Source organism: Nothobranchius furzeri, chromosome 12 (assembly GCF_043380555.1).
Source record: "Nothobranchius furzeri strain GRZ-AD chromosome 12, NfurGRZ-RIMD1, whole genome shotgun sequence".
Taxonomy (NCBI): Eukaryota; Metazoa; Chordata; class Actinopteri; order Cyprinodontiformes; family Nothobranchiidae; genus Nothobranchius; species Nothobranchius furzeri.
Genome location: NC_091752.1, coordinates 22036197 through 22163543, shown reverse-complemented (window position 1 = coordinate 22163543; position 127347 = coordinate 22036197). Strand labels below are relative to the sequence as shown.

General features: G+C 42.2%; 6 protein-coding genes, 1 non-coding gene and 1 pseudogene across 15 annotated transcripts; 2 read left to right on the top strand and 6 right to left on the bottom strand.

Annotated features, from left to right (window-relative positions):
- Positions 1–6736: 6736 nt before the first annotated feature.
- On the bottom strand, positions 6737–11035 carry npm3 (nucleophosmin/nucleoplasmin, 3). Its single transcript, XM_015944305.3, has 5 exons — positions 10789–11035; positions 10564–10649; positions 10268–10387; positions 10098–10191; positions 6737–7057 (listed from the first exon to the last, which is right to left on the bottom strand). The coding sequence occupies exons 1-5, from the start codon at positions 10859–10861 to the stop codon at positions 6945–6947; spliced, it is 486 nt and encodes a 161-aa protein (XP_015799791.1). The 5' UTR covers positions 10862–11035; the 3' UTR covers positions 6737–6944.
- Positions 11036–12245: 1210 nt separating this feature from the next.
- On the bottom strand, positions 12246–24225 carry oga (O-GlcNAcase). 4 transcript variants are annotated; one of them, XM_015944302.3, is made up of 19 exons: positions 23834–24225; positions 23456–23507; positions 23283–23380; positions 23031–23161; positions 22764–22935; positions 22579–22677; positions 22216–22500; positions 21975–22133; positions 21708–21898; positions 21351–21608; positions 21063–21266; positions 20586–20760; positions 17562–17615; positions 16208–16293; positions 15161–15265; positions 14996–15087; positions 14725–14917; positions 14489–14648; positions 12246–13152 (listed from the first exon to the last, which is right to left on the bottom strand). In XM_015944302.3, exons 1-19 carry the CDS (start codon positions 23994–23996, stop codon positions 13016–13018), a joined length of 2814 nt encoding a protein of 937 aa, XP_015799788.1. In that variant the 5' UTR covers positions 23997–24225; the 3' UTR covers positions 12246–13015. The 4 variants fall into 4 exon arrangements, with proteins under 4 accessions (XP_015799788.1, XP_015799789.1, XP_015799790.1 ...); XM_015944303.3 differs by having other exon boundaries at positions 21351–21605; XM_015944304.3 differs by lacking the exon at positions 17562–17615.
- A 2399-nt stretch (positions 24226–26624) lies between these two features.
- Positions 26625–38322, bottom strand: pprc1 (PPARG related coactivator 1). The gene is made up of 14 exons (XM_015944306.3): positions 38148–38322; positions 36036–36131; positions 35796–35945; positions 34407–34487; positions 32364–34323; positions 32167–32220; positions 31556–31613; positions 31259–31326; positions 30455–31157; positions 30176–30373; positions 29992–30070; positions 29782–29903; positions 29359–29510; positions 26625–27306 (listed from the first exon to the last, which is right to left on the bottom strand). Exons 1-14 carry the CDS (start codon positions 38211–38213, stop codon positions 27206–27208), a joined length of 3888 nt encoding a protein of 1295 aa, XP_015799792.3. The 5' UTR covers positions 38214–38322; the 3' UTR covers positions 26625–27205.
- On the bottom strand, positions 29602–29740 carry LOC129166998 (small nucleolar RNA SNORA50). Its single transcript, XR_008565871.1, has one exon. It is a non-coding gene; the product is annotated as a small nucleolar RNA SNORA50 (small nucleolar RNA).
- Positions 38323–41821: 3499 nt separating the features above from the next.
- ldb1a (LIM domain binding 1a) lies at positions 41822–70292 on the top strand. Of its 5 annotated transcripts, none has more exons than XM_015944312.3 (12): positions 41822–42021; positions 46369–46470; positions 56980–57082; positions 57534–57578; positions 58185–58260; positions 67129–67231; positions 67330–67502; positions 67583–67705; positions 67783–67860; positions 67960–68083; positions 68194–68336; positions 69899–70292. In XM_015944312.3, exons 2-12 carry the CDS (start codon positions 46443–46445, stop codon positions 69950–69952), a joined length of 1050 nt encoding a protein of 349 aa, XP_015799798.1. In that variant the 5' UTR covers positions 41822–42021; positions 46369–46442; the 3' UTR covers positions 69953–70292. The 5 variants fall into 5 exon arrangements, with proteins under 5 accessions (XP_015799798.1, XP_015799795.1, XP_070398519.1 ...); XM_015944309.3 differs by lacking the exon at positions 69899–70292 and adding an exon at positions 69138–69593; XM_070542418.1 differs by lacking the exons at positions 56980–57082; positions 69899–70292 and adding an exon at positions 69138–69593.
- An 11290-nt stretch (positions 70293–81582) lies between these two features.
- Positions 81583–103166, top strand: prom2 (prominin 2). 2 transcript variants are annotated; one of them, XM_015944313.3, is made up of 26 exons: positions 81583–81715; positions 81833–81865; positions 82165–82315; positions 82396–82731; positions 85429–85493; positions 85593–85798; positions 85950–86070; positions 93466–93529; positions 93626–93715; positions 94804–95000; positions 96536–96610; positions 96771–96834; positions 96928–97084; positions 97284–97436; positions 97518–97641; positions 99229–99317; positions 99440–99524; positions 99607–99750; positions 99829–99897; positions 99985–100077; positions 100170–100223; positions 100327–100407; positions 101827–101895; positions 101984–102073; positions 102169–102284; positions 102367–103166. In XM_015944313.3, the coding sequence occupies exons 4-26, from the start codon at positions 82485–82487 to the stop codon at positions 102416–102418; spliced, it is 2505 nt and encodes an 834-aa protein (XP_015799799.3). In that variant the 5' UTR covers positions 81583–81715; positions 81833–81865; positions 82165–82315; positions 82396–82484; the 3' UTR covers positions 102419–103166. The 2 variants fall into 2 exon arrangements, with proteins under 2 accessions (XP_015799799.3, XP_015799800.3); XM_015944314.3 differs by lacking the exon at positions 82165–82315.
- A 7819-nt stretch (positions 103167–110985) lies between these two features.
- Positions 110986–114708, bottom strand: LOC107375662 (HPS6 biogenesis of lysosomal organelles complex 2 subunit 3). Its single transcript, XM_015944315.3, has 2 exons — positions 114491–114708; positions 110986–114394 (listed from the first exon to the last, which is right to left on the bottom strand). Exon 2 carries the CDS (start codon positions 114383–114385, stop codon positions 111647–111649), a length of 2739 nt encoding a protein of 912 aa, XP_015799801.3. The 5' UTR covers positions 114386–114394; positions 114491–114708; the 3' UTR covers positions 110986–111646.
- Positions 114709–115726: 1018 nt separating this feature from the next.
- Positions 115727–123689, bottom strand: LOC107375579 (small ribosomal subunit protein uS11m pseudogene; annotated as a pseudogene).
- Positions 123690–127347: the final 3658 nt, after the last annotated feature.

Below are 127347 nucleotides of genomic sequence, written 5' to 3'. Positions count from 1 at the left end.
TTATGAAGGAGTTTGTTGGGGAGACCATAAAGAAGTGAATTACAATAGTCGATACGGGAGGTGACGAGGCTGTGGACGAGAATGGCGGCAGTGTGAGGGGTCAGTGAGGGACGAAGACGGTTTATGGAACGTAGATGGAAGTATGCTGACCGAATTAAGTTATTAATGTGAGCCTGAAAAGAAAGTGAGCTGTCGAGAATGACACCCAGACTCTTGACGTGAGGGGAGGGGGAGACTATGGCGCTGTCAATAGTTAAAGAAAAGCTGTCAGATGTTGAGAGGGTGGAGTTAGTGCCAACTAGAAGAAGTTCAGTTTTATTGCCGTTGAGTTTGAGGAAATTAGAGGTGAACCATGATTTGATTTCAGAGAGGCAGAGTGTAAGGGAGGATGGTGGGAGAGTTGAGTTGGGCTTACTGGAAATGTAGAGCTGGGTGTCATCTGCAAAGCAGTGAAACTGGATATTGAATTTGCGGAAGATTTTGCCAATAGGGAGGAGATATACTATGAAGAGGAGGGGCCCCAGGACAGAGCCCTGGGGCACACCTGACTTGACTGGGGAGGGTTCTGAGGTAAAGGATTTTAACTGGATGAACTGAGTGCGGCCAGTAAGGTAAGATTGAAACCAGCGGAGGGGGGTGTGAGTGATGCCTAAGGAAGAGAGTCTATTGAGGAGGATGGGATGAGAAATGGTGTCAAAGGCCGCACTCAGATCGAGGAGAATAAGAATAGAGATCAAACCAGAATCAGCAGCAATGAATAGGTCGTTAGTGATCTTGATGAGAGCTGTTTCTGTGCTGTGGTGGGGACGGAAGCCAGACTGAAACTGTTCATAAAGATTATTGCAGGTGAGATGTGAATGGAGCTGAGATGCAACAGTTTTCTCAAGGACTTTGGAAATGAAGGGAAGATGGGAAATGGGACGGAGGTTATTGAAATCATTGGGATCTAAACCAGGTTTTTTTAGAATAGGGCTGACTGAGGCGGATTTGAATAGGGATGGGACTGTACCAGAGGATAGTGAGGAATGAATAATGGCTGTTATAAAAGGGAGCAGAGAAGAAAGGCACGATTTAACTAAAACAGTTGGAATAGGGTCCAGTTGACAGGTGGAAGGTTTGGATTTGGTGATGTAATTTAGTGTCCGTCTCTGATTTAGAGGTCTGTCATACTAACTACAATACCGCTGCTGTCTTTTTTTGTGTCTGGATCTCAAAATGAGCCAGTTACGGATCTCTTCTATTGATGCCATGTTTGTTTTAGTTGTACCCCTACAAAACTAGCCTGAGTTCTCTACGGTGCCCCCTAGTGGAATATTCAAGTACTATGTGGAAATGATCTCAAAAAGCAGCACATCATGCCCTGTTCTAAAGAAATTCAAGAACAGAAGAGCCCATTTAAGGCACAGCACCCCTCACTTGGTTAAAGTTAGCCACAGTTCAACAATAAGAAAGAGGGAAGGACCAAATGGCATCACAGGAGTGTTGCAAGTTAAAGAGCAAGTCACCCCCAAATCACATTTTTTTTGCTGATAACCTATATAAAGGAGTGTCTAATCATGCTACAGACACGTGTAGTCAATAATTTGGCAGTTTAGTGCATCTTGGTTAAAATTCAAATATTCTGCCTAAAACTGTCAGTGTTGCGCCGTCGTCAGGGAAAAATTCTGCACTGTATTTGAATTTAAATCTGCCACCGCTATTGGCTAAGAGGTATGCTATGATGTCATCTGGTTCATTATGATGTCATAATGCCATTGTGAGCCTGTGTGTGTGTATTTGTTAGCGGCTCCGCCCTCTCGGTCTGCCAAGCAACAGCATTTGTTGCATTTTTCAAACATGAAGTGGGAGTGAAGTAATTTTCTTGTAGGGGGTGACTTGCTCTTTAAAAAGAACTGCTGACTCGACAGAACACCAAACTCCATCTGACATTATGCAAAAAACATCCTAAAGATCACGTAAAACCTGGTAGAAAAACAATCTGTGAGGCAAAAGTGGAGCCTTACGTTAAATCTGTGTTAAAACTAACAGTGCAGAACATCATAGCAACAATCAAGCATGGTAGTGGCAGAATGGTGATATGGGACAACATCTGTTTTGGAACAAAAACATTTTTTATAGCACGACAAACATCAAGATCTTTTTAATAGGATTCTCTGAGATCTCATGAAGGATAATGACTAAAAAAGAGGAATAGAGAGATGGATTAGGGGCGTAAATTAATGAATTACCAAAAAAAATCTGGTGAGTGGTGTTTAACTGAAAAAGACAAATAGATTTATAGTGGTCTTTCTGTTGAAGCTACTGGTTTTCCTGGAATGAATGAAAGCTTTCTTTTCTCAGACTGTTGACTCGACATATTTATTATCTGATTTTATTCATCTTTCAGTGTGAGCTGTGGAGTCGTGTATGTACACAGGTGTTTGCTCCTTCAGAGTTTTGTGTACTCACTTTGTCACAGGTAGAGTCTGACACAAACCAAGAACAATTAAAGCAAGCAGGATACACACAATGGGCTTTTATTTTGAAGAAATTTGCTAAAACGTAAAATCTTTCATTTTTTTGACCTGAAGAGAAGCCTGATTCGTTGTTGAGGTGTACAACACTGAAGTATTCAGAATCTGGTGATATCTGAATACCTGTGAATCACACCAGCTGAGGTGAACTGGAAGGTGAAGCTTCCAAGTCAAGTCTTTCATAAATATTATTGACATAGGTGCAGTCCGTTTGCACAGCTTTCAGGTTGTGCAGCTGTTTAATGTAGCAGGGTGAAGCTTTTGAGAGGGTTAATGTTCTCCGTCAGGACACGACACACACACACACACACACACACACACACACACACACACACACACACACACACACACACACACACACACACATACACACACACACACACACACACACACACATACACACACACACACACACACACACACACACACACACACACACACACACACACATACACACACACGCACACACACACACACACACACACACACATAGTGCACAAGCATCAAAGACAAAGATCCATGGCTAACATTTATTGAACTTTGGGTGTATCTTTGTTCATGGAAATCATTTGTAACACGAACTAGTCCTTCAGCCGAAGGGAAACCGGCAACGTTTAAATAATCTACATAAATGCAACAAGCGGGGTGGGGTGGGGGTGGGGGGGTGAGGCTAGTGGAAATATGCAGGCATTACATTTAATATAAAAGGTATTTTAGAGTCTTTTTGTGCAGCAGTGTTGAAACAATGTCTGTTGTTGCTATGGTAACTTTTGAAACTCTTGAGTGAAACAATGAGTGCATTTTGTAAAGGGAACATATTATGTAAAACTCACTTTTTGCATATTTTTTATTATAGTATGTGGGCCTCTACTGCCTCTATAAACACTCCAAATGTGAAAAAAATTATACATTTTCTGTTACTTTTTGGTTTTGGGAATTATTTACCTGAAACAAGCTGTTTCAGAAAGTTCCGGTTTGTGATGTCACAAATAAGGACCACCTCTAACTTGCGCGATAGAGCTGCTGTTGGAGGAGCACCGGCTCTACTCTAAGCCCCTCCTAGATTTTGGAGCTTCTCAGCCTATAGTAGCCTGTGTGGGGGATAGGTGGGTGTGGCCATCTCCATCTTGTTTTCTTAAGCCATATTTATCCTTCCCCGGCAGCAAGTTTGCACTCACACGCACTGACAGGGACGTTTTTCTTTTATACTTCTCTGTTGGTTTGTCAGCATTGTGAAGCATTTTTCCACCAGGACAGCAGGAGGCGTAGACCTTTTCTGGCAGGTCCGCCTACCCACTGCGACCACAGCGACATCTATGGTCAACAATTGTTTATTTACTTCAGGCAGTAAAGTGACAGAACCCTAAAGTGGCCCATTCTGGAAGGTACTGACAATGTCAAGAATAAAACTGTTGAAATACCTTTATGTGAGAGGGGTTTAGTGCAAAGAACTTCATGATTACATTTTGTATTGACCATAGAATATTATAATAAAATAATTAAGAAATAATTTATTTATTAAAAACTAAATTTCCTACTTTTGCTGAGTTTCTCTGAGTTTGTTTCGATAATTGCTGACAAAATGACCAAATCTAATAAGTATTGTAGGTGTGTATCATATTCTCCGGTCCTTGTGTCACCTCTATACAAAGATGATGACTGCACTATAAAATCCTAACACCTCATGAAGGCAGAGTAAACAGTCCCTAGATCTCCCTTCCAGCCCACTGCATACCAACTGGATGTGGTTTATGAGTCAGAAAATTGGAAACAGCAGCACCTGCTCTCAGTGAAGGTGACATTAACCAGTTGGAGGATTGTTGCACATTGATCTGCTACCAGTCATGTGACTCTGGCAGTGTGTGACACAAAACGGGTGAGAGAATCCAAAGGTTTTATAAATACTTTGTTTAAAACCCCAAAAAGAGGGGTCTGTTTCTGCACGGAACAATATTCCTGCATATTTGCTCACTATTTAGTTAATCTTGCCTCTCTGCAGCTGCACAACTTCTCACGAAACATGCAAAGTGCGTCTGTCCCTGGTTAAAATATGTAGTTTATACAATGTGCTGAAATCTGAGGAGAGGTGGCATCTCAGGGTCAGTAACTCAGGTCAGGATATAGATCTATGTTGTTTATTTTTGCTCCTCTGGACTATGACTGATTTTAAGACGTGATACTTTTTTCTCCAGTTTTTCTCATCTCAGTGTTTTCGGATTAGACACTTTTAGACAAAATACATCCTTCCAAATTGCAATAGTGTTGCAGACTTTCATATTTTCCATTTCAAAGCGAATCAGCTTCTGCTTTAATATTCCCAATTTGTAAAATAGGTTTCTTCTAAACTAAATATCTGCTGAAATAAGAATCTTGCTATTCACTTTGGCAGCAGTTTAACCATTTTGTTCATACGATTCATGCAGTTTGTTTTTTATTGAAATATTTAACTGTTTTTTCTTCATTTTCAATGCATCAAAACACTTGCAACTGCCTTGTGTACAAAATGTTTTATGGAAATCTACATAAATATGCAAAAAAGAAAAAACATTAAAGTTTCTACATCAAGTCAAATCCTGAATATCATCACAAAGTTTACAGATCAAGTTGAACCAAGGGAAAACCTGAGGATCCCAGACCTGAAGCCAAGCAGGAAGTGACACAAGTTGCAGTTCCCTCCTCATCCGCTAGGAGCTGGCACCAGAAGTGAGCAAATTCTCATTGACTCCCATGTTGAAAACATCAACTTCACAGCAGAAATAAACATGTTTACAGCCATTATGACAGGTTTAATAGATCTAGTTTAGTCATGACAACTCGAGGGGGGTGAATGGTTGTGCAACACTTCCATTTAGGTGCAATTAAATGCTTGAAATTGTGAATAATTATTACAGGTGGCAGGAGCATCAGAGCTAGCGTTAGGCGCTAGCTTCGGGGAAGGCCTCAGATTCACTTTAATAGATGTTCGGCCATTTCGACACTAAACTTCAGTTGGGTCCTCTGTGTGTTGTGTTTGGGTGTTAATCATGGAATTATTTAGACAAAGAGGCTAAGCTGTGGTATTGATTGCACTAAGACAGGGGTATTTGATTTTGGGCCTGGAGGGCCGGTATCTAGCACGTTTTAGTTTTAACTCTGTTTCAACACACCTGATTTCAATCAGCAGGTGATTAACAGGCTTCTGCAGGGAGCAAGGAAACCACTAAAACGTGCTGGATACCAGCCCTCCAGGACCGGAATTAAATACCCCTGCGCTAAAAGATCATCCAAGAAGTCTCTGCTTCATTTTTATCAGTGAGTAAAATTATATTTCTATATTTCAATTCGCTGGTTAAATAGGGGGAAAATGCTGTGCATTTAACATAACACTGCTTGGTCAAAGATGGATGGGTACCGAAACTTGAGCTAGGTAAACTGGCCGAGGCTAGCGAGGTTTCAGGGCTCCGCTGTCCACCGCAGTCAAAGATCTGCGAGGTCGCTAATGCAAAAGGGAGGATTACGGAAATTTGGTACCGTGTCTCTCCCTTCACCAGCGATGGCCCTACGATCAGAGAGCCTCGAATATGGTGCTGCAGCCTCTCGGAGGCCTCCTGGGGTAGCCAAGCCACGAGGCCACCTGGCTCCCATGCGTCATACTGGTTGCCTGTGGAACTCTCTGTGGGAGACCACAGAAACACCACAGCTCTTGACTTGATGCATGGTTCACTTCAGAGTCACTTAACCAAGCTTTTCTGGCTAAAAGCACCTGAAAACCTCCATTAGCTTCAGGTTAGCTCAGGCAGTATGTAGCTACCTCGTTAGCTACTAGCTCTATGTAGTTTTGTGTTAGCTCGTAGCTACAATGGTTCAGAGTTTATGGGTGTCAATCATTTGCTCCCACCCTCAGCTCCACTTCTTTTCCCATTTTTGGATTATCTGGGCGTGACAGGACATGTGACACAGCCAAAATGGCGGCAAACATTAGTGCCCATTTGGCTTCAAAACGTGCCAGAAACCTATCGGTGGTGTATGTCCAGTATTTCTAGTCACTGGGTTGAACATTTAGAATTATAAATGTGGAAGTAAATTGAAAAAAATGGATTCTCTCTATACACACACACACACACACACACACTTTCAACAAAAAGTTTAATGAATTTGCATAGAAAACCATCTCAATTTGAATTTTTTTTCTGACGATAAGTTAATGGTGAAAAAGCCCCCAGTAAAACTTGACAGAGACTGTATATTTTACAAAACAGTGGATAAGACCGTTTTTATTAAAGCAATTGAAATAGACATAGAGACCGTGTGATGAGCAAGTAATCCGAGCCTTACACTGAACGTTTACTGTGGAACGTGTGGAAAAATGCATCCATCTGGTACAAAAAAACATTTCTGGAACATCAACAAGTTAGTGAATCCAAAACCTTTCACCAGGAAGCTTTCTGCCTTTTAATGGCTCTGCTTCTTCTTTGCTGGTTTAATAGCAGGCAACTCTTCTTTGTCATCGTCGTCGTCCTCATCCTCGTCCTCTTCAGAATTATCGGAGTCTTCCACCTGAGAGGCTGGCAAGAATAAGAGACGATTTCAAAAACGGAATTTTTCAATATTATTTAAGAATAAAAGAAATTAATAATAACCCAGAGTTTGGATTACATATTTTGTCTTTCCTTATATTCTATTTAAAGAAGCCTATTTTATTTTATAGGATGGAAAATTGGAACAAAGATCCAAAAGGGACACTTAACTGGGGTACGTAGTTTAAAATGTTTTAAGCAATTAAAAAAAAACTGCATAAATGTGACCATCTGACCCTGGTAGCTCATAGTTTTTATTTCCCTTAAGTCCCTCCTCTGGCCTCCACTGCAAAACCAATCATTTACACAAGCCTAGAGCGTTGACCAGTGGATTTGTGTATCCACATGACTGTTGAGAAAAAGGATTTTTAGCAGCAGCACGAAGCTCCAGATTCTGAATATAAACATACATTTATGAATACTGAAGGTGCACAGCCACACAGTTTTGAGCCAGCAGCAAGAGTTGATGGGAACAGGAGGTTAAACGGGGATAATTATATTAAATGGTGAAAGAAGAGCTGCTGAAGCGTGGGAACGTCAAAAATCACACAGACTTGGAAACACTAACTGGTAAGAGCATTTTAATTTAAATAGACTTCTACAGAAACTTGTCCCCTGACGAATTACATCAAACACGTTTCCATCTAATTTATGAGTTTCTAAGGTAGTTGAATCATAATTGCTGCTATTTTGCAACTTTGAGTACACCTATGTTTCCTGTTTACTAAATGCGAGCACGGCATTGGTCTAAACAATCACACGAGCCGCTTTACTACTTTTTCATTACTCTCAAAAGCAAGTAGTCCCACATCCAGACAGCAATCAGAATAAAAAGTGGGTCTACGTTTACTTTTGAAATCAGTACAAATGTACTATTTTAGGAAAAAAACAGCTATTTGCTACATGAGGTGGGAACGAGATGGAACGAAAACGAAATACAAAGATGCAACATTGAGCACTGCAGTGTAACCCCTTCACCGCCATATTGGATGGGTCCCTCACTCTCCAAAACCTAATCGGAGTCAACGCCGAGTGAGCAACCATGTATAAAATGCTTTTAATGGTATCACAGCCAAACAAAGCACAGCACATAATAATAAAAAATTTAAAAAAAAAACACAAAGCATAAAAGTCACATCATAAAAACAATCTAAAAATAGTATAACAAAGTACTGTCAACCAAACAAGCTGCAACCATAAAAACAGACCACGGATTTAAAAGTAGCCAAACCACAGATTTTAAATCAAAGAACCACACTGAAAGGAGTAATGCTTTAAAAATCGAAGGCCAAGGGGAAAAAGTGTGTTGTCAGCCGAGACTTAAAGATGACAAGCGAGGGTGCTTGAGTTTCGGGGCACAGATAGAAAAAGCCCTTTCCCCGCGAGTCCTCAAACGTGCCTTAGGGACGGTGAGGAGGAGCTGATCTGCAGACCTAAGGTCTCAGCTGGTTAAACTGGAGGAGTTCGCTCAGATATGGTGAGGCCTGACTGTTCAAAGACTTGAACGTAAGGAGCAGAATTTTGAAATTGATTCAGAGTTGAATGGGCAACCAGTACAGTGATTTAAGAGTGGGTGTGATGTGCTGTCTATACCTGCTATAACTATGCCTGCTTTTGTGCGGTCTACGTTTCAACAGCCGGCGTACTGTAGAAAACAGATTATGTGGGATTACTATTGACTTTTCTAGTCCAATAAATGCACTGGGGGCGACTGGTGACCCATCCAACATGGCAACCTGCAGTTACACCAATGCCAATAGAAAGCCCCAGCCCATGTCGCTTCTACGTTTATCTGATCTGACCTCTGCTTCTCTATCTTCTGCTGTGGTGTTGTGTAGTTTGTACAACCCCAACATAAACAAACATTAACCATCATTAAACTAGTTGATTCTGTGTTACCTCAGCAACTAAAAATAACAGCAGTAAAGCACATCTACCTCAAGGTACGTAATGTGTCATGTGACTCCAAAACTGTGCGTTTTTAGAGAAGCCTGCCCACTTCTCTTGATTTTGTATTTTTAAACACCTGCTAGTTATCTGAAAACCTAAATGGACACCCAAAGTAACTTTTTGATCTTGGATGTTTTTCTACCATTTCAATGAACAGGGGACTGCGCACCATCAGAAAATGTAACTCCAACCCTAGTCAAGATTTGAAAAATGCTATGAAAGTGGGTGTTGCCAGGAAGCACAGAGTGGCATGGCCAAGTGTGGGGAATTTCCATCCTGGGTGGGAGGGGGAGGAGACTGTACCGATGACATGAAATAGTTCCAGCCCCAGTCAATCACAAGTTTAAAATGCAGTAGCTGCTGTTCTGCCACAGGGGGCAGCACTAAGACTTTTTTAGATCTAGATTCTAGATTTAATCACGTTTACACAAACATGTCAAAAAATGCACAGAAACAGAAAGATTGCATTTGTAAAGACCCAGTTATACAGAAAATTATACAGTTAATTAGCAAAAAAAAAAAGTTATTTGTGGTTTTAGTTACAAGATGCTCTTTAAGCTAAACCACACTATTGTTTTAGCTCCACTTTCCATTCGTGCAAGGTATGAGGCGTGGCTTTCAGCTCCTTTTAGAGGAGGAGCTGGAGCTTTAGTTCAAATTTCCTTATATGCCCCACCTCTGTGATGACGTCACTCGACAGGCCCCAGCTTTAAAGTAAATATCAAAGTATATAATCCAAATAAACCATCTCTGCCAACATGATCGTTGGTCAAAAAAATGAATGACTAACAAACAGTAATGAGGTTTGTTTACTCTTATGAGTAAATGAGAATAGAACTGAGAAATGGAAAAGGCTGTCTAAATAGTGTCCCTTAACAGTTTACATTTGTGTTTAAAAAAATAAAACTTAAATAAGGTTAAGTGGTGCTGGCGAATGCTCCCAGTCATCCAGGTCATGATCATTCAACAGGGTCAAATAAAGGCAACTGGAATAAGTCCAGTTAAGGTTAAGTGGTGATCACATGAATGCTCGGAGTGATTAAATACAAATTTAATTATAATATAAACCAAAAGTTACCAATGAGGTGTAGCCCACTGACAACAACGGGTCCTGTTCCAGCCTTGAGCCGGATGGTCACCGGGGCCCTCAGCTCAAACTCTCCCAGACTCACCTACAACCAAAACACACAACGTAAGAGATGTGCAGACTTCAGCTGCGTGGTTCACAAGCAACTACATCACACCTACCATAGGCAGACACTTAATGTGGAGGTTAGCAATGGGAACTGAGATGGTCTTTCCTTGATGGTTCATGGCTGTGACCTCCACCACATTGCTCTCCTCCTTAACACCTTCACCGAGACAGATCTGCGAGAAACACGATGATGAAACCCACACAACTGGAAGCCACATAGAGGACGATTCATGTGGTAATTTGCGACAATAATAAGAAACAAAACTAAGAATGACGTGGAATTCACATGCACGTTAACATCAGACAAGCAGAGGCTACTCTGCGAATGTGAGATTTATGAAGCACATACTGTTCTGAGTTCAAGCAAATGCTCTAGGTCTTCGTCTTCGTCCTCCTGGAACGTGTAGAAAGGCACTTTGGATGACAACTCGCAACCTAAAGATAAAATAATAGTAAAAACAAGAATCAAACTCGCAGCAGAGACACTGAGACATTTTCGTGTCGTTCGGAGCGTCCGTTAACCCACGTGTGCACCAACAGAGCGGCACGAAAAAAAAGTTTTAATGGTTCTTACTGAACAAGAAGCTCTCCAACTTTGATTGACCAGTAAAACCAACTTCCACGGATTCTTCTTCACTAAAAGACATTTTGTTAAAGCGTGTCGGCAGCTGAAATGGTCAGAGTTTGTGGCTAAAAGTGTTTCACGAAAAACAGGAGTCGCGGATAAATAGCATATCTCTACGTCATCAGTATGCGCCTGTAGGTTGGTGATTTGTTTTGGTTCGCCAGTTTCGCAATTGTCATACAATTTGTTTAAAACATATTACTTTACTAGTGAGAATTTATCAGTGTGTTTTAGACGCGTAGTGGGGTCTTATTTTTGATATAAAAAAGCCTGACTTTACACATCAAAGCAGTATAAACTAGAACGTTTTAGGATAAAATACCATACCATACAGAAATATCCCCCCAAACCATCAATACACTCGACACCTGTTGTAGCAACTCAATATGCTTTATTGATTTTATAACGTATTATACATAGAAATTTTACAAAGACAAACGGTTACTTTAATCACCCTATCTAAACTCAAAATGTACAAGAGGAGCCCTTTCTCCTAATTGTCAAATCAAGTTGGCATAAAAAAGCACAAATATCAGCATACTGCAAAAGGAACCATAAAAGAAATCAAACATCGATTTAATTTGTCAAAGGGAAAATTTGCAAGCAAATTTCACGCATCGCTGATGCAGGTGTACAAGAAAAGCAGCCCGTTGAAAGTTAGACTGCATGCCAGTTTGAAAGATTATTTACAAGTTCATCACCATACGACAGCTTATACAGACTAAGCACAACACCATTATACTTTTAGTTGTAGGTGGCATGCTTCTTTTATGCAGCACCAGATGAGATTTTTATTCATGTCCTCCACAGCAGATCAAATACACCTCATGCACATTATGAAATGTACAACTCTGAAACACCACATTGACAAGCAGCTATAGGGTAGTGTCTGATTATCTACTGTAATCAATAGAAAACTAATTTAGATTTAATGTACTGAATATTAAACCCAAACTAAATATTTGGATTAGAAAACATTCAATAACACAGGAAAAGCCTAAACATGAGGTTAAACCTATAAAGCTGCAGATGAACGGTATCTGCACTGATCTGTGTAAAACTAGTCTGAACTAATATTCATTTATCGTGAGGTTAATGATTACTAATGATTCTTTAACTAACCACATCAGGCTGAAGGTAAAGTTAGCTGTTTATTTGAACAACCAGGCCTTAAAGTCACAGCAAAGAACTGAACTTTGTATAACGGTTTAATATTGTAGCCCCTTCAAATTATTTTAATATAATCAGGAAACAAAAAGCAGAAATCATAAAATAACTGAATATGTTGGTCCCAGTAGGTAAACGTGTCTAGGGTTTGTTCTAAAAAAAAAAAAGAAAATTGAAATTTTAACCATTTGAAAGAAAACTAAGTAAAAAAAAGGTGATATTTAGTAAATGTGCAATCATACATAAGCTTTTGTACAAAAATCAGCTGTTCAGTCAGCTACTTCTCTGACGAGCACAATATACAAAACTCACTCCTCTTCAGTCATCACGGCCTGACCAAAAAAACTGCTCAGAGGAAATGGAAGCCTAAGAAATAAATGTAGAATCTTAAAGGAAAACCAAACAGCAACAGCTGAATGGAACCGTAACAAAACAAAACAAACTATTTGTGTAAAAGCTTTTCTGTACATCAACAGAAATTCAGAGGGACACCCTTTTCTTGGTGCTCCTCAGGGCCAGACCCAGAAATTCACATTAAACATTTTGAATAAGCCTCGTCACAAATCCTTCATCTCAAAGTGTAAAGCAAAAACAAAATGCTGCCACATGGCGCTGACGTGCAACTCAACCCTCATTTAAACCTGTCAGAGCAGCAGGATGTGAGGGTAAGACACCAGAGAAGCTGAAGACGTTGTGCCCGAGTGTGGGATCATATTCAGAGAAATGACCTCCCATGGCCTGGAGGTAAAATAGTAGTGGGAAAACAAGAAAGTCAATCCTTAAATTCCCAACTTTTACTTTTTAAAACTCCTTTGGATCCTTCAGCAGTGGACCTGCCAAACTCAAAACAGCTACAACATCTAAAGGCTGCTGGACAGATGTGCTTGTCAATGCTAATTGTAAAAAACAAGCCTAAATGGTAATGTGGTAGAAAATCCTCAAAGGTAGCAAACATGTGTAAGAGCTGTTGACATGAACTTTCTCTGCGGAGTCGGTGAACCTCGTCTTTTCAAAGGCTGCGTCCCATTATGATGACATCTTTGGGAAAGCCGTCCATTTTAGCCACTTCAAAGCATCCCAGCTTACTATAAAAGTCCAACATTCGCTTATCGGTCTGACGAACCTTACAGAACGCACCATGGGAGCCTGGAATACAAAAACAAAATTGTTAGAGCAAGAATCCAAAGTCTAAGAGACACCTCTGTCCAATATTAAGTTTGGAAGTTGAAAACAAAAAACTTTATACTGGAAAAAGGAGGGAAATAAGGAAATATATCCACTTGTTTCCCTTCAGTGTGTTTCAACTAGGGCTGGGGGTAAACGATTATTCTGACGTTTATTTTATCGAATAGTCGACTATTCTAATGACTATTTAGACAATTAATCTAATGATTATTTTTCTATTGCACAGTTAATAAAAACCTAAAAAATCTAATAAATTCCTCAAAAAAAATTGATAAATTGTTACTGTAAGAGAATAAACACACAGGCCTTCCATTTTGTATAACACTGCTTTTATTGTGTTGGTTGGTTATGTTCTGGTGACGTGTAGAACTTGGGAGTGCAGGCTGCTGCCTGAGAGGTGGTTGGAGACGGAGTGTCTCCATGCTGCTTTGTTTTGGTCACTTATGTGTGTGAGGCGAGTGGTGTTACGACTCTTCCTGGGGAGTTTGGCTCGTGTACAAAAAGGAAGGGACAATAACGGGATTTTAAAGTTAAAATGATGATCAGGTTTATTTACAACTACAAAAAAAAACATAAATCTTTCCATCCACAGGTTGGGAATAATAAAACTAATTCTGCCTGTGAGGAATTAAAACATTAGTACAAATAAGTAGGGATGTCCCACTGGGCAAAGATTACAGGGTTCTGGACCAAAATAAGGATGTCCAAAGGTCCAAACTCTAAACTGGGCGGTTAAACCAAACTCAATGTGATATTTTAAACTAAACTGAAAACCCACAACACTCTAAATGTAATAAAAAGGAGATCTGCGCCACAAAAAAGATGAACTCTAAACCAAAACCTAACAGCTTATCCAAACGCAAGAAGCTGTTAGCGAAAATGCTAACAGTTAGGGCTGGGCGATATAGCCTCAAATCTATATTGCGATATAACCTGAAGCATGTGCGGTAACGATATATATTGCGATATATTTTTTCCTCTGTTTATATGTCAAAATAACATGCTTTTAAATATCCTCAAGTGGCACATAGGCCTCCTCCTCCGCCCACTCCATGCTTGCAGTCACTGCCATTCTGTTGTCCCAATGTCAGCAGGGTGCACATCTTAAGCTGGTTTTATAGGACCATAGCGTTTTTGAAACGGGATTTGCCGCGGCATCCTGGGGAGGGTTTTGGCATTTATAGTAGCAAAGCTGAAGCTAGAATAAACTGCCATCAGACACCTCTCCAACCAAGACGGGATAAAGGGAGGTCACTACATAGTTCCTCCTGATAAATAAAAAATGGCTGGCACCTACCATTGGCCTTAATAGAAGATAAGAGACATCCCATCATGCTTTTGGCTACACTGGGATCAGTGACTTTGGCGTGAACGTCAACCTTGATGAGGGAAGGAAAGTTGGATAGAAAGGACTCTGGAAGACCCTCCTCTTCTTCATGAAAACTCAGTATCATCTTCTGCAGGAAGAAGAGCAGAGCATTAAGTTACCTCGACGACATCATCTGGACGATGTCACAAAGGGACAGATCATACTTCAGCCTCGGTCAGATCCTTCTCACAGTCAGGTTTGTGGTACTTCTCCTGCATGTGGGGGATCCAGCTCAACTTGCACTTCTTGACAAAGGGTTTTACATCAACCGTGCCGAGAGCATAACCACAAACCCCCTCGTCGTCCTCCAAGACAAACCCGTAGTCTGAGCTCAGAGTCAGGAATCCCCCGACTAACCTGTAAACAAAACAGGAAGGGTTGGGTCAGCCATGCCTCAATTTGGGTTTTAGCGCAACAGCTGCAAACATGTTTCACCTGTCTCCTATCAGGTCCGAATCGTCCTCAGACAAGGGCACGTCTTCCAGTCCTTCACAGTACATTTCTTTACAGATTTTATAAACAGCAGCCTGCAACAGCAGCAGATGCAGCCGTTACTGTAGTGAAGGGCTTCAAGAAACTAAATAGAAACAAGCATTTTACCTCATCTTTGGGTAAGTACGGCCGTATCGTATACATTTTGGAGGTAGGCAAAGAAGGTGGAGGTTGGTAGAAAAGATCGTTTGCCCCATCTATTGGCAACAACCTCTGTGGGTATCAAAACAAACAGGTTCAGTTTCACGACTACAAGGTGCGTTGTTTTGGCCCGAGTGTGTTTGCCTAGTTGAGCCACTATCAACCCAAAAGGAACTAAAAGTGTGCAAAGAGCTTTGAAATTTATAATCACTGCAAAGGAAACACTCCCAAGTGGAGTTCCTTGTTGGTCTGACAGTGGACAACCAGAGCAAACATCACGTCGTTCTCTGGCAAAGAATCCAGAACAAGTTCTCAAAGCTCTGAAAACACGACAGATTCCAGGGGTGTGCTTTGGTCTGCCTGAAGGCTTTACTGGCTGAAGGAGATGCTCCTTTCCCTTTTATTAGGCATCGCAATAATTCGCTGCGCGGGAGCCTCCTGTTGAGAAAAATAATGATGCTAGCGCAAAAATGCAGAGAACTCCAGGAAAAAACCAAAAGGGAAATCAACGTGAGCTTCCACTGAGTCTTCGTTTCAGACTGGACAGGAGTGTTTAGCCTTGGAGTTCTCTTTTAGTAGACATGCTTGCGCTCACGCTGGCGCTGCGATGCTCGCGCGTGCGCTCGCTTGGCATTTTGTGCGCTCCTGCAAAGAAATGAGATGTCATGAAGATAAAACCTAGCCATGCTCGCTTGCGCTGCGTGCGCCAGGGAAAAGCAGCATCTCCTTGGCCAGTCGCTGAAAGAAACTACAGATCAGTAAAAATCAAGCCAAACTCTGGCTGTTGAACTACACACCCCCTCATGCATCACGATTTTGCAGGTTAACACACAGAACTTGACTACAGAGTAGAATTGAGGGAATAAAATGTGGATTTTGATGGGTTAGCTCACTGATCAGCTCACCTTTGACAGACCAAACCCCTTCATACCTACACACATTTACCATCGTCTTTTTTTGCTCAAAGCACTCTTTTTTTCCATTTAGTTGCTATTGTTTCGGTGCATTAGATACCTGGAACTCTCCTGCTAGACCTCCCCTAAAGGCCCAGGGCTCTTGGTCTCCTCTAAGGAATTGTGCTGAGGACTGACTACGACACCCTGTTAGGAGCAGAGCCAAGCGGACATTGTTACCACAGGATGGGGCTCTGATACAGATGAAGGAAGTGGGGGGATGGGAATGAAGGGGTAATATATAACTGGTAGCAGTGTTGTTATAAAATTATATTTGTATCATTAAAATAGAAAAAAAGTACTGAGGAATAAACTAGACTCCATATAATGGGGCTCAGGCACCTAAACCTCGTGTTTGAGAAAATTTGGTCATAAACATTGATTCAATCAGCTCTGTGCTTTTAGAAAAATCGCAGTATCATCTTGAAGGTCACTATGAGCCTTTTGATCCCACCCTCAATATTTGAGTTAGTGTATTAAAAGCTGACAAACTTCATTAACACACCGACCGTCAGACCTAAACTATGAATGACAGCATAAAGCTTTAGCTGCCATCGCCCCACTGACCTAAGCACACTGTGTGAAGTCACATTCTCATTTATCTGCCTAGTCACATGACGGAGGACCAGGAGTCATTAAAACCAGGGAGACGGAAACACGTGCATAGTCCCGAGTTAAAGGGAGCTTATGCGTATTTTCAGCCACGGACGCATAAAAAGCAGCCGGTATCTGAACAGGTGTTTATTTACAACAGCGTCGCTGCTGACCAAGCCTACCCCGGTTGACAGGAAGTCCCGTCATGTGACCAGCCAAATGCTGCGCGCGTGCAGGCCCTTTACCCTGCTTTATATATGAGCCTCACAATATTAAAACAGTCCCTGTGAGGAGCTGGCGACAGCATACAGATGCACCCGCATGAAGGAACTCAGAACCTGGCAACCCACATTAAAAACCACAACAGCAAATCATCTCTAGACGATTCAAATAAATCCACCCCAGATCGTCCATTAATCCACACAAGCGCCTGTTCTTTCATTATCTGGCCACTGAACCATTTAACTTTCCCACTGCAGTCACAAATGCTCCTGAGACAAGCCCAATTTATGGGTTTTGATTCCATCTAAAAGCCAAGACCGAGTTCCTGTGAGCAGGTGCATCGGGCTGGTCTAAGCCGCCTCTATTAGCCTACTGACAGAAACAAAAAAACAAGTTAGAAGTTGCCGCTAAAGAGAGAAATTTGGGAGTTAACAATTAAAATACAAACTTCAAATCGCTGCGCAAAATGTGACTTCATCCAGAGGGCCATTTTCTTTCCTCTCTTCATTTTTACAGAAACAAAACTGACTCAAAAAAAATTACATGAATCGATTTAAGACATGGACAAAAGAAGGGGAGAACGCCTGCACTGTGCATACATCGGCCACTGTCGATCCAGTAGCAGTAGAAACTTGTACTGTGGATTCTTCCATCTGTACGTAGTAAGGGGAGAAAACAGTAGAACATGGTTATTAATAAATGTTCTCAGTACAACAACCAGGGAGGTTAGGACTAAGTGCTGACTGCAATGCTCCCTTTAAGGGGAAGTTATTTTTACCATCTGCAGACACCTGAACTGTTCTTTACCAGTATTACAACTAATTAGTAGTGCATTGGGGCACCACTACTACTTTGGAAGTGGATTTTCCAGTGTGGGTTTGCTGCCTGCTGCGTACACTCTGCCGCTGAACAGGACAGAAACCTGTGAATGAAACTGGTTACAAATGTAACCTTCAGGCCATGCTGGTACTTCAGTCATCATAACAACTCGCCAAAATGATGGAGATGTTCCATCAGAACATGGGTCACTCAAACTGCATCAAGTCATTGTTCGAGAATATTAGCAGGAGAGGAGCACAAATTACAGAGTCACCCCCAATCAACTTTTTTGCTGATAAACTAAAATGAGTGTCTAACCATGCTGCAGACATGTGTGGCCGATAATTTGGCACTTTAGTGCATCTTTGTTTAATTTAAAATACTGTGCTTAAAACTCTACATCTGAATTTAAATCTGTCCTCACTATTGGCTAAGAGGTACCCTATGACATCAGCTGGTACCATATAATGTCACAATGCTTCTGTGAGCCTGTGGGCTTGTTCGAGATGAGCCAGTTCTGCGCAGACTCGATCACCGGTGATCGACAAGCAGTGCATGCCGGTTAGATTTGTGTCCGACTTACTCTGACGTCATGCATACGTAGACAACGATAACCTCGTGAGATCAAGGCGGCCGCAGAGTTTGGAGCAAGCCGCTGCCGTTGCTCTCCACCGGCTGCAAAACTTAGGGGATGACGGGAAACGCCTGGCTCTCACCTGATCTAAGATCTGATTGGTTCACATTTTGATTCCAACATCTGGTGTTAGAATATGAAATGTTAATTGTTCACATGTATTCTGGAAATCATGTAACAATAATGACAACGAGAAATGTGATGTGTAATTTTCTCACGTTTCCTATAAGCACACTAAAACTACAGCTGATAACCTTCACTTATTATTACAGTTGTAACTCCATATGCATTATATCATACCCACAAGCACGTGAGGGTGTGTTTCGATTGCCAACAGGCACCAGAATTAAAATAATTAAACAAGTATGAACTCTAACGCGGTACCTTCCTCCGTCGTCACCCGCTAGCTACACGTGTAGGGACATCTGTTCGGCTTAAACGCCGGCTTTCAGCCACTCCCCCTGCTGCGTCTGTCTGCTCTCGTCTGGTTTCCAGGCGAGGCGCTGCTCAACTCGAACAAGCCCTGTGTGTGTGTGGTGTGTGTGTGTGTTAGTTAGCGGCTCCGCCCTCTCAAGTCTGCCAGGCAACGCCTCCTTGTGGCACATTATTCAAACAGGAAATGGGAGTGCAGTGATGGGGGTGACTCGTCCTTTAAAGCTGGAGAAGGTAGTTTAAAATTCTAAAGCAACTTAAAAAAATAAGACCATCTGACCCTCTTCTACAAAATAAAAGTGGGTAATCTTTCAAATGTATAATTATATTTCCTCCTAGTCCGTCCCCTGGCCTAGAGCGTTGACCATTAGAATTGTGCATCTACAACAAAGAGCGGTCGACAAATGTGAACGTGCCCCAGTTCCCAGCATGCACTGGGGGTGACGTACTGACGCCACAGTCAGCTTAGCAGACAAACCTAGCTATAATGCTAATCACACTTGCATGGAATTAATGTCAGTGTGTAAACTCTGAGCTACCCGTGGAAGCAGAGGGAGAAAAAGATTCATCTTTTGTGTATTGGAGCTAAGTGATTAGTGTTTTAGCCTGTTGTAGCGTTAGCAACGATAACGGTTTCCTGTCTGAGATGTTTCTCTGCTTGAACACTGCAAATTTTACAAAATCAAGTGATCAGCAGCTCCTGCAGAACCCGATGTATCAAACACTACTTATCCGTCAGCACTACAAAGCCACTTGTGTGTGCTGTACGAGATGTGGCTTCCTGCTCCTTCCTAAAGGGGACAGAAAGCAGCAGCGGAGCTATTGCTGTTCAAATGTCAGTCTCCTCTTGATGTCACATTACAAACCCCAGTTTTAGGAGTGAAACTCTCCTATAAGGCGACAAACATGATACAGATTGAGCTGACGATTTGGAGGAGCCTCATCTTAGAAATACTCAAGAGGTAAATTAACAAAAACATCAAGTAACTTCTCAATCTGCTCCTTAAAGTGACAAATTAGCTGTATTTGACCGTTTTTGCACCAGAATGGCCTTCCAACATGAAATCTGTTAACTTGCTCTCCAAGCTGGCGTGCGCGCTAGGGCATGGAGGATAGGGGATGGGTTTTTTGTTTTCCATGGCTCCCATCCTCACAGAGAGAGAAAGGGAAGCAAGTGCCTGAGTGGGAACACAGCAGTGATGTTACTGGAAACACAGCAAGCAGCAGTAAACCCTACTGGGGCAGTTTCCACAGAGACCCAGTCTGGACATGAGCTATTCTTTACTGGGATGAACAGGGTGGATGTTAGCAGTGCAAGCAGCATTCAGTCAGATGAAAAAGGAGAACTATAAACGTGTGAAACAAGAGCCATTCGTTGAATCAGAACTACTGCCAGTGATGAACGCGGCTCGAGTCTTACGTAACTGATCTATAATTACTGCCACCGTCCACTAATGGATGTATTACTCTCAGATTGTCATCATGCACATAGGGGATGCTCAGTCTCTGAGGTTTATCATTACTGATCAGAAATCGCATCCATCTGTTAAGCAGATGTGTGAAAATTATAATTTTGCCTGACATCACTACATCGCTCTGAACTACAGTAAAGCTCATGCAGCTAAATAGCTATTCTGTTTTCCATAATTTGTTTTTATTCATCAAATCAATTTCTAAAGACTTGAAGCTAAGATCCAACTTTCCAAGTAAAAGGGCCACGATTTCCCTTCATACGTACCGAGCCACTGGACAAAAGACTTGACCATAGAAAGGATGCTCTTGATGTCCCAAATGTAAGGATAGAGGTCGTACAGGATGGTGCGGTTGTCTATATTAGACAGCCGTGTGAACATGTGGATAACAGAGCAGCACATCTCCTCAAACTTGTGGGCGCGTGTCTGCCACTCTTCAACCTGGAGCATCACAGATCAGAAACAGGAAGTGGAAGAAGGTATGACATCACTACTTGTTTATTTTCAACCACCCAGAAGTAATTTGAGTTAAAATCAAGGAAACTTGTTTCTACAAATAGACACACACTTTGCAGCGCATGTGCACCCCATTTACAATCATAACTACACCACCCAGTGGGGAGTAGGGGAAGTGCACATCCACCATTTTGTTTTCAGCTCCATTACCAGCAGGTTTAGCTGTGATACTCATTCTCTCTCACAAATGCTGCAGTCAGTGCCTTTGCTTCAGAAACCTAACCCACCTTCTCGTTGTCTTTTCTTTTGCAGTTGACGCTAACGACGCTGCTGTTGGCTCTGAGCCAGTTGAACTCCTTCAACATCTGCATGGCCTTGGGTCCGTGTTCATAGGGCAAATAAAAGAGCTCCGCGAGCAAGCACAGGTCCTCGAGTGTCAGCGGCTCCGGGATGAACAGCTGCTTCTCGTTAGGCCCCGGCACAAACACATCCTAAGGACGGGAAACACAAACGATATTTAAAAAAAGTTTGAATCTTACAGTTTAACTCCGGGACTAAAGAAATGTTTCTAGCACCTGTTTGAGCTGATCGTCCGTCTGCATAGGAGCGATGTCACTCCCAGAATCTTCCTGGATTGATTCTTCTGTGGATTTGGACTCCACCCCACTCTCCTTGTCTGTATCCATAGGCTTAAGGTCTTCGGTTATCTTGTCAGCCAAGATAGGAGCAACATTTTTCTCCTCTGGATCGGTCTCTGCTTCTGGCTCGTCTTGCTTTTCAACCACCGTTTCCATCGGTTCCTCGTCTGAATCTTTCTTTTCCACATCTACCTGCTCGAGTAGCATTAAAACCAAAGTGGAACAAGATATAGCACTAAAATAGTAATAAAAAGGGGAATATATCACTTCTCTATCTAAAACAGCAAAACTCACCTCCTCTGCCTCCTGGGGGGTTTTTGTCAATGGGTGTGGCAGCGGATCCAGACAGACGGGAGGCATTGATGAAGACATGATGGGCTGCTGGAAAACAGTTGTGAGAGACGTGGACGAGCAGAGAATTGGAGCAGACATGGACGTTACATCGATGGCTGTACTTTTGGAGCCACTCTGAGGCACCTGTCGGCCTAAAAGAGTAAAGCGTTACGACACAGAGCTCTCCGCCTTTTAAGTGACTTTTCCCAACGCTGCAACTGCTCTTACTGTTGTACTGATGAGGCACACCAAACTCTCCAAGCCACTCTGTCAGAGCCAGTTTGAGAGCAAGCTGCGGGCTGTAGAGCATGTCCGTCTCCAGCTCCTCATCACTACCTTCGTTCTCCAGCTTGATCTGGATGGAGACGGTGCTGTCCTCACCGTCAGCTGGTGAACAAACGCACATATAGAGAAAAGTCCATTCACTCCACAACAGCACAAGAACATGACTGATTATGATCGTACTTACTCATGACGACGTCTTTGCGAACCCCGTTCATGTTGGACTTGTACCAAGTGGCTAACGTGTGGATCGCTACAAAATTTGATTCAAACTCGCAGTTGGGATTGGTGAGGACTCCCTTCAGCCGCGGAATAAGCTCCGTGGAGCGGCCTTTGTATGGACCCAGGAAAAGCCTCTTTTGGTCATAATCATTGGCATGAAAATTGTCCCAGATTACCGGCGATCTCCGGAGGATTTTAGACACCTCCTCGATCGACTCCACTGTGATGTCTTTGGACACAACCTTGGGGCCTGCGTACACACACAAATGAGTACAAATCACATTTATATAAGTTAAAGTAATAAACTCTGTAGCGTTTTAAAACATGCCTGTCCACAGAACATCGATATCAGGCAGCAGTTTTTCTCCAACTGTTCGGAGGTAGGGGGACTGTGAGACACTTGGGTAGCAGAAGGTGCCACAGTACTCTGCAATCAAGAAAAGACAAATCAGAAAATAACCTAAGAAAAATGTAAATGTATATATGAACGGAATTCAAACGTAAAAAGAGTACCTGTGGGGCAAAAGAGGAAGGTTTCAGGCTCTCCCAGGTACTGGTAGATTTCATTGGTAATGGAAACCTGAGCATGTGCAAAAGAGCTGAATACCTCTTTGTCTGCAGGGCACATGTTGTGGTCAATATCATCAAACAGTAAGGCAAACGACTTGCAGCCAAAATGAGTAACCTGAAAAAGAAAAATGAATTATATATTTAATAAGTGACTAAAAAGATACACACTTAAGGTTTTGCCGCGCTACTAATGACGCAAAAACCAAATACCTGATCAAGTTTCTTTTTGAGAGCAGAAACCTCCTTCTGGTTAGAGAAGGTTATGTCTAATCCAGGAGAAATGGCATAAATGAACTCTATTCCATGCTCCTGAGCAGCAGCAATCAACGTCATGAGTTGCTCTGCAAAATAAATATGAGAACAAATATATTTTAGAAAAGGTGCATCCCAGTGTTTTTGCTTAAATTTAGCTGAAACATGCACATTACTATATATAAATTTAATTAATCCAAAATCAGTTACCTGCTTCTTCCACCGAGTACAGTTCTCTCCAGAACATTCTGTGTTTGTAGTCATCTTTGGGCGCATAGAGATACGCGTTCAAACCCCACTTTTGTTGCCTATAAATAAAGGGTCCATTCGTTTGTCTCAACATTACCTTTCCCATAATAATCACATAAAATAATACACATTACCTTCTGAATAGCTCTTTTCTCTGTTCCATTGTCCATGGTCGCCCATAAAAGCCTGAAGGAAAAAAATATCCAGGCTTCACCACGAGCTACAAAGCAATTACATCTACATATTCTGTTCATCCTGGTAAGCATAAAAAATATTGCTTTAAATCAACATTTCTTTCCTTGATTCTATTAGACTAATTAGATTAGACATGTAGAGAAATGTAAACACCGAACGAGAAGAGATTTTAAACCGTGTTAATTATGGAAAATCTAAAACACCTGCAAGCAAGTCGGATATCCTTGTAACCTTCCGGTAGACTGATGCGGCGTTTTCACGCATTTTTAGCTGTAAATAAACAAAACATGCATTGAACGCTAATATTTGGACCTTACCTTCCACAACCCCACTGATGAATTTTCTATGGCCGGTCGACTCGACTCCTACCGAGTCCACCACCGGGCCCGGGGCCTCCACACAAGCCTCTCCAGAGACTGGGCTGGGGCTTGGCTCAACGTCTAATGAAGGAGTCTCCAACGCCTTGTCTTTCTGAACCATTGTTCGCCAAATGTCACAGAGCACGAACAAAATCCAGACAAATACAGAGCGCTTGCTAAATAAAACGTAGGTTAAGCAGAAAAACCCACCGGAGGAAATAAATCGCGTCACCAGCGTCGAGCCAGCTGTGGTACTGGCGAATTAGTTTTTTCTTCTAAATCCTCCCACTGCTTTTAAAACGCATAAACAGATACGACCAGATGCATAAAGATAAACAACTCTTTCGCCTTTTTTCATCCGACAATTCTCCTCTCCTTTATGGTAAAAATGACCTACTTTTCGCTGGTCCTTCCTGTTTACACCGAGTGCGCATGCTCACGAGACTGGTTCAAACCAGTTAAAACTGGGTCTGAGTTACAAAAACGGCCAAAGATTATACGCACGGCAAGATAGTTAACCTGCCCACCAAAATAATTAACTTATTTCTATAAAGCTTTTTAAATAAGTAGAAGCCCGGGCTTTACACGAAGCAATGTTTCTCTTTGCGTTATAAACAATAATGAAATATTATTTACGAATTTAAAGGCAGTTAGGAGTATAAAATTACTCTGAAACTAAATGGCAAACAAAGATCCAATGTTTGTAGATAGGAAGATGAATTTCTAACAAAAATTCAGCTTCCTATTCAGCTTCTGGGGCGCACCCAGAAATGTTGATGAAGGTGGCGAAAGAGGGCCACAGGAAATTTAGGGGTGGCCCCATCAACATGTAAAAATACAAAATTGGTCCTTGTGGTAACTCTGGGAGAGTTTAACCTGTGGCAATGCACTTTATTCAGGCCATCAGACTGCTGAACACTTCGCAGACACCTCACCCTCACTACTGAAACTCCAACATTACACACTCCTTACTGTACATTAATGCCACTGTTTTTATCACTTACCAACCACTGTACATTTTATATCTCTTATTTTATTGTTTACTTTATTCATTGGTTAAATATGTATATACGCATTATACACACACGCACACATGTAGAAAAATAAAAAACTTAGCACACACATTTAGGAATGTATATACCTTGCATTCTATAAATATTATTACTTAGATTACCCATTTTTATATTTTGCTTGTTTTGACGTTGTTGTATTTTGCACAACTGTTGCTGTGAAACTCGCACACAAGAATTTCACTCGCATGTACTGTACCAGTGTACCTGCACATGTGACGTGACAATAAAAGTGATTTGATTCTTTAAAAAAATGCATCTAATACTTTATACCAATTTGAGAATCACTAACATGTCAGAAAAATACATTTCAGATGTTTAAAATGTTATTTCAAAAATTTTTGAATTTTATTTTTTAGTTTAATTTACCAGTTGTCTTCACACACAAAAAAAACTATGGAGATTTTTTAAAATTCTGATTTACTCATTAATTGTATATTTCTTTATTAGGGTTCACATTTGTCTTGAATAAATAAGAATTTATGGCTTGAATGAACATTAATATGATTCATTAACACTGAGCACCCCTTGGGGGCACCACTGCAGAAATTAGGGTTCTGTTCTTGTTTTTGGTCACAACTACAACAGCTACAATATCGGAGTTTCCAATCCTTATTAAGAATACAGCTATTGTTTTACATCACTTCCAAACACATAGGAGGTGCTGTTTATATTTTGCAACTAACACGATTGTCCACAATATACTTAGGCTTTGTATAATGCACTTTTTGCACCTTTTGATTCAGAAAAGGGTAGAATGCCTTCTCCGGGTCAGGGATGAGATCCTGCCCCAAGTGAAGGAGTTAAGAGTATCACGGGGTCTTGTTTACGAGTGAGGGAAAGATAGAGCGCAAGATTGATAGGCGGATTGGTGCTGCGTCTGCAGTGGTGCGGGCGTTGTACAGGTCAATCATGGCTAAGAGAGAGCTGAGCCAGGAGGTGGAGCTCTTGATTTACCGGTCGATCTACGATCCTATCCTACGAGATTGCGGTTACAAGCGGCCAAATTAGTTTTCTCCTAAGGGTGGCTGGGCCCTCCCTTAGAGATAAGGTGAGAAGCTCATTCATCCGGGAGGGGCTCGGAGTAGATCCGCTGCTCCTCCACATCGAGAGGAACCAGTTGATGTGGCTCGGGCATCGGATTAGGATGCCTCCTGGATGTCACCGGGTGAAGTTTTCCGGGCACGTCCAACCGGGAGGAGGCCTAAAGGGAGACCCAGGACAAGGATGGACCCCATCTCTCACCTGGCCAGAGAACGCCTAGGGATTCCTCCAAGAGCTGGCCCAAGTGGCTGGGGATAGGGAAGTCTAGGCCTTTTGACTTCAGCTGCCCCCACAACAAACTCTGAATAAGCGGAAGAAAATGAATGGATGGATGGATAATGCACTTTGATAACCAATTTCAGGTACACACAATTACAGCAATATTGCTCAAACTCTGGCTGGAGCATGATGCTGATTGAGAGGCATTACAAACCTATGTGTGGGTAATTTACAATTTAATGATGAAATTATTCATTCATTTCACGAATCTCGTTACAGATAAAATTAAGTTCTTCTGCATGTTTGTCATTAAATGATCTAACGCAGCAACACACAACCAAGGCTGAAAATAATTTGACAATTGACTAAATCAGACTAAATAGTTAATGATGAAAACTAAACAAAAAACACCAAGATGGAAAACATTTGTTTTTATTTATGTTTGTCTACATTTCATTGTATACCATACTCTCCCTATTTAGGGAATTTCATTTTATATTGTTACCAATTTAAAATAAATTTCTCCATACAGTTTTAGCCTCCTGAGACCCAAACTTTTCTTTATTTTTATTCAGGTTTCCAGGACCTCCAAAAAAACAAAAGATCATTTTCTACTTCAAAATAAAAAAATTATTTATTTTTTCCCCCCCTTGAAATAATAGAAAATTTCCAAACATTTCCCATAATATTTAAAACGGGTCTAAATGAACGCAATAAATAATATATTACAAGAAGCAGATGTCTTCTTCAGGGATGCAGGGTCCCAGGAGGATAAATTGAATTGTACATTTAAATAAACCCGTTTAAAAAAATATTTCTTTTTTTCCCCTATTTTACCAGTTTCTTTAGAAATGTTCACTTCAATAGAAGGTGGTAACTTACAGAAAGAAAAAACAAAACAAAATAATGCAACAACCAATACACAGATAGCGCTGCAAGTGCTGAACCACCTGCTGACTATGGTAAACATCATCTGCTTCCTGCTGCAGGCCTCCTGTTACCTCTTCAGATTCTGCTGAGCCTGCTTCAGTAAAGTGTCGAAGTCTAGTGCTTGAAACTTGCCTTTGCCTTTCAACGAATCGTACTCTCTACTTGAATCTGAAATGAAGATAAAGGGGAAATGCATAAATAAATGCATAGTAGGGATGTGAATTGGTGAAATTTTATGCATCACGATACAGGGGAGACGAGATCACGATATGCTGCAATACATTCAGCCAGTCAATGTTAGCAATTTTTTTAGACTGAAATTATTGTATGAAAATTCAATTAACAGTCCAAACTGATAACATGTTTAACATGAGGTATATGAACCATAATAGAGGGATTTAGATTTCAGTGGTGGAAACAAAACCCATTGCACACTGCTGCCAACTAGCGGTCGGTGATTGAATTGCTCCACCCAAATAAGAAAATGCACAAATGTTTGCGTGTACATTTTCCCAAAAATACGATAAACAGCTTTTGAATATCGATATATCGCAGGAAAAAATATTACGATATTTTGCCATACCGATATTTTCTTACATCATAATCTACAGTGAATGAACATCACTGACAGCACTTCCAGGCTTATTTAATTAAATTGAAATGCTTAAAACTTAAGTTTTCATTCAACAGTATTTAAAGTTGAGTGTTTTCCTTTAAGAGAATGGGCATTTAGGTGGACATGAACCAAAGGACCATTTCCACTGTTGGGGCTTCTGTTTATTTTACTGGAGCGTCATGGCTTTCCACCTGGCCACCCTGACAGGACCACTTTACAGGCCATTTCAGGAACCGGGTGAGTACCTGCATTGGGGCGTGTACTCTTAAAAGTCCAGTAGAATCACGTGTGGTTAAAGCCTGATTTATGCTTCTCCGTCTGCGTCAGTGCGGAGACACGCAACGCCATTATCTGTCCTTGCGTAGGGCTCCGGCAGGCACGCAAGTACGTACGGAGTCGAGCCCACTTTTTTAAACATCCGTCGAACGAGACGGATTACGCAAGCTTGTGATTGGTCAGGACGCCGCTGTTGTTTACAGCGCCGCCATTGCAAAGAGAGCAGAGTTTAACTAGCAGCAGACACGGAGAAGCTTGAAGAATACCTCGCGAAAAAACTCTAAAAATATGAACGTTTAATTCTCCCGTGACTGGAGGAGTGAAAAGATGGGCAGCAAGCGTTTTATTTGTGGACGGAAATGACAGGAAACGTGGGTTTGGAGGTGGGGAGCGCATGAAGAGGTGGGAGAATGAGAGACAAATATGTCCGTGTTAAAAGTCTCTTATGTACACAAAAAACACAATATAAACACACTATCTTGGACCGATACATGACAGGATACCACAGAACAGCGCTACGCCCTCTGTGGTCCTGCCGGGTAATTGTTTTGCAACACTCTCCAGGAGACGGAGAAGTAAAAGAGCAAAACGCTTCCGTCAGTCCATGCGTGTCTGTCCCTTGCGGAGCTGACGGAGAAGCATGAACCAGGCTTTACTCATGCTGATTGGTTGTTATTCACAGAAAAACAACATTGGTAGACGTCGCCAAATAACCATTTGTAAAAGCACAAGGAGTGTTGGTGAAGCAGAATAGAAAGAAAAGAAAATGAGCAGCGTTAAGGCTGCTTTAAAATCGCCATTTCTACACTGGAAAAAAAAAGCTGTGAAAACCTCCCCACAACACCACTATATGGTGTCCCACAGAACGCCATAAAAAACACCTTCTGGTCACTGAAAATCGCTTTTTACGTCACACAGCCATCGCCTTAACACATCCTTTGAACGGTGTAAAATATGGCGTACTTTGGCAGAATAAAATGCTTTATTATCGATGTCTTTAATAATGTGTATGCTTTTGGCACCAGCAGATCTAGACTGGGTGGGAAATGAGAAGCAGGAGCACAACCCAGTTCAGTCAAAGAAATTCAAGATGACCAATGTGAGTACATTTCTCGACAAGTCACCAAGTTACCAGATGGGGTTTGATTTTAATAATTAATAAATTGTCAAAAGCTGAAAAAAAAAAAAAAAAAACTGACTGTGACGTAGACCAAAAGATCAATGATTGACCAAGCTACGTTTCCCCAAAGAAAACGCAATATGTATAATTTTGTACTCTTGCATGAAAGAGACAGAAATGTTGGTTTTATTTAGAATTTAACGCCTACCCAAGTCAGAATAGGTGGATTGACAGAACTGCCTTCTTCCTCCAAAGCAGAGGTCAAACGGCAGCTCGTCGGGTTTGCGCAGCTTGCTCCCATTCTCGATTGCTGTAAAAGCATTCTTGGTGTCGTAATACGTCACAAACCCATAGTTATCCCTGGGGGAAAGAAAGCCAAAATAATAAGCAAACAGTTTTACAATTAAACCAATTCCCAGAGAAGGTACGAACTATCTCGTACGTAGTCCAGTGATGTCGCTTGCTTTTAAAAGAGAGACCTGGGAGTGTTGCCAGGAAGCCCCAGTTATGAACAAGCACACATTTCTCTAGCACTGTAGCTTGGCCTCGGAGGTCACCAGCGAGACCAACCAGGTTCAAAGACAGTGCAGTCCTCATATTAAAGCAAACAACACAAAATGAGGGGTTTTACCCGTGGTCTCTGAAGTGCAGCGTACATTCTTCAACTTCACCAAATAAAGAGAAACGCTCTTTGAGTTCTTTTTGGGTCATTGATCCTCGAATTCGGCCAACATACACAACCCGACGTTCTTCCTGTGAATAAAAACAGAAAATCGCCAAATTAGCAAAGTTAAATTTTAATTTTTGGTTTAGGGAGCACAAACGCAGCATCTGAACTCACAATGGCTTTCTCCTTCCGTCTCTTGGAGTCTTCCGTGCTTCGCTTTGTGTCGTAATGATCTTTGGGCCTGTGTGTGGGGCTAGAAGAGCGGACAAACTTTGGTCATTTTTAGAAAGTGTCAGCTGTTGTGGAGCACGGGTCAGAGCAATGACTCATGCTGATGGGCAGCACAAATGTCCAGTACCTGTACAATCTTCTGCTCCTACTCCACTGTCTTTCGGGGGACCGAGACCGCGACCTGGAACAACTCCATGAGCCAGAGCAAGAGGAGGAATAGGAGTACCTCCTCCTCCTGGGAGGGGAGCGAGACAAAGATGGAGACGAGCGAGAGGACGAGCGGGACGAGGAGTTGGAACTGCTACCCGAGTTGTGAGATCGATACCTATAAATAAAACAGGAAGATGAGGAATAAAGATCAGCGACTTTTGTGTGCCACTGAATTGGTAGGAACTGACAGACGAACCTTTTCTTTGGCGGAGAGAACGATCTGGATCGAGATCTAGAAGAGTCCAAGCAGCTGGATGAAGGACTTGGAGAACGATGGGATCTTCTTTTTCGGGCTGGTCGACCTCTTCTCTCTCTGGGACTACACGAAGGACTGGGCGTACGGGAGGCAGCGTATCGTCGGTAGGACCTCTCTAACGGTCTTCTTCTGGGGCTCCTAACTTTGAAAGAAGATTCAGATTCTTGCCGAGTTGGAGAAGCATCAGGAGTCTCCAGAACGGAGCATTCCTTTGGCTCATCGTACTTCTCCTCCGAGCGGTCCGTCTGTGGAAAATCTTGCGTTTTAGGATTTGTAGCCAGCTGGAGCGATGGTACCACAGCAGCTGGAGGTGTCTGTCTGCTGGCTGGAGCATGTTGCTTGATGGGCTTAATGGTGATCAAAGGTTGTTGCTTAACATTCCAGCGCTTGCCTGGTTCTCCAGAGGCGTCTCTGTTGGGTAAGCAGTAGTCGTGATCCAAGCAGGCTAGCTCAGGTGCAACGGTGGCAGCAGCGGGAGTAGGTTTACTACGGGACCGAACCGAGGGCAGAGGCTGTGCTTCTATCTGAATAACCTTCGACAGGTTTAGTTTGGACGTCTCAACAACTTTGCTTTTTCCCAGCAGAGCCACAGTGGACAGAGGTTTCCACATCTGGTGGGGTGGTGTGGCCGGAGGAGTCAGAGCTGAAACAAAGAAATGTAACTCTAGATGCAACAGGGCAGAGAATAAAAGTAACCAAACGGTTTACAACTTTTATTTAACAAATAAACTAAAACTAAGTTACCTGCAGAGGTTGAGAGGTCACTGGCTTTTAAACGCTCCACGAGAGTCTTCTCTGGAACCAGTTCGGCTCTGCAAAGTGAAGAGACGTTTATCCTTTGGCTAAGTTTGTGTTCAGATTGAGTTGATGTGAAACGGTTGTTATGGAGAACAGACAGTGGCAGAGTTTTCGGTAGGTCTTGGCATAAGGTGTACTCTACACACACACACACACACACACACACACACACACACACACACACACACACACACACACCGCATCACTCATACAGAGCAGCTTGAGGGCTGTAGGGTAACTCACCTCGAGTTTCCTACAGCTGCTGCTCTACCACAGACCTCCGGGACACATTCCTCTTTCACTGAAGGAGGGAACGGGGACGACAGTGCACCAGCACAAAAACCAACAGGGAAGACAGGAAACCAACTGGTCAGTACAATGAATCACTGAGAGAACGTTTCTATGATGAATTTTCCCACAGTGTATTAAGAAAAACATTAAAGATGGACGACTCAATAATCCCAAGTACTGACAGGAGTGACTTTGCACACACCGTACAGACCAACCACTTGTTCTATTGTGCGAGGCCTTGTACATCCGCCCCAACAAAGACTGCAGGGGCAGAGTTAAAAGGATTCGCAGACGAGGCAAAATTCCAGCAGCTGAGCAGGGAAAAGCACAAAGAGGCTTCTCTGCCCCCTGCAGCATCCATCTCTCTTAAAGGGGAACGTTCCAGCCGAGCTAAATCCTGCCGTTATGGTAACAAGTGTGCAAGAGCGTCTAAACGGTGCAGGCAGTTCTGAGGGACAATCTGGTAATTTAAACCTTCACCTAATAAATACTGGTCATACATGCTGTTCCAATCATCCATTATTATGTGTGCTCATCATTAAGAACCGGATCGTTATAATTACCTTGGGTCTCTTCAAATTGCTCGAGCAAGCTAGTCAGATCAGCAGCCTCGATGCCTTCAGGGGCAGAAAACATTGGTTTTTACTTCATGAACCATTACATCTTCAGCAATGGTGCTCATGTGACTTTAAAATATAGATGTTTAGACCTTAACCAACAAATAAATGCAAAATGTGAACAGATCAACTCTTTAGCTCACCTATTTCACTGGTGAACGCTTTGATCAGCTCCTGGGTGGCATGCTTTGCTCTTTGTGCGGTCGTTAGCACTTTAGTTTCGAGCACAGCTGGTTTCGTTTTCGGACTGCAGGAGGCCAAAAGAGAAGCAGCAGCAGGAGAAGGTTTGACAATACTGGCTGTGGGCTTAGATGGGATGGGACTACTGAATGAGGTAGAAGGTGTGACCTCAGGCAGCTTCTGGGAAACACCAACACTCTTCTGAGGGACAGATCCAGAGGCATCAGTGGGTTTAGTCACGTCTGTAGTGGGTACTTTAGTGGGCACAACAGAATTGGAGGAGTTAGGCTGTGATTGCTGGATGTAAACAACACCTTTCCCACCAGAAGCAGCAGAGCAGCTGTGACCATCAGAAGATGTGCGCTGGTCAGCTGGACTTAAAGGAACTGAGCTCTGAGGAACATTAAGAACTTTGGGCTTTGCAGCAGTGGGAGGATGCACGGGTGAAGTGTTGTCTGAATCAGGAGGAGAGGGTGAGGGCTTTAAGGCTGGTTTGGAAGGCTCTGGGGTCTGCTGGGGTTTAGGAACTGGAGCAGCTGATGAAACCTTACTGGAAGAAGAAATCATGTAAGCTGGTGGCACCAACAGTGCCTCGGGGGTGGGGGGTGCTCCTGGTCCCCTTGGCTGCCACGCAGGTTTGATCTCCTCCACTTCCTTACTTGCAGCTTTGGCGCAGGGATGTCTGGGGTCCTTGGGGTTGGGGTAAGGCAGGCAGGGTATCGGGGGAAGCTCTTTGGGGGGCTCCGGAAGGGTGGGCCACTTGGTGCTGTTGTGGTCCCGCTTCTCCATCGGAGCGGGCTTCTTCAGCTGTCGAAGCCGCCGGTACTCCTGGAGACTCAGTGATTTGGGTTTGGGCTCTGGGGCAGCACTAACAGGTGATGTGATCTCTGGAGCCACAGCGGCTATGGGGCGGTCTGAGGAAACCAGCGATGGTGGACCAGAGGGAGGTGCTGAAGAGCTTCCTGGGACGGGCTGTTCAGTAGTTCCACTGGGCTGCTGGGAGCTCGCCCCGCTGTCTGAATCTGTAGATGGACTCTTCTCAGGAGGACTTGGCTGGGTGGTCTTCTGTCTGGTACAAGGTGATGCAGCAACTCTCTCTTTAAGTTCAGGTGTTGTGGTGTTTTCAGTTTTAGATTTGCACCATTTTATTGCCTCTTCTTTAGGAATCGATGGGTTAGTTGAAGTACGAGGAACCTGTGAGACTTTTTGCTTCTGTTCTTTGGCGGACTTCTCCACCTTCTTCCGAGATTCCTGTGCCAGTTTTCCTACAGTCCTACTCCTAAGGACCCTTCCCTCCACCAGTGCAGGCTGCTCATCACCTTTACATTTCTTTTTCCTTTTTCTTCCCGAGACTTTTTTTTTGTTATCCTCCTTTTGTCTTTTAGCAGCAACTTCGTCTTTCACATCAGAACACGGCACCGGTGCGGCTCTAGCAGCGACGTTACATTTCTTCACGACAGGTATATCGTCTTCGTCGTCAACTACTATATGCTCTGAGCTGTCTGAGAGCTCCTCTTCTGCTTCATCTGGAACTTTCTGCTCTTCGGGCGGCTCTGTAAGAGCCTCGGGGACGCAGAGACTTATGTTTGGGATGGCCAAGATGGGTTCTCCATTTTCCCCCTGGTCCACCACTTCAAGTACTATACCCCCTTCAGGTAACATCTGTTCCCCCTTCTCATCTTCTACAGATATGGGGATGCAGTACGAGTGCATGTGCCGGACTAAATCTCCCAGGCTGACTGAGAGACCAGGTTCACTCTCCTGCTCAAAGGTGACAGGAAGTGGAAGGGTCAGACCCTCCCAGCCTTGCAGGTCACCGTCACGGGAAGAGCCGCAGCTGTCTTGGCTCAGAGTGAAGGAGCTGTCCTCCTCTTCTTCACCATCACTCCTCTGGACAGAGTCTGCCTGCAGCCTGAACAGATTCTGGGTACAGATGAGACAAATATCCAGTCAGAACGTTCACCTGTCTGCAGCAATATCTTACAGGGGTTAGTGTGAGACGCTACCTTTCCAGCTGATATTGGCTTGGTGCTACAGAAAGAGTCTTTCTCCTGAGGGGAACGAGACAAACACAGAATCCTCCTGAGCTGGAGGATAAATAACAGAATAAAAATATGAATACAACCAATGGGAAACACTTAAGACAACACTCAGTGCGGTTACATTCACACTGACAGACATCTAAGTCGATCCAGGCCGATCTTATAGCAATAAGCTGGGAGCCTTTATCCTAGTCTACATGCACAAATGAAAACCAGCCTCTCAAATAAAGTTCGTTCCACTCTGGTGCAGTAGGTGGCGACATGCCCCCTTTCATGTCGGCATTCTTCCGGTTAGCTCATAGCAACACAAGCAGCAAACACGGAATAGAGACAGGACACACACAATGGCTGAAGGAATGTACATCAAAACCGCTGCAGCACAGCTTATTAGGTACATACTGTCCTGGTTTATGGTGTTATACGTGCTGCTTTGTGACGATGGTCTTGTCAGAAGACCGCTTCCGTTGTGTCGTCACTTCCAGAACCCGAGCGTAGTTCGGCTAATCCGTTAGCTGATAGCATCACAACATTTGGTTTTCTGGTGTGCATGTAAACGCACCAAGTGAAGGATCTTAAGGTTGGTTTATGCTTGACGCGTCCGCGAGGTCCGCACGGCTCCGCGCGGAAAAGTTGCGTCACTTTGCGTCATTTTAACAACCACGCCCCTCCGCCGCGCCTCCGCACGGCCCAGAATTTCCGCAACGCGCACCTCGGAAAATTTCTAACCACGCGGACGGACGGACGCAGAAAAACATGGCGGACCGGCAAGAACTAGTACGGCAGAGGTTCGTAAATACAGACATTTGTATGATTCAGCTCTCAGAGATCACCGTGATCAACATGTTGTTAATAATTCTTGGAGAGAAATAGCTCGCACTGTCGGAAAAGACGAGGACGCTGTTAAAAATGCTGAAATGCCATGTTGTAAACAGTCATTTCTACTTCTACTATGGTGTAGTGTTGGATGCATGCTGTAGAGCTCCATGCTGCCCCCTACAGTTTGGGAGAATATTGGCTCACCGCAGAGACGAGCCGCACGAACCATAAACGCTGCGAGTTGTGAAGCGCGTTCCATCCGCGAGCCGCATCACCGCGCGGAAAGTGAATGCGTCGAGCATAAACCAAGCTTTAGTCATCTAGGTGTAGTTATGCAAAAACTGAGTCATGCCAAACAGACTTCTTTCTTGTGAGTCTGCACACGCCTTCCTGTGTTCTATTAAATGAGTATACTCAGGACTGGAGGAGAAACTTGTCACCACCAACTAACTTTCTTCAGACCGAAGAAGTCCAGCTGACAAGACTCGAGTTTTGGCTTTAGAGAGAATATGAAGAATCTCCAGAAAAGGCACTGACTGGAGAGTGTTCCCCGCCCTTCTGATTGGACAGCAGGTCAGAATCAGGTAGCGTGTCAAACGGTGACAGGTTCTCATCGTCCACATTGTCCAGGATCTCTGTCAGGGCTGTCAGCAGCGTGGCTTCACTCTCTTCATCCAGCCCTTTAGTCTGGACAAACACACCAGAAAAGGCTCATTTAAATCAAAACCAACAGAAGGAGCATCTGTTATTCGTTGAAGATTGTGACACCAGTCTTACCTCTACTGTTGGTATATCTTCAAAAATAGAAAGTATTGAGGGATCTATGCAGCTTTGAAGGACTCTCAGATTTTCTCCACAGTTGAATCCAGCAGTCTAAGAAGAAAAAGAGAAATTTACAGATTTTAATTTTGGCAAATAAACTAGAAAATGTAAAACAAAACGTCAAACAGTTGCAAAGTTAAGCATTTGCAGCAAAAATAAATAAATAAAAAATAAGGTGCACATCTGTCAGAAAGACTTATAATTAATCTATTATCATGATTTAAAAAAAGGCCTGGCTGCCCTTAGGATTAAAACTTGTGTTGACTTTTTTTGTGAGTAGAATATTTAGCACCAATCACAGAAAACAAAGTGCTTTACGAAGAAAACTGCTTCAAAATGAAAACGATTAAAGACAGAAAAACAAATGACTAAAAATCATTAAAAACAAAAAAGGAAGGAAACATAACAAAAAACAACTCAAAACAATTTTATAAATTGGTGTCTTTGCAAAAATAATGTAAACAAAGTAAATGTTTTAGCCTCAGGTATGAAAAAAAAAACTAGTTTCTGGAGTCTGGCAATCCTAAATAGTCTATAATACACACACACACACACACACACACACACACACACACACACACACACACACACACACACACACACACACACACACGTAGATACAGTAATGATAAATGACCTGCACTTGTATGGCGCCTCTCAGAGTAAGGACTCCAAAGCGCTTTACACTACAGTGTATCATTCATCCATTCACACACTGATGGGTGATGAGCTACTATGTAGCCACAGCTGCCCAGGGGCACACTGAGAGGTGAGGCCTCTGTACCATTAAGACTAAATTAACATGCAGATCAGAACAATTAAAAACAAAATCTCAGATTTTCAGTTAATTATCTGCATTAAGCTAAAATTCTATTTTAAATAGTGAACACCTTAACTTCAGTTTCTTCCAAGTTGGATCCTTAAAAAGTTATTAAATAAAATGTTAAAAACGTGATTTAAAAACTGCTTCATCTCTTAAACATAAACACTGAAGCTGCAATTTTTATTTGATTTGCAGCCATAAATAAGTCTCAGACATTAACCCACGTGTTTCCGTCTACACGCACACTCAGACATGTTTGAGCCTCTCCTCTCGCCGTAGAGGCCACATAAACCACATGCAACATTAAAATAGACATGGTTAACGCCAGGTTATATAGTAAAATGCTCAATTATAGCAACTATTTTATACTAAAGATGAGCAACATATCAAAATACGTCGAAATCGCACTTTGCTGAACAGAATAAGCTGAAAATATTACATTATCTTCTGCGCATGTGTGAATAAACCCCACATGTGATTCACACATGTGGCTTTACACAGGTTCTGAATGAATGAAAACCTGTCCTCCTGCAGCAAAATAAGAGCAAAAATCAAGTTTACATTACACTAATTAAGTCTTTATAGAAAAATAAAGATGCTTCGTCGTTAACATGCGATCCTTCATAGCTGGAGATACATTCTGCAGCAATGCGCTGGTGTTTAACACAAAACTGTACCCTAATAAATTCAGCATAGTCCACAGATAGGATTTAAGTAAAAGACCACACCTGTGCAGTCAGGGTGATAGCTGGGCCTGTGCGACTTTTTCAGTCTCGGTTACCACGTGTGTATCTATTCGTACACCCTGTAGCAAACCCCAGTTAAAACACAATCGAGCGCGTTTCTTGAGTAAATTACATTGTTTGCATCATTGCCAGTTAAGTTTCTAACCACAACACACAACTGTCATGTTATCTACGTTTGCAGCCATTTGTATTATAAAGGAGGAAGCCTGGTTAGCTGGCCAAACAAACAAACATCACCCAAAATAAGAGCTACAAAAAGACAATTCTCAAGAAACCTTCCAAAACCATCGCGATAATTAAGGAATAAAGTGGTTTCAAACCCATAATAGTTCGTGTTTTCGGAACAAATTCCGATAATACAACGATTGCATCCACGTGTCACTTTCCCATGCGTAGTGAACAGCTTGTACAGACAACACAATATGAGTAGAAAGGCAAATAAAGCTAGCAACAACGATGTCGCGCGCTGAGAAATTAAACACAGTAGTTGTTTTTCACCTCCACTAGTGTTTCCATTGAGAATAAATCCATATTGCACGTTGTTAACGTCTCCTCCGCCGCCATCTTAAAGCCCACTCCCTGGCCGGAGTCGTTTCGGAGTGAAAAAGTAGTGGAGCAGTCAGGGAAGCCGGTCAGAGACACGTGGTGACAGCGTTCCCGGTAAAATGACGCAAAATGACGCTAAGCGTCAAGATGTGCGTGGCTCCGTTTTGTAGTACTTTGTAGTTTTTGACCGCACCTAAATATTTTACAATTCTTTTCTTTAAATCTAAATATTAATATATTTTTTCATTCCTTCACCATTTCAGACATTATTTGTTATTTAAAGTTAAATTTTCTAATTAGTGTGCAACTGTTGAGCAGCCCGTTTTATTTTGTATATTTTTTATTTTAACGGGTTTGTAAAGGTTTTACATTCTTAACATTTTCTGGCTCATTTTTCTTCCTATTTCAGAAATTATCGGAATAATCTTCAATATGTATGCCTGTTGTTTTTTCTGATCATATAATTTTTTTTGTATAAATATTTGCTTTTTGACCGTTATTATTTATCTTTTAGTATGAATATGCTTGACTTTTTCTTTTTTCTTAGCTTTTTTGCTGTTTTAGTTTGTTATTGTTCGCTGTTTATTTAAAAAGTGTTTTACAGTTAACTTTTTCTTAACCAGTGCTAATAAAACTCCTGTGTTCCTGTGCAGCACAGAGGCACTTATGGCTGCACAGGAGCAGGCTCTTAACACCAGAGCAGAGGCCAAGATCTACCACACCAGACAAGACCCAAAGTGTAGGGGAGTTCCAGATCCAGACTGATAAAATGGTGTCGGCAAACCAACCGGACCAACAGACGACAGCCGTTGTGGTTGATATGGCAACATCTGGAAAAAGGAACACGAGAAACTAGAGAAGTACCAGGGCCTCAAAGAAGAACCTGAGAAAGCCTGGAGAGTGAAGACATCGGTGGTGCTTGTGGTCATCGCTGCACTCGGGGCAGTAACCCCCAAACTGGAGGAGTGGCTAAAATAGATCCCAGGGGGGAAAAAAATCAGATATCTCAGTCCAGAAAAGTGCAGTTCTAGGATCAGCTATGATACGGAGAACATTAGAAGGTGTCTTTCTCCTTTGTTTAGTGAGCTGGTGTAGTGCACATGGTGTGATACACGTGAGAGGACAGCAGGTGACACAGAAAAAGAGAGCAAAATTGGTCAAAGACAAAAGTGGGGTTGAGGAAGTTCTTATTGCATCTCATCGTGAATGCCTTAGAAAAGCTGTGAGCACTCCCCCATGTCCCTCAGGTAAAAATGGATCAGGGGTTAGCCGAGCCACACAGCAGCCACAAGCACACATGCAGATGGTTTGTGGTCTGTAATTGTGGTTTAACCATTTGTCTCTGAGTGAAATGAATACACTGTAAAATAAGTCGGTAAAACATACAGTAAAACACCGTCAAATTCCAACGGTAATGGAGCATATAACCAAAAACTTCATTTTACTGTATTACATAGATTCAATAACGTTAATTGTGAGACTGGATAAAACTGTATTTTTTACTGTAATAAAATGTTGAAATTATAATAATTTTCTGTGAAAATACATAAATATACATACATTTTACAATTAAATTTTGTAACGTTGAAAATGTCTGAAAACCTTAAATTTTACGGTATCATTCAAGTAAAACTATATCTTTTGGGGTTGTGTACATTGGAATTCACAGTATAAATCTGTAGATTTTTAAGCAAACAAAAACATTCGCTACCTAAATTTGTCAAATAAATACTTTAAAATGTATGAGGAAAAGTTTAGTTTAGAAAGCAAAAATGTCTGCCTTTTAAGAAATTTTTAGTATTTTTTAATACCTAACGGTCACTTCATTTGCTAGAAAAAACTGAGTCTTGAAAAGGTATTAAAATAAACTTCAAGATTCCTGCATATACCCTGATTCAGCCATTAACTTCAAGTTCTATGATAAATCAATAGGAGACTTGAATACCATGTTTTCCAATAAATTATGATTGTGATTAGGGCTGTGTTGTCTATGTATCACTTTTACATAAGTAGGCTGAAGAACTGTTAAAACTTCAGAAAACATTTATCTTTAGATCTGTTTTTGAGAGCATGTTCATTTCTGTGCATTTTGCTCAAGCACTGATCAAACTTTTGAAACTTTGTCCATTTTTCCTGCAGAGGGGATCCTGCTAGACCAAAGTGAACTCCTGATCGACATTGAAGTCTTCCTGCAGAGCTTGTATCTTCGACACCATGCCATAGAAACTCCACTGAGTGCTTTCCTTCACCAAGGCAGGACCCAGTGACTCATTAACTGTTGATCGGTCAGGGGCAGGTAATTTTGTGTTTCATGTTTATTTATTCCTCCACAGATTACCAGCCATAACATATGAACACATGTTGTATTCTCAAGATCTATGATGTGGGTAGGAATAGAACAAATATGTTTATTTTGTTTTCAAATGCTATGTCAATATTTCTCATTGTTTATCAGTAATTTTCACTAACTCATTTGAGCATCTTTATATTTTTCTATATTTAATGGTTGCAAATGTTAAATGTAAAGTAAAATTTTTTATTTTCTCATTGTACTGTCAAATGTACGGTAAAATACCGGCAGCTGTGGTTGCCAGGAATTTACCGTAAAATGTATTAAGTCAAAATAAAATGCTATAATTTATTATACAGTTTCACTGTGTTTTTACTGTCAAATGTGTTAATAAGGTTTACCATATTTTTATTTTTACAGTTATTTGCCACAATAAGGCTTATCCTATTACTGTTAAATTAACAACAAATCAATGTAAATATTAATATAATATAACTTTTTAACTCTAAAAATGTATAAAAAGCTATGTAAAGTTGAATTTTTAACACAAAATTACTGTACAATTGACAAATATATTAGTTTTTTTTCCTACCATGATTTTGGTAAAAGAAACATTACACTTTTTTTCACGGTATATTCCTGGCAACCACAGCTGCTGGTATTTTACTGTAAACGTGACAGTTTTTTTTTACAGTGTAGGTTTGGTTTACAGTTCAGTCCAAGCTAATGGATATGTCCCCCAGCAGGAGCAACAGGAGACCCACCAAGCAGCATTTTTTAGAGTGATCTACATGTTTAGTCACGTTAACGCTACAGCCACGGCTGAAAAACACCAAATTGTTCTCATGAAACTTTAGTAGTTTTAGAAAAAAAGTGAAAGGTTGAAAAATGAAGCTTTTTTTGTTTCTCTATTATGCAATGCTCTCTTGTATTTTGGGGGGCATTGAGGTGTAACAAACTCCATTCAGCCTCCTTTCAAGTTTTATTTTAATCCCAAACATCCTGGTTCTGATGACGATCATCCGTGCGCTAATGGTTACACGCCGCACACCTTTCTTCCTTTCAGCACATCAGACGGTGTGCTCTACATGTGGGTGCTGAAGAGACTTAAAAGCTTGTCTGTGTGTGAGCAAAACAGAGAGAGAGGAGCACCACTGTGCCCCTGCACTCTCCCAAACTGCTACCTGCTGCTGCTCTGCCGTTGCCATGGCTACAGTGCCCTTTCTCTCCCCCCTTCAGCCGTTGGTGGGTATGGAGGGATGAGAGAAGTGGCTCTGCGTCATATTCATACCAGTGCAGCTCAGTGCCCCCCTCCTCCAACACTTTCTCATCCTTCCTCCCTTTCCTCTTTCCTTCCTCCTCATCATCCAATTTGCACACTGCTTGATCCCCCCCTCCCCATCCATGTGTCTCTTATCTGCATCTGCTCATCACAGCAGTCTCTCCGTCTCTGCTGGACCTGCTCGGCTGCTTTTCCGCGGCTGACCTGGGAGGACTTCTTCCAGCCAGCGTGGGGAGAGAAGAAACGAGACAAAGGTAATATCGGGGATGGAGGATGTTTTAAAAATGTCTGCAGCATGATCTCGAGAAAGAGCGTGAAGGACAGAAATGGAGAGCGTCATCAAATGGAATACCACCTGTTTTCTTTCGCAGATGTTTAGAGAAATCAGAAGGAATGAGGCTGCTTACATCTAGTGTTTTGCTGCGTGCACATAGAGCAGAGCAGCCAGCGTGTCTGTGTGCAAGCACGTTGCTGTCTGTCACGTATTGTTATTGAGCTGCTGCTGTTCCCACAGCGGAGAGAGGGAGGCGAACACAGGGGGAAGTTCGTTATTGTCTGAGAGCTGTTTGAGCGATGTGTGGATGTGTTGACAGGGTGGCAAAATGTCTGCACCTTCAGAAAGGCTGCAGCAAGAAGAAAGGAGGTTGCCTAACAGTGCAGCTGGCACTCCAAGTACTCCAAAGCCTATAAGCAACCCCAGATACCGACTTTCCCAAATCCTGTGGACTGTCAGCTCTTCCTTTTCTCTCTGACAACACCAGAAATGTCTCTCGCTCTGTTCTTCTTGCCTCCTTTTGTTCAGAGTTCCCCCCTTTTTACAGTAGTTAGATGTGTAAATGTTAAGCCCACACGTCGTTTCTGTGCAAGATGCACAGAAAAACAGAAGATCTGAAAGAGATGGGATCACCCTCAGACCAAAAGGACAAGGAAGAAAGATCCGTCAGAGAAGAGGAAGTTACAAACAGAGAAGAGGAGGAGGCCTGCAGGGTTGTTCATTGTGTCGTGGTCGTGACAGCGGTGTCTGACACTGTGTATGACATCCAGCTCTGATGCTTCTGCCCACGCGCTGGCGTGTGGGGAATGAGCTTGTCAGCTTTGATTTTGACAGACACTTCTTCGTCTTTTAGTTTATTATATGTGAGCGACTGCCAACAAGGATGTGAAGTTTGTTGAACCGAGGTTTAACTCAACCCGGGGGTCGCTGGTTCTGCGGGGAATACATGCATCTGATGAATCAGTGGTTTCTACTCACCTCCGTCTGAAGCATCAAAGTCGTGTGCAACCTAACAGAAACAAAAATTGCATGTGATTGCATAATTTTAGACAACCATTCATATATTTCCGTCAATGTGCTTCTGCATGTACTGTAAATCTTACTTTTTGACTACAGCCACCTTTTTTGTCTTTTAGCTTAGTTTAGAGACCAAAATAAATCAGCTTAATCCTTTTTAGTCCCCATCTAACATCCATCAATCTGAAAACTATTTTTCTTGGGAACTTAAAGGTTTGTAAGACAGAAAAAAGGCATGTTTTGAAATCTTGTTTCTGATTATAATCTTACTTCTGGTTATAATCGGTCACTCTGAGTTTTTCATGCAGGCTGAACATGAAAACACCTATCTCCTGCATCAGCTTGTGATAGAAAATAGACAATGAAAAGCCTGACAGATCTGCGTCACACTGTCAGTTATAAAATCGAAGGATTCACCCATCTTGACGCACGACAGGGAAAGCTGTCGTTTGTTTAGCATCCAGGAAACAGCAGAGAACTTCCCAACTAGTAAAAGCTGCTTGTTAGCATTAGCAACTCCACCAGACAGCAGAACTCCTCCGGGCTTGTGTTATTTGAGGAGATAAAACATCAACGTTGCAGAGCAAACTGAGTCAGTCGTAGAGTAATGTTGCTGTCATCCAATCCGAGGTGAGATGTCCAAATGTCCGAGAACAAGAGTCCAAAACCTGCCGTCTGAAGCTCAGCTGTGATGTGGCTCACTTCTAGTTCCTGGAAACCAGTGTTTTATGTCCCCCCAAATATGAATTACAAGGCATTCATTCCTACTAGAGACCACTGAAAATGTATCAGTTAAACAAGTGTTCCGCACCTTTAATGAACCAGGAGACGTTTGGGGTCCTTTAATCTTTCGCCGTTGCATAATTTGTCCAGCAGAGCGGCCTTGACTCCTTTGTTTACAACGTTTTCAGCTCGTTCATGTGCTTCGCAGCTGAGCAGAAGCGGGGCTGAGATTTTTTTGCTTTTTTGGTTCTCTCTGAGGTAACTCCTTTAGCTCTACACGTTTAGACTTCTTGGTCTGCTTGTATCAGATTTCATGCCCTCACATTTATAACATTAATAGTGGTTTCAGAGGCCTGTTGAAAATGGATAATTCATGATCACATATCATAGACATTACTCAAAACTGAGCACATGTTAAAGTCCTTGCAGCAGGAAATTGTGCATCACCTAATTGAAATAAGAAAAGGACATGGAAATGTAAAAAAATCCTAAATTGCTCCAGTATTGCTCCAGTATTGTTATTTTAAACTGAACCGTGTAAATTTCTATTTTTTCATCCTTTTTTACAGTTTCTTAAGTCACAACACTGCACAAATGGGACACAAAATCACAGCAAGAAACATCCTATTCATGCTGTGTGTTTGTGTTGTGAAGTGAGATTATGAGATTATTTGCTTGGAGAGCAGGCGTGCTTCAGCCGGTAGAAGTTCTGAGATTAACAGGAAACAAGATGAGAAAAAGAGGCGGAAAGGAAATGAATCACAACCACATAAGGGTGGAACAAGCAAGAGAGGGAAGGGGGATCTGAATGAGGACATTAAATTGATCAAAGGAACTAAATTCAAAGGTTAAATATATAGAAAGCAAGTCACCCCCTACCAGAGTCTAACTTCACTCCCATTTCCTGTTTGAAAAATGCTCCACATAAGCCCATTTTACAACACACCATGCCGGCAAATCGGCGTAATATTACCGCAAAGGTATATCTATAAATGCACCATGCCGGCATGGCGCCACGCAAATTTTGCGGCATTCGTTCCGCCTCGCTTGGTAGTAATATTGCGGTAATGGTCTGTCGTATGCGCCCTGGCGCAACAGAGGCAGATGTCATGATGACGTGGGGAGTTATTGCTGAGCTCCGGCTGGCAAATTTAGTGAAAATGAAAATAAACACAGGCAATAAGGTTTGATTTATGAACACAATCAGCTGAGATGGCAAACTGGAGCGCCGCAGCGCTCCATGAGCCTCTCTGTTAGAGCTGAAGCTCAGATCACCAGAGACTGCACAGGGACTGATGCGGACAGACACCTTTAGGAGCTGGTTGTTAAAAAAAACAACGATCACGGCTTCAATTGCAATGAAAAGCAAGATGTGTCCAAGATAAACGAAAGTCTGCGGCAGAGCAGAGACGGCCCCCATACCCCCTTTATGCCGCCATCACCTACTCTTTTATAAAATAGTCACGATTGCGCCACATTACCACCACGGTCTGATCTTATAAACGACCTTCATCCTCCCCAGGGAGCTGCGGCAAATCCAGTTTTGCAAACGCTATGGTCCTGTAAAAACAGCTGTAGAGGCACTGCCTGGCAGACTAAGAAGGCGGAGCCGCTAACAAACACACACACACTGGCTCACAGAGGCATTGTGACACCATACGGTACCAGCAAATGTCATAAGGTGCCTCCTAGCCAATAGTGGTGGCAGATTTAAACAGCAAATGTAGTGCAGAGGTTTTACCTGAAGAGGGCGCAACACTGACAGTTTTAGACAGGTTGTTTACATTTTAACTAAGATGCACTAAAGTGCCAAATTATTGACTACACATGTCTACAGGACGATTAGACACTCATTTATATAGTTTATCAGCAAAAAAAGCTGATTTGGGGGTAACTTGCTCTTTAGAAAACAGAATGTGACATCATGTGTTGGTTGTGCTGCTTGTGCACACGTGCACGCGCTGCAGGATGCAGGCGTCCTGCCTCCCTTGGGCCTCTGCTGTCCCTGCGCTCCAGGAGGGCTTTGCATTTTTAATCGATAGTGTCTGTGGTGATTAACACCAGCGTTCTCTGTGCTGCAGAAAACCCCCAAAAAGAAAGTGAGAGAGACAGAAAGAGATGATGCATGGTGTGTACTTGTGTGTGAGTGTTCATGTGAGAGTGTGTGTTTGTTTGGCAGTAATTACCCTCTGCCTCTGGGCTCCTACTGAGTCTATCTCCCACAGCAGCACAGGGCAAAAATAGACGATGCATCACTGCCACACAAGCACACACGTCATTTGCATTTCTCCTCTTTCTTTTTCCCATCCTTTGCTCTAATTGCATCCCTCCTGCATTCTCACAATCTGATCCACGTTTCCTACTCCGTCCTCTTCGCGCACACTGCCGAGGCCCTTTCTTCCTATTTCACCGCTCGCTCATTTCCCCTCCCACTCGTGTTGCAATATGTCTATTAATGATGCAGCTACAGCGCCGCTGCCAACTTCCTGCCTCTGACACAGAGAGGAGTGTAGTTGTGTTGTACACGGTCTGCTTTTCACCACTCCCTCTAATCTCCACCCCTCTGTGTGTGTGTTGTTTTCCTCAGAGTTTAGCCCATGCGAGCAGCGTGTGGACTGAGTGCAGCTGTTCCGTCCAGAGAGGAGCCCAACATGTGAGAAGATGTCTGCTGGAGGTTGCGGTTGTCCCGGTGAGTGCTCTCTCCCTTCTTTTCTCCTCTGTCAGAAAGATGATGACGGATGTGAACGTGTTGCAGCTGAAAGCCGTACGCGCGCGCGCGTGTGTTGGTGTCACACTCTGCACACACAGGTTAAAGACTTAGTTGTGGGATTGAGTTGTTCAGCAGACCCTTTCCGTCACACTGGCTTTGCCGTGCAGAGTCGATCAATGCCTCTTTGAGTTTTTACCACGCTGAGATATTGATAGGGACTTCATTCGCTGACTGTTTTCACTCCTTTTTCTTGGCTTTATCTCGCCGCAGCAGATTTGATTTGTCTGACATGATGATTTGTGGGAAAATTAGACTTGGGGGAGCCCCAACTGAAAGAGTCAAACGTTCATCTTTGTAACCCTCAACCCCAAAGTAAATTTAATCTGTTTCAATATTCCCCAGAGTTAGATATGTAGGAAAAAACTATTAATTCTCCTGGTCGGCTGTTCTGTCCAATCACTATACATTGTCAGATTGTATACATGACTTTATAATGATGCACAATTTTACTCATCAGATTATCATACATTTTGTTTAAGCAACAGTATAATACCCTGATTTGTCAGTTTGATATATTTTAAAGAGAAAGTCACCCCTACCAGAGTGTTACTCCACTCCCACTTCCTGTTTGAAAAATGCAATAAATGCTGTGGCCTAGCCAGGCCCCCACAATGAGGCCAACCCGGAAGTAAGAAAAATTGCAGTTCCACCCTCATCCGCTGGGGGCTGGTGTCAGAAGCGAGCAAATCCTCATTGACTCCCATGTTAAAAATACCAATTTCACAGCAGAAATAAACATGTTTACAGCCTGGTTCCAAAACATGTTTTTGGTTTAAATGATCTAGTTTACACTCATGACAACTCTGAGGGGGGTGCATTTTTTTCTCTCACTCTTCTGTTTAAGTGTATTAAAAGCCTAAAATTCTGTATAATTAATGAGCATCAGACCAACGTGACCGCAGAGCTAGCTCCGTGGAAAGGCATCAGTAGAGGCTTGGAAACTGTTCCGGGATTTTGAGTCTCCGTGTTTGTGTATTCTTTTTTGGACATTATTTGTGCAATTGTTGGACAAAATGACTTGCTGTGGCATTAATTGCACTAATATAGCGTCCAAGGAGTCTCCACTTCATTTTTTTCGGTAAATAAAATTATATTTATGTATTTTAGGTCACTGCCGAGCTGAGCTTAGATGTTAACATGTACTGTTTAACCATGAAATTTAAATGTAATAGGGTAAAACCCAGTGCATTTAACATAATGCTGCACTTTAGAAAATGGGTTGAAATATAACATGTTGGTGGAGCTGGGTTCCGTCTATCGGCTTGTGGAGCTCCCGGGAGACCGATGTTGTCCACCCGTTTCTCCCCTCCCCGCAGCCCGGTCCATCTCTGCCTGATCGCGGCTCCTGTTAGCTGCGCAGGCTGATGGCTGGTTCTCCCAGCAGCTCGGCGCATCTGTCTGATCGCGGCTTCTGTTTGCTGCGGCGGGCTGACGGCTGGTTCTTATGGCAAGCCAGAACCACCAAAATACGCCACTTCTCCCCGCACCTCGGCGCATCTCTGTCTGATCGCGGCTTCTGTTTGCTGCGGCGGGCTGACGGCTGGTTCTCCCAGCAGCTCGACGTATTTGTCTGATCGCGGCTTCTGTGTGCTGTGTGGCTGCCAGCCTGTGGAGGTCTCCGAGACCAATGTGTTGCACCCGGTTTTACCCAGCGGTCAGCCTGGCGTATCTCTGACTCAGAAGCTCTGGTGTTGTGCACAGTTAACTCCGGTTGTAGCTAGGTTGCTACCTTCGTTAGCTTAGCTCCCACCTCCGCATTAGCTTTGGGTTAGCTTCAGGTTAGCTTGTAGCTAGTTCGACCAGGTGTCGTCAGTTGATCCCAGCCTTACAGCCCCACCCTCAGTTCCTCCTCTCTTCCCTTTTATGGAATTGTCTGGGCTTGACGGAACCTGTGACACGGTCAAAATGGCGGTGGTGGCCACCTCCCATTTTAGCAGAAAAACTCGTTATTGGAGTCTATGGAAACCCATTGTCCATATAGTAATGTCAATGGGCCTAGCAGACTGAGAGGGTGGAGCCGCTAACAAATACACACACATACACAGGCTCACAACAACATTGTGACATCAGATGGTACCAGCTAACGTTCTAGGGCACCTCTTAGCCAATAGCAATGGCAGATTTAAATTCAAATGCAATGCAGAGTTTTTACCTGACAATGGCACAACACTAACAGCTTTAGGCAGAAAATTAAAATTTTAACTAAAATGCACAGAAGTGCAAAACTATTGATTACACGTGTCTGCAGCACAATTAGACACACATTCATATAGTTTATCAGAGAAAATAAGTTGATTTGGGGGTGACTTGCTCTTTAAAGTTTTATTTTCTAGATATTTTTTTCAAAATTAGATGTGGTAAAATAAAAATGTGTGTTACACATTCAACAGTTCATTTTTGTGGGTGGTAAAACATTACGAACACTGTCGACCAACGTTTTCCTCGCACTTTGCTGTCTGTATGCTGAAATGACGGCTCCTCTGAACGTAGTGAACGTTTAGACAACTGCGCATGTGTGCGTATGCATAAACTGCAGTTATGCTGCTCTGATGGCAGTACTTGTTTAGCTTTAGCTTAGCATAAAACTATGTAAGTAAATGGTACCAACTAGCTTTGTGTGTGAAATGTAGTCCCATGTCTAACTAAAATGGCGCCTGTGATTCCTTTACCATTCTCACTTGCAGTTGATATGATTATTGAGGTCACCAAGCAGAATTAGGACTATTGCGTAATTTTATTGACTTTTCCACACACAAGGTTTGTTGTTATACCATTCACTTACAATATTTCTTGCTAGGCTAAAGGATTACGGATCAGGAGAATGACTGGGCTGGTTAAAATGAGTTTTTTTTACTACTTATCTAAAGTAGGGAAAAAAACAGGTAACAGTTGCAAAAGTTGCTCTAATGTTTTTTAAGCGCGACCATTCATTTTACTTCTACATACTATTGTTTTAATCATCTTAAGTTCTAATATAGATTTTGCGAAGTGTCTAGACTGTGAAGGTGGATCATAAGAAGGATGTCTTAACTGAACGCGTCTGTCTGCAAATGTTGGTCTTAGGCAAAAAAGAATGTTTTGGCTTTTTTGTTTTGTTTTATTAAACTAATCTTGTAATTAGCTTACTTCCAGTGGTGGTTTTGATGTTTTTTGTCTTTGGATCAATCTGCCTTTAATGGTGTCCTACTGAGAGGAGATGGTAAAAGCCTCTCACTACCAAGGGAGATGCTCTGTGTAGCACAAGGGAGTGAGCATCAGACACAAATTGAATCGTAGCATCTGCTTGGGGGAATTTCAGAAAGGGCAGATTAAATTAGGGCTTCTGTATCGTTTGAAGAGGGGGGGCTGCGCTGATCCATTGGCAATTGGCCATCAGATTAAATAATGTTAGTCTTTTTGCGTGATATCCCTTTCCAATAGCTTTCCTTCATCCCCCCCGTCCAGCTTCCTCCATTCCTGCCGTAGTTTTGCAGTATCTCAGCCTCCTTCTGCTGACAGACTTCACTGTGGAGCAGAAACTTTTAATTGCATCCACATGTTTTAGTGGATGTGTACACGGAGAGAACCAAGTCCAGCAGGGGGATCTGTGTGGAGTATGTGGCACACTGACACTCAAAGACTTGCACATTCTTTCATGCAAATGCTTAGCACGCGTGCACGTGCACACACACACACACACCCCTTCATGTTAAGCCTGCTCAGACAAGTTTAGACCGGTAGATCTCATAGATAAGTGCAGAACTAGACCAGTTTCCCTCTCTCCCTTACTGTGCTCTAAAAACATCCCTTCACATTGGTTGGATGTTTTAATTATTTCCTTCTGTAACTCAAACATCTCCATTTTATTTGATCATTTTGAGACAGAATGATGTAACCGAGCAGATTTACATGCAGCTGAGAAACAACAGCCTTGTTTTTGGGCAGCTCTGTGAAGTTCTGCTGTTTGAGGGATTTTGCTGTGAATCAGCCTTTTTAGGGCTTTGTTCCTCGCATGGAGGAGATTCGTCCTAACACGGCAGAGCCAATCACATCCTTTGTTCTGGCTAAATGGTAAAAATAGATTGCCTGTGAGCTGAAGCATGTGCTCCCCTTTGCTTACCACTCTCTCTCTCTTTCCCTCTCATTTCACTTTCTCCTGTCCTTCCTCTTTTGCTCCTTCATCCCTCATTGCCTTTTTGGAGGAACAGCAGCGTTACCTCATGCAGAAAGTCACATTGCTCCTGATTGAAGAAAAGTGACTTAAAGCAAGATGGCAGCCAAACACCAAAGGCTTTTTTTTTTTGCGTTAGCGTTACACAACAACAACACTGCCTCTGCTTCAGCTTGCTGAGCTGAAAATGTGCACCGCTTTATCTTTTAATGCTTCACTTTGTCACTTCCCCGTCGGTATCCTGCTCTCGCAGGTCTTGTTTGCTAGATCAAAATGGCTGTGTGTGTGCAGAGGCAGAGAGAAAGAAGGAATGCGTGGGAGACCGAGAGATGCTGGGGAATCAGAGAAATGAAGGGGTGGGGGGCTTGTTGCAGCGTGGCGCCGAGCTGTGGTGATGTCACATCTGCTGTGGGCCGGCAGGACGGCAAAATAGAGCTGGCATTGGCCGCGCAGCAGAGAGGAGAGAAGGAAAAGTAAATGCTGCAGGAAGGGAATGATTTTCCATCTGTATTGGGAGAGATGGCAGGGTTCAGATGATAAGAAAAGTCTTCAGCGCACATGTGCAACAAGATGCAGGCTGCGTACGCCGTGCAAACCGTAAGCGGTTCACTGTGCTTTGGATTAAACACATGCAAGTCAATGAAAAATCTGAAAACAGGGAGCTGAAGCAAATCAGGCGCACAGAGGAATGTTTAACCTGTTGCTTTGGTAGCGGTCTCTCCAATCAGAGGGGCTGACGTGTGTTTGAGATAAGAATTGAAGGTCAGGCTTGGTGTTGTGAGTTAAATTCACACACGGTTTCATCTGTTGTTTATAAAGAGCAGCTTCACTCAGTCATTGTACAGATTTACAGTTTCTTGCACACATAATGGCTGATTGCTTTCACTAGCTTAATTTTTTAACATCACAACAACTCTGTTTTATGCTGAAAGTTTAGAATAGTGCAGATCTGGGTTATCTGGTGTGTCTACACCAATCTTTACTTTAACATTCAAAAAGCATTGCTGTCTCTTGCTTTATCTCCAACAGCAGCGGTTTAGCTTCCTTTCGTGAAGCCACAGTTGCATCCTCTGGGTGCAGCGCTGCGTTAGCTCGACCTTGTTGCTATCACTACCAGTCAGTTGTCACAACGGTTTCCCTGACAGGTTTGTGCCTACGCCACGACGTCTAGAACAGCAGCAGCAGGAATCTGAACATCCTGTTCACCCTCTTCTTCACATGTCCTTTGCTTTACTTTGTTTGTGATCAGCTGAGATGCATTTATGGTTTTTGTTTTTTCTCCATGTGTTGATCCATGATGGTTTCTTCCAATGTAAAGCCGCCAAACTGGGATAGAATCTGTCAGATAAACCAAATCTGTTCATAAAGGTCAGCATAGCATTAAATTATACATGCAGGGTGCTTTTGCAGCTGATAATCTATAAATACAAGACATTGGATCTGGGGTGGTACCAGACCCCTTTTCCAGGACTAAAATAGGAGGCCAGCACTATGTTGACTTGCCAGGTAGTCTGTGAATGGCCTAAATTTGACTCTTACAGAAAACAAACAAGCACCTCTTTAGTGGTATCTAATATTATGTCATATTCTCATATCATGTAATCCTTAATTTTATCTACTTTAATTCGTTTTCCGAATGTGGAACATTTATTTAACTAACCAACAAAAACTAGTCAATTCCTAAACATAGATAAATAAAATGAAACAAAAATAATAGTTTATTGAATTACATAATAATAATAATAATAATAATAATAATTTCTTGAATTAGTGTAATCCTCTTCTGTTTCGTCTCACCTGAAGCCAAAGTTGTATTTTCATAATTTTCCAGCAGAGGGTGCTGTTGTTCCCACACGACAGCCTCAAAGCAGTTTCAATAACAACAATATTAATAATAATTTTCATTAAGAAAATACGTAAAATTACTGCATATTTTACTGTAGTAAAATGGTGCAGAAAAACCTTTAAAGGAACAATTTCTTGAATTGTTGAATTTAGTTATAAAATAACTCCTAATCATTTGACAGCACAAAGTTTACATGAGAAGTTTAATGCCGCTCTTGAAATAATGAGCATGTGTAGATACCACAAAAGTTCCTGCATTAATGGAAGAAGGCATATGTTCAAGTTAAATGTAATTTTGATTCTTTATGGACGTGCGATGAGCTGGGCTGCAGAATGTACAAAAACAGAGTTTCAATACTTCTTTTCTGCAACGGTTGTTTACACAAAGCTCAAAACAAACTTTTTCTGGATCAGTAGGAATTCTAAAATCTAAATTTTTATGTTTTTTTCCCCTTTTACTTTAACATCATAATCTTGAGTTTGAGTGCAACTGTATATTTGTGCTTGATGCGAGTTTTCTTTTGTCTGAGTGCCAGATGTACGTCAAATGTCTTTATCACTTCAAATCCATTCATTGACTTCCCTCAGCTTCATTCCAGGTTTCTCCCTGGTATTGAAAGGGAACAATGGTGGCAGAGGAGTCAAGTGCCCACCCCGTAACCGGAGGGTTGCTAGTTCAAGTCCTGCTTAGTCTGTCACAGTTGTAGTATCTTTGCGCATGACACCCTCTGCCTGCTGGTGGTTGGAGGGACCAGTGACGTCTGTGCTTGGCAGCTTCGCCTCCGTCAGTGTGTCCGATGACAGCTCTGGCTACAGTGTAGCTCATCATTACAATGTGTGTGCATGGGCGAATGACTGATTGTGTCGTAAAGCACCTTGGGGGGTTGCAGAACCCTAGAATGTGCTAAAAGAAATACAGGCTTTTGACCATTTCAAATGAAAGCCTTGAAAAATTAGCTTTAAATGAGACCACAAAAGATTTTCAGGCTGTTGTAACATAAAAGTGGATATTGATTAAAGTGAGTGGCTATAATTGTACATATTTGAGGCTGTGACAGAAATAGAGATGCTTTGCAGAAGTTAGAATCAGCTAAATGACATATTTAGGACAGATTTGTATCTTTTTTAAACTTAAACAAAATATTTATAATTTAAATATATTTTTTATGTTTAAAATTAAACTTTTAAATATCAGAGGGTCTGTGCAGCTTCGATATTTGTGTTAATTCAAAAGAAGAAAACCAGAGACGTGAGTAAACAAATCTATCAAATCCACAATGAGATTAACTGGAGTCCTGATCAGTAGAGACACCATGCAAGTTATACTTTAATTTTATTTTGGATGATCCCCAAAGACACGATATGTGAATTGCTTACAGCTCCTGTGAGTAGAAATGAGTTGTATGAACTGGTCTCAAACTGTTATGTTTATCATCAAAGTGTTATTTCTAATAGGACCAGATGTCATCCAACTTTAATTTTATATATATTTACTTATTTGTCATCGCAAAACTTAGATTGTAGTGTTGTTTAAATTTGTGAAGCTCATTCTTGTCTTTCTGCAATAAAAGTTCAAAATAATTTTTTTATTAAAACCCATGTATCAGAAAAAATGCTAAAAATTGTTATCAGATGCACATTGCAAACATTTGTTTGCAAAAGATTAATAGCAGTTGAAAGTTTTTGCATTTATTCTCCTTGTTCTACACTGCAGAGTAGGATTTAATAAAAGTTTACAAACATAATCCTGTTAACTTCACAGCCTGGGCACAAGCTAAATTGTTAGGGCCCTTGGAGGAGAGGGGGTGCACTGACCCCATGGGATCCACTGCTTTAGATAGTAAACAGCCTTCTTGTCAATCTTCTGCCCATTTAACTACCATAAATATTGTCATGTGCACTTGTAGAAATAGTTTTGTAGAACATGAATGAAGCATTTGTGTCAAATGACTGAATAATTCTTTAGAAAAAATAATTATAGTGTAAAAACGACTGTTTCACTCAATGGCGACCCATTTCTAGTGGGGGACCACTGGTGTCTGATGGGTTCCAGACGAAACAAATTGGGGGGGCCCTGCGCTGGAGGGAGGCCTGTTTTTGTCCGGGTCCGTGTGTGTCGGTTCGGGATGGGCGGAGGAGCCTGGGAGAGGCGGCGCCTTCGTTTGTTCGTGTCTCGGCTGGCAGGAACAAAGGGTCCTGTAGTAGAACAGCTCAGGGATCTCCGCTCTCCTCTCAGATGTCCTTGTTACGTGAGCTGGGTTTGTAAGTCGACCGAAAAGTCGCGAGAGTTTTGACACTTTTAGCCGCTTTTCACCTTTTTTAGACAGAGGAAGTGAATTTATCATCGTTAACGGCTGGAGCTGCCTCCATCCAGCCGCCCCGGCTAGCAGCGAGGCTAGCTGGCTAGAAACAACCGAGCCGACGCGCTGGACGAACTCCGCGTCCCGTTGAACCCTTTTTCTCTTCAGGTAACTTCAACTCGCACACAGCTTTGTTATCCGGCAGCACCGCCGGGTGTCAGCGAGCCACCGGCTGGGGTTAATAAATTAAAAGGTGGAACGGCGGTGGTAATGGCCGCCCCCCGTTGATTAACGGTTAATGAAAGCGGCCCTGCCTCTTAGTTTGCGCCTGTGGTCCCAACGAGGGGAAACAGGAATGTTTTTCCATTACTAATAAACGCAGAGAGCAGGTTTGGTGCAGGTTTGCACATGGAGCTTCCTCAACACGACTCTGGAGAGCCGACGCAGGACTAGCATGAAGAGTGTTTGCACTTAGGTGTTCTGTTGGCCGAGGGCCACCCTCTGGATGCAGCTCCATTGTTTGCTGTGAGGAGTTTGGGCGGACTAAATTGCACCGAAGTCTCCTAAATGTGGGTTTAACCATTGTGAGCGTTGGTTGGTATGCAGCATCGGCTCACCAGAACTACTCTAAAGACCGGAGTTATTTACCTCAGTCTGTCATGACTTAAACACAAAGCCTCTATTTCAAGACCCCATTCATGCTTTTTGTTAATTATTCATGCTTATGTCAGGCTTGCTCAAATCAATAAGCTGCAGATGGTGTTGGTGAGATTTAATAGCAGCTTTTTGTGAAATATTAAATGCCACATCTTTTAAAGAGACAGTTATGTTTTGTTATTCATATGATTGTTTTTTTTTTTATTTCTACACAGCTTTAACACAGATCAGCATCAGATTGAACAAAGATGTATAAGCAGCAGGCTGAGGCCAAAGGCCGGTGGTGTTGGGGGGTGGGTGTTTAGGTCAGATGTAAAGCATAGAAAGCCTTTGTTGGACTGTCATGTGCAGGTTCACCCTCATCATGATAATGGGGAGGAGTAAATGACCTCCAGTGACTCTTGCGTCTGCAGAAGAGAGGGAAGGCAGGTTGCACGTAAACAAGAGGAGAAACTGGACTGTGATGGACTGTTAGTTGTGATTGTGTATTTCCCTCTCTACAGTGCTCCTCCATCACTTCCCTAAAAGACGTGTGATCCTACATTTGAGTTGCTCATGTTGGGAATGCTTCTCCTCTCCTGCTGGTTTTAATCAGAGATTCAGAGATGGTCCTGCTTTAGTTTGCCACGTTGACCGCAACCAACTGTTTATGTTTTGTGACATAAATGAACATTCTCCTATAAAAACACGATTAAAAAGCTCAAAGCAGAACATTTTGGCACCACATGCATGAAATTCCGCATAAATGTAAGCTCACTACTTTGATTTTTTCCCCCCAGTGTTTATAAAAAACAATCAGCTGACCTCCTGTCTGGGTCAGATTACTCTTTTTTTTTTCTTTTTTTTTTTTTTACTGCCCCAGTTTAATTCTGCCTGCATCTAGAATATCTTTGATCAGATTTAAGTGCATGAATCTTTTATGTTTCTTCTGATGTAGATGCTTAAAATAATGTCTTCACACCCCAAGTGGTTTAAACAAGACTGTGTTGTCTGGGCAGAGGAGGGTTAATAACATCAAGGGTAGGAAGTTGGGGGGATGGGTAAAAGAGGCAAAGAGAGGGGGGGGATAAGCGCACACACACAGTGCAAATGAGCATGTTTGGGATCACATGGTGCTGGAGGGATGTTTGTAATAGTACCAAAAGGTACAAAAATGCATCACGGCTACATTTGCCAGTGCCACCCATTTCCCTGATTGTTTCCTCATATCTGTACAAGCTAATAAATATCATCTTTTTTCGCCCGCATGATGATTAGTTTTATCGTCCATTTAGCAGATTGAACATGCATTAGATGATGAAAGCAGCAGGAAATCGTTTCGGCAGTGTGCTTTTCATTTGAGCAAATCTCGACAAAGTCGTCCAACATTAGATTACTTTAGATGATGCTGTGGTTTGAATGCGCCAAATCCAAATAATCTAAATCTCTTTTAATTCTGCCACCCCACCCCCCTCTCTGCCCTGGGCTCATTTGCAGGTTGTTTGTCAAAGACATTCAAACTGTACTCTCCTAAGGAGCCCCCCAACGGTGGCAGCTTCCCCCCGTTCCACCCAGGCGCTATGCTGGACAGAGATGTGGGGTACGTTTGTTATGATGACCTCTGTCTAATACCTCATTTCAGTTAATGAACAAAATGTTGATTTGATTGTATGAATTGGACGTCATTAGCTAATTGCCACACATTCTTTCTCTCAACAGCGAATCAAAGTATAATTTAGTCCTTTTTTATGTTTTAAATCACAATCCTGATTATTTTCAATTTGAATGTACGGTGTTTGATAGTAAATGAAAACATAAAAGCAGCTATTGTGAAATATTGTCGGGTTATTTTATACAATTGTCAAGCTTTTCTTTTACCTTGTTTAATTCTATGGATTATCTAAAACTCAGTGCTCATCAAGAAGGAATGAAAGGATTTTGATAATAAACAACTCCCTGCTCTGAGATGGTGTGAACTATATTTCTATGTAATCATAAAGGCCCGCTTTTTGTGAAAATAAGGATTTTATTTGAGATCTTTTCTTTCCTAGGCCTACACCCATGTACCCACCATCCTACATGGAGCCTGGAATGGGGTGAGTGTTTTTTTTTCCCTGAAACTTATGTGTGCGATTTGCTGAAGGATCAAGAAATAATCAATTTAAAAAAAGAGCCAATGTTTCTTTTTATATTTTGTTGATAAATTATTTAATTTTTATACTATAGTTGTCCTAATAAGCAACAGAATCGGGCAATTGCACATTTTTACCACAAGATGGTGGTAATGCACCAAGTTGTTGGACAACTGCAATGGTGTTTTCACATTAGGATTGTATTTGTTCGGCACAACAATGTCACAAAACCTAAAATCATTTTGTAGTTATATTTAGTGGCCACCATTGTATCTCTGTCAGAAACAGTTTAGTCCTACTGAAGTTTTTTTCTGAAGTGTTTTTAAGATTAACACTAATTAAGATATTAATATCCTCCCTTAACACTACCTCATGCTCAGAACCTCATTCTAATGGCTGTTAAGGTCAGAGGACCGGACATTTAACGGTCATACTGACACCTATTGAGCCTTGTTAATTATATCACTAAAGGAGAGGATGGCAAAGCAAACATGCGTTTATGAAACGTAGGAGTGGCTGGCCCTGTGTAATTCTGAGATGAGAGGTTGAGGTTTGATTCTTTTGTTTCAGGAGACCTACACCGTATGGGAACCAGACAGATTACCGGATATACGAGCTGAATAAAAGATTACAGAACTGGACAGAGGTGAGTCGTGTTTCTCTGAAAACATCAAATTAAACTGGAAAGTGTTTTTGATCCGTCACCAGATCCTGTTATCAGCTGTCACTTTATCAGACCCCCCCCCCCCCCCCCCTTCAGGAACCTTTTGTTTGTTGTTAAACATAATGGGGATTTTGTATTGGGAGGAAAAAAAGAGGCAGAAACTTTGCAATTTGAGCCACTGGACGAGTTTCGGGACATTTCTCGGAGGGGGGAGGTGACAGAGGAAATACGCTGTCTTAGTCCTGTCAGACTTCGTGTCTCTACAAAACTGGTCCTTCTGAGAATTAGCAAAGACGTCAGCATATTGCGACTGTTTCGGCAGAGATTGACATCATAGATCAGCGCCTGAAGGCAACAGAGAATAAGAAGAGATTGACAATAGTAGAAGCAGGGATGGGGGAGATTCAGTGTTGTTCTGCTTCACCAGCAAGTCTTATAATTTTACAAATGCCAGTAGTTTGGCCAGTATAATTTCCTACAACCAATCAGCACGAGTTTACCATAAGTTACACCTACCAGGCCGTCTCAGAGTACGTACCCTATAGGGATGTGAATCTTAGAGCAACTCACGATTTGATTCGATTCCGATTCTCTGGGTGTTGATTCGATTCAGAATCGATTCTCGATTTAAATCAATTCACAATCGGTGTTAACAAAGAGTGTCAGTTCTAGGATTAACTACTTTGTTGTACAAGTTAGTTAAAGCTATGGGACATTTTTATTTTACTTTAAACTGGTCATGCTCAAAAAATGCAAATTTACAAGGTAAACTAAAGTGATTCTAAAACTGTAAACAGAAACAATCTTTTGACCCAAAGGCAACATTTATTTTTGCTCATCTTGTAAAATATAACAAATCTTTAGTTACCTAACAGTAGCTTTGAAAGTAATACGGTCAAATACTTTTTAAGTATCTTTGGAAACAAGTTTAACATTTGAGTCCTCGACCTGTTTAAAAAAGTGCCTCCGATTTCTCACAAAGGAAAATGTTTTCTCATTTATCAGTAACTTAAAATAAATACATGAGTAATCCTGAGTGCTCACTTATCAACTTAGAAAATAAATATGAGAATATCTCAAATTAAAATGAATGAGTATGGAAAAAATTACATTCAAGTGCCCTCTAATCAGCAGATTCAAAAATAAATCATCTCAATTTATGGGACCACAAAAGCAAACGCAGTACTAACTCTCCTAACAAAGATTAAAAAAAAAAACAGACAAAAGTGCATCTCAAATCTGTAACATGCCAAACATTTGAGTTCTTGGGATAAATTCTGAACCTTTGTGAATCGATTCTGAATCTTTTTAAATAAGAATCCCGATTCAGACTTGAATCGATTGTTTTCAGTACCTCTAGTACCTTAGTTCCTGAAATGGCCTGGAAGTTTGAGCCAGCCCAGTGAAATGGAGACACTTGCATGCCTCACCCTAACCTGGATCTTTTGTTGTAGAAACTGGCCTATATTCACACGAGACAACAAAAACCAAGCTACTGTGTTGGTTGAATGAATACCAGATTTTAATCTAACCTGAATTGTACCAAATCATGTTAATGGTGGAGTAGCACACCCAGATGGATACGTCTCTCACATATTGACTGGTTTGTACAACAAATTACATCAACTACAAAGCGTTTCTTTTTGTCTGATCAGCTGACACAGAAAACACATTAACATTTGTATTTCGGAATGATTTTAATTACGGTTTGAAATTTATTGCCTTCTGCATCTAAATTGAAAGGTGTGGTTCACCGAAAACCCATTTTTTAAATGTTTTCTGATTATGCAGGGTTTTTCCTGGCTCAAATTGAGGCACAGGTGGTACCATCCTGACCATGCGCCAGCACATGCGTACTCTGTGCATTCAACTGCCTCACTATTTTTAAAGGCAAAATATTTTTTCATTAAGTGTTCTAATCTAAGCTTCTGTTGATTAATTGAATATTCCATTTGACAATGTTTCAAGTGAAACAAAACTGGTTTGCTGCTAAAAAATATGAAACAAAACAACAAAATTATGAAACAAAACAACAAAATTATCAGGCTGAAATAACACTCTTATTATAAAAGGTTCAATAATATACATTAAGATTGGTGTTTAGTTCCCTTTTTCCCATCTGATATTTATAGTTAAAATATTTTTAATATTTGACCTACATTTCAATAACATTTTAGGTTTGTATTAATAACACTCATCTTAGTCAAAATAACACATAAATATATCCAGTAAAATATAATGCATTTCATTAGGGCTGCACGATATTAGGAAAACCTGCGATATTCGATAACAGTGCTTAATATTGCGATATCGATATTACTCACGGTAAATGAACAAATACTAAAGTATGCAGTGTTGATGTCGTCTGGCGTGTGATGGCTGCTCTGGGTTCAAAGCAAACAAAAACTAATGCATGAATTCCATTACAACATAACATTTTTATTGCAAAAATATGCAGCTGCACCTGCTACTGTATAAGCAGCAAAACAACAAACTGCATGCATGCAGTTTCTCAGTGACTTTAAAACATCACCTCCACCATAAAACTTTTTCTGATGCTCCAAATACAGAAAAACATCCCTTACCAGGGTTTTCTGAATAAATAAAAATATCAGAAAACAAGTTTAAATGTTAAATAATAGTTAACATCACTTAAATGCAACAGCAAATTCTCTCATTGCTACTGAACATTTTCTCCACTTATGTGGTTATGATATAAGGCTTTTGCTGTAATTGGAAAGTGATCTGTGCTGGGCCAAACTAGGAGAATATTAAGATTTTCTGAGGGAAAGAGAAAAACAATTGTCTACCTTTTTAGAAGAGGAACTGGCAAAAAAAACTACATGGAAAATATGTGAAAACGTTTGTTTTTAACCCCAAATTGAACAAGTTTACCTAGATCTTAAAAAGCAGCTCAGATGATGAAACTGCAACTATGATTCTGATAACAAGCTAACAAATTGAACTAGCTCCTCTAAGACAACCGGCTAGCAGAGCTTCTGACTGACGGTTTATGTGCAGCAGCAAATCAACTATCCTGATTAACAAGGTTATAAAAGCTCATAAATGAAAAATCACTTTGATGTGTGGGGGAACTTTTCCAGGCCCTCTTTAGCAGGGTGGGACTGGGAGGAGAGTGCTGTAGCCTTTTAGCTGGAAGCTAACCGGAGCCTGGGCTAATGTCACCACCCGGTGGAACACTAGTGACATGGAGGTCGGTGGGTTGGTTCACCGGCACGTGTCGGAGTCAGCCCGGTTATTAGCTGCTTAACGACACCGAGCGGACTCACGTTCACGTTTGAAAGCAGCGCTGATTCCAGAAACCTTAGCATAAAGTGCGTTCGTTAATCTGAGCCAGCATGACGAACAAGGGAAGCGAGCGTCAGCGGAAAGCAGGGGCGGAGCGGAGATAGTGGAATTTTGGGGTAAGGGTCTACATAGGGGGCGGGCGTATTACGTGAACGGACCCATCTGATTGGCCGCATATCAGAAGGGCTACATTTGATTGGTCAAATAATACTTCAGCATAAAAAACAGAGCTGGTTTACAAAAAGCTGATGTATGACATGGATGGAAATGTTTGAACCAAACATTTATCGCCGTTTTTTGACGTGCTTTGCGATGGGTCTATCTCACGTCCTGTTATCGCGATGACAATAATTTTTCGATATATTGTGCAGCCCTACATTTCATTAACATGCATTTGTATTGGAAATGGTAATAACATTTAATTTCTGCTCCTAACAATGTAATGGTGGCATGTCTATTATGTACGGGTTGGCAATAATCCAGTTTAAATTATGTTCAAAGATAGAAGCGTTATTGAATTATATACTACAACGGCTTGCCGTACTTCCTGCTCCTTTGTGTGGAGCAGACATGTAGCAGTAATGTGACTCGTATCTGCAGCGTAGGCCTGGGCGATATGGCAAAAAGAATGATCATGATATATTTTTCCATATCGTTCGATCTCGATTTTTATCACGATTAATTTTTATATAGTCAGTTTAATGCAGCTTAAAATGTAAAAATAAAGAAACTAGATATTAGTTAAACCTTTTATTGACATTCTTTGTGTCTTCAATGCTATACAGGTAAAAAATAAACAAATTATCTGCTGCATGAAACATCTTTTAGCTCCATCTCTAGCTTTTCTCTGCATTCATCATACAGCTGTGGCAGTGCAGTTTGAGAAAAATACTTTCGGCCAGGTATTTCGTACCTCTGGTCCAGCACTTTGATTAAATGCTTGAATCCTTCTTTCTCTACTGTGTTCAGAGGCATCATGTCTTTTGCTATACAAAAACTTATAGCTTTTGTGATGGTTTTGCTTCTCTTTGAGTTCTGCTCGTACGGTGCAACAGCTGAAAATGACGAGATGATTGATTGCTGTTTTGGTTGCGCAGCTGCACCCCCAGTGCCGGCTGGACCACTACTAGCAGCCGCGCTAGTGCTAAGTCTACTTTGAGACAAGCTAACAAGTTGTCCGGACTCTGCTCGCATTTTCACGCTCTCTGTATAATCACTTGGGTGGTATTTCTTTAGATGATTAAATAGATTCGTAGTGTTGCCAGTTTTTGAAGGCACCATTCGCCGACATACCTTGCATGTCGGCTTGATTTGCTCAACGTCACTTTTGAGATACCCGAACCACCGCCACACAACTGACGTTGAGTAACTTTTCTTCTGAACAATGTCTTCATCTCCAGAAGACAACTCCAAGTCATGACTGGGATCTACTTTGCTGTCTTCAGCTCCACGTTTGGCCATTCGGCCTATTAAACCTCTTCATCGCAGTAGCGGAGCAGGAAAAGTGTAATTGCAAATGCTTCTTCTTTTTGTTAAACGGTGGTGGGCAACCAACGCGCATGGAGGGTTAGCGCCCCCTACTGAGGCTGCAAACATCTGTTATTTCTGATCGAGACTCCCAGCTGATCACCGTAATTGAACTGAAAATGATCATGATCACAAAGTGCGATCATATGATTGCCCAGCCCTACTGCAGCGGTTCTGATCCGTAGCACTGCAGGATGCAGAATAAACAGGATGGTGGGGACTATTCATCCGCTTGTAGAGTTTAGTCATTCTTAATTTTACGATCATCATATATTTTTCTGTGCGACACTTGATCGTGAGACTGCTACTTGTTAGCTTTAGCATTAGCCAGTCTGCGTGTAGCTGCACTTTTGATCCCAAACTTTGGACCGGTTCTGCCTTTGTGTCTTTGCTGGTTCCTTTATTTTCCTCCACTGCATCCAGATGACCACATTGTGCGTCTGTAAAAAGCATTTTTCTTACACTTAATTTACTTTTGTTCAATAAAGTTCTGGGGAAGATAGTAATTCAAAGATGTTGCACCAGTGCTGCGTTTAAAAATAGACCGACACACACACAGTTTTTTTTGTCGCACTGTACAGCCCTCCTCTGATATGGAAAAGCCTGGGGGAAAATCAGGACGTCAATAGCACCAACCATAGATATGTACCAACCATCGACATATAAATATTGGACAATGGGTTTCCATAGACTCCAATAACACGTTTTTGAGGCTAAATGGGAGGTGGCCACCACCGCCATTTTGACCGTGTCACTGGTTCCGTCAAGCCCAGACAATTCCACAAAAGGGAAGAGAGGAGGAGCTGAGGGTGTGGCTGTAAGGCTGGGATCAACTGACGACACCCGGTCGAATTAGCTACAAGCTAACCCAAAGCTAACGCGGAGGTGGAAGCTAAGCTAACGGAGATAGCAACCTAGCTATCTCCGTTAGCTAGCTCCTGTGCCACCGTCAGGTTGACGGTGGCACAGGAGTTAAGTGCTCGCCCCGTAATCGGAAGGTTGCTGGTTCGAGTCCCACTCAGTCTGTCGCTGTCGTTGTGTCCTTGGGCAAGACACTTAACCCACGTTGCCTGCTGGTGGTGGTCGGAGGGACCGGTGGCGCCTGTGCTCGGCAGCCTCGCCTCTGTCAGTGCGCCCCAGGGCAGCTGTGGCTACATTGTAGCTCATCCCCACCAGTGTGTGAATGTGTGTGTGAATGGGTGAATGACTGATTGTGTTGTAAAGCGCCTTGGGGGGTTCTAGGACTCTAGAAGGCGCTATATCAAATACAGGCCATTTACCATTTACCATTTAACTACAACTGGAGTTAACTGTGCAGAACACCAGAGCTTCTGAGTCAGAGATACGCCAGGCTGACCGCTGGGTAAAACCGGGTGGAACACAGAGGTCTCCTGAAAGCTGCTGAAAGCCGGCAGCCGCACAGCAGACAGAAGCCGCGATCAGACAGAGATGCGCCGAGCTGCGGGGAGGGGAGAAACGGGTGGACAACATCGGTCTCCCGAGAGCTCCACAAGCCGATAGTCGGAACCCAGCTCCACCAACATGTTATATTTCAACCCATTTCCTAAAGTGCAGCATTATGTTAAATGCACTGGGTTTTACCCTATTACATTTAAATTTCATGGTTAAACGGTACATGTTAACATCTAAGCTCAGATCGGCAGTGACCTAAAATACATAAAAATAATTTTACTTACCGAAAAAAATGAAGTGGAGACTCCTTGGACGCTCTATTAGTGCAATTAATGCCAAAGCAAGCCATTTTGTTCAACAATTGCACAAATAATGTCCAAAAAAGAATACACAAACACGGAGACTCAAAATCCCGGAACCGTTTCCAAGCCAGACCGAGGCTCTACTGAGGCCTTTCCACGGAGCTAGCTCTGTGGTCATGTGGGCCTGATGCTCATTAATTATACAGAATTTTAGGCTTTTAATACACTTAAACAGAAGAGTGAGAAAAAAATTCACCCCCCTCAGAGTTGTCATGAGTGTAAACTAGATCATTTAAACCAAAAACATGTTTTGGTACCAGGCTGTAAACATGTTTATTTCTGCTGTGGAATTGGTATTTTTAACATGGGAGTCAATGAGGATTTGCTCGCTTCTGACACCAGCCCCCAGCGGATGAGGGTGGAACTGCAATTTTTGGTACTTCCGGGTTGGCCTCAATTTGAGCCGCATTGTGGGGGCTTGGGACCAACTAGCGAGAAAAGCTATTTTTTTTATCTTTTTCTGCAGCGGTTTTAGCGCTTTTCGGTGCACTGCTGCTGATGCAGCGCCCCTGTAGTGGCGCAATGCTGCATCTGCAGTTTAAATAACATCCATATAGCTGGGGGTAGAGTGAAATTGGGCTGGGGCGGCACAAAATTAGCTGGAGGCCGCTGCCACGCAAATTTAAACTCAGGAAAAACCCTGTTAGAATAACGACAGGGAAGGCTGTTGTTTTAGCGTCCAGTAATCAGCAGCAGACGTTTCTGTTCATTTAAGCTAACCATTAGCATTATCAGCTTCACCTTGTGGCAGAAGCTGCTTCAGGCATTTGTCGCTTGTGGAGATAAAACATCCACATTGCAAGTCAGTGGTAGAGTCGCATTGCTGCTTCCCCAATCTGTGGCGAGATGTCCACATATCAGCAAATAAGACTCCAAATCCTGCTGTCTGAAGATCTCTTGTGGTGTCGCAGACTTGAGCCTGCTGAGCCTGGGGTTTGTGGGCTTCTTGGTTCTCTGAGTTTTCCCTGCAAGGCATTCATTCCTACTGGAGACCACTGCAAATGTATTGATTAAACAAGTAATCCGCTCCTTTAAGTATTGGGTCTATTTTATTGCGTTCTCTCTCACCCGTTATTTTTTCTGATGATTTTTCAATTTTGCTATTTCTGTGTGTGTTAATTAGACTACAGAGACGACTGGGTGGTTTAAACATGGAGCACGTTTCAGGAAACATACTTTCCACTTCCTCCTCCCCCCCCCCCTCCCCCCCAAATATGTTTATTGAAATTTTCAAATTGGAACATAACTACCACCACCCACCCGCAAAATCCCATCCATCCCACCCCTCTCTTCGCTTCTTCGAAGTTAAAGGCTTTCAGACAAGCAGAGCTTTCCTCTGGCCATAAATGTTCGTTTCTCAAGCGCCAGATTACTGGACACAAGATTGATCCATTGTTTCACTCCTGGTCTTTCTGTGGACTTCCATTTCAAGGCAATAACATATTTTGCCTTTAACAGGGAGAATTCAACCAATTTCTTCTTTGCGTTACATATAAAACTGTCTGGAAAGATGTGCAGTATACAGAGTTTACAATCAATGGGCATCTTACATTCAATTAAATCTGAAATAACTACAAATTTGCTTCGAAAAGATTTGAAGTTCTTCACATTGCCACATACAATGATAAAGTGTCCCTTTTTCTTTTCCACATTTAATGCAATCGTCAGGGATGTTGGGGTTGAAATAATGAAGTTTCACTGGTGTAATATAGGTTCTAAACAGCCATTTGTATTGTAATTGTAATGATCTAAATCTTGTGTTAATTGTTTTTGTGCACGTACACAACAATCGTTCCACTCTTCTACTGAAATATCTGTTTTCAGATCAGATATCCAAGCTTGTAAATATGAGTGACTACTTTCTTTCAGACCAGAGATTAGAATACTGTAAAATTTGGAGAGCAGACCCCTACTTTGATGATGGTTAACTGCTATATTCTCTATAGTAGACAATGTGGGTTGTACAGTCAATCTCAGTGTATTAGTAACGAAACTCCTAATTTGGAGAAATTAAAAAAAAAAAGTTTCCTGGGCAGATCATGTTTATTTGCTAATTGTTCAAAGGACATTAGAGTTCCATCCTCGTACAGGTCTTTTAGCCTATTCCCTAAACTTTCGGGGTATTTTTAATTCATTCAGTGGGTTTGTTCAAATGTATTGTCCTGTTCATCTTCCTCATTTTGCATTCTGATCAGTTCAGAAAATGTCGGCAATGATTTTTTCCCCTCCCTGTTGTAAGGACTGTGACAATATCTGGTGGGACGCCTTCACCACAGAGTTTTTTGAGGATGACGCCATGCTCACCATCACTTTCTGTCTGGAGGATGGTCCCAAACGATACAGTGAATATGAACTTCTGCTGCTTTTGCACACGTTTGAGTTTGACCTCCTCGTCTTCTCTGTACAAGTTTAACGGCATTGTTTTCTTTGTTTTTTGCAGCCATCGGCAGGACGTTGATTCCTCGATACTTCCGAAGTATTTTCGAAGGAGGCGCAACTGAGCTGTTCTATGTATTGAAGCATCCAAAGGAGTCCTTTCACAGTAACTTTGTGTCCCTTGACTGTGACCAGTGCACCATGGTAACCCAGAATGGCAAACCCATGTTCACACAGGTAGCTTGTGCTTTTCAAAGTTACACAAAAGAGCAATGTCTTTCTGTGAACCTCTAATCCTGACGATTCTGCTCTTTCAGGTGTGTGTCGAAGGCCGTTTGTATCTAGAATTCATGTTTGATGACATGATGAGGATCAAGACGTGGCATTTCAGCATCAGACAACACAGAGAGGTCCTACCGAGGAGCATTTTGGCGATGCATGTGAGTGTTACAGAGAGACACAGAAGCACAGGTGCACGTTACATAAACTTACCAGTCATCATAATCCAATCACCCAGGATCCCCAGATGCTCGATCAGCTGGCAAAAAATATCACCAGATGTGGGCTGTCCAATTCCACGCTCAACTACCTCCGTGTAAGCATGTTGTCCTGCGTGTGATACGTCTTAGATTTCAAACTAACTACAGCAGGTAGCTAAAATCTTTTTTATTTTTATTTTATATCTTCCTTTAAGCTATGTGTGATATTGGAGCCAATGCAGGAGTTGATGTCAAGACATAAAACGTACAGTTTGAGCCCCAGAGACTGTCTGAAAACCTGTCTTTTCCAGAAGTGGCAGAGGATGGTAGCCCCTCCAGGTAATTTGTGGTAGAGTATAAATACCAGACTATAAATTTCTAGGGTACACGATGGAGAAACAATCATTTGAAATGCTTGCGTTCTACATCCATCTCCTGTCTGTATGTAGCTGAGCCCGCCAGACAAGCTCCAAACAAGCGGCGGAAAAGGAAGGTGTCCGGAGGAAGCACCGTGAGCTCTGGCGGGGGCGGCAATAACAACAGCAACAGCAAAAAGAAGAGTCCGGCCAACAACTTTTCACTCTCCAGCCAGGTAGGTGCAAGTGTCGCATCGTTTTGAGCATTCTGCAGCTGGGCAGTGGGAAAAAAATGGGTTGGAAAGAAGGGTACGTGACTAGTGGTGTAGTGGGTGGGAGTAGGTCTAAAGACCAGCTCATGGTACTCGTAGATGTTTCTTGAGGTGAGGTGTGGATTCAGACATGTCCAGGGAACGTTTTCTGTAACCTTGCACATAAGGATGGTAGACCCCACATGTGTACCAGTGATGGGCAGTCCCTGGTCCTTTGGGGCCACAGGTTACAGAGTTTCATTACTGTGGGGTACAGGTGACCTGTCTGTTTTCAGTAGTGTCTGTAGTTGGGGGTTACTCTGCTCTGATTTCTATTGGGACAGTTGGATTTCCGTTTAGTTTCATTTGAGTCGTTCACACAGCCCTTCTGTTTTTGTTCACTTGGTTGCTTTTATTGAGATGATGAGACCCGAGGTGGAATGAACCCTCCCCGCCATGAGGCAGCACTCGAGGATCAGGGATGCCCACTGCTGGCCAATAGAAAGGCCCCTCCACCCTGGTTCTTTGAACAGGGGTAGGGAGTCTGGACAACAAGAGCCACTGATCTATCAGGATAGATAGCCCTAAAAACACTTTCTTGTTGTTAGTAGGTTCAGTGCTAGACGACACAAGAAAATTCATTAGATTGTGCTCATAATAATGTGTTAGATTTGAAAAGATCAAATTATAAAGAGGAGAATCGTAAACTCGTCGTTGCAGTTAGACAATCCGCACTCCCCCTGTATTATGGGGATAATGTGTACCGGCCCTTGCTGTCCCCTTTAGGATGTGATGATGGTGGGAGAGCCCACACTGATGGGAGGGGAGTTTGGTGACGAAGACGAGCGTCTGATCACGCGGCTGGAGAACACGCAGTACGATGGGGTGAATGGCCTGGACGATGAGGACAGTTTCAACAGCTCGCCCACTCTGGGGGCACACTCGCCCTGGAACAACAAGGCTCCCTCCAGTCAAGAGAGCAAGAATGAAAACTCCCAGTCTTCCCAGTAGAGTGTATTTGTAAATTTAAAGTCTAAAATTTACCAGGATCAACTGGAGCAAACACCAGAGCAGGATGAGTCAGAAGGTGGCGTCGAGCACCTGTGTTACGTAATGACTCCTTTGTTCAGTTAGAGTTGAAGCGGAGACCGTGAGGGCCATTAGCAGACAGACAGTAGAATCCCACTTGCTCCTAAACGCTTTGGCTCTTGACAGTCCTCTAAGGAGTGGCGGTTGTGTGTGTTTCTGCCCGCTCACCACAGATTACAGCCAGAGTTGGTGTGTTCTGTTGTCCAAGTGCTCCTCGTCAGTGGGTTCTTGTTCCAACCTCGGGTCTCTGAGCCGTGCGTTGTGCTTGACGACGCACCTTTGCTGTTTTCTGCTGTGCTCATGTCACTGGGAAGAAATGCTTAGCTATTATTTTGACTCCACTGTTTTTCGGGATGTAAACAAAAAAGGCGGGGGTGGGGGAGGGAGAAGAAAATGTGCACTTAAAGTGTGAAAATTCTACGTTCAGTTTTTAAAAACTCAACCATTTGTTTTTGTAGGACCTGGTTGGAACAAAAACCTGTACAGTGCCGGAACTTGAGGACCGGAGTTGAGAACCACTACGCAAAATCGTACACACACATTCTCTCTCACACTCACACTTACACACACAGACCAGCACACACACTGACAAACACGGTCATCTACGTCTGTGGCACAAACATTGAGGTACTGGAGAGAGGCGGTACGCAGCGTTTCTGGATCAGAGCACCAGACGCCACAGAAGGAGTGTGTTTTTATTTTCTATGTTTTAAACTTGGTTTTTTATGTAAAGTATTTGTAAAAAAAAAAAAAAAATAGACAAGCAAACAATAACACCCCAGAATATTCTTTGCACTGTTTTCCACTATTAATGGCAATCTATTTTTCTTATAAAACTGACTTGTTATATGTTTTATTATTATTATTATTATTATTATTATTATTATTATTGTTATCATTATTGCTTATGTAAGAAGTGTAAAACATCTGAGACCTGCAGTATATTAATGTATAAGTATTGCTGTCAGATCATTCTTATTGTGATGTAATAACTCATGTAAACCTCTGCTTGGTAAATCATCTGTTCACTCTGTTAGCAGGCTCACTGGTCCCAGTGCTGACACCAGTCTGGGGGAGGTGACGCAGCTTGTGTTTTTACTGTTGTATCTGATGTCATCCCAAAGCACTCTCTCCATCGGTTTTATCATGACACAACTGTTTTGCTTCGTCTTGAGTCCTCTCACCTCGGGAGGAGTCTTCTCTACAGAGAACATAGTAACAGAAAACTTTCATGAACTTGCTACTCAAAAAATATTTTAAAAGTTTTAACTGGATTGTAAAATAAGCAGAGAAAAAAGGGGTTTTGTATTGACTTGAGGCTTCCCAGAAATGTTTTTAATTACAAACTGCAGACCAAGACGTGTAAAGACTGATCACACAGCGCTGTTTTATCTCTTTTGGTCAATCGTTTCATTGGCTTTACTTCTCATGTTTGTGTTTGTGCTTGTACATTTTTAGGTAGTCATTTCTGTAAAAGTTAATCTATGTATTCTCCCCTTGAACTACGAGAAACTCAATCTAATGTAAAGAAATAAAAGTTTTTTTTTAAACATGATTTATGGTACAATCACTGAAAGAATTTTACCCTCATTTTAGCAAACTATTTATTTTTCTATGTACTGATGTTCTGTTTAGGTCTGATCCGCCTGTACAGTATCCATAAGAATATCCATCTGGAGTAATTTGTAGAGCTGCTGAGTTGCTTTTTTTTCTCAAAAGGTTATTTTATTTTGTTCCTAAGTCATGCTGTTGCTTTTACTCTTAGATTATGCCATTTGTGCTGTAAGTTGACCCTCTTTTGTTCAACAGTGGGGCAACATGTATCAAATTAAAATAGATTTAATTGCATGATTTAAGTCAAATTGCAGATTTTTGGGAAGAAATCAAAAATGTTTAGCTGTTAGAGCGAAATCCGTCTGCTGATGACTTGATGCTGTGTCGGTGTGCATTTACACGCTGAAATGAACAGTCGTGGTTATACCATCTCATAATAAATAATTATTTCCAGACTCCCCCAATCTCAGCAGGAATCTCAGACTGAGCAGCTTGTCAGAAATTCCTTCATCATTAACAGAAATGTCTATTAACACCCCCCCCCCCCCCCCCCCCCCCAAAAATGCCTATGTCTCTAGCACCTCTTCGTATACTTTTTGTGATCTATAAGTTCAGCAGGTGGTCAAAGAATTGAATTCGGGACTGATTTGTCAAGCACCCTTTGTTTTCTAGGTTGAGCTAATATAAATTATAAAGGGTGTGTGAGACAGGAGAAATGGCGACGCACCCGTAGCTGGCTCTTGTAGCACCTCATCCCAGAGGTGGTTTTATATATTTCTTTTGCCAGGTTTTGTCATTGATAATTGATGTATGTTATCAATAAAGATGAATTTTCACTGAAAACTGGTGTCTCTTGAGTTATTCAAACAAAGCATGTGGCTATTTACATTTTGATTTTATACAAATAATTGCATCTTATGAATTATATACAGGTGCTGGCCAGTAAATTAGAATATCATCAAAAGGTTGAAAATATTTCAGTAATTCCATTCAAAACGTGAAACTTGTACATTATATTCATGCAATGCACACAGACCAATGTATTTCCAATGTTCATTACATTTAAATTTGATATTCATAAGTGACAACTAATGAAAACTCCAAATTTGGTATCTCAAAAAATTAGAATATTCTGAAAAGGCTGAATATAGAAGACACCTGCTGCCACTCTAATCAGCTGATTTACTCAAAACACCTGCAAAGGCCTTTAAAAGGTCCCTCAGTCTTGTTTTGAAGGCACCACAATCATGGGGAAGACTTCTGACTTAACAGCTGTCCAAAAGACAATCATTGACACCTTGCACAAGGAGGGCAAGACACAAAAGGTGATTGCTAAAGAAGCTGGCTGTTCGCAGAGCTCTGTGTCCAAGCACATTAACAGACAGGCGAAGGGACGGAAAAAATGTGGTAGAAAAAAGTGTACAAGCTCTAGGGATAACCGCACCCTGCAGAGAATTGTGACGACAAACCCATTCAAAAATGTGGGGGAGATCCACAAAGAGTGGACTGCAGCTGGAGTCAGCGCTTCAAGAACCACCACGAGGAGACTCATGAAAGACATGGGATTCAGGTGTCGCATTCCATGTGTCAAGCCACTCTTGAACAAGAAACAGCGCAAGAAGCGTCTCGCCTGGGCCAAGGACAAAAAGGACTGGACTGATGCTGAGTGGTCCAAAGTTATGTTTTCTGATGAAAGCAAGTTCTGCATTTCCTTTGGAAATCAAGGACCCAGAGTCTGGAGGAAGAGCGGAGAAGCACAGAATCCACGTTGCATGAGGTCCAGTGTAAAGTTTCCACCGTCAGTGATGGTGTGGGGTGCCATGTCATCTGCCGGTGTTGGCCCACTCTGTTTCCTGAGGTCCAGGGTCAATGCAGCCGTCTACCAGGAAGTTTTAGAGCACTTCATGCTTCCTGCTGCTGACCAACTTTATGGGGATGCAGACTTCACCTTTCAACAGGACTTGGCACCTGCACACAGTGCCAAAACCACCAGCACCTGGTTCAAGGACCATGGTATCCCTGTCCTTGATTGGCCAGCAAACTCGCCTGACCTTAACCCCATAGAAAATCTATGGGGTATTGTGAAGCGGAGGATGCAATACGCTAGACCCAACAATGCAGAGGAGCTGAAGACGACTATCAGAGCAACCTGGGCTCTCATAACACCTGAGCAGTGCCACAGACTGATCGAGTCCATGCCACGCCGCATTACTGCAGTTATTGAGGCAAAAGGAGCCCCGACTAAGTATTGAGTGCTATACATGCACATTCTTTTCATGTTCATTCTTTTCAGTTGGCCAACATTAGAGAAACAAACATTTTTTCATTGGCCTTTAGAATATTCTAATTTTCTGAGATACCAGATTTGATGTTTTCATTGGTTGTCACCTATAAATATCAAAATTAAGCGTAATAAACATCGGAAATACATTGGTCTGTGTGCATTGCATGAATATAATGTACAAGTTTCACGTTTTGAATGGAATTACTGAAATATTTTCAACCTTTTGATGATATTCTAATTTACTGGCCAGCACCTGTAAATGGAAACAGTGTTCCCTCACCCGGACGTGGGTCACCGGGGCCCCCCTCTGGGGCAAGGCCTGGAGGTGGGGCACGTTGGCAAGCGCCTGGTGGCCGGGCTTTCACCGATGGAGCCTGGCCGGGCACAGCCCAAAGAGGAAACACGGGTTCCCCTTCCCATGGGTTCACCACTTGTGGGAGGGGCCAAAGGGGTCGGGTGCAGTGTGTGACGGGTGGTAGTTGAGGGTGGGGACCTTGGCGGTCTGATCCTTGGCTACAGAAGCTGGCTCTTGGCACATGGAATGTCACCTCTCTGGTGGGGAAGGAGCCTGAGTTGGTGTGTGAGGTTGAGAGTTTCCGACTAGATATAGTCGGACTCACCTCAACGCATGGCTCTGGAACCAGTTTCCTTGAGGGGTTGGACTTTCTACCACTCTGGAGTAGCTCCCACTGAGAGGCGTCAAGCAGGGGTGGGCATAATAGTTGCCCCCTTATCTTGGTGCCTGTACGTTGGGGTTTACCCCAATGAATGAGAGGGTAGCCTCCCTCCGCCTACGTGTGGGGGGATGGGTTCTGACTGGTCTGTGCTTATGCGCAAAACTACAGTTCAGACTACCCACCCATTTTGGAGACCTTGGAGGGGGTGCTGGAAAGCGCTCCTTCCGGTGACTCCCTCGTTCTGCTGGGGGACTTTAATGCTCACGTGGGCAACGACAGTGAGACCTGAAGAGGTGTGGTTGGGAAGAACGGCCTCCCTGTTCTGAATTTGAGTAGTGTTTTGTTATTGGACTTCTGTGCCAGTCATGAATTGTCCATAATGAACACCATGTTCAGACATAAAGGTGTCCATATGTGCCCTTGGCACTAGGATACCTTAGGCCACAGCTCGATGATCGACTTTGTTGTTGTTTCATCTGACCTGCGGACGCATGTCTTGGACACTCGGGTGAAGAGAGGGGTGGAGCTGTCAACTGACCACTACCTGGTGGTGAGTTGGCTCAGATGGTGGGGGAGGATGCCGGTCAGACCAGGCAGGCCCAAACGTATCGCGAGGGTCTGCTGGGAACATCTGGCAGAGTCTCCTGTCAGAAGGAGCTTCAATTCCCACCTCCGACAGAACTTCCAAAATGTTCCGGGGGAGGCGGGGGACATTGAGTCTGAATGGACCCTGTTCCGTGCCTCCATTGTTGAGGCAGCCGACCGGAGCTGTGGTCTCAGGATCGTCGGTGCCTGTCCCTCATTAACCCTCCGAACCCGCTGGTGGACACCGGCGGTTAGGGATGCTGTCGAGCTGAAGAAAGAGTCCTATCAGGTCTTTTTGTCCTGTGGGACTCCAGAGGTAGCTGGCGGGTACCGGCAGTCCAAGCGGTCCAAGCGGAACGCGGCTCGGGTGGTCGCCAAGGCAAAAACCCGGGCATGGGAGGAGTTCGTGAGACCATGGAGCAAGACTTCCGTACGGCTTCAAGGAGATTCTGGTCCACCATCCGGTGCCTCAGGGGGGGAAAGCAGTGCGCTACCAACACTATCTATAGTGGGGACGGTGTGCTGCTGACCTCTACTCAAGACGTTGTGGATCGGTGGGCAGAATACTTCGAAGACCTCCTCAATCCCACTGACATGTCTACCAGTGGGGAAGCAGTCTGGGGACTTTGGGTTGGCCTCTCAAATCTCTGGTGCTGAGGTCACTTTTGTGGTTAAAAAGCTCTGCTGTGGCAAGGCTTCAGGGGGTGGATGAGATCTGCCCGGAGTTCCTTAACGCTCTGGATGTTGTGGGGCTGTGTTGGCTGACACAGCTCTGCAATATCGCGTGGACATCGGGGCAGTCCCACTGGACTGGCAGACCGGGGTGGTGGTCCCCTTATTTAAAAAGGGGACCGCCGGGTGTGTTCCAACTACAGGGGGATCACACTCCTGAGCCTTCCTGGTAAGGTCTATTCAGGGGTTCTGGCGAGGAGGGTCCGTCGGATTGTTGAACCTCAGATTCAGGAGGAGCAATGTGGTTTTCATCATGGCCGTGGAACACTGGACCAGCTCTATCCTTAGGGCGATCTTTGAGGGTGCGTGGAAATTTGCCCAACCAGTCTACATGTGTTTTGTGGATTTGGAGAAGGCGTTTGACCACGTCCCTCGGGGGGCCCTGTGGGGGGTACTCCGGGAGTATGGGGTACCAGGCCCTCTGACACGGGCTGTTAGGTCCCTGTATGACCGGTGTCAGAGCTTGGTCCTCATTGCCGGCAGTAAGTCGGGCTGGTTCCCAGTGAGAGTTGGACTCCCGCCAAGGCTGCCCTTTTTCACCGATTGTGTTCATAACCTTTATGGACAGGATTTCTAGGCGCAGCCAAGGTGTGGAGGGCATCCATTTTGGTAGCCTGAGGATCAGGTCTCTGCTTTTTGCAGATGATGTGGTCTTGTTGGCTTCATCAGAACGTAATCTTCAGCTTTCGCTGGAGCGGTTCGTAGCCAAGTGTGAAGCAGCTGAGATGAGAATCAGTTCCTCTAAATCTGAGACCATGGCCTTGATTCGGAAAGGGGTAGAATGCCTTCTCCGGGTCAGGGATGAGGTCCTGCCTCAAGTGGAGGAGTTTAAGTATCTTGGGGTCTTGTTCACGAGTGAGAGATCTTCAGTGATGCGGGCATTGTACCTGTCTGTCGTGGTGAAGAGACAGCTGAGTCAGAAGGCGAAGCTCTCGATTTACCGGTCGATCTATGTTCCTACCAGGGGCGGCGTTAGGCCCGGCTACTTGGGCTGAAGCCCCGGATGTTTCATAGAAAGTCCCGGATCTAAATCGCGGAAGTAACATGCAGTACCAAAGTCCAACAGAGAGGGAGCAGCTGGCAGTAGTTTGTATACAGCCTGCCTGAGCCTCCACCACTGAAGAAGAAGCCCTTCAGCAGCCGGCTTCTTCTACAGTCTCTGCCTGAAATGCATGAGTGAAGATGGACATAAGGACGTTTTTTAGACCAAAAGTACGGCGACAGAACCCCAGCTTTGATGAGACTGGTGTTGACTCAGGTTTGTGAGTCTTATTTGAAAATATTTGTTGTGCTGCTGGTTTGCCTAAAGTTAGCTTACTATCAGGTAAAGTTGTTGAAGAAAGAAAGGGAATATTTACTATCATCTCACACTAAACACTAACAGGAACAATACTCTGCCCTGAAAATGCTTAATATGTAGCTTCAGATTAAAAATTATGTGATACAAGACATATATGATGTTGACTTGCGCGTGTCACGTGTGCGCGCGTCTGTGCGCGAGCGTGTGTGTGCGTGTGTTAAGCCCCGGATGTTCTTCAGTCCTTAATCCGCCCTTGGTTCCTACCCTCACCTATGGTCATGGGCTTTGGGTAGTGACTGAAAGAACGAGATTGCGGATACAAATGGCCAAAATGAGTTTTCTCCGAAGAGTGGCTGGGCTCTCCCTTAGAGATAGGATGAGAAGCTCGGTCATTCGGGAGGGGCTCGGAGTAGACCCGCTGCTCCTCCACATCGAGAGGAGCCAGTTGAGGTGGCTCGGGCATCTGGTCAGGATGCCTCCTGGATGCCTCCCTGGTGTTCCAACCGGGAGGAGACCTAAAGGTAGACCCAGGACACGGTGGAGGGACTGTGTCTCTCACCTGGCCAGGGAACGCCTTGGGATTCCCCCGGAGGAGCTGGCCCAAGTGGCTGGGGAGAGGGGAAGTCTGGGCCTCTCGCCTTAGGCTACTGCCCCCGCGACCCGACTCCGGATAAGCGGATGTAAATGGATGGATGGATGAATGGATAATTGCATCTTGCACCAAATAGTTTCATTGCAACCAAGCTGACCTAATCTGATGCCACATGGAATTTTTGTTCTTTGTGAGACTAAACAGATAAGATGTCTTTTTGCAACATGCAAGCATAAACTTGTTTGTATCCTCAAGTTTAAGAGTGAGAATAATACACAGTGACACTTTGGTGGTGATAGAAGCTGTTTTAAAAATATGTTGGTGATCAAATGGATATCTGGCATATTTAAAGTGATGTGTATTTTGGACTTTTGTAATCGTCATGGATTGTCCTTCGAGGGGGCCCTTTTCGGAGTACTTTGGGAGTATGGGGTACTAGATCTTCTTATACGGGCTGTCAGGTCTTTATATGACTGGTGCCAGAGCTCGGTCTGCATTGCAGACAGTAAGTTGGGCTCGTTTCTGGTGAGAGTTGGAGTCTGTCAAGGCTGCCCCTTGTCACCAATTCTGTTCATAACTTTTATGGACACAATTTCTAGGTGCAGCCATGGTCTTGAGGGGACCCGTTTAGGTGACCTGAAGATTGAGTCTCTGCTGCAGATGATGTGGTCCTGTTTACTTCATCAGAACGTGATCACTGAAGTGGTTTGCAGCCGAGTGTGAAGCTGCTGGGATGATAATCAGCTCTAAATCCGAGACCATGGTCTTGAGTCGGAAAAGGTTATGCCTTCTCTGGGTCAGGGATGAGGTCCTGCCTCAAGTGGAGGAGTTTAAGTATCTAGTTTAAGTCGATCTACGTTCCTCCCCTCACCTATGTTCACGAGCTTTGGGTAGTGACAGAAAGAATGAGATCACAGGTACAAGCAGCCAAATTGAGTTTTCTCCGCAGGGTGTCTGGGCTCTCCCTTAGAGATAGGGTGAGAAGCTCGGTCATCCAGGACGAGCTCGGAGTAGACCTGCTGCTCCTCCACATTGAGAAGCGACAAATGAGGTGGCTCAGGCATCTAGTTAGAAGGCCTCTTGGACGCCTCCCTGGTGAAGTTTTCCGAGCACGTCCGGGCCGCAGGGTTCCTGGGCCCCTTTTTGTTCTCCATCTATCTTCTCCCTTTGGAACAAATTTTCAAACGGTACAGCATAGGCTACCATATCTATGCCGATGACTGTTGTCAGATTTATTACTCAAGGACTGTCTCTCAAGGGCCTTCGTGTATGTACTGTAGCTCCCGCTCTCTGAAAAGCACTGCTGTTCTCACTATCTGTCACCATCCATTGGTGTCTTCAAGTCATGGTTGAAGACACACTTCTATGATTTGGCTTTTAGATTGTGAATTTTTTACTTGTTCATTGTGTGTTTTGATTGCTGCTTTTATTTGCTTTTACTGTTTCATTGGTATTTTTATGTCTGTTTTTATGTTGGGAGGCGCTTTGGTCAGCTCCCATGCTGTTTATTAAATGCGCCATAATAATAAAATTTGTATGGTATGGTATGGTATGGTATGGTATGGTATGCATGATTTGTATTCAACAATATTTTTCTCCTTGGTCATCTTGATCATCTTCCATTGAGTCCACCTATGTCAGCAATTTTCTCAGTCCCAGTCAGGAATCTTCGGTTACCCTTTGTATTATACATCTTTCACTCATGACCACGTGATTGAGGTTGTCTACAGTCCTGCAGACCTTCATAGTCTGAGTAATATGTCCAATAATTTTAGACATGGGAACATCAAGCTGCTTGGAGATGGTCTTCTAGCCTCAACCTTTACTGTGCTCATGTCACCTTTGTTAAAAAAGGTTAAAACATTTTTTTATAACTGATTGAGTTTCAAGTTACTTCAGCAACTATTTTGGTGTTTGCTTCCTTTAACAAACAGGAAACAAAAATTCTAATGCTGAAAACAAACCAGTAAGTCATGACTAATAATAACTATTTCCATGCGTCGCCCAAATAAATCAAAGAATGGTCTTACTGCAGACAAAGGGGGGTTGTTTTTGAGCACAACGTGGCCAGACAGCTGTCTGACAACATTTAAAATGTTAGTATCAGGTAACACATGTAATGAATTTGGGGGGTTTAATTATGACCAATAAGATGTGATGATTCTATATAAATATGATTGATCTTTGAATGTTTAACTAGAAGAATTTAGGATTCTTTGCTTATTCAGTGACCATAAACACGTCGTATTAATTCAGGCAGAGTCAAGTATATAATTAAAAATAAACTCTATTTTCTAGACTAATTATAATACATGACAAGCTATGAATAATGATATGTGATGGAGTGTATGTGTGATGATGGAATGTGATGTGTGAGATGATGTATATCAGAAACTTTGCATCCGGAATAACCTGTGAGTTCTTGGTGTAAAATAATTTGTTGTCTGATATAAACTAGATAATTGATTATTTATAGAATGGCATCAGATGCAATCTTGTTGTGTCTACGTACCTGATGGAGACCCACTTTTGGATCCGAGATGTCGGGGGTTGGGGGGTGGGGGTGGGGTTTGGGTTGGGTTGGATTGGGTTGGGTGACCCCAAGGCATCTAAGTTTGTAGATTTACCACAATGCGACCAGGTCAGTTCAGAGATGTCTCCAGGTCCCAACTGACAGGTGGACTTGTTGCGTCTAAGATGGATGGACTCTTAAGGAGTTGTATGGCTGTGTCAGCTTGCAGCGTGCAATCAGGTTTTGACTGTATGTCAGAGATGTTTCAAAAGAGGCTGGTTCCGAATTGGCCACTTTGGAGTGTCAGCTGGAAACTGCCTAACTCGGGCAGTTAGTCTAGTTTTAAATCTAGAGTTTATCATTTCTACGAATCAGAAGTTGACTTGTTTGTTGGCGTTACCAAACTTCCCTCAGAAACCACACCTTCCAGATACAAGATGTTTTTGTTCTGTGTATAAAGAATCTTTAAACTTTATGTGAGATGGCCTTAACCTGAATTTGCATCTAATGAACATTGTGTGATAATAGATTCACTTGTTAAATCAAACATCACTGATCATAACATATGATCAGTGATGTTTGATCAAACATCACTGATCATAACATATAAATGGATCATTGTAATAATAATATTAATTTCAACTTCACTGAATTAGTCACAGATTATTCAAACATGTCATATAGCATCTGGTTCATTCAACCATATGATTATTTATTGATTATTTAACTTATGAGTTGTAAAAGTTCACTTTTCATTCAGATTGTGGAATCCAGCAGTCTGAGATAAGTTTGACAATCTTGTCCTCGTGGACTGACAACGAGGACTGCAGAATCTTCTGGGTGTTAGAAGATAGAGTAGCAACTCCACCTAGATAGTGGAATTATGTCTGTAGGTGTCCGGTCACTATGCATGTCAATATATAGGTCAAAATTAACCCTTTCTGGATGCTACACAGAATTTCAAAATGTTCGGTTTTCAGATGGTCTAATATTCCAGGTTGTGAAGGTACGCTGGGCTATCAAGAGGGTTTGTTTGGAGACACTAAATGCAAGTAATCTGAAGACTGTTCAGACCAGAGGACAGCTGTGAAAAGATGGCTTTATGATTTGTGATTTTATTTAGGACGATTGTTTCACAAGCTGAAGAATTAATTTTAATTGATGACCAAGGTGAACCACAGACAAGTGATCAACAATCACCCACAGGAAATACGGTGACACACATTCTGTTGTTACCTTAGTGGAAGTTAAGGTACATCATGTGACCATGGCAACATTCAAATATATTTTAATCTTGTAAAAACTAAAAACACTTCCATTTCCTTGCAGATCACCCAGTTCCTTAAATATAGGTCATCACCAGTGATTAAATAAAGAACAAGTACATACCTGAAAGTATTTTAATAAAATATGTTCTGCAAGTGAGAAAACTGCATTCTTGTTTTGACTTGTAGTGTTGCAGAACAGAGCTGCACAGCTCTGCTTTTGATAATCACATAACACAGACATTTTCCAGCTGTTTTCAGTAAAAAGCAAACACAAGTCTCCATGAGGATCCTTCCCAAATATCCTGTGTACATTTCAGCCATTTTACTGTTCTGTAGGGACATTGAATCTCTTTGTTTTTTGAGGATAAAATGTAAACAAAAGTTCCCTGTAAAGAGTGTGATTGATATTAATTCACTTGCTTTTCCCTCGCTATTTGAGTATATAAAACATTCAAATCTGAACTTCCTGCTCACTATTCCAAGATCCAGGAAGACCTGCTAAAGGGAAAAATACAGTTTTCTCCCTCCTCCCTCCCTGTCACTCTGCTTTGCTTGTTAAGACCCTCCCTTTTTCTGTCCTCCAATCCCTTTCTTCTCCCTCCCTCTCTCTCTCTCTTTTAGTGTCAGTGTTTTGCAGGCCAGACCACAGACAACTCCACAGCCATCTGTATCAGATTCCCTCTAATATGTTCTGAAATACTCTCACACACAATTAACAGGACAACTGTATCTCAGACGGGCCACGTTTACACTGCTGAAACACTAAACAAGGTGAGTCGACTTTAAAACACCAGAATTCTTACTTTTATCATCTGTTTTTGATTCAAAGAAAATTGTCTTTACAAATCACTCCTTATCAATCTGATCTCACATTTTCACTCTCCTCAGGACTCCACAAATGTTCCGACAGATTACATCCTGGTAGGTTTCAGTGTTTTTTTTTTTTTTTGAACAGTTAACTTTTTCAAATTCTGATAATTCGATAATGAAGAGCATGGGTGACAACTAAGAGAACATGTGATGGTAAAATGATGCTTTGAAATGATGAGAGAGTCTGGTTTCGGATAAATGAAGTACATGCAGGTGAACACAGGTTTATGAGGCAGATTCGGCATTTCTCTCTGATTGCACTGTAAACACGTTTGTCAGACTAAATGTTTTCTTGACTTGTAACTTACTAAGTAAAACTCAGCACCTCCTACTTTCCATGAACGTTTCAGGAGCAGAAGACAAACCCAAAAAGGCCACCCCATTCTTCTCAAAGATAAATAGAGATTGACTCAACATTTTGGTTTCCTGTTTGTAAAATGTCATTGTTCTTCTAAGAAAAGCTACACTTTCCACCCACGTCAATCTTTAGGGAACTGTTTAGTAAGTCTTCATTTCCCCTATATTTGCATCTTCCTCATTTGAAAAACTGGTGCATTATACGCTCTTCTTCCTGTTTCCAGGTGCATTTACACAGAGCACCTGTCAAGAGCTAATTGCATCCAGGAGCCTGCTTTTTTTCTGTTGAAGATCTACACTCTGACCTGTAAACATGGGTTTGTGTGAGAACACGAGGAGCTGGAGGTGGCAATGTGGAGCTGTGATGGGAGTGATGCTGCTGGGGATCAGCTTTGCTCAGACCGTATCTACGCAGGCCACCTGTTCAGCGGGTGACGCCTCACAGAACATCACCCAGCCCCAGTATCAAGACACAGTGATCAGCATCATCGAAGCTGGATTTTTGTCACCTTTTGTCCAGAATTTCCTCCACACGGTCCAGCCTAACACTTTCCCTAAAGGTATGGGTCGTCAGTCCTGCTCACTCATAACCTCAGATCAGCGAATCTGAAGTGATCTTTAATCAGGTGTATTTCTGTTTCTGCTTTGGATTAAAAATTAAAACCACCAATTTTAACTCCAGCATTATGAGCTTATTCCCAGAACTGGTCAGTCAGAAGGTAAGTTAATGGACATTCTTGGGTCTTACCCAGTTAATGGTTAACATTAATGTGCCTTGAGGTCTGACACTGTTTCCCAACATTCTTTTGTTTGCTCTTGTATTATGCTGTAATTGCCCTTTATTCTTGTTTATATTACTAATATAACATTGCCTCATATTGATTTAAAGGAAATGAGTGAATGAGGAACAAAAGCCTCCCTGACAACTTATCACCTGGGTCAAACTCATAGAAAACTATTTTTTTAGTTAAAGGCCACTTTTACTATAAAATTTAAAGATACATTATATAAAAATAAATGAAAATTTACCTTCTGTGGTCAAATTTGGTTACTGCAGCCTATTTTCAAAACACACAATTGACAATCTCACAACTGTTCCGTGAGTTTCGTGGCCTGTGGCGGATCAGCACCAAAAGATTCAAAGTAATGAGTGAATACGGGTCAAAGTAAGCTGATAAGTAGACAAATACATTTCACTGTAATACTGAGTTGTTGGTAATTGAAAAAGTAGATTGAGATTTTTTTTAGACACAACTATTTGTTTCTAATTTACCGTTAGCTCAACGCTAGCCTCTAGCCTTCTTTACCCAATATAATCGTGAAACAAAAATATGTGGCTTCTTAGGATTACAAGAAATTACTTCTGAGTCTCTCCTGTTACTTATTTAGGATTTTTACAAAATGCAGCTGCCTTTTGCTGTCTGGTGTCAAATTACAAATCCTGGTGCTGCAGTGTTAGCCGGCAAAGACAAACTACGGCCTCTTTGGCCATTTTGAAAGAGGAAAAATGGACCCATCCGACTGAAAAGGAAATCTGTTCAATGTAAAATTCCTTCTAAAATGATAGAGACATTAGACATTTTAATTATTTTTATATTTTTGGGGATTATTACACTCTAAAATTCATACTTATTGTACCTTTAACAATTTTTATAAGGGATGTTTGATAATAACCATAACGCACGGTGTTTGTATTAAAGTGTTAATTTGGACATTTTTACTCTTAACCCTAACCCCAAACTCTTCATCTACTTATCCTCTCACTCAAAATTTCAAAATATGACAGTTCAGAGTTTGAAATGTTTTTGGTTGTTTGACACAACTAACCTACATAAAGTTGCAGTAGTTCTCATATTTTGTGCAGATAATGTTTACAATTCATGGTAGGAAACAGGTGATGTTAGTTATCTAAAATTAGTTGTTTTTTCTTTTTTTATGAAAGGGGGATCCCGCATATATTGTTGACAGTTTATGTTGATATAAAAAATTAGGAGTTAGACTATATCGATATATCAGTAAAAAGGCCAATATCTAACATCCCTAATTTTTTTTAATCAAATAGCAGTTCTCCACATTTAATGCTCCTTTTTATCCTGGAAGAAGGATTCGAAGCTCGCTAAACTAATCTTGTCTGATTTGATGACAGTAACATTTGTGGTCCATTATGTCTTTTCACACAAAACCTAAAATAAATTGTTGCTGTTCGAAAATAAGTGCTCTCTATCTTTCTTTTTTTCTATCTTTAAAATTCATGGACATCATATGTGACATTCATGGCACAAATCAAACAAGACCAGAAAATAACTTTTATCTTCTCATTGACTCCGATTCATTTTCTTTGGCAGTTGGGGACCCATGGTCCGGAAGTAAATTGACGTGATTTAGACTCCCTATAAAGGCTAACACTTCTACCCTTTGTGACTAAAGGAAAATTCACTTGATGGCTTATTCATAACTTATAAATGATTGCAAAGAAAAGAATAGAGAAATGGATGTTGGGTGTCACACACATTGCAAGAGAAACATAACACCCGAAAGTCCCTTCTCAGTTACCTGCAAAAGCTTTTGTGAGAATAAAAAAATCTACAATAACAGGGTTTAGAGCTACTGTAAATGAAGGGCTTTATATTATCATTTTACCTGCGGGCCCAGGTGGTTTTCTGACAACACCATGATGTTGGTGTCAGATTTCCTCTGTCACAATGGGAAATAGTGAAATGTTTTATGTAGGACAGGCCACACCATCCCCATGACAAAGTTTTTTTTGTTATTATAAATGACAGTGCATTACTTTTACTGTTTATGGCTGTTTATGTATCATAAACACAAAAAGGCTAAAATAGAAATTTAAATTAGCAACTACACTTTCAGTTTTTAAAATACTTATCAGTAAAAATATTTTTGATTACTAGTAATTAGAATTGACATGATTTTACACGATTTACACGATTTAAATTTAAACTGATTAAGTAAATAGGTTAGGCAATATTACAAGCTTTTGCTTCTGCCTAAACCTGTTCAGTCATGAAATGCTCAAAAGTTAATGTGATTGTACGGGAAATGTGTAGATACTAAAATAGATAAGCTATACAAGTATATGAATATACATGTTTGGGGAGGTATGGATATATATGGATTTATGTGTATGATATGTTACTGTCTACACAAATTACTATTTTTGATGATGATGACTGAATAAAATTCATTCATTCATTCATTCATTCATTCAAGATCATTATCTCCATTTTTATTTATAGATTTTGTCCTGGATGTTGTCCAGAATTCTGGAGTCATCCTATCAAATCCAGAATTCATAAAGAAAGTGAGTAAACATTACGTAGGATGCTAAATTCCATGAAAGGTGACCTTCAGAGTATTGTTTTTTGGGTGTTTGTTTCACCCGCTGTGTATTTCTGACCAGGTTCTGGTTTACGAAGTGGGGTTCCTGGTGTGTGTGGCCATCGGTGTTATGTACATAGTTCTGATGCCCATAGTTGGCTTCTGTCTGTCCTGTTGCCGCTGCTGTGGCAACTGTGGTGGGAAGATGTACCAGAAGCAAACACCATCCATTAACTGCCTCAGGAGGACTCTTTACTGGAGCACACTCATGATCACAATCATTATCCTGTGAGTATTCAGGTGTATGTGTGTGTGAGTGTGTGTGTTTGTTTGTCTTTAGGTGTCACGATGATGCATTAAGTTTAATTCACTGGTTTTGTGAATTTGCCTCTGATCAGCTGTGCTTCATTGTCTCTGTACACTTTTGCTTATGTTGTAGTGCAGGCAACATCTGTATGTTCAGAAGCAACCAAGCTCTCAAAGCAAGCGTGAACCAGGGTCCTGAAGAGATCCGCAACATCATAGGCAACGTCTACACCTTCCTCTCATCTGTACCTCAGGCAAGAGAAAAAAAAATACTTTTTTTGAATAAGTGAAAATGTGGAAATGCTTACTCTAAAAAATGAGATGAGGATTAACATATCAAATTCAAAGGATTTTTTAGGACTCAATTTGTACTGACTTTTTTTTTTTACAGTGCAGGTTAAATAGGGGGATTGTTGATGTCATTTGCCTTTTCTTTCTCAATTTCTGTGTTAAAACCCAGTGGCATCCCCAGAAATTTTTTTTAAATGGGGGGAGTGAAAATCAATCCCTGTGGTATCTACGAGAGGGAGTTTAGCTTGTAGCTGGACATTGTAATGCTTCTTCATTGTTTGTCATAAAAAACCCTGTGCATCCAACACATTTACATCAAATTTAAAAAACACAAAGATTTCTGAAAAAAAAAGCGAAAGTTCGAACAGTTTTTTTTAAACCAATTTTTTTGTTTTAGATTCTTAAAACTGTTTAATTTGCCTGTTTTTGTTTCGACAAAAAATATCCAACAAAACTATTGGTGTTTCAACTTTTTTTTAAATTATGATTTTTAGTGACATACGTTTTTTTATTTTGATTTATTAAATACGGTAAATTATTTATTACAATTGTATTCAAATACATTCATTTAATAGGCATAAAATTTTATTGTATGTCTTGATTTAAAAGATGAATTTAGCTGTGTGAACATTAATGTAATTTATTAAGGGGGTGGGGGAGTGGTGGCAGGTGGTTTTTCCTAAGAGATCCAGTTGGGTGGCCAACAATTTTCCAGGGGTGGCTATGAACCCCAATGGCCACTCCTTGAGGGCCCTAGCCTGGCAAGCCAGACTAAATAAATGTATGATTTATTTTATGTATGTATTATTCTTTGCAAAGCAAGAATTTGGTCTAGAATTTGGTCTAGGGCTGCATGGTGGCGCAGTGGTTAGCACTGTTGCCTCGCAACACGAAGGTCGCAGGTTCGAAATTCGGCTGCGGCCTTTCTGCGTGGAGTTGCGTGTTCTCCCCGTGCATGCGTGGGTTTTCTCCGGGTACTCCGGTTTCCCCACAGATCACAACATGCCCTATAGGTAAAAAAAAATTGTAAGTCGCTTTGGGTAAAAGCGTCTGCTAAGCACATAAACATAAACATAGTTCACTAGGCTATGAGGGCCCCACTGTTAAAACTATCAGAAGTCTCCAGTGTGCTCCTGTTCAGTACTGCTTGTATGCTTGCACCACCTTTAAGTCTCTGATTTAATAATTTTTTATTCTGCAGAGTCAACACCCTTATCACAAGACACAAAAGAACAGGAAACAGTTGAAAGAAAATCACTTATGTTTACTTGCCAAAGTGTTTAAACATCTTTTTATTTATTTATTTATTTATTATTTATTTATTTGTTTGTTTATTTATTTATTTATTTATTTTCATGTCCTGTCTGGCTGCCTGTCTGGCAGAATTAATGCCTGAATGCTGGTGACAAGCCTTACAGATTTACTCTCAGGTGGAGCATCAAAGCGTCTGCTTTTAATGTCATGCCTGATACTTAAAACTTTATTGTTGTTGTTTTCTGAATGCTTTGTAATTTCAACCGGACATGGAGACAGAGGTGAAAGAGAAAGGAAGAGACGGGGGGGGTCCACGAAAATAATCAATGATGAACAAGAGTCTGCTTCTAGAACTGCAGAAAAGGGACACACAACAATACAACAGGAGCAAGCTATTACTGCATCAGCTTGAAGAAATGTAAAATCAACATTGTTTTACTGAACAATCACACGATAATAAATCACAGTGCATTTAGTGCCAACCACAGCCTTAAGACAAGTGTTGAACGTGCCCAAGTCCATTCTTATGAGAGCACCATGTGAGCACCTGTGTATGTACATGCGCTTGTTTATGTAAGGTTTCTCTATAGGAGCGTTCAATAGAGAGTGTGAGGGGCCACAGATATGTCCCCCAAAGATGCATAGGAGATGGAGGGAGCTCCAAGTCCCAGAGATCCAGGAGCTGCCCCAGAGCACAGGGACCCCAAGGAGACCGCGACCAGAAAAGCCCCTGCCCCCCTCGAGAGGCGCAGAGGATTGCCTCGGGGGGCCACAACCAGCAGCCGGCAGAGTCCCGGGAGATATCAGCGGCAAGCCCACAGGCCCGCCCGCAGCCTCTCACCCCCCAGCCGACCGAGCTCGTGACCCAGCAACCCGGGACCCAGGGGCGACCACTCCCGCCGGGGACCCAGCAGAGCCCATGGACCCAGATCCCACTAGGCAGCCACCGGGATTGATCAGGCAGACGCCAAAAATCTCAAACCCCCTGACCGGGGAGCCGCAAACACTCAGGCCGACCAAGGCATCACACTCCACACCAGGTGTGGCAGGGGGAGGGGAGACGAAGATGTATAGCATCAAAAGAATTCCCAGGAGAAGGGAGGAGTCAAAGGCCCCACCTGACATATACAGTCATACAAAGACACAGTCACACACTCCCTCCCTCATGCTCACACATACACATACAACCAAAGACTTACAAAAATGCACGCCAGACACCCACTCATGCTCCCCATACACACCCTATTCACTCTGGTCCCGGTACTGCTGCACATGGGGTACAACCATTACCGGTTCCCAGAGTTTGACCCTTTCTGCTGGGGTGCTGATGAGCAGGCTTCCCTGCCCAACGCTGAGCAAAGCAACCCACCACCCCAGACCCCAGCAGACGGCCAGATCCCCCTCCTAGCCTCCAGCCCCGGGAAGCCACTTTCGAATATAGTGCAGCCATTTTTAATAATAATAATAATAATAATGCATTGAACTTATATAGCGCTTTTCTAGACACCCAAAGACACTTTCACACACTCTCACATTCACACACTGCTAGTGATGGTAAGCTACTTGTAGCCACAGCCGCCCTGGGGAGGTCTGACAGAGGCGAGGCTGCCATTTGGTGCCGTCGGCCCCTCTGACCGCCACTAACACAGGCAAGTTGGGTGAAGTGTCTTGCCCAAGGACACAACAGCAGGATACCCCTGGCGGGAGCTGGAATCGAACCCATGACCCTCCAAACATGAGGCAACCCGCTCTACCACCTGAGCTACTGCTGCCTTCAGCGATCTTCAGATTTTATGTGTTACTGCTTATAGGCCTCCGAGGTACCGTGCACTTTTTATACAGGAATTTTCCGAGTTTTTATCAATTCTGCACAACTCTTTTGATAGTATTATTTTAGCTGGTGATTTTAATTTACACATAGATGACCCTGCAGACCCTTTTACCACAGAATTTTTAAACATTTTGAGTTATATGGATTTTACACAACATGTTGCATAACCAACCCACAACAGAGGACACACCCTGGACTTGGTCATCACGTATGGTCTGTCCACCGGTGTGTCCTCTGTCGTGGATTTAGCGATCTCAGATCATTTCTGTGTGTTTTTTAACATCACCAGCATAATTCAGCAGGAGACCTCTGTGAGAACTGTAATGAAACGCCATCTAACCCCTGAAGTGGCTGCTGGTTTTCTGGAAACTTTTAAAAAGATCCCTCCTATTAATTTAAATGCCCCCTGTGATTTTTCTTCAATGATTTTAACAGTAGACTTAAATCTACTCTGGATATGCTCGCTCCACCTAAACTTAAAAAGCTACAGCCAAAACCGGCTTTCCCTTGGAGCAATGAAAACTTAAAAATGTTGAAAAGATCTTGCAGGGCGGCAGAGAGAAAATGGAGGAAATATAAGAACACAATTAATAAACAAATATACACTGAATTATTAAAATCATACAACAAAGCAGTTAGAAATTCCAGAAATAATTACATTTCTAAAATCATCCCTGAACACAAAAATAATCCCAAAATTCCGTTTTCCATAATTACAAATATTTTGGGTTGTGAATTTAGTTCTCTCCAGAAAACCCCCTCGGATGCTCTCTGTGAGGAGTTTGCAGCCCACTTCAGAGGGAAGGTAGACACCATCAGATGTAACATTTTATCCTCCCAATGTCATGCTGCTCCCGATCAATCTGAGAGTGTGTGTCTACCTGAGGAAACACTGGACAGTTTTGTCTTGGTTGAAGCTGAGATTATAGATAAAGTTTTCCCCTCAGTGAGGCACACCACATGTGTTCTGGACCCTATCCCCACAAGGTTTTTTGAACAATTTTATGACTCTTTTAGAGATGAGATTTTAGCTTTGATGAACTGTTCCCTTCAGACGGGGGTCTTTCCTGCTGCTTTTAAACGGGCGGTGGTCAGACCCCTGTTGAAGAAGAGCAATTTAGATTTTAATGACTTTAACAATTTTTGACCGGATTCCAACTTACTATATTTAAGCAAAATTTTAGAGAAGCTTGTTTTAATACAACTTAATGATTTCATCAACCACCAACATGTCCTAGAGAAATTTCAGTCTGGTTTTAGGGTGAACCACAGCACTGAGACGGCCCTTCTGAAGATTTTAAATGATTTTAGAACAAATTATGATGCTCAGAGGGCAACAGTGTTGGTTCTGCTGGATCTAAGTGCTGCCTTTGATACAGTAGACCACACTATTCTTTTAACCCGTTTAAAATAGATTGGCCTCTCTGGTGCTGTTCACAGTTGGTTCACTTCCTACCTCACAGACAGGACTTTTATGGTGAGTTTGGATACCTGTTCCTCTGGGGTCCACAGCATCACATGCAGTGTGCCTCAGGGTTCAATTCTAGGCCCAGTACTTTTTAACCTCTATATGCTCCCTCTGGGCAGCGCCATCAGGAGACATGGGGTGAATTTCCACAGTTACGCTGACGATACACAGTTGTACATCTCCGTGTCTCCTGATGACGCACAGCCAATGGAAACACTTTTTAACTGCATTTTAGATATTAAATCATGGATGACTGAAAACTTTCTCCAGCTCAACCAAGGCAAAACTGAAGTTTTAGTCATCGGTCCTGAGACCCAGAGAGAGAAACTTTTACCTAAACTACAATCAATGTCTTTTTATCCATCACTACAAGTGAAGAATCTGGGTGTTATTTTCGACTCTGAGCTGACTTTTATCCCCCACATTAAAAACATCACAAAAACAGGTTTTTACCATCTTAAGAATATCGCCAGAGTCTGACCCATTCTCTCTCGGGCCAATGCGGAGACGCTAGTGCATGCTTTTATAACCAGTAGAATTGATTACTGCAATGCCCTGCTTTCTGGTCTTCCCAAAAAGAGCATCTCAGGTTTACAACTTTTACAAAACTCAGCAGCACGTGTCCTTATGAAGACTAGGAAGCGGGAGCACATCACTTTGGTTTTAAAATCACTCCACTGGCTCCGCGTATGTTTCAGGATCGATTTTAAGGTTATTTTAATGGTTTTTAAGTGTCTTAATGGTCTCAGGCCTTCTTATCTTTCAGAACTGCTTTTACTATATAAGCCCTCGCGGTCTCTGCGCTCCTCTGGCAGCTGTCTCCTAATTATTCCTAAAGATAAGACACACACCCACGGCGAGGCGTCCTTCAAGTACTACGGCCCTCGCCTTTGGAATGGGCTGCTGGAGGACCTCAGGGCCGAAGGGAACGTCCAGGCTTTTAAAAATAGGTTCAAGACCCACCTTTTTAGCTTAGCTTTTAACTGATTGCTATTTATCTAGTCTACCTTGTTTATATATATATATATATATATATATATATATATATATATATATATATATATATATATATTTATCTCTTTTAATTAATTTTATTATTTTATTTACATCTTAGTGTTTTTACATCTTAGTGTTTTTACATGATTATGTTTTCTTTTACTATCTTTATAATCACTTTTTATCAGCTTTTGTTATTTTACAGTTATATATTTTTCCTCCAGTGTTTCCTCTGCGGAGCCCTCTGCCTTGGGGCCGGTGGTCGGCGGCGGCGGCCGGGGCGCTCCTCGGGTAGTGCCCGGGCAGTGGTGGGGGTTTCCGCCCTCCCCCCCCAGGGCGTCATGGGCCCGTGTCTTGGCTGCTGCCGTGGATCTGTTACTGTCAGGGCAGATGGCTCTGCTGATGATGTGTCGTCCATTACCTGACCCATCTGAACTCAGCCTATTGTTTACTCTGTTGTTCACGTATGTGTGTGTGTGTGTGTGTGTGTGTGTGTGTGCGTGTGTGCTTGTATCTGGGTGATTGTATGTCCACCTTGGAAGTTGGTTGCGGGAGGGGAACCGTAATTGTCAATTGTTTTATACTTGGGGAGGTGGGCTGGGATGGGAATATGGGATCTATGGGGCCATTTTAATCTGTGAAGCACTTTGAGTTGCATTTTTTTTGTATGAAAAGTGCTATATAAATAAAGTTGATTTGATATGATTTGATTTGAAGTGACAACAGAGGTGTGCTAAGACCCCTAGTCTCCCTCCGCCTGCTCCAATATAGTGTTAGTGCGTGTTGATGAGATGTATTCCATGGCTGTGGTGAGCGGGCATCATCTGGCCTATGCCAGCTGATGCCACCACACTACCCCACTTGCACCCACAGCCCTCGGTGTCTAAGTGCAGTTTAAAATTGGAAGTGAGCACCGGCACTCGGGATGAGGTTGAGAAATCCCCCTGCCAAATGCCGTTGAATGTGCTCACTCCCAAGGCCCTAAGTGTGTGTTTGCGTGGAATGTTATTGATGGAAGTGTTTAAGGTGCAAATAAAATTGGGGGGCAGGTTGCCACAGGAATGCGGAAATGGGGTCCATACCTGCACCCCCTGACTTGTCCACCCCAGAAAAGTCCTATGTGCATGATTGTGTGATGATGTGAGGGAGCAGGAGGAGAAAAATATGTGGGGATGGGGAGGAATGGCTGGTTGGACTTAAGCCCTCCAGGGAGCCAGCTCCCGCACTGGCCCCAATAGCCACCTGTGTTGTCAAAATGCCACAGAGGGCATGGAGACCCCAGCCCATCTCACCAGGGTCCAAAGCAGCAACATCACAGAGTTTCACGGAGTCCGAGGGCACCAACCCAGCCCCATCCCAGCAGAATATCTACTCCCATCCCTGCATTTGCACAACTTCCAGAATATATAAGACATAGGACACCCAGGTAAGGTTGGGTCCTCCCCCTCCTGGACATCCCCCTCCCCTGTGATGGAACAGCAGAGGAGCCAAGGTCTACCCGAGGCCCCTGAGCCCGGGCCAGGCACTGCCGCATGTTCCTGCCTTCTTCCCGGCAGCATACATGTCAGGACCCAACCCCCAAGACTCCGCCCAGATCCCCACACAGGGTCGGCCACCCCCACACCCCGAGCCCTCAGGCCCAGTCCCGCTCAGGGGCAGTGCAGCTGCCAGGCAGCGACCCATGGCCCCCGCCAAGACCCCCAAGGGGGTGAAGTGGCTAAATATCATTAGCTTGTGTTACTTGTTGCACTCTTTGATGCTATTCAGCACACACTTTAAATGTTTGCTTTCCTTCTATTTTATCTCCAGCAAGTGAATGATGTGGTGAATGAGAGCCGCAAAACCATAGAAAAAGTGACTAGAAACTTAGACAGTAAGTATAAAAAACGAATAACATTAAAAACAGAAGAACCGAACATTTTTCCTCCTGCATGACATCAGCTCATACTGATTTATTTGCATGTTACAGACATTGGACCTCAGATTGGAGCAAACATCCAGCTGAGCTTTAATGGATCTCTCTACCCGGCTCTCCAATCAGTCAAACGTCTCAGCCTAGGTAAGACCTGCCATTGTGATCTGTCCCGAGTCAGCGCGAGTATGTAAATACTTCATGTTGATCTTGTTGGGTGTGCTGCACAAAGACCATTCATTCATTTACTAAAAAATGAGCTTCAAGAATCTGTTACAGTTTTATTGGTTGAATGAATGACAGATACAGGAAAGATAAAAATTATACTAGTCTAAAGAATAAAAGGAACAATAATTACAATCACAGTGCTTATTAAGATTTAAAGCAGAAAATTGAACCTAGTGCAGTAATTTCCATAATCTGATCATGTTTAATGTCTGCAACAATTAATTAACAACAATTAATTAATTAACAATTAATGTAAGTACAACATGAATCACTCATGTTTAATGTCTGCAACAGTACTGGGATTAGAGCTTTGAAGTTCTTTAGATTACCTATATTAATTTGTCATGTATTATAGGCCGTGGGTGTCCAGGAAGTTTTGTAGATATGAGTCTGCAAGCAGTGGAGCCTAACGGTTACTCTGAGAAACTGAAACCTGACCTGTGGACATTCCTATGCCTAGGGGCCCATTGTGTCAGATAAAAAAAAAAAACTCAACAGGTTTTAACTAGAAAAACTCACTATGATTGTATGCATGCTTGCACCAGATAAAGATAAATTAAGTTCTGAAATCAAATATTAACATTTTCACATGAGGAAGTTCATGTTTTCCAAATAGTCTTGAGGAAACTTGGTAGATACCTATGAAGAATTGTTTTGTTGCTTTTCCAAAAGCAGGCGACAGTTTTTGAGTCATTCAGTGCTCAGCGTGGATTTTCAATTTTAGGATTTTTAATTAAATTCTTGCTGTTAAAAAAAAAGAAGTTCAGCAGCACACTGAGGGGTTGTCTTGACCACAGTTAACCCTTTGATGTCAACCAAAGCAAAATTTAGTCCTATATTTGACTGAAGCATGCAATGAACCTAAAAAAACAACAACAAATACATGAATGAAAAAATAACTGGTTTAGCGACACATAAATCCTTCAAGATTGTCTTAAAATAGAATCTCTTTCCAAATTGTCCAACCAGAACCTAATATGTGCGTGCTCTTTAATTTGTCCGATCAGAGATCCTGACAACTGAATCCCAGCTGGACAACTTGAACTCATCCTTGGTCCAGCTGCAGTCCAGCGTCGACCGTGTCCAGACCAACATCTCCTCCGTTAAAGATCAGCTCAATCAGACACTGAACAATCCAAACTGCATTGATTGCAGCTCACTGATTCCAGAGCTACAAAAGCTAACGCTAGATATCTCAATTAATGTAAGTACAACATGAATCGCTCTTTTTTTCTTCTTCTGTTGATGCTTTTGAATGGATGAGTTAGTTCCAGGAATAGTTGATGACAACAGGAGTTAAGCAAGAGGGCTCAGAACATTCCCTCCTGGAAGCTCAGTCATGGAAGACATGAGTCAGTTTACCTAAAACGGGGAGGATCTGCTTTTACTTGCATCATCAACAATACACAGGAAGGCAGAGTCATTGTGACGGATGATGATGATGATTTGTTCTCTGATCTCCTTTTCAAAACCTCTACAGATCTTTTTAAAACTTGTTCCTTGGTCTTACGTCTCATATTTATTTACTTATAGTTCATTTATCTGATTTCTAATTTAAAAACAAATGACCAAAAGTGTTGCTGTTCTCTTATTTCCAGTGTTGGGAGTAACCCGGTACAAAAGTAATTAATTACTGTAATGCATTGCTTTTTGCTATAATGTGGTAATGTAAGGCATTACAGGGAAAGAAAATGGTAATATTTACTCGGTACAATTGTCAGTAATTACAATGCATTTTTAAACCCAGAATCAAGATGTGGGTTTCCTAAAAATTAAAATTGCGGGAAGCTTGAAAAAAGATCCAGTATCCACAACTCATTGCTGCTGGAGCGCAGCGCATATTAAGCTTTTTTTTTTTTTTTTGCGTTCGGTAGATCCCTTTGGCTGATTAGTTAGAAAGTAGGACATCTAGGAAACAGTTTTTCTGGAAGGTGGAGAAAACATGCAGGAAGGTTAGAGAGAGAAAGGGCAGGAAATTATTTCAAATAAAATCAAGAAAACAAAACAAAGTGCTTGAAAAGAAAAATTGTAGGTAGACTTATCCCCAATACACATTTTTACCAGTGAAAAGCAATAATATATAAGCATTTAATATTTATACAAGTGATAGAATCAGATCACCCCAGAAGTCTGTCCCACATCCAGGGCCGTATCTAGGCATTTGGGGACCATGGCAAATATAGGCTTGGAGCCCCCACCACCTCACTCCCTGCTCAGTTAATAGAAGATGGCAGCGTGCTGAGAGTACAGATTGTTGTTGCTTTTATTTAATAAACAATCATTTTAAAGCACTGTTATTATATCTGACTGTTTTTAACAGCAATCCTAGCTCAGACACCACATCACTTTCCACATATATGTCATGAGCTCACTGAGCGCCAGATTACCAGATTCATATTGAAGTTGTGTTGGTGAAAGTAACTTAAAGTAATGCAAAAGTAGTGTAATGCCTTACATTTTAAAATCAGTAATATTGTAATGTAATGAATTAATTTAAAAGGAGGGTAACAAGTAATAAATAATGCATTACAGTTTTGAAGTAACTTGCTCAACACTGCTCATTTCTACTCATCTGTAAATTGGCTGCTGTTTGGCTAAACGATGTGCTTTTGTATTGTTGCACTCTGCTGCCCTCTTCTGTTATTTAAATGTACTGCATGGTTTAACACGTTGGTTTTTTGTTTTAACGCAGGCTTAAATGTGTGTGTGTGTGTGTGTGTGTGTGTGTGTGTTCCACAGGAACCAAACCTGCAAAAAATTCAGTCAGCGATTAATGAAATGGTCCGCGTTAATCTCTCATCCAAAATAAGTCAGGTCAGTAACAACTTTTTAAAGAAAAACAACAAACTGTAACTAAGGAATGAGTAATTAAATGTGGAAAAGGGAATTCGTGAAACTGGGAAAGATTAGTTATAAAACATCAAAGGTGATAAATGAGAGAAACGTATAGAAAACTTTTTATATGATTTCACAGGCAGAAGACAGTTTAGACAGCATTCCCCAGAGGCTGACCAATGAAACCAAGGATGTTGTTAAAAGTGAGTAAATATAAAAATTTCAGACTTTTAGTTTAGTTTAGTTTTGATGCAGCGAGTTTTAATATTCCCTTTAACTTTTTCTTGTTTTTTTAGACAGCAAACAAGTGCTGGGTGACATAAATCAGCAGATTTCCAAGTTTTCCAGTGAGATCCCACTCTCAGCTTTAGATAATGTTTCATCGCTCCTGAGCCATGCACAGGAGCAGGTGGACAAATACTCACTTCAAATAGAGAGCTTTGAAAATATTAGGTACAAAACACGCACGCACACACACGCACACACACGCACGCACGCACGCACACACACACACACACACACACACACACACACACACACACACACACACACACACACACACACACACACACACACACACACACACACACACACAAAACATTTGTGTGAAAGATGATTGCAAAAAATTTCTATTTTTTATTTTCTTTTGTAGATGGGCTGTGTGTGTGGCCCTGTGCTGTGTTGTTCTCCTGATGGTTGTGTGTAACCTCCTGGGTCTGGTTCTGGGCCCCCTGGGTCTGACACCAAACGCAGACCCAACAAACCGCTCCCCCACAGCAGACTGTGGAGGCATCTTTTTCATGATGTGAGTTCTGTACTGAATGAACAGCATATGATCACCAATCCCTGATGTCGTCTTTGACCTCTGACCTGGATGTGGTTGCAGGGGTGCAGGTTTCAGCTTCCTGTTCTCTTGGCTGTTCATGATTGTGGTGTTGGTGCTGTTCCTGCTGGGTGGAAACATCTACACTCTAATCTGCCAGCCGTGGAACAATGGGCTGCTGCTAAAGGTAGTGAAACATGATTACAGATCTCTTATCATTTTAGAAGATGCACATTTATATCGAAGCGTTCTACTATTTTACTTTCCAACTTTAGTTTTTTTTTCTTTTATATATAGCGCCAAATCATGACAAGAGTCGTCTCAAGGCACTTCACATAGTAAACTTTCCAATACTGGTCAGTTCATTAAGGCCCTGTCCACACGTAGCCGGGGATCTGCCAAAACGTAGATATTTTTCTACGTTTTGGCCTGTCATCCACACGAAAACTGAGTTTTTTCACACGAAAACGGATCTTTTTAAAAACTCTGGCCAAAGTGAAGATCTGCGTTTTCTCCGTTTTGGGTGTCTGCTTGTGGACAGACAAAACCGGAGTTTTAAGGTCCGCAACGTCACTTTCCGCAACAAAAAATGCTGACATCACGTGTGCGACCTGTGTTTACACTAGCCGGCAGCATGGATGCCCTCAGAGCTGCGCTCTGTCACTACCCGATCCATCAATTGTCCAAGCGCTTTTTGCTTGTTTGTTTTGCAAGCGGAATTACTGCTCCTTGCGGAAGACCACAGACGAAGGACGAGGTTAAGAACGGGGGAAGTACTGCCGCCTACAGGTCTGGCATGTCCTTAACAACGTATTTATCCGGGTACGTGTGGACAGAGTTTTTTTTAAAACGAGGTGGTGTGGATGCAAGTTTTTGGAGGGGCGGATATTTGTTTTTAAAAAAACCCGGCTACGTGTGGACTAGGCCTTAGTCTATCAGAAAAAAGTTTTCTATATAAGTCTAACATCCAAAAGGGTCACTTTTCTCCTATATACTGATCAACACAATAACTTTTCATCTACAGAAATAAATCCACTTTCTACGTGACCTTCTAAATCCAGAAGGTTCTGCTCAGCGCATGTTGACATTCCATGAAGACAAAACATTCAAAACAAACATTCTCACCCAAGGTTCCTGCACTCACTGTGTGAACGCCAGACGTCAACATTCTTCACTCTGAAAAGTGAATAATCATATGTGATGAATGAACAAGATGACCGTAAATGAAATGTTTAAATAATCTGTGCTTAAATCAATGAGTTTGAAATGACTATTCTTCGTACAATGATCCATTTATATCACAAATCACTATGTGTTTGATTTGATTTGTAGCTTCTTCTGATCTGATCAGATCTGGTTTGTTATCCCGTTTAACTAGACAAGATCTAGAAAGACTCGAGTCGTCAACGTCACACTCAGGGCTCTTAGATGTTCATCAACTCTCCTTTCCCTGCAGCTACCTTGACTTTTTATTTATTTATAAATCATCAAACTAAAGCCTCTTTTCACACAACCCTTTAAACCCAGGCCTGGGACAATGACAAACCATGGTTCTACCTCTGCCATGCCCCATAGCTGAAATGCACAAATACCGTCGTCTATTCTTCTAAGCATGACACTGCACTTTTGCCAGAACTTATTCTTGCAATGTGGACCATTTAACAGTTATTTACATACTTTTTTCACGACCTGATTGTTACTTAAACAATGCAAAAGTCAGCATGAACTTTTTGTATTAAAACAAAAATAAAAGATTTTTCTTTTGTTTCCACAGATTGTAGACACCCCAGGTTTAATTCCAGGACTGGATCTCGGCCCAAACGTGGGACTTAAGACCAAAATCAACATCTCTGATCTTTATAGGTATGCTGCTGACACAAAACAAACCAATAAACACATTCTTCACAGCCACATCATTTATAGAATAAGTGTTTTACCATTTTTTCATCGTTTCCATGTTGTTTATGTTTGTTGACAATCTTTAGAGACTGTGTAAAGAACAAGCCGCTGTGGACAACTCTTCACTTAAATGAGCTGATAGACCTCCAAGCGCTTCTCAACATATCCAGGGTGAGTTTTGTGCCTCACTTTTAGTGACGAGGATTAAAATGTTTGAAAGTTGTACTACTTCCTCTCTGTTGATCACATTCAGTACACGGGGCAGATCCAGGGGCAGTTCAACAGCACAAACATCACTCTATCCATAGATAATCTTCTGAGCCCAGAATTAAAAAGCCAGCTTGGCAATTTCTCCGCCAACCTGGAAGATTTCAACACCTCAGCTGTCACACAGCAGGTAGGTCAAGCTGCTGTCATTATTTAGGTGACACCTGCAGCCGTGATCCCTCACTTCCTGTTTTCCCTCTCGCCTCAGATGAACAGCGTTTACCTCATCAACCTGAATCAAACTGCAGACAAAATTACAAATCTCAGTAAAGTCCAAGTGAGTCTCATTATACTAATACCCACTACTACCACAACACCACGTCTACTTCATTTATGTACAAATCTGTCTTTTCCCTGTTTTTAGACAAACTCAAACATAAAACAACAACTTTCAGATGAAGCCACAAAACTAAGGCAGATCCAAGCTGGCATAGAAACAAACATCTATCCACAAATGGTGAGAGCCATTTCCATTTCCTCAAACGTCCTGCCTCCATTTTTAAAGGCTATTTGTTTAAATCTAACAAGATTGTTTTTTTTCCCACGAAGAAAAACCTGAATTCGTCTATCAACACTCTTCGATTGACCACAAGGCAAACGAATGTGAGTGAACCAGCTAACGCCTGGAGCTGTTAGGGTCAGAGGTCGCTGTCCTCCCCCCCCTCCCCCCCCATAACTCTCCTCCTGTCTTCTCTGGCTTTTCCAGGGAACAGTGGGGGAGGTGCTGAGCTCTGTTGGAGCAGCACAAGACTTCCTCAACACAAACACAACACAGATCGTAAAGACCGTGAGTAGAAGCACGAGTCACATGAGTCGGGAGAAATGTGCTCCATGTGGTCTGTTAATGCCTGAGGTCGGGCAGTGACTTAGCAGAAAGGGGCAAATGGGGAGGTGCTGTGTGCGTGTGTGTCTGTGTGCGTGTGCGTGCATGTGTGTGTGTGTGTGTGTGTGTGTGTGTGTGATGGTTCCATATCCACAGGGTATGAATCACATCTACTGTCCAACCAGGGTTATTTTTAGTCATGCTTGTTTGAAGGGAAGCATTAGTTGATTAAGATACACAGAATTTCTGCTTCTACTGAAACTGAAGCTGGCTGTGCCTGGAGTTGGTACAGATTTAGGTAAGCAAGCATTTAGGATCTCTGCTCCATCAGCCTGGAGCCAGCTACAGAGTCACCTAAAACTAGAAAATCTGGTCTCATTTGGTCATTTTAAAATGGGGGCAGTGGTGGATGTCAAAACGTTCTATTCTTTAATGTTGGTCAAATCTCTGTACTATTAATGCATCATGTCTGGTATGTTTCTCCCATTGTATCAGTATGTGTGTGTATGTAGGTGCGCATGTATGTGTGTACGTACACATATACGTGTGTGTGTGTATACTGTACGTATACACATGTATATGTTACTTCCTAACATTGGTCGAACCCTTGTAATGTCAAAGTTTTATGTTTGTTCAATGTTTTTTCTAACTGTATTTTATGAGAAGTTTTAATGGCGGCCTTCTAGGCCAGGGCACCTTTGCAAAACAGACATGATCTCAGAGGATTTCCCTGGTTAAATAAGGGTTAAAATAAAATAGATTACGATTTAAATGACCTTTAATAGCCATTTCAAGTTTAAAATGGTGGGATAATAAGTCTTAATATCCTGAGTTTTCTCATTTTTGAGTCCATTTTAGGTTAAAATTATTACTTCTTTTTTTTACAGAGAAATACAAAAATAAAAGTTTAATTTCATATTTAAGTGTAAACCTCTACTTGGCTTTTTAAAATTTTGTATAAAACAGGAAAAATTACAAATGTTCTGGCACTTTATTAACAAAAATATGAGAAAAATATAGAATCACGTGATGAAAAATGCTGAGAAAAATAAAAAGTTATTAATACCAGCTGTTGACCATTTCTCTACTTTTAACCATACTTATTAATAAGATAGAAGCCCTGACTGGTGCTGTGAATGAAATTAAATGTTTTTATCGCTAATTAAAACACATTTTAAAGTTGTATCACCTTTTACTTTGATGCAAGGTGAATTAAAATGTACAGCTCACCTCTATTTTCAGTCAAACATTCTTATTTGAACAACTCCTTTTTAAATATTTAGGCATATTTGTTTCAGAAATGTAATTTCCACTTCATCAGAAATTAAAAACGAATTTAATATTTTCCATAATATAATTGCCATTATTTTCTGTTATTTCTAGGAAAGCAGGAGGTTTTTAGACTGTCAGCTGGGATACTTCACTGCCTTCACTAACTGGGCCAGTCTCACAGTGAGTCCTTTCAATTATTTATCCATAATTATAGAATGAAATGTTGTTTTTGCACATCGTTTGCTGTGATGCACGTGTTCTTCTTCAGATCACACAGGAAGTGGGGCGCTGCGGGCCGCTGGCTGGAGCTGTGCAATCTCTGGACGTCATGTTCTGCTACAGCATAGTGGAGTCTCTGGTGAGGACCGGGTGTCGATAATTAAACCATCTGGGTTGATTTTTATCACACGATCTAGCAAAATGTTTACTTATCTTTCCCATTATCTTCTAAAGAATGCCTTCTGGTTCAGTCTGGGCTGGTGTTTGATCTTCTTCATCCCCAGCATCATCTGTTCTATCAAACTAGCAAAGTACTACAGGAGAATGAAACACTCCAACGGCAAAGATGAGTAAGTTGGGGGAAAAAAAAACGTTTTTATGTGCACATTATGTTGCAGATCCATTGCTGAAGCGCTCATTGTCTGTTTGCAGCAATCACATCCTCATGAGCCACATCCCACGGGCTCAGATGAAAGTGATTTGAGAGGACACCAGATGTGTGGCTCAGCTTCGAGCGACTGTGGGCACAAATGTTGCATCACTTGATAAAATATAAGCACATGTGGCCCACTCGTTGCACAGATGTGGCCCATTATCTTCCTTTAAATTCCAGGTTTCACCATCAGGGGGCGCAGCAAAACAACAGAAACTGACTGGTGTTAATTTGCAGGATAAGTCTTTTAAAAGCGGGTTTAGGGGCGTGGGACATTTCTAAAGATTTCTTTCAAAGGTGTTTATCTGCATACATTTCATATCTGAACTAAGCTGCTGTTAACACACTTTATTAGCTTAATGTTAAGATTTATAGCGATGCACAGTTCTGTCAGTTTTGATAGAAATGTGGTTTGTCCAACAGGAAATGACCTTATTTTTGACCAAATTCTTACTTTTTACTCACACTTAATGTTATGAACCACAATTTCTTGAAGCCTGATTGAAACACTGGTTTGACTTAATGCTGTTAATTAATTTTCTGTTTATATTATTTATTAATTTTCAAATGTTTTTTAATATAACATTTTTTTTAAATCCTCCACTTTAAATGTTACAGTTGTCAGATGATATTCATGAATAAGTAATGGTGGTTTTTCCAACATTTAGTCCTATGAGTAGATAGTGTTGGTTTGTTACACAGCACTTTATCTGGTCTGTTCCTTCAAAGTGAATGTAAAAAGTTTGGAACATTTCTATTAGTTCTTATGCTGTGAATAATAATAAAACAAGTTCAGGGAGTCCCTCTGTTTTTTTAACCAAAAGATAATCTGCCTACCAGCTTGTATAGAGACTGAAATCAAGCCAGATTGAACAAGTCAACATAATACACTTATTTTGTATCATCAAAACCCCAAAAGTCCTTAAAAATGCATGTAAAAGACAAGAAATGTGTAAAAATTTGAATCAAAATTAGATTTATAGTTAATCTGAATATTTTGTTCAGTTTAATCTGTGGATTATGACATGCTGTTAGGTTTTACCTCAATAAATGCAGAGCCCTAACAGGGCCAAGCCTTAATGGGGCCCTAAGCAGGTTTCCTTTTGGGGCCCCCCATACCAACAAGTTAGTGATGTGTCGGTTGCGAACGAACCGGCTCTTAAGCTCTTTGAAGTGAACGACAGGAGCCAGCTCGTCATTGGGAGCTGTCCCCTCTTGCTTTGGTGAAAGCTAAAGGCAATTGGTCAACATGTGTAACTGTGTGTCCAGACTGTCCACACACAGAGCAGCAGGGGCGGGGAAGAGGGAGGATCAGACTCTGACACACAGCAGAGCACATGCAGGTGGAGGGAGACGAGAGGGAATGAGGAGGAGGAAAAAGGCGAGTGAGAGGGAGGAGAGTGCGACGAAGACGGTGAGAAAATGAGCGCCAGCAGTCGGAAAGTGGAGATTTCTTAAAGTATTCAGTTATTAAATCCATAGAAATGATAAATATTTGATATATTGCATTTTGTCACATTAGCACATCATTTTACATATAGTTTTGCATTATTTTGGTTAAAAATGTACTCTACGCAACAGAAAATCTGAGGAGCCACTTGGGAGCCGAAAGAGCCGGCTCTTTTTGGTGAGCTGAGCCAAAAGAACTGGCTCTCTAAAAAGAGCCGAAATTCCCATCACTACATCAAGTACACTCAATGATTCATCATTCCTAGGCTACACCATTTGTGTAACAGTACCATTAGCATCTTTTGTAATGAGATTACAGCATACAGGTGTTATTATGGCTAATGATTTTAACTTTACAGGAGTAGCAAACCAACAAAAGTGCTCTAATTAATTTGCATTTTGAAATGCAGAGTGTTATTTAAGTGTGGTAAATTCATTCAACAGTTTGAAAGTAACATCAGCAGACCAACAGTGAAAAGTAAGGTTTACTATCTTTTGTTCATGCATTTGAAAACATGTAAAATATACTGCACTAAAATCAAATTACACTATAAAAAATAATATAGCTCAGTTGTTTTTTCATGTGAAATATTTAGTTTATTATTAAAGGTGTGGAACTCTGAAAATCCATTTTTATTTATTATTGCCAATTATAATCAGTCATTCTGAGACATCTTTTGTATAATCATTCTGTGTGTTTCATCTAAATGCTTTTTTAAGTTCTTTGTTTAAAGACAGGAAAGTTATTAATTTTTTTTACCTTGCTAACAGTTTCGATCGCTCCTGCGATCTTCAGAGCTAGCCACTAATGACGGCGTCACTTCCTTCTCCGTTTATTCGCGGGCAGCAGAGAACGGTGTGGCCCTCTGCTGCCAGCGCTCTCCTCACTGAGGACTTAGAACAAAAAGCCAATGCCACTGCCCCCCAAAGTGCAAAACAAAATAATGGAAACTCTATGTAGAAGACATACTAGAAATCATACCAAGAGGACAAACAGGGACACTAACAAAAGACCTGAACAATATTGACGACACAGACAACATAAAATTCACAAATGAGGAAGAAACAGAATGAACATGAACATAAGCAAATAAGAAGACGGGACCCTGAATATAAACACACACAGGAAACCAACACACACAGACCAATGTTTATTATGGACATCAGAACACCCTACTATACATAAAAGGCCAGTGATCAATCAGAACATTATACCACCGAGCAAACATAATAACAGAAGAACGAAACTGTAAACATATACAAAATGCTTTAAAGACCTGTGGATACCCAGCGTGGGCAATAAACAAAGGAAAACAACAAAAAACAACAGAAAGAAAAGACCAACCAAAAACAAACAACCAGAAAGCCAGAAAAACTAAAACCAAAACCAGTGATAACTCTTCCATACATCAAAGGCATTACAGAAAAAATAAGAGCAGCAATGAAAAACACAACATACAACACCAACAAAACCACACAACAGTTAGAAAAATACTAGTACACCCTAAGGGCAAGAAATCAGCAGGACATTAGTGTGGAGTCGTTTATGAAATACCATGCAAACTCTGCAGTGAAACATACATAGAAGAAACCGGATGCCAACTCAACACAAGAACATCAGAACATGGCAAGGAGGGAAGGAAACAAGCCAAAGAAGAACAAGAGCAGTAAGACAAGCAGAAAGTACAATAAAGAAATCAGCCGTAACAGACCACTGCACAAGGGAAAACCACATAATGGACTGCAATGGTACAAAGATCATAACCACCGAACAACACAGATATAATAGATGGATTAAGGAAGCCATAGAAATGCGGAGATGTGGGCACTACACCATGAACAGAGACGAGGGGGTCTACAGATCATGCATGGAACTGTGCCATTGGTGAGGAGAGCACGGGCAGCAGAGGGCGACACCATCCTGTGTGCATGCTGAATGTGAAAATAGTCTCTTACACCTACCTCCTGCATTAGCTTCTCATAGAAGATAGACGGTGAAACTAGGATTAGAAAAGCCTGACAGATCTACCGCACACTGTCACTTAGTGTTTGTGGTCTCACGACGGGGAAGGCTGGTGTTGTTTTAACGTCCTTACTTACGACTTATAAGGAATTCTTTCCTGCTAGACACCACTGAAAAGAATTGATTAAAAGAGTGTCCTACCCTTTTTGAAACATTGTTTTCCTTACCTCATTGGAGCTCTTGGGGGCCCCTTGGTGTTGGGGGGGCCAAAGCAATCACTTAATTCACATATGTCTTGGACCGGCTCTGCATAAGAAATCCAGCTCTTCTGTTACAGTTTTATTGACTTTATATTTTTCGGTAAACACCTTTTTAAGATAATAAAACTTGGAATTTTTGTGGAATAAAAACAGAAAATTAATTTAGAGGTTGAAAAACAAGCTAAGAATAAAAATTGATTTCAGGCTCTTCGATTCTTTTCTAAAAGAGAATTAGTAGTGTTTCATTTTTAAATTAACCAATTTCAAACCCTGTTTTTACTTTGTGATGTCAGAAAAGCAAAGAACAAAGAGAACTAGGTCTGTTTTTATGCTTGAAACCCTGGAAAGATCTGTGTCATATAGCAATTTCCAGAGAGGACAAAACACCTAAACGACTCAAAACATTTTCTTTTAATCCAGAAATACTTAGTCTTGAACTTTATTAAAACGTTTAATTGGAACTGAAATTATTTCATTAAAAAAGCAAAGCGCAGTTGCTTTCTAAGATCAGTCATTCCATTTCAACAACACATCTTAGTCCTAAACTAGTTTGCATGAATAACCTTTGTGCTGATCAACATTTAAAGGAAAGCCAAAACTGGACTTTGAAGCAGTGATCCATGGAGAGCTGCATAATGGTTCTCAAATCAGTAAACTGGGTCAACTCAAACTTCTAAATTTCATCGCCTTCTTTGCTGCATATTGCAATTAAAATGTGCGATGATGCACTCTTCTTCTGTGGTGGTGCATTAATCTGTGCCACTCTGCAGGATAGTCCAGCTGCTCAAAGACAAGCAGAGGACGCATGGTTTGGAATGCATCACTGTTCACCAGCTATAATTAGAGTGAGTGAATCGATGGCGTTCCAGGAGCAGCAGTCTGACCTAGGGCCTTGTAATTGGAGATGCTGGATGCAGGAAAAATCAATATGAATGGAGGAGAAAAGGCAAAGGTAGGAATCAGGTACTGTCGGTTGATTACATCATCTTAGTTTAGTTAAAACCCCTCCCTTTGCTGCTGATGCATCTTTACATGGAGGGGAACAGTTAAATAAACATGTGCACCCTGTGACCCACATCAGCTCTATTTAGGGTTAAAAGGGTTACTTACACATAAAGGTGTCAGCAGCTGGTTTAGACTGGACCAGAGGAGATTCGTCAGAAAAATAAACTAGAAATAATTTATTTAAAGGGAGACTAAGACTTTTTGGCTTGCTTTTAGCACCCTCTCATGTCCATTTAGTAGAACCAAAAGCAAAGCTCATCTCCGCCCTGTGCATTTGTCTTTTTGACACCCTAAATCTGAAAGCTGAGACGTCTCCCCAGCCTTCAGTAGTGTCTACAAGAGTGATTCATCACTAAATGAAACAAATCACCTGTGTTCATGATCTAAAACAGTGTTTCCCAACCCTGGTCCTCAGAGCACACTGACCTGCACGTTTTCCATGTCCCTGCTTCAGCACACCTGATTTACGCTGCCTCCTCGGGAGGACATCAAGTGCTGCAGATGCTTGTTAATCGCTCATTAATTTAAGTCAGGTGTGGCAGCAGGGAAACACTGCTGTTTAAAAGGGCAACATGAAAAACATGCAGGACAGTGTGTCTTGAGGACCAGGGTTGGAAAACACTGATCTAAAATATGCTGACTGCAGTGCCAGGTATGTCCGCTCCATTTTTTTCTAAACCCAAGGCCCAATACTCGCACTTTCACACTTACGCCCTTCAATTGCGTGTTTCCCGGTCAGAGGTGCGAGTGTGTAGGGTAGTGACAGGTAGATGAGGCCTTGTGAAGCGTTTCGGCACATTACCCAAACTGTATCGATTCTGTGTCAACACCGTGTCACTGTTTGTCTACTGACACCTGCTGGATCATAATCATCTTTGCAGGCAGACTTAATAGCGAGACTCTACTGACATCAAGTCCCGCTGTGGCGTTTACCCAATGTGGGCTGGCCTGACCCCCCGCTCTGACGGCCATATTTCCACATGCATTTTCCATGATGTCTCACATTGACGACATTCTTTTATTAATGTATGAAAGTTTAGTTGAGCAAATGCAACATTTAACCTGCAGAAAATAGCAAGAATGATTTAGTAAGAATCCTTTAGAAACAAAATTCTGATAGATCAAGCAGAAATGGAGAGCAACAGGATGAAACAAGGAAAAAAGAACAAAATAAAAAGAACAAAATGATCCCTCACGGAGCACCATCTGTTTTCTTTCTGGCTCCATGATGTATCAGTGGAATAATTTTGCTTCAAAAGATAGACTTTTTGGCAGAAACTCATCCCGTTGACAGACGGAGACACGGTTCGGCACTTCACTGACAAGCAAAACAGCAGCTGTATCGGTCACGTGACTACTTCCTAAATGATGCGCACCAATGGCACCAACACGGGATCTCGCTCTATGAGCTAGATACATGCGCAGACGCATCAGTGTTGCTCCACCCATCACCAGCGTAGGGTGTCCTTTTGCACCGTTGATCCACACTTAAGGGCCATGGCCATAACCCATTGCTGCGCGAGAAAAGGCTCAAGTGCCTTTTCTGAAAAACATATTTTCAAATGAAAGTAGTTCATTTTTGGACGATTAATTGATGCTCTGAATGTTTTAGACAAGGCAGCAATGCATGTAAAATAGTTTGGTTGTATAAAAAATAAGTAGCACAGTGACCAGCATCCCGGCATGAGCTGTGGTCGATGACGCAGTACTCCCTGTCCCAATTCGGCAATTATTTGCAGTTGTGTTCTATGCACTCGAAGCCTTACTGCACAATTCTTCCAAGTCCACTTCACAGAAGACCGTAGGGCACAGTGCGATGATTGGGCCCAACAAACTGGACCGGCACTGAAGTTGCAAATGCCGTATTCTGGCCACAGAGGGCGGTGGGGGTCTGAGTAACATTTCATTAAGCATGTAAAGGGTCGTTTTAGCACATACTGGCTTAAGAAAATGCTTTTTAAAACTGAAAAAGTTGCATAGTATCTCTCTAAAAGCAATAATTTGGTGAGAAAATACCAATGCTATTAGCACAGAAGTGTAAAACGACCTCAGGCTCTCACACAGAGGTGAAAGTTCAGGCCACGCATGTAAGTTGACTCACATTCAGAGTTTAGTGTCTGACATCATTTAAAATCCATTCTTATGTTACATAAACCCTAAATCATTTTACGACCTAAATAAAGGTTTATTCTGAAAATATAAACTGAATTTACAAAAGAGATGGCTTATTTCATTGGGCTCTAATTAAGACTTAAATAACTAAAAAATTACCACTTATATCCGCCATTTCCCCCCAAAACAGATTACGGTAGTAATTGCTGAAGCAGTAATCGGCGTGCGTGTGTGTGTGTGTGATCACTCTTCGTATGTTAAAAAAAAAGGGTCAAAAATAAGTTGATAAGCCAACACAGCAACGTTTACTGGATTATTGCTTTAATATTTTGATTCATTTACATTTTTTTTACTTGGAGGATTATTGATGGCTGAGATTTAGGGAAGAGATTGTGACTAGTTGGGATTCTGCTGACAGACTATGGGCCTACAGCAGTAACGATGTTGCAAGAATACCTTTTGTTAAACCAAGTGGAGTAAATGAACTAATGGTGAGATAATAGGTGTCTTCTAGCTCATTTTGAACATGTATAAATGTGTTTTAATACCTCTAAGAACATTTTTTAATGCAAGTTCAAATAAAGCCAAATCTATCCATCTTTCTACTTTTCTGCCATCAATTTGTTTTCCGCTAATCCCTGTGCTCTTAGATATTAGCTTATTACGGTTTGTGCCCAGTGAGGCTAATCTAATAAGACAGTTTCTTGTTTTTGTTGTTAAATGTCCGTGACGGGACATGAAGTCGGAGGAGGACGCGTTTTTATTTGCTGTCACTGTGTAAGAACTGCAAGGTAAATGATGAGGGAGTTGGCGGGCTGTGAAACGACTCTTTTCAGTCGTTTATGCACCATGAGTGTTCAGCAGAGCAACATTATGAAAGATTTGCATGATACAAACCCAGGACAGAAACGTGTGAGAAATCCAGACAGATTTATTTTTAATCGTTATTTTAATGGCATGCGTTTGCTCATAAATACTTACAGTTCCTTTTTAAAACAAATACTTCCTAAATTCAGCGTAGGCAAAAGTTAACAAAGCTTCAACATGGAAGTAAAGGGGAACTTCCTGTTAGCTGCAACAAAGTTTAAGGCAGTTAAGGTTTTGATATAAAACAGGTATAAAGTCAGGCTGTACCAAGAGTGTGATGCGATCTGACATCAGCTGATCAGGTTTGGTCACACATGCTTAAAGGAGACGTCGGCGTGACGCCGATTTAATCAGGAATCAGGTGGTTTCTTATGGAAATTGGAAAATCCAGTTAAAAGACTTTAAACAATAGAGTTGGTTCCATTAAACGGCGTGTTCACGATTCTCTGGTACGCCCCCGGGCTTCTGAGCAACGCAGCAGAAATGTAACACGGGCCTGTCGATGAAAAGCACCGCTGTGAAAGGCACCGGCTGTTTTTAGAGTCAGATTGCCACACAAAAGACACCTGAAGACATCTTCACCTCACCTGCGCAGGGCTCAACAGTTATATCAGTAGTCTTTTACACATTTCCTTCCACAAAATCTGTACACACATAAGTTAAAAATCACACTAAAACAAACCTAACCCAGCTTTGTTTTACAGCACTTAAACCAGAAAAACCTTCATTTCAAGAGATGCATCTAAAGTCCGGTTCAAACAATACTGACTGGTGAGATAAAAAAGTGCAAAGGAGAGGACGCACAGAGCCCGTAATAACATTAAAGTCCAGGAAGAAGCAGCAGGGTGCTTGTGTTAGTCGTTACCAGTCCCACACACACTTGAATCCCAATAAGATTAACATTAAAATTGAATTAAAGGTCCAACGTGAGTCAGTTTTACTGGGAATTTAGTCTGGAATGTCCCAGGAGTCGGGCTGAGAAGGAACAGAGGACAAGATGGAGTCCGGAGAGGAAAATGGGAGAAAGGGATTGGGAGAGCGTAACCGGGACACGGCGGCTGTTGTGGGTTCAGTTTGCAGATTTAAACAAGGCCATCAAAGTGGGTGAAAGATTAGGCGTTTATAATGTGGTTAATGTGAAACTAAAAGTCAGCTAACGAACCTTGACCCCAGCTCCTCTACCCAAAACAAAGGGCCAGTTTGTCCAGTTTCTCGAAAGTGGGTTAGAAAGACAGCAGATCGTTTTTTTTTCTTTTTACAAAGCACTAAAACAAACCCAGAAGTTTGTATTTTCACTTTAAAAGTTCCTCAGTGCAAGACCACACTCATCCGTACGCTTTCAGGAGATAAACCGATAAATCTCCATTACTGTTTCAGTACAGTATACTCTTATATACAGGGGGATAAATAAGAGGGAGGAGATAAATAACACTGGAGATGCAATTTCAAACCCTCCTACCACGTTTACCCTGGTAGGACCAGTAGTCACTTTAGAGCTTCTAGTAGGCAACTTGTTCAAAAACACACAATCAAGTCAGTTAATTATTGTCCCCACGACATATCTGAATACCGTTGTTGACACATTCCCTATTGATCGTGTGGAATGTGCTGCTTTGTTCATGTTTATGTAAGTGGGTCAGCAGGAAGTGCAACACCGGACCGTTGAATGTTTGTAGACGACTGTAACTCGGGTGTTTCTGCACGAAGAGCTGCCGAGTCGGCGCTGGGATCTGTGACACAGCCCAGCGGGTCGGTGGGCTGACGGGGCAGAGCTGGAGGGGGGTAGAGCGGCGACTGGAGGATGTCGACGTAGCGCTGGCTGGGTTTGGTCTCCCGCTGGAGAACCTTTCTCAGAAGCGGCTTCAGCAAGCCGATGGTCAGCTGGCTGCTGTCGGGGTCTGCAAAGGGAGACGGGGAGGAGGGGGTGGCGTGGGACATGAAAAATGTTGCAGGGTGGGAGGGGGTGTGAGGGGACGGAAGGTTTTTCAGCACCAAGTTAAGGATGGTAGTGACAGTGAAGTCTTCGGGGCACAAGGCCCAGAGCAGGTCCAGGTAGGGGTCCAGGTCTCTGTGATGAGTCACCTCACAGAGCAGAGTAGTGAAAATCTCCTTGTTGAGCAGCGGGCTCTGCTTGCAGAAGCGCTGGGCCACCTGGGTGACCCGCTCCCACTGCTGCTTCCTCATGAGGATCCTCAGCGCCTGCAGGATGGCGTTAGGCCGCCCACCGACCAGCAGCAGCTCCACCTCCAGGTCCTGGTCTCCGTCTGGATTCACACCGGACAAGACGCACAACGCCCGTCTGTAGAGGGGCATGTTGTTCTCCCCGCCCTCCCCTCCTCTCCCGCCGGAAAAGCTCCAGGAGGAGGAAGCCAGACTCAAACCCAAACCTGCAGAGCCCTGCTGCTGCTGCGCCAGCTCCAGGAACTTCGGCAACCACGTGGGCTGGAAGTGGAGAATGGACCGACAGAGGAGCTCAAACACAGGCAGGAAGGCTGCAGGTTTACGGGTGTGGTCGTTTCTGACGCCGTGGTTGCGTTTCGGCTGCCCGTTTGTGAATAACAGCACAGCTGTGGGGCTGGAGGTTGTTGTGAGACTGAGGACCGTTTTCCAAACGTCTGGGGGGGCCCTGCTGGACAGAGAGCCCTCCCCGTTGTAGTGCAGCTGTAGTGCAGCCTGAGCAGCCCTCCACGCCTGGCAAGGGAAGATGCTGAAGATGGAGTTCAGGTACAGCAGGGCTTCTTTATCCAACTCGGAAGACGACAGCAGTCTCACCATCTCCTTCTCCACCAGATTCTCACACATGACCTCCACCTCTTTAGGCCCCCCCCTCACTAAACTCCCCTTCAGCTCCTCCAGCGACACCAGAATCCTGAGCTCACCCTCCAGGGAGACCATTAGCTTGCCTTGTCCTGCAATAAGTCCCCCTCCCGGGTTCAGTAGCATCTCTGCGTCCTTCTTCCTCAAACCTGTGCTGAGGTAGCACCTGAGGATGGAGGCTAAAGAGATGGGAGCCTGGAATCGTCCTCGTTTCAGCGCGTCCACAGTGAGCTGGGTGCTGCTCAGGCTCCTCTGCTGGTAGTACTTACACGCCTCCTCAAAGACAGCTTCCACCAGCAGGGCTTCAGGATGAACAGTCTCGACTGGTTTCACCTTTGAGCTGCAGTTCGAGGCGTCCGTTTTCTTGTCCAGAACCACGAAAAGTCCAGTGTCAGACAGCAGAAATGGAGTTTGTCTTCTAGCCGGGTTTACAAATAACATTCCTTTGGCCTTTAATAAAAACGTTTGCAGCTCCTTGCCGCAGCTCGACTCGATTAGGTGCAGTGTTTGTCCAACTACAAGAGCCAGAATGTTTTGGTACATACAAAAGCTGGTGTGAGTGCCGTGTTTTGCCAAACTGTTCCCTGGCAGTTTGTAGACGTGTCTCAGCGTCCCGTCTTTCTGCAGGAGACACAACCAGCCGGTGCTGAGGAGGAGCAGCAGGCCTCCGCAGCCTGTAGGAGAAGCGTTATAGAGCTCAGGGGGCTCGAGAGCAAAAAAATAACCCAAACAATCGGTTATCAGTTTCTTAAAGTCAGATTCTTTGGCTGAAACCTTTTTTATCGGTGTGTTTTTGCACACAGCGCTGACAGTGAACGAGTCATGGTGAGGTGACCAGGTGAGTAAAAACTTAGATGAGACGCACTGCAGTGGTTTCCCTTTCATGTAAGGCACAAGATGCACATAATCACCTGAGCTCATCACGGTGAATTTGGGGCTGTTGTGGAGGGTGATTTTCACTCCTCCTAAACTGACAGATCCGTCCTCCACCTCAAAGTCGCGCCTGCAAACGCAGAACTCCAGCTTGTTCCTGGTAGAGCCGAGGCTCGGGGAGCTTTCTGGGGGTGGTCGCTCCTCACACCAGATGATGAAACTGGAGCACGCGCAGACGGACACAACTCTGGCCCGGGGACCGTTGCACAAATCTGCCGTCTGCAGAAGACGCCAGCCAGCCTTGCGCTCATGGAAGCTCCAGAACTCCGCTTTTCCATTCTCATAAACCACCGCAACAGCCGCCGTGCCTCTGCTGCTGTTATTGTTATTATGATGGTCCAGGTAGCAAATGTCCACCACGGGAAGCGTTCTGGAAGAAGACAGCTCCAGCTTCTTGTGGGTCTGACCCGACTGGGGGCTTTCATACTTGTCAAACGTCACAAGACCGACCTTAGGCTTGCGCAGGATGATATGAATGTGACGTCCATCTGGGCTCACACGAACATCTGACACGCTGTTCGGATCATTAGACAGAGTCAGTATGTCTGTCAGCTCCTGGTTGTTTGCATAGTCCCCGAAATTTGACAGTTCATCCAACCAAAATTCTGACATGTTCACCGCCTAGTTAAAAACAAACAAACAAAAAACGGGGTTTAATGAATTTTTGTCACAACGTATTAAACGAGCCTGTTAGCTTGTGTGGATAATAAATCTAACCTCAGTACTTCAGTGAGGCTAACAGAGGAGCTAGGTCCTGTGGAAGTATTCATCCCGAAGGTGCGGAGGGATACATCCTTCGAAAGCGGTCCATTCTGTTAGCTCCATGTTTGTAAAACGGTAACAGAGCTAAACCGGTAGCTGACAGCGACAGTTCAAAAGTTATTTATGACAGCTCAAACGTTTAGGGGTAAAAAAAAATAGGTACACTAGTCATTCCGAAGCTGTACTAGCACTCATCTAACGTCACGAGACTGATAACTTCCGGATGCCGAGAGTGTTTTTACATAAGAGGAGGAGCTGAACGCTGACGTACTGACGTAAAGACCATAAACATAAATAAGTAGGCGCCCCATTGGGCGCTGGAGGGCGTAGCCTTGCCGCCATGTTAGATGGGTCTCCGCACTCTCCAAAGTCAATGCAGAGTGATCAACTATGCCCGTTTCTGTGCAGCCTATGGTTACAACAACCGGCGTACAATTGGGAAATAAAAATAAAAAAATCACGTGGTATTACTAGCGACTTTTCTAGCCTACCTGATAGGATTTTATTTGAAAATTAATTTTTTATTTATTTGGTTTAATTATATTTATATTTTAATTATCATGCCATACTTTGGGTCTGATTTTATGATAAAGCTAGATAAAATGCACCTTTTTTTCAGTTGAAATGAACGCACTGGGTCCCATTTAAAATGGCATCAGGCCACATTTTTTAATTTTTTTTTTTTACAGATTTTGTTTTCTAAAACAAGCATTTAATTAGGCCTCATTTAATTAATGATGGGCAGCATCTGCTGATGAATGATGTGGAAAAAGGCAACTGTTTTGTCAAATCATTAACATAAGTTTTCCTAAAGACCTTCTGGACTTACAGATACATCAACTTACACATCTGACTTGACTGCTCTGCGATGGACTGGCTCTCTATCCAGAGTGTACCCCGCCTGATTGCCCATTGATCGCTGGAGATAGCCCCCCCCCGCAACCCCACATGGACAAGCGGGTTCAGAAAATATATGGATAGATGGATGGATCTGACTTGACACTGCTCAAGTGATAAAAGGTGAAAACACACAAAAGGATCAAATACAGTTCCATGCTTGTTCCTCAGACAGCTGATGGTGACTGGAGGAGCTGCAGGGACATGGAAGGTCGACAGTAGCAGAGGGCGTCTCATGAACTACAATTACATCCCAAAACTGCCTCATGTAGTTCAGCTCAGAGCCAGAGAGTTACACAATGCATGCATGTGACACATTGGCCCAGACATCACATCCTACTGGCTTTACGTGGACGGCAGCCATTGTGTGGCACAGGGGTGTTGTCGGTGATGGATACCACCTCCAGGCCTCCCATGGCCAGGCCTTTGATGGCAGACAGACGTCCAGGACCCAGACCTTTGACCACCACCCGAACAAATGTGACTCCCTTGGCCGTGGCTTTAGCAGCAGCGGAGATTCCTGCAGTCTGAGAAGCGATGGGTGTGGACTTCTTAATGTTCTTGAAGCCCTTGGTGCCACAGGATGTCCTGACCATGGACTGTCCTGTGCTGTCTGTGAGCTGGATGTGTGTGCTGTTGTATGTGGCATTAATGTGAACTATTGGTAATTCGTCAAACTTCTTTCCGCCCCAGCTCAGTGCGCTGTCTTGGCCAGGCATAGGAGGATAAAAGCTGAACTCTTTGTCAGACTTTGTTTCAGAGGCTTCTGCCTCCTGGTGTCTCGCCGCACTTCTAAACCGGCTTCTGGCCACTATGGCAGCGCCAGTCCATGGCGTGTCTACGTATATGTCTGCGGTAAAGGTAAATTCTTCTTCCTTTGAAGTTTCATGACAGTCATTAATGTATGTGTGTTACTGCCACCTACTTGACAGAAGTGAGGACAGGAAAAAAAACATTTTATTTTTTTAAAGAAAAAGCAAACTTTTTAAAGAATGAATTTAAAATATTGATCCAAAAATAATTATCATTTTATAATTTGAAAAATGTATTTAGGTGTTTTATATACTTTTATGCCCATTAGCTTTAGATTCCATGAAAAAAAATTCTGAAAGTGATGCCAAATTGCTGTGGGTTTCTTAATAGCAGTGTCCTTCACAATCCAAGCTGCTAAGGCCAGTGACTGTTTCCTCCTTTCTTTATTTGACATCATACTTGTCTTTATGTTACCTTTTATGACATTGGCGTTCATTTATTCATCCTAAACCAGTTTCCCTCTGGGATTAATAAAGCATTTTTGAATTTGAATTGAATTTCATGATGTTGCTTTAAATTGGTTGTAAAGTATTCTGATTCATTGGTTTGTTGTACTGATATGAATGTATCTGTAATTTCAATATATGCTTTCTAATGACAATGAAAGCTTTTCTATTGTATTTTTTTTGATTGATTGAACTTTTATTTAACCAGATGAGTCAATTGAGAACTCATTCTCATTTACAATGACAATTAGCTTTACAAAGGAACAACAGACAGATAAGATAAAAACAAACAAGATAGAAATAAGATAAAAGCAGTTAGATATAAAAACAAGGGACAGTCCTTATATACAATATGTACAAGCAACCAGAACAGACTGAAAACAATCTTTAAAGAGCAAGTCACCCCAAATCGACATTTTTTTGCTGATAAACTCAATAAACGAGTGTCTAATCATGCTGTAGACATGTGTAGTCAATAATTATGCACTTTAGTGCATCTTAGTTAAAATTTGAATATTCTGCCTAAAACTGTCAGTTTCAGCACCCTCTTCAGGTAAAAACTCTGTACTGCACTTGAATTTAAATCTGCCATTGCTATTGTCTAAGAGATACACTAAGATGTTAGCGGGTACATTATGATGTCACAACATTGTTGTGAGCCTGTTTGTATCTATTTGTTAGAGGCTCCGCCCTCTCGGTCTGCCAGACATCAGCATTTGTTGAGGCGGGAGTGGAGTAAGACTCTGGTTGGGGATGACTTGCTCTTTAACTACTTAGAAGCATAAACATGATCTATTCTATTCTATTCTATTCTATTCTATTCTGTATGCATGTACAGAAACCCAAACAAGAACAATAAAACAATCCAGTAAATCAAAATTTGGACATCTGTATAGCATATATTAGATTTTATTAACCATATCTTTCAGGTCTTTAGGCCTAAAAGTATCACGGTGATATAGCTGGGTAAAGTCCTACATTATCTTTATTTTTAAAATTTGCTATTTCAAAGACATCCTAACTGAGGGTCTTTGAACCAATAAAAATAGTTGTTTTCACAGTTACATGATGCTGAGTAACTATGGAAACAAGCTTTATATCCAGATCATGTGGTGAGTAAACATCCTAACTGGCACAAAATGAAACCAATATTCTGTTTCACTACTTTTCCTTTTCTATTTTAATTTTTGGCAAGAGAATTTCAGATTTTGGCAAAAAATTAGGGAAAAACAGCCGTTCAGTAAAAATCCTCATCAGGGTCAAGACAAAGCTGCGAAACAGACTATCTTTGATTAGCTGCTGGGAATAGAGGCGACCTGATTCACACCACAGATGTGGACTTGTGCTGTTTGGAGAAGTGATGTCCTGCCTCTTCATCTGCTGATGAAAAAAGCTGAGTGTCAATAACTAACAAACAGGAGAAAACAAACATTTTCTGTTCGTATCATTAATTACAAAGGGAGAAAACAACTCAGAATTACAATGTCATTTGGTTTTGAAAGCCATAAATATATTAAAATAAAATAATAAAACATTTTCTTTTACTATGACATATTTTTGGCAGCATTAATCTCAGCCCACACTGTGAAACTAAATTGCACTGATTTCATTTAGAGAGTCATTCCTAAATGACCAAATATCTGCCAGTAGCAGAGACAAAATAGGATTATTTTAAGTAATCTGCACATTTTTTCTTGGCTACATTCAAACAAACTTGAGGATGTGCTAATTATATTTACTTAGTGTTAGCATAGCACTTTGTTAAAGTTCTTTCTTATATTTTAATGTTATTTTTAAAAACAATGCTCCTCAATTATACCTGACTGAGATCAAATTTCACACGTGTGATCAGATCAAGACATCAATAATAAATCAGTTTTTCATTACATTAAACGATCAGTTGTTTATTTCACTTCACACAATGAAGTCATGGTTAAAGTGGTTTTTTAATCTAAAGCGTGATTTATTTATTTATTTATGCTATCTCAGATAAAAACATAAAATGTTTTCGTCATGTTCAGACATCTGGTTCTATCCTGCATTCTTTAGGTCTGTCTGTCCATCCATCTATTCATCCATTTGTCCGTCCATCCATGTATACATCCATCTGTCTCTCCATCCATGTATACATCCATCTGTCTCTCCATCCATGTATACATCCATCCATCCATCCATGTATACATCCATCTGTCTCTCCATCCATGTATACATCCATCCATCCATCCATGTATACATCCATCCATCCATCCATGTATACATCCATCTGTCTCTCCATCCATGTATACATCCATCTGTCTCTCCATCCATGTATACATCCATCTGTTTCTCCATCCATGTATACATCCATCTGTCTCTTCATCCATGTATACATCCATCTGTCTCTCCATCCATGTATACATCCATCTGTCTCTCCATCCATGTATACATCCATCTGTTTCTCCATCCATGTATACATCCATCTGTCTCTTCATCCATGTATACATCCATCTGTCCTCTCCATCCATGTATACATCCATCTCTTCGTCAATCTGTCTGTCCATCCATGTATACATCTATCTGTCTGTCCATCCATGTATACATCCATCTGTCTCTCCATCCATGTATACATCCATCTCTTCGTCAATCTGTCTGTCCATCCATGTATACATCTATCTGTCTGTCCATCCATGTATACATCCATCTGTCTCTCCATCCATGTATACATCCATCTCTTCGTCAATCTGTCTGTCCATCCATGTATACATCCATCTGTCTCTCCATCAATGTATACATCCATCTGTCCGTCCATCCATGTACACATCCATCTGTCTCTCCATCCATGTATACATCCATCTGTCTCTCCATCCATGTACACATCCATCTGTCTCTCCATCCATGTATACATCCATCTGTCTCTCCATCCATGTATACATCCATCCGTCTCTCCATCCATGTATACATCCATCTGTCTCTCCATCCATGTATACATCCATCTGTCCGTCCATCCATGTATACATCGATCTGTCTCTCCATCCATGTATACATCCATCTGTCTCTCCATCCATGTATACATCCATCTGTTTCTCCATCCATGTATACATCCATCTGTCTCTTCATCCATGTATACATCCATCTGTCTCTCCATCCATGTATACATCCATCTCTTCGTCAATCTGTCTGTCCATCCATGTATACATCTATCTGTCTGTCCATCCATGTATACATCCATCTGTCTCTCCATCCATGTATACATCCATCTCTTCGTCAATCTGTCTGTCCATCCATGTATACATCTATCTGTCTGTCCATCCATGTATACATCCATCTGTCTCTCCATCCATGTATACATCCATCTCTTCGTCAATCTGTCTGTCCATCCATGTATACATCTATCTGTCTGTCCATCCATGTATACATCCATCTGTCTCTCCATCCATGTATACATCCATCTCTTCGTCAATCTGTCTGTCCATCCATGTATACATCCATCTGTCTCTCCATCCATGTATACATCCATCTGTCCGTCCATCCATGTATACATCGATCTGTCTCTCCATCCATGTATACATCCATCTGTCTCTCCATCCATGTATACATCCATCTGTCTCTCCATCCATGTATACATCCATCTGTCTCTCCATCCATGTATACATCCATCTGTCCATCCATCCATGTATACATCCATCTGTCTCTCCATCCATGTATACATCTATCTGTCTCTCCATCCATGTATACATCCATCTGTCTCTCCATCCATGTATACATCCATCTGTCTCTCCATCCATGTATACATCCATCTGTCCATCCATCCATGTATACATCCATCTGTCTCTCCATCCATGTATACATCTATCTGTCTCTCCATCCATGTATACATCCATCTGTCTCTCCATCCATGTATACATCCATCTGTCCATCCATCCATGTATACATCCATCTGTTCGTCCATCTGTATCTCCATCCATGTATACATCCATCTGTCTCTCCATCCATGTATACATCCATCTGTCCGTCCATCTGTCTGTTCATCCATTTATACATCCATCTGTCTCTCCATCCATGTGTAACGTGAGGAAATATGAGTTTTCTGTCACAATGGTGGTGTTGGACTCAGCTGGGTCATAGCTGGGTCGCTGAGAACTTTCACCCACAGATTAAGACCTGAACGCCAGCGAGTCTGGGAGGAAACCATAACATCTGCCACCTGCAGTCTACCAGAAGATGTGTTTACATGAGTTGTACCCAGACCAAGTCAAAACATAAAGTTTAAACTTCTTTTTCTTGATTTTAATGTTAAAATAACCATTATCATTTTGCTCATTATAAATGTGTTTAATCAAATGAATGACTAGTATGCTTTGGGGTAATTATAATGGATTAATGAATCCACACTTAAGTAGATAATGTTGAATGTGTGGTACTGACCTTCACACTCAAGCACACAAACATTCACACACACCCACACACATCTTGCCCACAGTAAACTCCAGACACATTTGATGACGCACATGTTTTGCTTTGAGAAGAGAAAGGTTTTTGGTAAGTTTTCAGTCTTTTGATTCAGTTCGTGTTGGACAACGAGAGAGAACAGACCTGAAAACCAAAGGGGGGGCAGAGCCTGTTGGCTCGTTCTTCCCCCCTTTCACGCTGTTTCTGCCAAGCCAGGCAGAATAGCTGAATCGCGACTTCTAACGAAGACTCATTACCGAGTCTTTTGATTTCTGAGTGAATTAACTTAAGAAAGCGCATCGATAAAACGCTCTACCATCCACGTGTACCGAGGGCAACTCTGGACCGGTTCCGTTCGACACCTATGTCTCCTGTCAGCCGCCGGTGTCATCTGGATGAACCACAACATCCTCCACGGCCCGGATCCGAAAGAGGGTCCACAAGAGTTCGGTGAGACAGAGCACGGTTTTAGCGTTTGATGCAGTTCTCTGATAAGACCTAAGTTTATCCAAACCATCACTTCACTCAGACACCTGTTTCTTCTTGAAGCAAAATCAGACTCACACACGCATTCATGTCACAACATTCTCAATCTTCATAAATTCACCAGAAGGTCTATTTGAGCAAGAACAGCATATAAACTGTTAAAAGATTGTCCCACAAAGTTGCCAATGTGATTGTTATTTCCTGTTTGTCAATTTTCAAAATCATTAGTTTAATTTGAAGAATTAAAACTTTTAATCCTTCAAACTTGTTTCCTCATTGAACTGAAACACAGACACTCAGATATTATCGGCAGTTTATGGATGAAAACAACCTTTGAGTCTTCTGAACAATATAAAATTTGGTTATTGATTTACTAAAATTAATATTCCGAATTAATACGTAGCATGGTTCCTCTTTCATAAAAGAGCATAAATCCATAACGCTACACATGTATACATTCATCTGTCCATCCATCTGTCTGTCCATCCATGTATACATCCATCTGTCTGTCCATCCATGTATACATCCATCTGTCTGTCCATCCATGTATACATCCATCTGTCTGTCCATCCATGTATACATCCATCTGTCTGTCCATCCATGTATACATCCATCTGTCTCTCCATCCATGTATAGAGCTCCAGACCCCACGTGACTCAGTTAGTAGATGCCGTTTTGGCAGGAAAAAAAGGTAAACAAACACGGATGTAACCATGAACGTGAACGGGATCCGCTTGGACTTTACTTCGTCGGAGTTTACTTCACACTTTAAAACCGAAGAAATCGTTTTATATAGTCAGAAATTAAATAGACTAAACATCTCCGACCCTTACCGTGCCCCTGGGATACTTTTTAAAAACGCCAGAAGCTGTCGGAGCGGACTTCTTACTGGACCTGGCCGGGGAACCCCATGGGATTTACCCGGAGGAGCTGGCTCCGGCGGCTGGGGAGAGGGAAGTCAGGGCCTCTCGACGCTACATGCCCCCGCAACCCGACTCCGGATAAGCGGACGAAAATGGATGGATGGATGGACAAATAACAGATTTACACGTAGGTAGTTTAAATAGAGTGCTGTGCTGTTTGAATGTATAAACTGAACGCCAAGAGAAATCACTAGTTTGATTTTTTTTTTCCGTGAATAAAAGAAATATGTAAGGCAGGAGCGTCTCAGGATCTGTCTCGATGAGACAGATAATAGCAATCCAAAGTGCTTTTTATGTGTGATCTGACAATTGATCAACCATTGCTTAAAAATTAAATACAGTTTAGCCGGTTAACTGCTGTGATCATAAAACACGTAAACGGCAGCACGCAGAACTCACGAGGCAACGTTTTACATGATGTTTACTTGTTGCTGTGAGTAATAAGACAGAAAAAGCCACGCCTAAATAAGTTTAGGAAGCCCACTAAGAATCGTAATAAAAGTATTTAAAATAAATACCATACACAGTTGAGGAAACATTTGTTTAAGTACCTGATATGAAGCGGTCGCTGCATAAGCGAAAACCTTTACTCTCGGGATCCCACAGTTTCATTTTAGCCCGGTCACTAGTGCGTTTTATTACAATGATCCAACGTTTGCAGTGCTCCGGATCTTGGGGAATCCTGTAGATGGGTCATTCCTTATGACGTCCGCGTCTGTTCTGCATCCTGGGGCACAACAGGAATCTACCATATTTCCTGTTTGATTGAGTTTTCTGACAATAACAAATAGTACAGCTGCCGGCTTCTGCCTGCCTAATGGCGCCGTTTCGATTTGAACTGTTGCATGCCGGGAGAAGAGACGTCAACTCCCGGAGCTCTATACATCCATCTGTCCATCCATCCATGTATACATCCATCTGTTCGTCCATCTGTCTGTCATCCATCCATCCATATATCTGTCCAATTATCAATCCACCCACCTGTTTGTCTCTGTCCATCCATCCTTCCTTCCGTCCGTCCATCCGTCCGTCCATCCATTCATCCATCCATCCATCCATCCATCCATCCATCCATCCGTCCGTCCGTCCGTCCATCCGTCCGTCTGTCCGTCCGTCCGTCCGCACGCCTGTTCGTCTCTGTCCATCTGTCTGTCCATCCATCTACCCAAAGCTCGTGGCCATACTTGAGGGCTGGAACGTAGATCGGCCATAAATCGAGAGCCTTGGCTCCGGCTTCACCCACTAACTTGAAAATGTTACATGCTCGTGACTTGTATTGTTTGTTTTATTTTACTTTATCTGGTCAGTAAATCTGTGCTGAGAACTGCATCTTTACCCCCCACTTTTGCTTTCACATCATTTACTTTTGTTACTTTCTGCAAGCAGACGATTTTCTTCTTGCAAGGCTTTTAAATAGTTTCTTGATTAAACTAAATGAAGTTTTCCTTTTAAAGTCAGGGACTTTCTTCCTTTCCTACTGGCACAAGTAAATGCTGTCTCTGATTTTGTACAACAAGCTACTTTAGAGGAAAATGTTCACCTCTTCAGAATACCGTGCATGCTGATAAAAGCACACAGGCGCGGTGGATTCAAGCCTCATTGCCTGCTGACAGGCTTGTCTCAGATAGAAAACACCTTCTATTAGCGAGCGTGTTTAGTTTGCTGGGCCTGTAGACAGGAAGACAAAGTGCTTGTCGTGAGACTGGAGGGGATTGGATGAAGGGGAGATTTTCTTTGTGAGTTATTCCACACAGAAAAGAAAACCAGTGTTGTTGCTGCTCAGGTTTGGAGAAGATGGGTAAGCCGCAGCTTTGCATCCCTCCTCAGGGGTAAAGTGTTCCCAAACTGAGCCTGATTTAAAAGAGAAGAGGTTTCTTGGTGTGTTTGGGCTCTGAGCAGTGAGATGAAACTTCTCTGTACTGAACCTGCTTGTCAAATGAAAGTTACAGCTGAATATAAGCAGTCTTACAGAATGAAATCAATCTTTGTGAAATCTTTGAGTTTTATCTTCCAGCATTCCTCAAACAATTCCTGGTAAAAGGACACAGGAACCTGTTGCATCCCAGCCATAATAAACACCTCTGCCTCACTGGTTGGGTAGATAATAGTACATTTACAGCTGGCTCTCCTTCCATATTTAGCTCCAGCTCTTACCTCAGTGATCCACGCTCCGACTCGGAGCATCAGTAGAATTAGCTCGGCTCATTGTGAGACATGCTCATGTTTTCAGAACCTTTTCCCTCCCTAGATCGCCTCTTGCCTCTGCATTTCTTAATCAGTCTAAATGCACACACACACACACGCACGCACGCACGCACGCACGCACGCACACACACACACACACACACACACACACACACACACTGCTGCTGCTGAGGTTGCACTGCTCGATGTGACCACAGGTTGGCAGTGTGTGCACTGGTTATGAGCATCGGTTATGAGAGAGGATGGAGGAAGGTCATAACACCATTGTTTTTTATGTGTAACGTGCACGCTGAACTGTTAAAACAGAAATGACTGCAGCAGAGGAAAAATATCCTCCCGCCTCTTGTGATTGTGACTGGAGCACTTAGGCAACAACGCGAGTCCATTATGGTCGTGGAAACTGATGTGAGCTGCTTGCTGCAGCTTTGAGCGAAGCAAAGTCTCACTGGAGCAAAAGATCAAAGAACCTGGGTCAGCTTTACCCTCCCTCTTGATGTCCTCTTCATTCCACCTCATTTCATTTTTATTAATCAGCCTGGATTTGTGTTATGGTCTTCGTCCAGCTCGAATGCTCCCTCTCTCTCCCTTCTTGTCTCACCTCCAGCTCGTTCCCTTTTTTTTCCTGATCCCTGTCTCAAGATCAGGTAGAATTTACAGCTGAGAAAAGCCCCATGCTGCATCCACTTCTCTTTCTGTCTCTGTAAAGCATTCACCACTCCTGCTGCTACATGGCAACCCTCAATCCGACATCAGTCTTGCCTTTGATCACGGAGCCTCCTCCACCCTACTCTAGCCTAATTTAGCAGGCTCTGTAGCAACAAAACCTTGATGATCTAAGTTGAAAGGTCTCCACCCGAGCTGCATTCGAAGATAAATTCGACAGACCTGTCAGCATGATCTAAATACAGGAAGTGTGTGTGCAAATGTACTCTCATGCATGTCTTAATTGAACATGCTAGTTTTCGCATGAAAACAAACTTCCATTGAAGCCATCCACGATGGGGCTCGGTTGATGAGCTGTGACATTATAATGTGTTGGCTTGTTAAGCTGCCTGTGTGTGCTCTCAATTTCCTTTATGTGCCTTTAATCTTTTATAGGTGGTTATAATGACTCAGGCAAAGATGCATTAGTGACAGCATCTGTTTTCCTGCCTGTACACACACACACACACACACACACACACACACACACACACACACACACACACACACACACACGCACGCACGCACGCACGCACGCACGCACGCACACACACCTCCTATGGCTCACTTCTAGTTGACCATTAGGCAGGCTGGCTGAGTGAAGCAGGCATCCTACCCGTAGGATAATTTTACGGTGTTTTACATGACACAAACCCTAACCCTAACCATAACTCCAACCCTAACCAAAAAAAATCAAGTATCAACGTCAATAAACAGTACTAATACTTACTACTTATCTATTTTCCTGCAAATATGACAGCGGAGTAGCATTCCCCTTTTGTGTTGTGCGCATGCGCGCACATGCTCAGTAACAACGGGTAGGACGGTTTACGGGGTAGGAGAAATTCACAGAACAGCTCAGCGAGTTCTTCTCACGGGCAAAAAAAGAAAGAAAGGAATTGTGAGTTGGTAATAATTTAGTCCAAGAGTATAGTTGTATTTCTGGTCAAACGCTAAAATGGCTGACTAACGTAAACATCTTGCTAGTTAGCATTAGACATTAAACAACACTACTAGTCAACAAAAAATGGCGAATTTTACAGTAACAGACAAAAACCATTTGACACGAAATAAATAAAAAAGTTGAATCTCCACATAAAAATGGAGTTTGTAAGTGTGATGTTGCTTGTTTGTTACATTCTCATCACATTTCATTTTTAAACCTTATTCATGTCACTTTTTTCATATAAGAGACCAGAGGAAGTTCAGCAGGAAAATGATGAAGAAGGTGAGACAGGCAGCGCCAGACCTGCTGAGGGTGAGACAGGGAGCACCAGACCTGCTGAGGGTGAGACAGGGAGCACCAGACCTGCTGAGGGTGAGACAGGGAGCACCAGACCTGCTGAGGTGCAGGTAGGTGCTACAGTGGAGTGAGATTTTAGATGGTTGATGATGAGAGGAAGATTCGAGCATGATAACAAGTGAACACGACTAAATAATACTATAACAACCATGATTTTAATGTTTCACTAGTCGTCCAACTGTATTTTTACTCCTTATTCCTGTCACTGTTTTTATATTAGAGATCAGAGGAAGTTCAGCAGGAACCTGCTGAGGGTGAGACAGGGAGAGCCAGACCTGCTGAGGGTGAGACAGGGAGAGCCAGACCTGCTGAGGGTGAGACAGGGAGAGCCAGACCTGCTGAGGGTGAGACAGGGAGAGCCAGACCTGCTGAGGGTGAGACAGGGAGAGCCAGAACTGCTGAGGGTGAGACAGGGAGAGCCAGACCTGCTGAGGTGCAGGTAGGTGCTACAGTGAAGAATGAGATGGTTTTAGGTTGCTGATGAGAGGAAGATTTGAATGTAATAATAAGTGAACACAGTTAAATATATGTAATCCCATAACAAGTGGGGCTGGGCAGTACTGTTTAAGAATAAATTACTTTCTGTACACACTTCCTTAGAAATATTAG

Coding starts and splice junctions, on each gene's coding strand:
- npm3 (XM_015944305.3), bottom strand. CDS start 10,861: ATGTCTTTTAGTGAAGAAGAATCCGTGGAAGTTGGTTTTACTGGTCAA. Junction 10,650..10,788: donor GTTGGAGAGCTTCTTGTTCA/GTAAGAACCATT, acceptor TTTTATCTTTAG/GTTGCGAGTTGTCATCCAAA. Junction 7,058..10,097: donor CAGTGGGCTACACCTCATTG/GTAACTTTTGGT, acceptor TATTCTTGCCAG/CCTCTCAGGTGGAAGACTCC.
- oga (XM_015944302.3), bottom strand. CDS start 23,996: ATGGTTCAGAAAGACAAGGCGTTGGAGACTCCTTCATTAGACGTTGAG. Junction 15,088..15,160: donor CGTACTTACCCAAAGATGAG/GTAAAATGCTTG, acceptor CTGCTGTTGCAG/GCTGCTGTTTATAAAATCTG. Junction 14,918..14,995: donor TCGGACCTGATAGGAGACAG/GTGAAACATGTT, acceptor TTTTGTTTACAG/GTTAGTCGGGGGATTCCTGA.
- pprc1 (XM_015944306.3), bottom strand. CDS start 38,213: ATGGCGGCGGAGGAGACGTTAACAACGTGCAATATGGATTTATTCTCA. Junction 34,324..34,406: donor AGCCAATATCAGCTGGAAAG/GTAGCGTCTCAC, acceptor ATCTGTACCCAG/AATCTGTTCAGGCTGCAGGC. Junction 27,307..29,358: donor ATCCACCTATTCTGACTTGG/GTAGGCGTTAAA, acceptor TCTTCATTTCAG/ATTCAAGTAGAGAGTACGAT.
- ldb1a (XM_015944309.3), top strand. CDS start 46,443: ATGTCTGCTGGAGGTTGCGGTTGTCCCG. Junction 57,579..58,184: donor TACATGGAGCCTGGAATGGG/GTGAGTGTTTTT, acceptor CTTTTGTTTCAG/GAGACCTACACCGTATGGGA. Junction 68,084..68,193: donor GAGGATGGTAGCCCCTCCAG/GTAATTTGTGGT, acceptor GTCTGTATGTAG/CTGAGCCCGCCAGACAAGCT.
- prom2 (XM_015944314.3), top strand. CDS start 82,485: ATGGGTTTGTGTGAGAACACGAGGAGCTGGAGGTGGCAATGTGGAGCT. Junction 93,530..93,625: donor AGTGACTAGAAACTTAGACA/GTAAGTATAAAA, acceptor TGCATGTTACAG/ACATTGGACCTCAGATTGGA. Junction 100,408..101,826: donor CAACACAGATCGTAAAGACC/GTGAGTAGAAGC, acceptor TGTTATTTCTAG/GAAAGCAGGAGGTTTTTAGA.
- LOC107375662 (XM_015944315.3), bottom strand. CDS start 114,385: ATGTCAGAATTTTGGTTGGATGAACTGTCAAATTTCGGGGACTATGCA.